Source organism: Xenia sp. Carnegie-2017, unplaced genomic scaffold, assembly GCF_021976095.1.
Source record: "Xenia sp. Carnegie-2017 unplaced genomic scaffold, XeniaSp_v1 HiC_scaffold_13, whole genome shotgun sequence".
Classification (NCBI taxonomy): Eukaryota; Metazoa; Cnidaria; class Anthozoa; order Malacalcyonacea; family Xeniidae; genus Xenia; species Xenia sp. Carnegie-2017.
The window spans coordinates 4,739,253-4,844,644 of record NW_025813436.1 but is presented as its reverse complement, the minus strand read 5'-3'; the positions used below and the strand labels follow the sequence as shown (position 1 = coordinate 4,844,644).

Genomic DNA, 105,392 nt, shown 5'->3' with positions numbered 1-105,392 from the left:
AAAAAGAACAATCGCTATTTTTATCTTCATAGCACGCTCACTATACCCATAAACGACAACAATTGGCATCACGTTGGCTTTACATGGTCAGGTGTAACCGGAAGTATACTGCTGCTTATCGATGGTGTGTTGTGGGCAACTCGAACTGTCCCTATGAGCAGCGAGATACCATCTGAGGGGGAGTTAACAATAGGAGAAATAAACGATGAGGGTGGAAACCAATATCTAGTCGGTAAGATCAGTCGTATGAACATGTGGAGTAGAGCATTAGATGGAAAGGAGATTGAAATGATGGCAAAAAGTCCTGGGATGAATGACGGTGATTTGATCACGTGGCACAAACTAAAATATATTGTGTCAAATGAAAGGATCCTTCGTCCTTCAGAAGCATCATTCTCAGGTTAGATATATTTTCTATTGCATACAGAATGTTTAATAAACCACAAAGGTTGCCTTTACAGAGGGAAATACTATTGAAACTAGATCAGATTGAAACTAAACCAAACTTGCATTCTTCCTTATGTTTTAGGTGATAAGACGAACTATATGATAGGACTTTCATCTACATCGGTCCGGTATCCTGGACCACCACAGACCATGAATTTTGTATCTGCTTGTGTTTGGTATTACGGAAGTGGGAGCGAGAACTCTGAAATATTTTCATACGAGTCATCAAAGGAATTTAGATTTCTTTTAAAGTCAGGAAAACAACTGTCCACTAAAATCAACGGTCTTTCGAGTCAGAAGTAAGTATTGACAACATTACCTGTAAACAGATTATAGCATGTAGGAACTCCAGTTTCAACATGAGATCACTCCTAATAAAAGTAATAGAGACTTCGTTTAATAAAGACTTCAATTTCAACGTTCGATTACACCTGATAAAAACAACAGACTGAAGAGTATAAGTCTCCAGTTTCAACATCAGATCACTCCTGATGAAGACACCAGACTCTAGGATGCATTCACTTCAAATAAAGACACTGGTGGATCCGGCATCGGGCGAAATAAATTAAAACAACCAATCGATCGGAAAGATTTTGTTCTTTGGAAATTCATAACCAATAGCAGTGTTGTAAGGGTATTTCAAACTAAAAATTATTGGCTATAAGCCGAAAATATATTTTGCCTCACCGTGGATCCGCTACTTGATGAAGGCACCAGGCATTTTAGTTAAGGGCTCAAGTTTCAACATCTGAGCACGCCTGATTAAATACGCAAGTTTCAACATCAACTTATTTTCTTATTTAGACAGGTTGCAACTTCCTTCAAATATTGGCATTTTCTCTGCTTGAAATGGAATGGCAGAAAAGCTTGGGTAAAGTATTTCTTCGACGGCTTTCAAGTCGATACATCTGTCAATGATGCCGCATTGCAAATAACCTTACCGGAACGGAAAAATTTCCTGATTCCTCTTTCAAGTAACGGTAAAAAGTTTTCGCAGCTGAATATCTGGGATCACGAGATTTCAAATAGCAATATTCAAGTCATGGTATCAGGAGGGTTCAATATTCACGGCAACGTGTTGTCGTGGAGCAAGCTTTTACCGTACGTCTCCCCGGGAGATATAACATGGAATGTTGATATCTTTCTACCAGGTAAAAGGGAGGAAAAACAACGAAGAATTGTCGAGAAGTTGTTTGGTAGGATTTAATATGGGATAGAGTTGACGGTAATGTAAAAGAGCAAAGACAGAGAGTACAGAGACAACGTACAGATTGGGGTGTTATTGAGAGACTGAATATGGTGAAGTATTAAGGGTCTAAAGAGAGAAGAACGGAAGGGACTTTGAGAGTAAAAAAAACTGCTGATGTTGAGAAAAATGAGAACATTAAAAATCAACAAACTTAAGAAATAGCTGAACTTTTTGGAGTAAAAAAATAGACGAGAATGTTGACAGCAACTTTCACAATTGAAGTAATGTTAAGAATGTAGTGAGCAAGTGTTGAGCTTTAAGGAGGATGATGAAAAACAGCGAATTATTTTGATGAAAGAAACAGCAAGATAGAACTGTGAGGATATAAAGAGCATGGAAGGAATCGCGGATGGTTAGGAGGGTGAATCGTGAATGCTGGCGGTAAAGAGAAGAGCAGGCGAGGATAAAGAGAATGGTGGAAAATGTTGGGGGTAGGGGGGGATAAGCAAATGACAAATGTCGGGTCGGATAACTGGAAGCTTGGGAGGACGAGTTATTACATCAATAAAAAAATAACATGGGAAATGTTGTTATTTTTAAGATGCTTCAAATAATAAGGAATAGATACCAGTTTGATTATTTTCCTTTTCTCCTTCATTTAGATTACACAGTTTTGATGAAGCGGACCAAATGGTGTAGAGATAATCTCTCTGGGACGTCCTGTCCTGGTGAAGAGATTGCTAGACTGGGTGGCCATATCCTGCGGAAAGCAATGGAGTGGCGATGTTATTGTCCGAAGTCTCTCACTTCTTCAAAATACACGTATAATTTTGACGCAAGACTCTCTCAATATTATACTAGACACAGTCAGATCACCTCAATTAACTAACATTCACCCGGGCACATAAGGCTGTAAGGCAGTATCTTATCATAAAAGCTCTCTTCTTTATGCTTCTGTGTTAGCGCGTGGCATTGTTGGATTCTTAAAAATAACAACTTAGCAATTACAGTATGTGTTGAATGGCATTAAACTATTAGCTTCCTCTCTTCATTATTTATGTATTCTATGTTTTTTTTATTTTTAGCTCAAAGCTTTAATTTTTAGAAGCTGAATAGAATGATAAATAGTTTTAATAAGAAAAACTGATGAAGAAGTTAAGCCAGAAAGTGAGAAAACGATCAAAAGTCAACGGAAGGCTGGCTTGTTTTCTTATTTTTTGCTTGAACGCGCATGGTTTTATTTTATTTTCATGCCCGTTTGAGTCCCCAATAGCTTTTTTTCCATTTCTTGGAGAGAACATAAACACTAAAACCGTATGGAATTTATTTCAAGTCATCTTTGTCTGATTTCCTTTTCAATTTCTAATTTAAATAAATATTAAATTCCACTATAAAAAATGGCGTGATTTTGGAATGAGCCATAACAAAATGACGCATTTGGGAATGAAATATTAAAAAAACTCAGACATACCAATCTTTAATCGAAGATTCTTTAAATATTTGTAGAGACACACGCGTATCGACGTGACGATTGTCTAGCGCTCGAGGAAATGTAGAATGTAGATTCTAGTTGGTGTGTTAGTAAACATTTTCATTGCAGGGGCCAAGTTTCAGTGAATTTCAGACTCATCGTTAACTTTTTTCGCAGGAGCCAAAAATGGATTTCGCCCAACCCGCACTTTGTGGAAACATAAGTTCCTAGATATTTAGTGCTTTGTTTTAAAAACTTTTTTAGTCATTCCCATTTGGCAACAGAGCTTTGTTTGACACTACATGACTACATAGTTAACTTCAAAAGTTTGCTGTTTTAAGAAATCCACAACTGAATTACTGAAAAACTCTCACCTGCCATATAATAGCTTTTCTGTCTACTGCATAATTACAATCGTTTTCCTTGTACTGTCTTTGTTATGTAAAGTGAGAGCTTTTTACTGGTACTTATACATATTTATATATATATATATATTTATAAATATATATTTAAAGGAGATTTTCGACATTAATAACGCATCAGTCTGACACGCTTTCAAAAATGGCCCAACAAAAAGATACTCGGAGTCCCTTTTTCTGCAAAGCAATTTATCTTCTTCACATGATCTTTGTAACGGAATCAAATGGATGGCAGGCGGAAACACAAACTTGCAACCAAGTTTACTTTGCCGAAAGCTTAGGTAGGTAGGAGACTAAAATGACATGATGTAATCCAATTAAAATGGTTTCTGATAAGTGAAAACACAGTTGTATGAATGTGTTCCATCGTAAACATTTGAATGTCACTTTGGGCGGGAATTTCCTATTGAAAGATGTCATGACAGTTATTTAATTTGTTAAAGAACAACCGAAATGTTTTAAATTCTACTTTGAACTTGCCTAGGAAATAAATGTTTACAAAGTCAATTTCTCACAACTTAATTCTTGTGACTATTGACAGTAACACTTTGCCTATATAGAACCATTGGGATCGTTGAATATAAACATAGCGAAGCAAGTTTGGGTCCGTTCAATCATCGAGTGCGGGCAACTTTGCGGAACTGATGACTTTTGTGAGGTTTTTCTACACAGCATTAGCGAAGAAAACGAAAACTGCCGGCTGCTAAATGGAATACCCGAAAGAGGACAGGGATTGATTGAAAATGACAGGAAGAAGTGGAGATTGTACATTTCGATGAAGGTGAAGTTTTAGAGAATTTGGTTGCTGTCTGTGAATACATAGTGTCATTACCGAAGTATGTTGTTACTTGTCAACTTATAAGTTATATTACACATTTAACTTAATGTTGTCAAAGACCATCGCAACTCAAAAATCATCTCTTATCATTAACCAAGCAAGCATCGTAAAGTGCTTTTGACACGAAATTTTTAATGATATTCGATGAAAAAAACCGTATTGAACTTTCCTTTTGGCAACAAGTTTTTTCCGTGCTTTCGTCTGGAGCGATTGACTTTTTTTTGTATGTAAAATTTGATAGTTCATAGCTAATCAGTCCGCGTTTCCCAAGTATACGCATTCGTGACTTGCATTTAATCTTGTTAATAATGAAGAAATTTGCTTCATGTTTAATTGTTTCACATCAATTGTCCTTACAGAAAAAAATTCAGATCAAACAAAAGCAGTTTTGTAACGTAACAGCAAAGTAAAAACATAACTTATACGCATGCTAATCAGAAAACCTAGTCTTTTATTTCACTCGCAATTTATATGCAGTATCCTTGTCTCAAACCTCTACGAAACGAGGACCCCAGGGTGGTAAGTTTATGATGGCTGTTAAATGTCGATATTTGAAAGACACAGATGGGGGGGGGGGAGGGCGCAGAGCAGTCAGGTACCAGTCAAATGCTTCTTTTGACACGAGCTGATAAATTGAAGAAAGCATAAAAGAATTTTCAAGAAAAAAAAACTAAGCTTCGATTGCATTTACTCCAAGGTGTCTATGCACAGTTTGTATTTTTCACAGCAGTGAATTAGTTGAGTGAATTAGTGAATTAGTGAATCTAGTAAATGGCAAACTCAGTTTCTTATCGATACCAACAATTTTTGCAAACAAATTTCAAATCAGGCAAACAGGAAAGTGAAAATACCGTCTACGAATATAGTGGTAAGGTGAATTTGAAGCCCGACTCAGTTACTGTGATTGAACTTTTAGAATACAAATGTAAGCTCTTCGTATCTGTCATAAAGTGTAAACGCTTGGCTTGCTTTACTCATCTGGAAACTGTCAAAAAATTAATTTAAGCTTTTTGTAAATCTTCATCGTATTCGTCGCTGCTTTATTTTCTGTGATCCTCTTGAGCATATTAAGACCGTTTAATAGAGCTGCCTCCTGATTAAGGGGGCCCGCTTGACAGAGGTTCGACTTTATCAGAAAAAAATTTAACTTTAATGCTTGCAGAAATACTGTATTTACACCATTAAATCTCCTGGAGTTTGACATTTTTTGCTGCCTTTTAAGTGAACGGTTATTAGAAATAAGGGGATGTAAAAAAGATGACGATGCTGAATATATATTATTTTCACGTGATTCGCGAAAAACATGCTTCAATATCAATTTCCACTAATTAAAATATCCATTATAAAAGTTATTGTTACTGAATCTCTATTACAGTTCGAGACAATAGAATTTTATGTCATTAAGTTTCGTGCTTAACAATGACATTTCCTTTCTCGTTCAAGGCAAAATGTGAAATGGATAAAACGTGTCAAGGTCAAGGTCAATGCATGACGGATTGCAACCAGCCAGATGTTGTCAAATGTAATTGCTATGAAAACTATTATGGCAAAAATTGCGAGAAATATTGTAAGAATTTCAAACATTTCTTTAAGACATTTTAAGAGGGAAAAGTGATTCTTACAGAAATTCCAGTTACCAAATGTCACTGTATTTTCGTAGTGTGGCGTGATTTAGGAATATCGTTATTTTGCTTTTTTCAAAAAACCTATATCTTTACATGTTTGTAAATGTCGAATGTCCAGGTTGGTATAGTCTGAGAAGGACTGTTTTTGTTGTTGTTGACTGACGTTTCGACAACCCTAGCGGTAGACATCTTCAGAGTCAAAAAAAAAATGACTCTGAAGATGACTACCGCTAAAGTTGTCGAAACGTCAATCAACAACAACAAAAACAGTCCTTCTCAGGGCTGTACCGACCTGGACGATCGACATTTACAAACATGTAACGATACTCCCGGGTTCAAACCATTTACTTTAAACCTATATCTGATCGAATAAAAAACATTGATTTCATACCTAGAAATTCCATTACTACGTACATTATTGAAAAAATCAAGTACATTTATTTCTTATGTACCATCCTCACTATGACATACGAATAGAGAGATCAAGTCCATTGATTTTTAATGTATCATCCCCACTATGACATAAGAATAAAGAAATCAAGTACACTGATTTCTTATGTGCCATCCTCATTTTGACGTAAGAATAAGACGATCAAGTACATTGATTTTTTATGCACCATCCTTACTATGACATAAAAATAAAGAGATCAAGTACATTGATTTCTTATGTACCATCGTCACTATGACATAAGAATAAAGAGATCAAGTGCATTGATTTCTTATGTACCATCCTTATTTTAAGCATAGTCATTAACATTGTATGCCAACAATTTTCATCAGGAAAACTGATAAATGTAAGTTAGAAATTCCCTTCCGCTGTTACCAAAACAACAAAAAACTTTCTATTACAGACGACTACGATCTGAACTTTCCCAACACCTCTGCATACACACCGATCGATGTGGGATACATAGACAAAAGCTTAAATGAGTTTACCATAACAGTATGGGTTCTTTTTAACGTTGGCTATACAAGTTATCCACTGATCTCGTACAAAAGAAAGAATTCAGCACAAAACATCGCGATGTATTTCGACCTGGATGGAAATGATGGATCAACGATAGCAAACTTAACTGTTAAGGCATTTAACAAATCTGTGAGGTAAATTTTGTATATGTTTTGTATAATTTATCCTGTACCTCTTTCAATCAGCCATAAACTAGTTCCAATTTAAGGGCCTTGCAATTTCAAGTGTAAGGAGCCAACTGGAAACTTTCTCAACAAACTAATTTAGCAACTTAGACTTCGGTTTTAAAAATATATTTCAATCCTTTCAATAAAGGACGCTCGATATTTTATCTTCACAGCACGTTGACAATACCTATAAACGACGACAATTGGCATCACATTGGCTTTACATGGTCAGGTGTAACCGGAAGTATACTGCTGCTCATCGATGGCGTGTTGTGGGCAACTCAAAATGTCCCTATGAGCAGCGAGATACCATCTGGAGGGAAGTTAACAATTGGAGAAACAGAAAGTGATAGCGGAAGTCAATATCTGGTTGGTAAGATCAGTCGTATAAACATGTGGAGTAGAGCATTAGATGGAAAGGAGATTGAAATGATGGCAAAAAGTCCTGGGATGAATGACGGTGATTTGATCACGTGGTATAAACTAAAGTATATTGTGTCGACTGTAAGGATCCTTCGTTCTTCAAAAGTATCGTTCTCAGGTTAAATATTTTTTATTGCATACTGAACGGTTAATAAACCACGATGTATTCGGCAAAATCAGTTTGGTCCTCTATTTTTTTGTTGCCAAATTGACAATTAATGAGAGGAGTCATTAATAGATAAGAATATAGAAATATCATTAATAGATAAGAAGTGAATTTAAGTGTTAGCAAACATGAGATACGATCTCTTATGTAATTGCTTCTTTCATGTCCACTTAAAAGAGAGATTTTCCATTTAAACGCATGTTACGATGAAATCCGATTTGTTATTCAGCAAAATTTCTGCTTTAGAATCCACATTCCATGAGTATGGAATTTTGAGCCCACGTACAAGCATACAGTACTCCAAATTCCGCGAGTATGGAATGTGGAATTCCAGATCTGGGAGGCTGAATCCGACCTCACAACCTCACAGTGGTTTCTTTTACCAAGAATATATGATTGAAACGAAATCATGGTGAAACTAAACGAGACTTGCATTCTTTCTTATGTTTTAGGTAATATGACGAACTATTTTATACGACTTCCATCGACAATGGTCCATTATCCTGGACCACCACAGCCCATAAATTTCATATCTGCCTGTGTTTGGTATTACGGAAGTGGGAGCGAGAGCACTGAAGTCTTTTCATACAACTCATCAAAGGAATTTAGATTTCTCTTAAAGTCAGGAACACAAATGTCCACTAAAATCAACGGTCTTTCGAGTCAGAAGTAAGCATTGACAACAATACCCATTAACAAGTGAAATATGTAGGAACTCTAGTTTCAACATGAGATCACTCCCAACAAAGACAGTAAATTATTTAAAATAAGGAATTTAGTTTCAACGTAAGATTACTCCCGATGAAAACAACAGACTGGAGAAAAAAATGACTCCAGTTTCAACATCAGATCACGTCAGATGAAAACACCTGACAGGAGTATATAAGGGCTCCAGTTTCAAAATCAATTCATTTCTGATGAAGACCTTGAACTCCAGTTTATACAGTGGCGTAGCCAGCCTGCAAATTTGGTCCAGCTATTTTCATTTTTTTGTGTTTCCTCGATCGCTGTAAAAACAGCAGATGTCTAAAGAAATGAATAATGGTAATGATCCAAACTTTACCTAACATGACCAAAACTTGTGGGCTGACTACGCTACTGAGTATATAAAGACTCTATTTTCAGCATCAGATCACTTCAGATGAAAAAAGCAGACTGTAGTATATTATGCATTCAAGTTTCAGCATTAGATCACTTAAGACAAGGACAATGGCTGATCCAACGCTATGCAAAATGGAATTGGAAAATTAAGCCAAGTGGTTGGTACGGTTTTCTTTTTAAATTCATAACCAATGGTATGATTGCATGTCTCTTAAATTTAAAATTAGTTGCTGTAATATATTTTGCCTAACCGTGGATCTGCTACAGAAATGAAGACACCGGACATTAAAGTTAAGGACTCAAGCTTCAACATCTGACCGTGCCTTATAAAGTGCACAAGTTTGTACATAAACTTATTTCTTTCTTAGGCAGGTTCCAACTTCCTTCAAACATTGGCATTTTCTCTGCTTAAAATGGAATGGGAAAAAAGCTTGGGTAAAGTATTTCTACGACGGCTTTCAAGTCGATACATCTGTCAATGATGTCGCATTACAAATAACCTTACCGGAACGGAAATATTTCCTTGTTCCTCTTTCAAGTAACGGTAAAAAGTTTACACAACTGAATATCTGGGATCACGAGATTTCGAGCAGCAATATTCAAGTCATGGTATCAGGAGGGTTCAATATTCACGGCAACGTGTTGGCTTGGAGCAAACTTTTACAATACGCTTCTACCGGCGATGTAAAATGGAGTGCTGATATCTATGTACCAGGTAACAGATAATTAAAAAAATAAAGAATGGTCGAGAAGTGGATCGGTATGAATCAATATGGGGGAGTTTTGAAGGTTAAAGTAAAGGAGAAAATGTGACGAGAGAGAGAACAGAGAGAGTAAAGTGTTGCTTAGGTGGATTATTGCGGTTGTTTAAATGGTGAACTATTAAGTGTTTAAAGAATGCAGAACGGGGGGGATTTTCGAGTGTAAAGAGAACTGCTGATGTTGATTCAAGTGAAAAAGTTCAAGATGAACAAAAAGAAAAAATAGGATTGTTAGGAGAAAGAAAGGATATCAAAGAATGTTTCTGGTGAAAATTAGATGTAAGGTAATGTAAAGAATGTGGTAAGCAAGTGTGTTGAACTTTCAAGGATGAAGAGTAAAACCGGAATTATGTGTAGAATATGAAAACAGCAAGATGGAACTGTGAGGACAAAAAGAGCACGAAAGGAAACGTTAAGGTTGAGGATGGCAAATATTTGCGGCAAAAACGAGAACGAGAATGGTCAAAAATGTTGGAGGAAGGGGGGGGGGGAGAGGGAAAAAATTACAAATGTCGAATAATTGGCAGCTTGGAGTGACGAGTTATTAATTGATTGAAATAATGATGGGAACCGTTGATTTGGTTAAAATGCTTCAAATGATAAGAAATCGACATCCGTTTACTTTCTTTCCTTTTCTCATTCATTTAGGTTACACAGTTTTAATGAAGCGTAACAAATGGTGCAGAGATAATCTCTCTGGGACACCCTGTCCTGGTGAAGAGCCGGTTGCCAGACTGGGCGGCCAAAACTCGAGGATATCCATAGATTGGCGATGTTACTGCCCAAAAGCTTTGACTGTTTCAAAATACACGTTCGATTCTGACGCAAGCGAACGTCGTTATTTTTCTAGACATGATCAGCTCACCCATGTTAACTAGCAGTTACTTGGGAACAGGACACTGACTCACTGAGGCATTAAATTTTTAAAAACTCTCTTTTTTATGTTTTGTGCGAGCGCGAGGCATTGTGGGATTCGCAAAATGATAAATTAGTCATTACCGTTCATTCATTAATTTAGAGCCCAATCGTCTAGATGTCTAACTACCAAGTCAAGGTAAGGCCATTGAATCATAAGTATAAGAATCAAACATTTTAAGAATCAAACCAAGACTATCAACTTTGCAATTCTATATCATCTCAGAAAAAGCAGATATTAGTTGTAAATATTGTTAGTTTTGCCACCATTCAAGATGGCGGCTTGCCTCACTCAGTATATAATTTCGGCGAAGTCTGATATCTAGTAGATTGGGTTCTAGGTTATTGCATTCATTAGCTACACTATTGAATGGTCTTACCAATAGCCTCATTTTTGAGTCCAGAATGGCTTTAGGAGCAAGATAAATTGTCGTGTTGGAAAAACCTAATGAAGTTAAAAATAAAGAGTGGAAAGGCTATATCATTTCCATGTTAATCAAACATACATATAACATATATCAAACATACATATAACATATATCAAACATACATATAACATATCATACATGTAATATATATTGTACATATATCGAATGAAATTGCATTTTTCCATTGTCATTTAAAAAAAAGCAAGTCAAGCAGCGTTTTTTCTCTGTGTTGTACTGTCCGTACGCCAGTACTTTCAGATTGTTAGTGAAATGAGAAACCTTGCATTGGAAAGCTAAAGAGCTCTTCTCTATTTCAAAGTAAAAATATAAGTGTAAAACACAATATCGAATGCACGATGTCAAATTAAAGTACGATGCACTTTTTTAATGCACACTGTAGATAAAGTCAGGTAAATCATATGTATTCAATAAAACATAAAATTCATAGATGGGCGTATTTGCAATTAATATATGCTTGTACTGAATATTGCATGCCAGTCACCTTTAAAAGTTCGGGAATTTCTGACCTACTATCACTGCACTGCTATATATATGTACTAATGATGCTATGCTATGCTATGTATGGATGGATAGATGGTGTACAAACTTTACTTGCAAAATTAGAATTCAAAGTTAGTTGAGATGAATTTTAAAACAATTGAATTCAGCTTTCGCATAATATTACGGATCAAACAGGTGTAGGAAAAGATTTGGGTAGGCCGACGTCGACGAGTAGTTGACCCAACCCATGTATTTCTAAGCTACACGGGCTCTGTATCAGTTTCAAATATTCTATAGACCGTTCTGTACAAACGCAGGACTTGGACCAGGTTATGAAATCTTTGTTATTTAGTTGCACTTCGTTACAACATGAATAGCACAATTAATGCAACAAGCAAGTATAGCACGATCAATATATTACAAAAATCGTAAAGGTAACTAATAACCATGACGATTGATGGTGGTCATAGTTAGCTAAGTGTTCTAGTACAATGTCAGTAAGACCAAAACAATCTGTCTGAATTTTGCGCGTTTGTATTATGTACACTTTTACTCTCTGAAGATTTAAGAATGGGGACTATATCAGTTGCACTCTTGAATGGGTGTGAAGAAACTTATGAGCTTTACCAAACATGAACATAAACAGACATGGTTCTGTAGAAAATCGTGTCAATTCAACTTAGATCCAAAATAAGGATTTGATGTTAGCACAACGTTAGCATCTGCTTGTTTACGTTCTTCACTAAATAGGAAAGCATTGACAGTTTTCCTTCTAGGCAATTCAAACTATTTTGGCAGAGTTAGCCTATGTTTTTAGGGGGGACTAAGCCCAGCCCTATTAGAAAATACAATTGGGCTTAAACCCTCGCCCGCCGCTTCTTACGCTTGTGTCATACTTTATTCAGACTTTGGTTAATTACATGTTTGTAAATGTAGATCATCCAGGTTAGTATAGTACTGCTTTTGTTGTTGTTGACTGACGTTTCGACAACCTTAGCGGTAGACATCTTCAGAGTCAAAAAATTTTTGAAATTTTCCTTTTTTTGACACTGAAGATGACTACCGTTAAGGTTGTCGAAACGCCAGTCAACAACAACAAGAACAGTCCTTCTCAGGACTGTACTAACCTGGACGATCTACATTTACAAGCATGTAACGATACTCCCGGCTTCAAACCATTTACTTTACTTCGGTTAATGTTATTCGCATCGCATCCGCTTCGCTTTGGCAGATAACATTGACGTCATTCTCAATAATTCTTAATATTATGCTTAACCTCATCGATTTAATTATTTATTGTATAAAAATTTAATGCATTGAAATTAATGTAAGACCAAATGGTCTAACTTTAAACTAGTCTTTTATTGAAAAAGCAATGCACCTTAATTTTATGTATTATTAAGTCAGCTGGGAGTTGTCAGGGTTTAGTCGACATTACAGTATTATAAATGGTTAAAAACTTCACATAGCTGAATGACTTTCACCTGCCTTAAATTAGCTTTTCTGTCCTCTGCATAATTACAAACGTTTTTCTTCTTCTTAACTTTTTTGTTAAGTAAAGTAAGAGCTTTTTCGACGCACTTAAGTATATTTATACATATATATTTATAAAACAGCGACAATAAAACGTGCACGCTAATTGCTCTACAGCTTTGTTTGCATTAGCCTGCGCAAAACAGATCTGAGCTCAACCAATTAAATCGATCAATCGTTCAAAGAGAATTTGCAAATCAATCATGAATACATTCTTAAGGAAAACTCAAACGTTGTTTACGTTATTGTTACTTTAAAAAAGAAATAAAAGATGTTTTGAGTTTTTGCTGATCAACTCACGAGTTCTCCCAAATGTCTTCTCGGCTTGCATAAGCATGTGCAAACACAACAAACATCTTTTATTTCTTAAATACGTTTAAAACAAACTGTGACATTGTATTTAGTTAGTGCTTCAGCTTGCCACGGTTTCAAAAATGGCACAACAGCGAAAAAATGCTCCTTTTCTCTGCAAAGTCATTCAGTTCTCGCGTTTGGAAATTCTTCTTCACATGATCTTTGTGATGGAATCAAGCGGATGGCAGGTCGAAAAAAAAAGTTGTGACCAGGTTTACTATACAGAAAGCTCTGGTAGGAAATAAGTTTCTCGTGTTCCAAGTCAAACTATGTGTAAATATTTAGTTGAATAATGTTCAACGTTAAGATTTAGTTACCAATTTGTGCACGAGTTAGTAATCGTGTTATTACAGCTATTTGTAGAATAAATCCGTCGGGAAACTGTTTTATTCATGCATTTTTAGATATTCATCTTAACTTTTCTTGTTAAAGAAATAACAATATGTTCTCAGTAGTCAATTTGTCTTACAACGTAATTATTTTGACTGTTAACAGTGACACTTTTCTTTTATAGAACCGCTGGCATCGTTGAATATAAACATAACGAAGCAAGTTCGCGTCCGTTCAATTATCGAGTGCGGACAACTTTGTGGATCCCATGACTTTTGCGAGGCTTTCCTACATAGCATTAACAAAAAAGACGGAAACTGTCGAATGCTGAATGGAACACCCGAAAGAAAAATGGGATTGATTAAACATGTGGTCGAGGAGAAGTGGAGACTCTACATTTCGCTTAAGGTAAAGTTTTTGAAAGTTTAGTTACAATCAGCGAATGTATGCAGCGTTTTTTTACAAGAACATTGGATTCACTGTTTAATGGAAAGTGGGGGAGAAGTAAGAACAGTCAAATTGCGCAAATTGGCTTTAAAGCAAAAACTGCGCTTCTTCCAATAAATGGCAAACTCATTTTCTCATCGATGGCAAGATTTTTTGCTAAAAATTTTCAAATCAAGTAAACAAGACAGTGAAAATACCGTCTTCAAATATTTACGAAGTGAATTTGAAGCCCAATTTATTGGGAATGAGCTGTTAGACTACAGGCGTAAGTTTTTCATATCTGCTATAAAATGCAGATGCTCAATTTTTACGATTCTGCTGAAATCTGTCCACAAAGTTGAACTCGGGTTTTATGAATCTTCATCATGTTCATCTTTTCTTTTAAATATATTCTGTGGTCCTCTCGCGCGAATTAATACATTTAGCTTGGCTGCTAACTTTAATTTAATTGAAAAGTTATTGGGAGGGAGGCAGAAAAAAAGCGACTGGGGGTTAAAAATATTTACACAAATTTACCAGCGCATGCATATAGTGATTCACGGAACATATCAATAAATATTATTACAATTTAAAAGAAATTCCATTAGAAATTAAAAAGATAAAACAATTTATATCGCTAAGTTTTGTGCTTAGCAATGGCATACCTCTTTCTCACTCTAGGCAAAATGTGAAATGGATAAAACGTGTCAAGGTCAAGGTCAATGCATGACGGATTGCAATCAGCCAGATGTTGTCAAATGTGGTTGTTATGAAAACTATTACGGCGAATATTGTGAGAAATATTGTAAGAATATCAAACACTTCTTTAAGACATTTTAAGACAGAAAAGTGATTCTTGTGAAACTAATTCGGGCTATCAAAAAAAATTGGTAACTGAGCATTCTCAAATGATGGCGTGATTTAGGAATGTTGTCATAGCTACATTGTTTTTTTCCACAATCTTCTATCAGAAGATTGTTTATTGATTTCATATTTCGAAATAAACTACTAAGTACATTAATAATAAAAAATAATGACATCGATTTTTTATGTACCATCCTCACGAGTTTACTCATTTACATGCATGCATTTTATACCAGCAATTTTCATGAGGAAAACTGATAAATGTAAATTACACATCCCCTTCCGCTGTTACCGAAACACAAAAACACTTTCTATTACAGACGACTACGATCTGAACTTTCCCAACACCTCTGCATACACACAGATCGATGTGGGACACATAGACAAAAGCCTAAATGAGTTTACCATAACAGTCTGGGTGCTTTTTAACGTTGGCTATGAAAGTTATCCCCTGATCTCGTACAAGACAAAAAATTCGTCACAAAACATCGCGATGCATTTCGACCTGGATGGAAATGGTGCATCAACAATAGCAAGCTTAACTGCTAAGGCATTTAACAAATCTTTAAGGTAAATTTTATACACGTTTTGTAGGATTTATCCTGTACCTGTTTTAACCTCAGACTGGCTCCAGCTTACGAGCCTTTCAATTTCAAGTGCCTGGAGCAAACTGGAAACTTTCCCAACAAACGAATCGAAAAGTTTAGACTTAAGTCATAAAAGTATGTTTCTCACATTTAAGAAAACGATTTCATGGTAATCGGTGGTATTAAACTTTAAAAGACTTATTTCGTCATTTGCCATAATACAAACAAAACTCAATTCAGAACAAATTGAGATATAAGAGTTGTTGCTAACTGAGTTAATTAAGCGCAGAAAAGAATTGCTACTACATTTGTGATAACTTTGACGTTGGTCCAAAGTTCTAACACCTTTCTCGCATCTTTGTCGCTTTTAAGCATGGTCTTTTTATTACTTGTTTGCCAACTTTAAGATTCTTTGATAGGTTTTTTCAATTGTCACTCGATTCCTATGTACGGAAAGAAAAAATTCCTTCAATTTCAGTCATATTTTATATTCTGTAGGTGTGTGTAATAAGGGCCCGATTACAGTGGCGGCGGAATGTTGATAATTGGAGGGCATGGGAGCGATATATTCATATATTCATATGTTATAATCATTAAACACAATTGATTTTAATAGGAACTAATAAAGTAAAACATGGATATATGTATAGAAGACCCCCCCTCAATTATCAATGTTCGGCCGCCCTTGCCAACTTTCATTTACGAAAGGGGCTCATGGTCCATGGCACATAGGTGACTACGAGCCCGATCTGTTTCTTTGCAGGTATTCTTTCTCAATGATTTTCCACTTCAATCAATTTACTCAACAAAAAACAATCGATATTTTTATCTTCATAGCATGGTGACCATACCCATAAATGACGACCATTGGCATCACGTTGGCTTTACGTGGTCAGGTGTAACCGGAATTATAATGCTGCTTATCGATGGTGTGTTGTGGGCAACTCGAAATGTCTCTATGAGCAGCGAGATACCATCCGGAGGGAAGTTAACAATAGGAGAAAAAAAAGCTGAGGGTGGAAACCAATATCTGGTCGGTAAGATCAGTCGTATGAACATGTGGAGTAGAGCATTAGATGGAAAAAAGATTGAAATGATGGCAAAAAGTCCTGGGATAAATGACGGTGATTTGATCACGTGGTATAAACTAAAAAATATTGTGTCGACTGAAAGGATCATTCGTCCTTCAAAAGCATCATTCTCAGGTTGAATATTTTCTTTTTCATACAGAATGTTTATCAAACACGATGAATATATAGAAAAATCAGTCGGTTGGTTTTGTATTTTATGTTTCCAATTTGACAATTAAGTAAAATGTTTCAGGAGTCTTCCTCCAAAGATAAAAGGATATGATCTCTTATGCAATCGCTTCCTGTCAATCTTATATAAGAGTATTCTGACTACACGAGCTGGGATGTGGCATCCGACGTCACTATGATCTCCCTCACAGAGAGAAATATAATTGGATTGAAATGCGAAATCACATTGAAACTAAGGCAAAAATGCATTCTCTCTTATGTTCTAGGTAATGAGACAAACTATTATATAAGTGTGCCATCTACATTGGTTAGCTATCCTGGACCACCACATCCCATAAATTATATATCTGCCTGTGTTTGGTATTACGGAAGTGGGAGCGAGAACCACGAAATCTTTTCATACAACTCATCAAAGGAATTTAGGTTTCAGTTTAAGTCAGGAACACAACTGTTCACAAAAATCAATGGTGTTTCGAGTCAGAAGTAAGCACTTGCAACACTTGTCAGAGACTGTAGTATGTATGTGCTCCGGTTTCAAGATTAGATTACAATCCTGATAAAGACATTACAATCTAGTATAAAAGAACTCTATATTCAGCATTAGATCACTTTGGATAAAGACAATGGCTGAGTCAACGTTAGGCAAAATAAATTAGAAAAGCCAATTGGTTTGTACGATTTTGATCTTTCGAAATTCATAACCAATGGTATTGTTGTATGTATGTTACGATTAGAATTAAAGACTATAATAAGTTTTGCTGGATTGTGGATTTTCTACTGGATAAAGACACTACTAGGCATTTAAGTTAAGGACTCAAGTTTCAACATCTGAGCATGCCTGATAAAGTGCACAAGTTTGTACATAAACTTATTTCTTTCTTAGGCAGGTTCCAAGTTCCTTCAAAAAATGGCATTTTCTTTGCTTAAAATGGAATGGAAAAAAAGCTTGGGTAAAGTATTTCTTCGACGGCTTTCAAGTCGATACATCTGTCAATGATTCTGCATTACAAATAACCTTACCGGAACGGAAAAATTTCGTTGTTCCTCTTTCAAGTAACGGTAAAATTTTTTCACAACTAAATATCTGGGATCACGAGATTTCGAGCAGCAATATTCAAGTCATGGTATCAGGGGGGCTCAATATTCATGGCAACGTGTTGGCTTGGAGCAAGCTTTTACCATACGTCTCCCCTGGAGATATAAAATTGCCTGTTACTATTTATCTACCAGGTAATAGATAGAAAAGAAAGGAAAGAGTGGTTGAGAAGTGGGTCGGTATAAATCAATATGGTTAAGACTTGATAGTTAAAGCAAAAGGGCACACGCAAGGAGAGAGAGATTAGAGACAAAGTAAGGGGGGGGGGGTGTTGTTCAGTGATAATGAAAGGTCAAGTAGATTCAGGTTCTTATGCAAGCAGAACGGAGGGAGGATTCTTTAAGATTAAGAAAACTGCTGATGTTGAGACAAATATGAGTTTGTTTAAAATAAACAAAAAGAAACAGCTGAATTAACAGGAGAAAGAAGGAATATCGAAGGATTATGAGGGTAAAAATAGCAAGTGAAATGATGTAAAAAATTTAGTGAGAAAGATTTGAGCTTTCATGCTTGAAGGTAAAAATATCAAGATGGAACTTTGAGGATAAAAAGCACGGAAGGAAGTTTAGGATGACAAATGGTTTGGTAAAAATGTGAGCCTGTGAGGTTAAAGAGAATGGTCAAAAATATCGAGGGGAGGGAAATACAAGTGACAATGTAAAACAGCTGGAAGCTTGGAGTGACGAGTTTCAAACTAATTTAAATTTGATGGATAATATTGTTATGTTTAGGACCTTCAAGTAACAAAGAAGCAATATCAGTTTAATTTCTTTCCTATTTTTTGTTCTTGTTCATAGGTTACACAGTTTTAACGAAGCGGACAAAATGGTGCAGAGATAATCTCTCTGGGTCATCCTGTCCTGGTGAAGAGGTTGCTAGACTGGGTGGCATGATCTCAAGGGAATCAATATTTTGGCAATGTTATTGCCCAAAATGTTTGACTGCTTCAAAAAACACGTTCGATTTTGACACAACTCACACAAGCAAAACTTGTTATGTTTCTAAAGTACATCATCAGCTCATCCACATCAACTGACACTCACTTTGGCACAAGACACATAGGCAGTAACTTATGATACAGGCTTTCTTCTTTATCACGTTATTTTATGTAGAAATGAAAGACAGATTTTGGTCACTACATTGTTAAATGTTGTTGATCGGTGATAAACCAGTAGTGAGGATAATTTGTAATTCTACACTCCAGTACTTACGTTCCAATGATGTTTTGATATTTAGGTAAAAGCTTGAGTTCTGTGCTGAAAACTGTAGTGGAGTAAGAATGGGAAAGTGATCAAAAGCCAACAGACGGCTTTCTCATTTCATTTCCAATAGATGAAGTATAAACATAATACCCATGATATATATTATACATATATCAAATAAAAATTGTATATTTCACTTGTCATTTAAAACAAAAGCAACTCAAGCAGCTTGTTTTTCTCTGCGTCGTACCCATAAATGTACCATACTCCAGTACTTTCTGATTATTATGAAATATAAAGCTAAAGAGCTCCTCATTTTTCTATGTAAAAATATAACGGACCTCACTAAATTGATTACGGTCTCCACTAATTATGAAAGCATCGACAGTTATCTTTCTAGGCAATTCAGGCTTAAGAAAGTTTCTATTATTTTGGCAAAGTTAACCCATGTTTTTATGGGAACTAAGCCCAGCCCCAATTAGAAAATTTATTGGGGCTAGAGCCCCTTTCCCGCCGTTTCCTACGCTTATGTCATACATAATTCAGACTTCGGTTAATGTTATCGCATCCACTTCGCTTTTGCAAATAACATTGACGTCATTCTCAATAATTCGTAATATTATGCTTAACCTCATCGATTTAATTATTTATTGTAAAAAAATTTAATGCATTGGAATTAATGTAAGACCAAATGGCCTAACTTAAAACTTGTCTTTTACTGAAAAAGCAATGTACCTTAATTTTATGTATTATTAAGTCAGCTGGGAGTTGTCAGGGTTTAGTCGACATTACAGTATTATAAATGGTTAAAAACTTTCACATAGCTGAATGACTTTCACCTGCCTTAAATTAGCTTTTCTGTCCTCTGCATAGTTACAAACGTTTTTTCTTCTTAATTTCTTTGTTAAGTAAAGTGAGAGCTTTTTGGACGCACTTAAGTATATTTATACATATATATTTATAAAATAATGACAATAAGACGTGCGCGCTGATTGGTCTACAGCCTTGTTTGCATTAGCCTGCGCAAAACAGATCTGAGCTGAACAAATTAATCAATCAATCGATCAAAGAGAATTTGCAAATCAATCACGAATACATTCTTCAGAAAAACTTAACCAGTTGTTTTTAAATTTGTCATTTTTTCTTATTATGACTTTGAAAAAGAAATAAAAGACGTTTTGAGTTTTCGCTGATCAGCTCACGAGTTCTCCCAAAGGTCTCCTTGGTTTACATAAGCAAGTGCAAACACAACAAACTCTTTTTTTCTTAAATACGTTTGAAAGAAACTGTCGACATTATCAGTTTGCCTTTGTTTCAATAATGACACAACAGCGAAAAAATGCTCTCTTTTTCTGCAAAGTCATTCGGTTCTCGCGTTTGGAAATTCTTTTCCACATGATGTTTGTGATGGAATCAAGCGGATGGCAGGTCAAAACAAAAAGTTGTGATCAGGTTCACTATACAGAATGCTTAGATAGGAAATAATTTTCTCATGTTCCAAGTCAAACTATGGGTAAGTCAAAAAATTTAGTTGAATAATGTTCAACGTTAAGATTTAGTTGCCAATTTGTGCTAGAGTTAGTAATGATGTTATTACAGCTATTTGTTGAATAAATCCGTCGGGAAACTGTTTTATTCATGCATTTTTAGATATTGATCTTAATTTTCCTTGTTAAAGATATAGCAATATGTTCTCAGTTGTCAATTTGTCTCACAAAGTAAATGTTTTGACTGTTGCCAATGACACTTTTCCTATATAGAACCGCTGGCATCGTTGAATATAAACATAACGAAGCAAGTTCGAGTCCATCATCGAGTGCGGACAACTTTGTGGATCCCATGACTTTTGCGAGGCTTTCTTACATAGCATTAACAAAAAAGACGGAAACTGTCGAATGCTGAATGGAACACCCGAAAGAAAAATGGGATTGATTAAAAATGTGGTCGAGGAGAAGTGGAGACTCTACATTTCGCTTAAGGTAAAGTTTTTGAAAGTTTAGTTACAATCAGCGAATGGATGGAGCGTTCTTTTACAAGAACATTGGATTCACTGTTTAATGAAAAGGGGAGGAGAAATCAGAACAGTCAAATTGCGAAATTGACTTTAAAGTAAAATTTCCGCTTCTTCCAATAAATGGCAAACTCATTTTCTCATCGATGGCAAAATTTTTGCTAAAATTTTTCAAATCAAGTAAACAAGACAGTGAAAATACCGTCTTCAAATATTTACGAAGTGAATTTGAAGCCCAACTTAATGTGAATGAGCTTTTAGACTACAGGAGTAAGTTTTTCATATCTGCTATAAAATGCAGATGCTCAACTAGTATGATTCTGCTGGAATCTGTCAACAAAGTGAACTCAGGTCTTATGAATCTTCATCATGTTCGTCGTTCGTTTTAAATGTATTCTGTGGTTCTCTCGCGCGAAGTAATATATTTAGCTTGGCTGCTAACTTTAATTTAATTGAAAGGTTATTGGGAGGGGGCAGGTAAAAAGCGACTCGGGGTTAAAAATACTTACAAATTCACCAGCGCATATATGGTGATTCACGGAACATATCAATAAACATTATTAGAATTTAAAAGAAATTCCATTAGAAATTAAAAATTAAAACAATTTATATCGCTAACTTTCGTGCTTAACAATGGCATACCTCTTTCTCACTCAAGGCAAAATGTGAAATGGATAAAACGTGTCAAGGTCAAGGTCAATGCATGACGGATTGCAATCAGCCAGATGTTGTCAAATGTGATTGCTATGAAAACTATTACGGCAAAAATTGTGAGAAATATTGTAAGAATATCAAACACTTCTTTAAGACATTTTAAGACAGAAAAGTGATTCTTGTGAAACTAATTCGGGTTATCAAAAAAAATTGGTAACTGAGCATTCTCGTATGATGGCGTGATTTAGGAATGTTGTCATAGCTACATTGTTTTTTCCACAATCTTCTATCAGAAGATTGTTTATTGATTTCATATTTTGAAATAAACTACTAAGTACATTAATAATAAAAAATAATGACATCGATTTTTTATGTACCATCCTCACGAGTTTACTCATTTACATGCATGCATTTTATACCAGCAATTTTCATTAGGAATACTGACAAATGTAAGTTACAAATCCCCTTCCGCTGTTACCGAAACACCAAAACACTTTCTATTACAGACGACTACGATCTGAACTTTCCCAACACCTCTGCATACAAACAGATCGATTTGAGACACATAAACAAAAGCTTAAATGAGTTTACCATAACAGTCTGGGTGCTTTTTAACGTTGGTTATGAAAGTTATCCCCTGATATCGTACAAGACAAGAAATTTTGTTATCTCGAACTTTTATTTACCATAGGGGCTCATGTGCCATGGCACATAGGTGACTACGAACACCATCTGTTTTTTTGCAGGTATTCTTTCTCAATGACTTTCCGCTTCAATCAATTTACTCGACAAAAAACAAACGATACTTTTATCTTCATAGCATGGTGACCATACCCATAAATGACGACCATTGGAATCACGTTGGCTTTACGTGGTCAGGTGTAACCGGAAGTGTCCTGCTGCTCATCGATGGCGTGTTGTGGGCAACTCGAAATGTCACTATGAGCAGCGAGATACCATCCGGAGGGATGTTAACAATAGGAGAAAAAAAAGCTGAGGGTGGAAACCAATATCTGGTCGGTAAGATCAGTCGTATGAACATGTGGAGTTGAGCATTAGATGGAAAGGAGATTGAAATGATTGCAAAAAGTCCTGGATGAATGACGGTGATTTGATCACGTGGTATAAACTAAAGTATATTGTGTCGAACGAAAGGATTATTCGTCCTTCAAAAGCATCATTCTTAGGTTAAATACTTTATTTTTCATACAGAATGTTTATCAAACTACGATGCATATATAGAACATTCAGTCGGTTGGTCTTAAATTTTTGTTTCCAAATTGACAATTAACTAAAATGTTTAAGTTTCAGCCTTATAAGCTTACGACACCTTGAGGTGACGATCTCCCATTTGAATGTGTGTTACTGTTACTTATATAAGGGAATTCGGACTTCACGAGCTGGAATGTGGAATATGACCTCACAATGGTCTCCTTCACAGAGAGAAATACGATTGAATCGAAATTCGAAATCACATTAAAACTAAAGCAAACCTGCATTCTCTCTTATATTTTAGGTAAAAAGACAAACTCTTTGATTAGTGTGCCATCTGCATGGGTCCGCTATCCTAGAACATCACAGCCCATAAATACTATATCTGCCTGTGTTTGGTATTACGGAAGTGGGAGCGAGAGCACTGAAGTCTTTTCATACAACTCATGCTTCTAAGGAATTTAGATTTCTCTTGAAGCCAGGAACACAAATGTCCACTAAAATCAAAGGTCTTTCGAGTCAGAAGCAAGCATTGACAACAATACTTGTTAACAACTAAAGTATGTAGGAATTCCAGTTTCAACATGAGATCACTCCTAATGAAGACAATAGAATTTTTGTTAATAAGGACTCCAATTTCATCGTTAGATTGGATCCGACAAAAACAAAAAACTCTAGAGCATGATTGATGATTTCAGTTTAATTATTAAACCACAATCCTGGCAAAGTCATCTAGTGACTCTAGTATAGTAGGCTCAATTTTCAGCATCAGTTCCAGCGATAGGCACAATATAAATTAGAACAGTTATTGATTGATTTTATTTATTGTAAATTCATAAAACTGGAGGATGTAATACATTTTGCCTAACCGTGGACCCGCTACTGCATGAAGGCACCAGGCATTTAAGTTACGGGCTCAAGTTTCAACATTTGAGAACTCCGATTAAATACGCAAGTTTTGACATCAGCTTATTTTCTTAATTAGGCAAGTTGCAACTTCGTTCAAGTATTGGCATTTTCTATGTTTGAAGTGGAATGGTAAAAAAGCTTGGGTAAAGTATTCCTTCGACGGCTTTCAAGTCGAGACATCTGTCAATGATGCCGCATTGCAAACAACCTTACCGGAACGGAAAAACGTCCTGATTCGTTTTTCAAGTAACGGTAAAAAGTTTTCACAACTGAATATCTGGGATCATGAGATTTCGAGCAGCAATATACAAGTAATGGTATCAGGGGGGTTCAATATTCATGGCAACGTGTTGGGTTGGAGCAAACTTTTACAATACGTCTCCCCTGGAGATATAAAATTGCCTGTTACTATTTATGTACCAGGTAATAGATAGAAAAGAAAAGAAAGAGTGGTTGAGAAGTGGATCGGTTACCATAAATGAATATGGTTAAGACTTGACAGTTAAAGCAAAGGAGCACATGCAAGAAGAGAGAGATTAGAGACAAAGTAAGGGGGGGGGGGTGTTGTTCAGTGATAATGAAAGGTCAAGTATATTCAGTTTTTATGCGAGCTGAACGGAGGGGGAGATTCTTGAGGATGAAGAAACTGCTTATGTGGAAAAAAATATGAGATTGTTCAAAATAAAAAAAAAGAAATGGTTGAATTGATAAGAGAAAGAAGGAATATCGAAGGATTATGAGGGTAAAAATGGTAAGTGAAATGATGTAAAAAATTTGGTGAAAATGTTTTGAGTTTTTATGCTTGAAGGTAAAAATATCAAGATGGAACTTTGAGGATAAAAAGAGCACGGAAAGAAGTTTAGGATGACAAATGTTTTTGGTAAAAACTAGAGCCGGTGAGGTTAAAGAGAATGGTCAAAAATGTCGAGGGGAGAGGAATACAAGTGACAAATGTCGAACAGCTGGAAGCTTGGAGTGACGAGTTTCAAATTTCAAATTATGATAATGTTGTTATACCTTCAAGTAACAAGGAAGCGATATCAGTTTAATTTCTTTCCTATTTTTTTGTTCACAGTTTACACAGTTTTAATGAAGCGGACAAAATGGTGCAGAGATAATCTCTCTGGGACATCCGGTCCTGGTGAAGAGGTTGCTAGTGGGGGTGGCCGATTCACAAGGACAGCGTTATCTTGGGCGTGTTATTGCCCAAAATGTTTCACTGCTTCAAAATACACGTTCGATTTTTACACAACTCACAGAAGCATGACTTGTTTTTTTAATAAACATGATGAGGTCCTCTGCATCAACTAACATTCCCTTTTGCACAAAACACTGAGGTAGTAATTTATGATACAGGCTTTCTTCTTTATCACGTTATTTTAATTAGAAATGAATTGCGCTTTTTACTAAATTTGTATTCAAGCCGTTGTAACTTTTGAAATATAAATTTTAACACAATAAACTAATTTAGAAGTTGTTAAGTAACATTTTAAGAAATATCTGAATCAACAAAAACCCAAAATGACATCATACTCACTTTAACCTCGTCTAGTTCATTAATTATTGAGTAAATATTTATGTATTGATGTAAGTTAGCTTAAAACTAGCGTTTTACTTAAAAAGCAAAGAACAATGTTTGGTATTATTACGCCGATTGGAAGTTGTCGGAGTTTTGTCGGACGTTACATTGCTATACATATTTAACTTCAACAGTTAACGGTTTCAAAACAACATCCATATCTGACAAACTTTCACCTGCCTTAAATTAGCTTTTCAATCAAACAACGAAAGAGAATTTGCAAGTCAATCGCAAATACATTTTTAAAAAAAATTAAATTGTTTTTTTCTAATTTTCGTCTTTTTTGCATAACTGTTTTTCTTAAAAGAAATAAAAGATGTTTCTCGTCTTTTCATTGGCTTATGCAAACCTCGGAGACCCTCGTGAGAACTTTCAAGCAGGCTCGACCCACGACCTTCGATCTTGGGCTTTTACTGATCTGCTCTCAAGTTCTCCCAAAGGTCTCCTTGGTTTGCATAAGCTTGTGCATGCAAACACAGTAAACATATGTTATTTCTTAAATACAATTAAAAGAAACAGTCAACATTGTACTTAGTAAAGCATCAGCGTGCCACGGTTTCAAAAATGACACAACAGGGAAAAAGTGCTCCATTTTTCGGCAAAGCCATTTGGTTCTCTTGTTTCGTAATTCTTCTTCACATGATCTTTGTAATGCAATCAAACGGATGGCAGGTCAAAAAAAAGACTTGTGATCAGGTTTACTATACAGAAAGCTTAGGTAGGAAATAATTTTCTCATAATGTAAGTCAAACTATGGGTAAAAATTCAATTGAATAAGGTTCAACGTTAAGACTGAAATATCACTTTGGGTGGAAGTTTGTTTAGAATAGATGTTATGACAGTTATTTATTCAATAAATCAATTGGCCAACTGTTTCATCCATATATTCCATTATAATGATCTTTTTTTTTGCCAAAAAGACAACAATGTGTTCTCAGTTCGTCTCAAAACGTAATTTTTTTTAGCTGTTGACATTAACACTTTTCCTATATAGAACCGCTGGAATCGCTGAATATAAACATAACGAAGCAAGTTTGGGTCCGTTCACTTAGCGAGTGTGCGCAACTTTGCCGAACCGATGACTTTTGCGAGGCTTTTCTACACAGCATGAACAAAAAAGACGGAAACTGTCGACTGCTGAATGGAATACCCGAGAGAGAAATGGGATTGATTGAAAATGGGGCTGGAGAGAAGTGGAGACTATACATTTCGCTGAAGGTAAGTTTTCGAGAATTTAGTTTGGGTCTGTGAAAGTGCAGTAGAGCGTCGTTACAGGAACATTGGACTGACTGTTTAATGACACAAGGAGGTATCGGTCACATCAATAATATGCTTGTTTTTATACAGGTTTGTATATTGAACAAAGCTTGACAACAATTTTGAGAAAAAGAAAGAGAAGAAAGCCATAACCAAAATTTGCGTTGAATTAACTACTTTTAGTGCTAAAATCGAGCTTTTTGTAATCAATGGCAAACTTATATCTTCAACGATGGCAAGATTTTTGCTTAAATATTTCAAATCAAGTAAACTGAACGGTGAAAATAACGTCTTCGAATAGTTATGATGTGAATTTAAAGCCCGAATCATTGTAAATGAGCTTATAGTATACGGACGTAAGTTTTTCACTTCTGCAGATGCTAAACTTGCATGATTCTTGAGGGATTTTTCAACAAAATTTTTTTGAAATTATTTTATGAATCTTCATCATGTTCGTCGTTTCTTTAAAATATATTCTGTGGTCCTCTCGCGCGAAGTAATACATTTAGCTTGGCTGCTAACTTTAATTTAATTGAAATGTTATTAGAGGAGGGATAAAATATTTACAAATTATAATTACAAATACACATATTTGCTGGCGCATTTACTGATTAACGGAACATATGCTTCAACATCAATTTGCTCTTTTTGAAGTACCCATAACAAATGTATTGTTAAAAGAAATTCAATTCTAGTTAAAGAAGTTAAAAAAATTTATGTCACTATGGTTCGTGCTTAACAATGACAAACTTCTTTCTCACTCAAGGCAAAATGTGAAATGGATAAAACGTGTCAAGGTCAAGGTCAATGCATGACGGATTGCAACGAGCCAGATGTTGTCAAATGTGATTGTTATGAAAACTATTACGGCAAAAATTGTGAGAAATATTGTAAGAATTTCAAACGTTTCTTTAATACATTTTACGGGAGAAAAGTGTTTCTTGTGACACTAACTCAAATTACCATAAAAAAATTGGTCGCAGCATTCTTGTATGATGACGTGATTAAAACTATCGTCACTTGGCTTTTTTCCCACAATTCTACATGTGACTCCATCTAGTACATAACTCATTTCATTTGGAGAAATTTCACTTTTAAGTACATTAATAAGGAAAATTAAGTGCATTGATTTCTTATGTACCATCCTTACTATGACATAAGAATAAGAATATTAAGTACATTGATTCCTTATGTACCATCCTTACTATGACATAAGAGTAAGAAGATTAAGAACATTGATTTCTTACCGAAACACAAAAACACATTTTATTACAGACGACTACGATCTGAACTTTCCCAACACCTCTATATACACACCGATCGATGTGGGACACATAGACAAAAGCCTAAATGAGTTTACCATAACAGTCTGGGTGCTATTTAACATTGGCTATGAAAGTTATCCCCTGATCTCGTACATAACAAAAAATTCGTCGCAGAACATCGCGATCCATTTCGACGTGGATGGAAATGGCGCATCAACTATAGCAAGCTTAACTGCTAAGGCATTTAACAAATCTGTGAGGTAAATTTTATATCTGTTTAGTATGATTTATCCTGTACCTGTTTTAACCTCAGACTGGCTTCATTTAAATGGCTTTGCCATTTCTAGTACCACGGTCTACTGAAAACTTTGCCCACAAAATTTACAAATTTAGACTTTAGTGGTAGAAATATATTTCTCGCATTCGAGATAAAGATTTCTCGGTAATCTGGGGTATAAACATTGAAATATTTATTTCGTACACAAAACACAGTTCAGAACGAGTTCAGAGTTTAGAGTTGTTGCTAACTGAGTTAAGTCCTTTGAAAAAAGGAGAAATTTCTCCATTTCCGATGACTTTGACACTGTTCCAAAGAAAAAATCCCTTTCTGGTCTTTTCTTCCCTTTCAATATTGCTTATTTTATCAACCGTTAGCTAACTTTAAGCTTCTGATCCGTTGGCTAATCTTAACTTTCTGACCCGTCACTGAACAGGTTTTCTTTCCCAAAGATTATCTTCTCCAATCAATCCATTTAACGTAGAACAGTCGATATTTTTATCTTCTCAGCACGTTTACAATACCCATAAATGATAACAATTGGCATCACGTTGGCTTTACATGGTCTGGTGTAACCGGAAGTATACTGCTGCTCATCGATGGTGTGTTGTGGGCAACTCGAAATGTGTCTATGAGCACCGAGATACCATCCGGAGGGAAGTTAACAATTGGAAAAAGAAACGATGACGATGGAAACCAATATCTGGTCGGTAAGATCAGTCGTATGAACATGTGGAGTAAAGCATTAGATGGAAAGGCGATTGAAATGATGGCAAAAAGTCCTGGGATGAATGACGGTGATTTGATCACGTGGTATAAACTAAAGTATATTGTGTCGAACGAAAGAATCCTTCGTCCTTCAAAAGCATCATTCTCAGGTTGAATATTTTCTACTGCATACCCAACGTTAAATTAACCACGATGTACCTGTTAGTTCGTCTTGTATTTTTTTCCCATTTTGACAATTATCTAAAATGTTAAGTAGTCCTCTTTGATAGATAGAAACTCAAGTAAATATAGGCAGACATCAGACACGATCTCTTCTGTGATCGCTTTCTATCAGTTTCAGTCACATAAGTTTCCGTCCACTTGAAGCGACGATTTCCTGTTGGAACGCGTGTTACTGATCTGAACTTGCAATGGTTTCTTTCAATGAGGGAAATACGATTCAATCAAAATTCGAAATCACATTAAACTAAAGCAAACCTGTATTTTCTCTTATGTTTTAGGTAACAAGACAAAGTATTTGATAAGTCTTCCATCTACATTGATCCGCTATCCTGGACCACCACAGCCCATGAATTTTTTATCTGCCTGTGTTTGGTATTACGGAAGTGGAAAGAAAAGCACTGAAATCTTTTCATACAGCTCATCAAAGGAATTTAGGTTTCTCTTCAAGAAAGGAGCACAATTGTCCACCAAAATCAATGGTCTTTCCAGTCAGAAGTAAGCATCATTAAACTAAAATAAATGGAACGCTACCTGAAGCAAATAATTGAAGGCAAATCTTATATCAGACACGCAAGATTTTACCCCAGACACGCGTGTGTAGTGTTTCGGGATTCTCTCACGGAGTAATAATTGATTGACTACACACCACTACACAAGCGTGTGCACTGTTTCGAGATTCTGAAAATTGATTGACTACACACGCGTGTCTGGGTGTGATCTCGCGTGTCTGGGTGTAAACTTTGACTTCAAGAATTTATTATACAATCTATTACAGGTAGCGTTTCATGTATTTTAGTTCAATGGTAAGCATTGACAACAACACCTGTAAACATATTGTAGTATGTAGGAACTCCAGTATCAACATGAGATCACTCCTAATGAAGACAATAGATTTTTGTTAGCAAGTACTCCAATTTCAACGTTAGATTAGTCCTCATAAAAACAACAGACTGGAGAGCATAATTGATGACTTGATCTTAATTATTAAATCATAATCCTGAAAAAGTCACCAGACTCAAGTATAAAAAAAGTCTATCTTCAGCATTAGATCATTTCATATAAAGACAATGGCGGATCCAGCGATAGGTACAATAAAAATTAGAACAGTCTATTGATTGGTAGGATTTTTGTTTATTGCAAACTCATAACCAATGCATGGCATTGTTGTGTAGGTATTTTGAATTTAAAAGTGTTGGCTGTAATATATTTTGCCTAAGCGTGGATCTGCTACTGGATAAAGGCACCAGGCATTCAAGTTAAGGGCTCAAGTTTCAACAACTGAGCATGCCTGATTAAATACGCAAGTTTCAACATCAATTTATTTCCTTAATTAGGCCGGTTGGAACTTCCATCAAATTTTGGCATTTTCTCTGCTTAAAATGGAATGGCAAAAAAGCTTGGGTAAAGTATTTCTTCGACGGCTTTCAAGTTAACACATCTGTCAATGATACCGCATTGCAAATAACCTTACCGGAACGAAAAATTTCTTGATTCCTCTTTCAATTAACGGTCAAAAGTTATCACAACTGAATATCTGGAGTCACGAGATTTCGAGCAACAATATTCAAGTCATGGTATCAGGAGGGTTTAATATTCACGGCAACGTGTTATCTTGGGGCAAAGTTTTACAATACGTCTCCCCTGGCGATGTAGTATGGAGAGTTGGTATTTACCTACCAGGTAATAGATAATAAAAACAATAAAGAATTGTTATAAAGTGGATCAGTATAAATATATATGGGGGATATTTGACCTTAAAGTAAAGAAGCAAATGCAACAAGAGAGAGGGTAGAGACAAAGTAGGAGAGGGAGGGGGTTGTTGATAGACAAAATAGTATTCAGGTTCTAAAGAGAGCTGAAAAGAGAGGATTTTGGAGGGTAAATGAAACTGCTGATGTTGGGAAAAATGAGGAATATTCAAATTAAACAAAAAGAAATGGCTAAATTGTTGGGAGAAAGAAGGAAAGTCGGAGGTAGTGAGAAAGTGAGTTGAGCTTTCATGGATGATGAGAAAAAATCCCAAATTCTGCTGAAAGTAAAATCAGCAACATGGAATTTTGAGGATAAAAAGAGCAAGAAAGGAAAAAAGATGAGGAGAAAAAGCGAAAAATGTTGAGGATAAAGAAAATGGTCAAAAATGTCGGAAGGGGGAGGGGAAGCTAAACAAATGATAAATTTCGATTAATTGGAAGATCGGAGTAATTAACTAGTTTCAAATTAACTAAAAATATGATGGAAACTGTTGTTATTTTTAAGACCAAGTAACAAGGAAGCAATATCAGTTTAATTTCTTTCCTATTTTTCGTTCACAGGTTACACAGTTTTAATGCAGCGGACAAAATGGTGCAGAGATAATCACTCTGGGAGATTATCCTGTCCTGGTGAAGAGGTTGCTAGACTGGGTGGCAAAATCTCAAGGGAATCGATATTTTGGCGATGTTATTGCCCAAAATGTTTGACTGCTTCAAAAAACACGTTCGATTTTGACACAAATCACACAAGCAAAACTTGTTATGTTTCTAAACATTATCAGCTCATTCACATCAACTAACATTCACTTTGGCACAAGACACTGAAGCAGTAACTTAATATACAGGCTCTCTTCTTTATCACTTTATTTTAAGTAGAAATGAATACCTGATTTTGGTCACTACATTGTTAAATGTTGTTGATCGGTCTTAAACCAATAATCAGGGTAATTTGTAGGTCTGCACTCCACCACTTACGTTCCAATGATGTTTTGATATTTAGGTAAAAGCTCGAATTCTGTGTTGTTCTGGAAACTGTAGTGTAGCAGGAATGGGAAAGCGATCAAAAGTCAACAGACGGTTTCTCATTTATTATCAATACATGAAGTATAATCATAATACCTATAATATATATCATACATATATCAAATAAAAATTGCATATTTCACTTGTCATTTCAAACAAAAGAAACTCGAGCAGCTTATTTTTCTCGGTGTTGTACCCATAATTGTACCATACTCAAGTACTTTCTGATTGTAATGAAATAGAAAGCTAAAGAGCTCCTCATTTTTTCTATGTAAAAATAAAACGAACCTCACTAAATTGATTACGGTCTTTACTAAATATGAAAACATCGACAGTTATCCTTCTAGGCAATTCAAGTTTAAGACAATTTCTACTATTTTTGCAAAATTAACCTATGTTTTTATGGGAACTAAGCCCAGCCCCAATTAGAAAATTTATTGGGGCTAAAACCCCTTTCCCGCCGCTTCCTACGCCTATGTCATATATTATTCAGACTTCGGTTAATGTTATCGCATCCGCTTCGCTTTGGCAGATAACATTGAAGTCATTCTCAATAATTCTTAATATTATGCTTAACCTCATCGATTTAATTATTTATTGTATAAAAATTTAATGCATTGAAATTAATGTAAGACCAAATGGTCTAACTCAAAACTGGCCTTTTACTGAAAAAGCAATATACAATAATGTTTGGTATTATTAAGTCAGCTGGGAGTTGTCCTGGTTTAGTCGGACATTACGATACTAGAAATAGTTAAAAACTTTCACACAGCTGAATGACTTTCACCTGCCTTAAATTAGCTTTTCTGTTTTCGACATAATTACAAACGTTTTCCTTTTTCTTAATTTTTTTATTACGTAAAGTGAGAGCTTTTTGGACGCACTTAAGTATATTTATACATATAAATTTATAAAATAATGACAATAAAACGTGCGCGCTGATTGGTCTACAGCCTTGTTTGCATTAGCCTGCGCAAAACAGGTCTGAGCTGAACAAATTAATCAATCAATCGATCAAAGAGAATTTGCAAATCAATCATGAATACATTCTTGATGAAAACTCAAACCGTTGTTTTTAAATTTGTCGTTTTTTCTTATTGTTACTTTGAAAAAGAAATAAAAGACAATTTGAGTTTTCGCTGATCAGCTCACGAGTTCTCCTAAAGCTCTCCTTGATTTACATAAGCAAGTGCAAACACAACAAACTCTTTTTTTCTTAAATACGTTTGAAAGAAACTGTCGACATTATCAGTTTGCCTTTGTTTCAATAATGACACAAAAGCGAAAAAATGCTCTCTTTTTCTGCAAAGTCATTCGGTTCTCGCGTTTGGAAATTCTTCTTCACATGATCTTTGTGATGGAATCAAACGGATGGCAGGTCAAAACAAAATGTTGTGACCTGGTTTACTATACAGAATGCTTAGGTAGGAAATAAGTTTCTGATGTTTCAAGTCAAACTTTAGGTAAAAAGCTAGTTGAATAAAGTTCAACTTCAAGAATTAGATGCCAATTTGTGCACGAGTTAGTAATGATGTTATTACAGCTATTTGTTGAATAAATCCGTCGGGAAACTGTTTTATTCATGCATTTTTAGATATTCATCTTAATTTTCCTTGTTAAAGATATAGCAATATGTTCTCAGTAGTCAATTTGTCTCACAACGTAATTATTTTGACTGTTGCCAATGACACTTTTCCTATATAGAACCGCTGGCATCGTTGAATATAAACATAACGAAGCAAGTTCGGGTCCGTTCAATCATCGAGTGCGGACAACTTTGTGCATCCCATGACTTTTGCGAGGCTTTCCTACATAGCATTAACAAAGAAGACGGAAACTGTCGACTGCTGAATGGAATACCCGAGAGAGAAATAGGATTGATTGAAAATGTGGTCGAAGGGAAGTGGAGACTGTTTATTTCCATGAAGGTAAAAATTTTGAAAATTTAGTTTACAGTCAGGGAATGTATGCAGCGTTTTTTTACAAGAACATTGGATTCACTGTTAAATGAAAAGTGGTGGAGAAGTAAGAACAGTCAAGTTGCGCAAACTGGCTTTAAAGCAAAAACTGCGCTTCTTCCAATAAATGGCAAACTCATTTTCTCATCGATGGCAAAATTTTTTCTAATATTTTTCAAATCAAGTAAACAAGACAGTGAAAATACCGTTCTCAAATATTTACGAAGTGAATTTGAAGCCCAACTTATTGTAAATGAGCTTTTAGACTACAGGCGTAAATTTTCATATCTGCTATAAAGTGCAGATGCTCAACTTGTATAATTCTGCTGAAATCTGTCAACAAAGTGAACTCAGATTTAATGAATCTTCATCATGTTAGTCGTTTCTTTAAAATATATTCTGTGGTCCTCTCGCGCGAAGTAATATAATTAGCTAGGCTGCTAACTTTAATTTAATTGAAAGGTTGTTTGGAGGGGAGCAGGTAAAAAAGGACTTGGGGTTAAAAATACACAAATTTATCAGCGCATGCATATACTGATTTACGGAACACATCAATAAATATTATTAGAATTTAAAAGAAATTCCATTAGAAATTAAAAAGATAAAACAATTTATATTCTAAGTTTTGTGCTTAAGAATGGCATACCTCTTTCTCACTCTAGGCAAAATGTGAAATGGATAAAACGTGTCAAGGTCAAGGTCAATGCATGACGGATTGCAATCAGCCAGATGTTGTCAAATGTGATTGCTATGAAAACTATTACGGCAAAAATTGTGAGAAATTTTGTAAGAATTTCAAACATTTCTTTAAGACATTTAAGAACAGAAAAGTGATTCTTGCGACACTAATTCGGGTTATCAAAAAAAATTGGTAACTGAGCATTCTCGTACGATGGCGTGATTTAGGAATATTGTCATAGCTACATTGTTTTTTCCATGATCTTCTATCGGAGCCCATCATGTTTGTTGATTTCATATCTTGAAATACACTACTAAGTTTATTAATAATAAAAAATAGTTACATCGATTTTTTATGTACCATCCTCACGAGTCTACTCATTTACATGCATTGTATGCCAGAAATTTTCGTCATGAAAACTGATAAATGTAAGTTACAAATCATCTTCTGCTGTTACCGAAACACAAAAACACATGTTATTACAGACGACTACGATCTGAACTTTCCCAACACCTCTGCATACACACCGATCGATGTGGGACACATAGACAAAAGCCTAAATGAGTTTACCATAACAGTCTGGGTGCAATTTATCGTTGGCTATGAAAGTTATCCACTGATCTCGTACAAGACAAAAAATTCGTCACAAAACATCGCGATGCATTTCGACCTAGATGGAAATGGCGCATCAACAATAGCAAGCTTAACTGCTAAGGCATTTAACAAATCTGTGAGGTAAATTTTATACACGTTTTGTATGATTTATCTTGTACATGTTTTAACCTCAGACTGGCACCAGTTTAGACGTTTTTGAATTTATGTTGTCCTGGGCAGACTGGAAACTTTCCCAACAAACGAATCTAGAAGTTTAGACTTCAGTCATAAAAGTATGTTTCTCACATTTAAGAAAAAGATTTCATGGTAATCCGTAGTATTAAACTTTGAAAGACTTATTTTGTGATTTGCCATAATACAAACAAAATTCAATTCAGAACGAATTCAGATATTGGAGTTGCTGCTAATTGAGTTAAGTGCAGAAAGGAAATGCTGCTACATTTGTGATAACTTTGACGCTAATCCAAAGTTCTAACACCTTTCTGTTATCTTTGTCGCTTTTATGCATGGCCTTTTTATTGCTTGTTTGCCGACTTTAAGATTCTTTTACAGGTTTTTTCAATTGTCACTCGATTCGTATGTACGGGAAGAAAAATTTCTTTTAATTTTGGTCATTTTTCATATTCTATAGATGTGTGTAATAAGGGCCCGATTTTATTAGCCGCGCGGAACGTTGATAATTGGGGAACATGGGAGCGATATATTCATATATTCATATGTTATAATCCGTAAACACAATTTATTTCAATAGGAATAAATAAAGTAAAACATGTATATATGAATAGAAGACCCCCCCAATTATCAATGTTCGGCCTCCTTGCCATTTTTCGTTTACCAAAGGGGCTCATGGTCCATGGCACATAGGTGACTACGAGCCCGATCTTTTTCTTTGCAGGTATTCTTTCTCAATGATTTTCCGATTCAATCAATTTACTCAACAAAAAGCAAACGATACTTTTATCTTCACAGCATGGTGACCATACCCATAAATGACGACCATTGGCATTACGTTGGCTTTACATGGTCAGGTGTATCCGGAAGTATAATGCTGCTTATCGATGGTGTGTTGTGGGCAAATCGAAATGTCTCTATGAGCAATGAGATACCATCCGGGGGGAAGTTAACAATAGGAGAAAGAAAAGATGAAGGTGGAATACAATATCTTGTCGGTAAGATCAGTCGTATGAACATGTGGAGTAGAGCATTAGATGGAAAGGAGATTGAAATGATGGCAAAAAGTCCTGGGATGAATGACGGTGATTTGATCACGTGGTATAAACTAAAGTACATTGTGTCGACTGAAAGGATCATTCGTCCTTCAAAAGCATCATTCTCAGGTTGAATATTTTCTTTTTAATACAGAATGTTTATAAAACCACGATGTATATATGGAACAATCAGTCGGTTGGTCTTGTATTTGATGTTTCCAATTCGACAATTAACTAAAATCTTTAAGAAGTCTTCCTCCAAAGATAAAAGGATATGATCTCTTACGCAATCGCTTCCTGTCAATCTTATATAAGAGTATTCTGACTACACGAGCTGGGATGTGGCATCCGACGTCACTATGATCTCCCTCACAGAGAGAAATATAATTGGATTGAAATGCGAAATCACATTGAAACTAAGGCAAAAATGCATTCTCTCTTATGTTCTAGGTAATGAGATAAAGTATTATATAAGTGTGCCATCTACATTGGTTAGCTATCCTGGACCACCACAGCCCATAAATTATATATCTGCCTGTGTTTGGTATTACGGAAGTGGGAGCGAGAACCACGAAATCTTTTCATACAACTCATCAAAGGAATTTAGGTTTCAGTTAAAGTCAGGAACACAACTGTTCACGAAAATCAATGGTGTTTCGAGTCAGAAGTAAGCACTTGCAACACTAATTGTCAAAGACTACAGTATGTATGTGCTCCGGTTTCAAGTTTAGATCACAATCCTGATAAAGACATTAGACTATAGTATAAAAGAACTCTATATTCAGCATAAGATCACTTTGAATAAAGACAATGGCGAAGATAACGTTAGGCAAAATATATTAGAAAAGCCAATTGGTTTGTACGATTTTGATCTTTCGAAATTCATAACGATTGGTATTGTTGTATATATGTTAAAATTAGAATTAATAACTATAATATGTTTTGCTTGATTGTGGATTTGCCACAGGATGAAGACGCCAGGCATTCAAGTTAAGGACTCAAGTTTCAACATCTGAGCACGCCTGATAATCTGCACAAACCTATACATACACCTATTCTTACATAAATCTATTTCTTTCTTAGGCAGGTTCCAAGTTCCTTCAGATATTGGCATTTTCTCTGCTTAAAATGGAATGGCAAAAAAGCTTGGGTAAAGTATTTCTTTGATGGCTTTCAAGTCGATACATCTGTCAATGATTCCGCATTGCAAATAACCTTACCGGAAAAGAAAAATTTCCTTGTTCCTCTTTCAAGTAACGGTAAAAGGTTTTCACAACTGAATATCTGGGATCACGAGATTTCGAGCAGCAACATTCAAGTCATGGTATCAGGGGGGTTCAATATTCATGGCAACGTGTTGGCTTGGAGCAAGCTTTTACCATACGTCTCCCCTGGAGATATAAAATTGCCTGTTACTATTTATCTACCAGGTAATAGATAAAAAAGAAAGGAAAGAGTGGTTGAGAAGTGGGTCGGTATAAATCAATATGGTTAAGACTTGACAGTTAAAGCAAAGGAGCACATTCAAGGAGAGAGAGATTAGAGACAAAGTAAAGGGGGTTGTTGTTCAGTGATAATGAAAGGTAAACTATATTCAGGTTCTTATGCAAGCTGAACTGAGGGAGGGATTCTCTAGGATTAAGAAAACTGCTGATGTTGAGACAAATACGAGATTGTTCAAAATAAACAAAAAGAAATGGCCGAATTGATAGGAGAAAGAAGGAATATCGAAGGATTATGAGGGTAAAAATAGTAAGTAAAGTGATGTAAAAAATTCAGTGAGAAAGATTTGAGCTAAAAGGTAAAAAGATCAAGATGGAACTTTGAGGATAAAAGATTACGGAAGGAAGTTTAGGATGACAAATGTTTTTGGTAAAACGAGAGCCTGTGAAGTTAAAGAGAATGGTCAAAAATGTTGAGGGGAGAGGAATACAAGTTAAAAATGTCGAACAATTGGAAGCTTGGAGTGACGAGTTTCAAATTAATTTAAAATTTTTAAGACCTTCAAGTAACAAGGAAGCAATATCAGTTTAATTTCTTTCCTATTTTTTCGTTCACAGGTTACACAGTTTTAATGAAGCGGACAAATTGGTGCAGAGATAATCTCTCTGGGACATCCTGTCCTGGTGAAGAGGTTGCTAGAGTGGGTGGCAGGATCTCAAGGGAATCGATATTTTGGCGATGTTATTGCCCAAAATGTTTGACCGCTTCAAAAAACACGTTCGATTTTGACACAACTCACACAAGCAAAACTTGTTATGTTTCTAACGTACATAATCAGCTCATCCACATCGACTGACATTCACTTTGGCACAAGACACTGAGGCAGTAACTTATGATACAGGCTCTCTTCTTTATCACCTTATTTTGAGTAGAAATGAATGACTGATTTTGGTCACTACATTGTTAAATGTTGTTGATCGGTCTTAAACAAATAATCAGGGGAATTTGTAGTTCTACACATCAGTACTTACGTTCCAATCATGTTTTGATACTTAATAAAAAGCTTGAGTTCTTTTTTTTTCTGGAAACTGTAGTGTAGCAGGAATGGGAAAGCGATCAAAAGTCAACAGACGGTTTCTCATTTCATTTTTAATACATGAAGTATAATCATAATACCTAGAATATATATCCAACATATATCGAATAAAAATTGCATATTTCACATTTCAAACAAAAGCAACTCAAGCAGCTTGTTTTTCTCTGTGTTTTTACCCATGGTTGTAACATACTCAAGTACTTTATGATTGTTATGAAATAGAAAGTTAAAGAGCTCCTCATTTTTTCTATGTAAAAATAAAACGGACCTCACTAAATTGATTACGGTCTTCACTAAATCTGAAAGCATTGACAGTTATCCTTCTAGGCAATTCAAGTTTAAGACCATTTCTACTATTTTGGCAATGTTAACCTATGTTTTTAGGAGAACTAAGCCCAGCCCCAATTAGAAAATTTATTGGGGCTAGAGCCCTTTTCCCGCCACTTCCTACGCCTATGTCAAACATTATTCAGACTTCAGTTAATGTTATCGCATCGCATTCACTTCACTTTGGCAGATAACATTGACGTCATTCTCAATAATTTTTAATATTATGCTTAACCTCATCGATTTAATTATTTATTGTATAAAAATTTAATGCATTGGAATTAATGTAAGGCCAAATGGTCTAACTTAAAACTTGCCTTTTACTGAAAAAGCAATATACAATAATGTTTGGTATTATTAAGTCAGCTGGGAGTTGTCCTGGTTTAGTCGGACATTACAGTACTATAGAAATGGTTAAACACTTTCACATAGCTGAATGACTTTCACCTGCCTTAAATTAGCTTTTCTGTCTTCGATATAATTACAACCGTTTTCCTCTTCTTTAATTTCTTTGTTACGTAAAGTAAGAGCTTTTTGGACGCACTTAAGTATATTTATACATATATATTTATAAAATAATGACAATAAAACGTGCACGCTAATTGCTCAACAGCTTTGTTTGCATTAGACTGCGCAAAACAGATCTGAGCTCAACCAATTAATCGATCAATCAATCAAAGAGAATTTACAAATCAATCATGAATACATTCTTGAGGAAAACTCAAACGTTGTTTGCGTTATTGTTAATTTAAAAAAGAAATAAAAGATGTTTTGAGTTTTCGCTGATCAGCTTACGAGTTCTCCCAAATGTCTTCTTGTTTTGCATAAGCATGTGCAAACACAACAGACATCTTTTATTTCTTAATTATGTTTAAAACAAACTTTGGACATTGTATTTAGTCAGTGCATCAGTTTTCAACGGTTTCAAAAATGACAGAACAGGGAAAAAATGCTCCTTTTTTCTGCAAAGTCATTTGGTTCTCTTGTTTGGCAATTCTTCTTCACATGATCTTTGTGATGGAATCAAGGAAATGGCAGGTCAAAACAAAAAGTTGTGACCAGGTTTACTATACAGAATGCTTAGGTAAGAAATAATTTTCTCGTATTCCAAGTCAAAATTTGGGTAAAAAGTTAGTCGAATAAAGTTCAACTTCAAGATTGAAATGCCAATTTTTGCACGAGTTAGTAATGATGTTATTACAGCTATTTTTAGAATAAATCCGCCGGGAAACTGTTTTATTTATGCATTTTTAGATTTGATCTTAATTGTCTTGTTAAAGAAATAAAAATATGTTCTCAGTTGTAAACTTGTCTCACAAAGTAAATATTTTGACTGTTAACAGTGACACTTTTCCTATATAGAACCATTGGCATCGTTGAATATTAAAATAACGAAGCAAGTTCGGGTCCGTTCAATCATCGAGTGCGGACAACTTTGTGGAACCCATAACTTTTGCGAGGCTTTCCTACACAGCATTAACAAAGAAGACGGAAACTGTCGACTGCTGAATGGAATACCCGAGAGAGAAATAGGATTGATTGAAAATGTGGTCGAAGAGAAGTGGAGACTCTACATTTCAATGAAGGTAAAGTTTTTGAAAATTTAGTTACAGTCAGCGAATGTATGCAGCGTTTTTTTACAAGAACATTGGATTCACTGTTTAATGAAAAGTTGGGGAGAAGTAAGAACAGTCAAATTGCGCAAATTGGCTTTGGAGCAAAAATTGCGCTTCTTCCAATAAATGGCAAACTCATTTTCTCATCGATGGCAAACTTTTTTGCTAAAATTTTTCGAATGAAGTAAACAAGACAGTGAAAATACTGTCTTCAAATATTTACGAAGTGAATTTGAAGCGCAACTAGTGTGAATGAGCTTTTAGACTACAGGCGTAAGTTTTTCATATCTGCTATAAAATGCAGATGCTCAACTTGTATGATTCTGCTGAAATCTGTCCACAAAGTTGAACTCAGGCTTAATGAATCTTCATCATGTTCATCGTTTTTAAATATATTCTGTGGTCCTCTCGCGCGAAGTAATACATTTAGCTTGGCTGCTAACTTTAATTTAATTTAAAAGTTATTGGGAGGGGGGCAAGTAAAAAGCGACTCGGCGTTAAAAATATTTACACAAATTTTCCAGCGCATGCATATAGTGATTCACGGAACATATCAATAAATATTATTAGAATTTAAAAGAAATTCCATTAGAAATTAAAAAGATAAAACAATTTATTTCGCTAAGTTTTGTGCTTAAGAATGGCATACCTCTTTCCCACTCTAGGCAAAATGTGAAATGGATAAAACGTGTCAAGGTCAAGGTCAATGCATGACGGATTGCAACCACAGATCTAATAATACACTAGATAGTGCAACTGACATAAAAGTTGAAGCCGGGCAAATTTACTTCCGGAGCCCCAAAGTAGTGAGAATCAATATGGCGTTGTATTAGAAAATATGTGGTCCAAGTTAATATCTCGCAATTATTAGCAAATCGCGGAGGTTGCATCAACTTTTTTGCACTATTTATGAAATAAATCATTGTGACTATAGTTTGTAAGAAAAAAATTGAAGAATACGCCAATACATCGCCGTAAAATTGATATCAAGTGTAGCTCGATTTGAAAGCATAAGCAGCGACTAAGGCTTAAGGTGTATTATTAGATGTGTGATTGCAACGAGCCAGATGTTGTCAAATGTGGTTGTTATGAAAACTATAACGGCGAATATTGTGAGAAATATTGTAAGAATATCAAACACTTCTTTAAGACATTTTAAGACAGAAAAGTGATTCTTGTGAAACTAATTCATAAAAGGATATGATATCTTATGCAATAGCTTCCTGTCAATCTCATTCTCATATGTTTACGTCCACTTGAGGCAACGATCTCTTGTTTGAACGTGTGTTAGTGTTATTATATAAGGGAATCCAGACTTCACGAGCTGGGATGTGGCATCCTACGTCACAATGACCGCCTTCACAGATAGAAACATGATTGAATTGAAATTCGAAATCACATTAAAACTAAGGCAAATATGCATTCTCTCTTATGTTTTAGGTAATGAGACAAACTATTATATAAGTGTGCCATCTACATTGGTTAGCTATCCTGGACCACCACAGCCCATAAATTTTATATCTGCCTGTGTTTGGTATTACGGAAGTGGGAGAGAGAACCATGAAATCTTTTCATACAACTCATCAAAGGAATTTAGGTTTCAGTTTAAGTCAGGAACACAACTGTTCACGAAAATTAATGGTGTTTCGAGTCAGAAGTAAGCACTTGCAACACTTGTCAGAGACTGTAGTATGTATGTGCTCCGGTTTCAAGATTAGATTACAATCCTGATAAAGACATTAGAATCTGGTATAAAAGAACTCTATATTCAGCATTAGATCACTTTGGATAAAGACAATGGCTGAGTCAACGTTAGGCAAAATAAATTAGAAAAGCCAATTGGTTTGTACGATTTTGATCTTTCGAAATTCATAACCAATGGTATTGTTGTATGTATGTTACGATTAGAATTAAAGACTGTAATAATTTTTGCTGGATTGTGGATTTGCTACTGGATAAAGACACTAGGCATTCAAGTTAAAGACTCAAGTTTCAACATCTGAGCACGCCTGATAAAGTGCACAAGTTTGTACATAAACCTATTTCTTTCTTAGGCAGGTTCCAAGTTCCTTAAAAAAATGGCATTTTCTTTGCTTAAAATGGAATGGAAAAGAAGCTTGGGTAAAGTATTTCTTCGACGGCTTTCAAGTCGATACATCTGTCAGTGATTCTGCATTACAAACAACCTTACCGGAACGGAAAAATTTCGTTGTTCCTCTTTCAAGTAACGGTAAAATTTTTTCACAACTAAATATCTGGGATCACGAAATTTCGAGCAGCAATATTCAAGTCATGGTATCAGGGGGGGTCAATATTCATGGCAACGTGTTGGCTTGGAGCAAGCTTTTACCATACGTCTCCCCTGGAGATATGAAATTGCCTGTTACTATTTATCTACCAGGTAATAGATAAAAAAGAAAGGAAAGAGTGGTTGAGAAGTGGGTCGGTATAAATCAATATGGTTAAGACTTGATAGTTAAAGCAAAAGAGCACACGCAAGGAGAGAGAGATTAGAGACAAAGTAAGGGGGGGGGGATTGTTGTTCAGTGATAATGAAAGGTCAAGTAGATTCAGGTTCTTATGCGAGCTGAACGGAGGGAGGATTAACAGGAGGAAGAAGGAATATCGAAGGATTATGAGGGTAAGAATAGCAAGTGAAGTGATGTAAAAAATTTAGAGAGAAAGATTTGAGCTTTCATGCTTGAAGATAAAAATATCAAGATGGAACTTTGAGGATAAAAAAAGCACGGAAGGAAGTTTAGGATGACAAATGTTTTGGTAAAAACGAGAGCCGGTGAGGTTAAAGAGAATGGTCAAAAATGTCGAGGGGAGGGAAATACAAGTGACAATGTAAAACAGCTGGAAGCTTGGAGTGACGAGTTCCAAACTAATTTAAAATTTGATGGATAATATTGTTATGTTTAGGACCTTCAAGTAACAAGGAAGCAATATCAGTTTAATTTCTTTCCAATTTTTCGTTCACAGGTTACACAGTTTTATCGAAGCGGACAAAATGGTGCAGAGATAATCTCTGTAGGTCATCCTGTCCTGGTGAAGAGGTTGCTAGACTGGGTGGCATGATCTCAAAGGAATCGTTATTTTTGCGATGTTATTGCCCAAAATGTTTGACTGCTTCAAAATACACGCTCGATTTTTACACAACTCACAGAGGCATGACTTGTTTTTTTAATAAACATGATGAGGTCCTCCGCATTAACTAACATTCACTTTTGCACAAAACACTGAGGCAGTAAGTTATGATACAGGCTCTCTTCTTTATCACGCTATTTTAATTAGAAATGAATTGCGCTTTTTACTAAATTTGTATTCAAGCCGTTGTAACTTTGGAAATATAAATTTTAACACAATTAACTAATTTAGAAGTTGTTAAGTAACATTTTAAGAAATATCAGAATCAACAAAAACCCAAAATGACATCATACTCACTTTAACCTCGTCTAGTTAATTAATTATTGAGTAAATATTTATGTATTGATGTAAGTTAGCTTAAAACTAGCGTTTTACTGAAAAGCAATGAACAATGTTTGGTATTATTACGCCGATTGGAAGTTGTCAGAGTCTTGTCGGGCGTTACATTACTATACATATTTAACTTCAACAGCTAATGGTTTCACAACAATATCCATATCTGACAAACTTTCACCTGCCTTAAATTAGCTTTTCAATCAAACAACGAAAGAGAATTTGCAAGTCAATCGCAAATACATTTTGGAAAAAAATTAAAATGTTTTTTTCTAATTTTCGTCTTTTTCGCATAACTGTTTTTTTTTAAAAGAAATAAAAGATGCTCCTCGTCTTTTCATTGGCTTATGCAAACCTTGGAGACCCTTGTGAGAACTCTCAAGCAGGCTCAACCCACGACCTTCGGTCATGGGCTTTTACTGATCTGCTCTCGAGTTCTCCCAAAGGTCTCCTTGGTTTGCATAAGCTTGTGCATGCAAACCCAGTAAACATATGTTATTTCTTAAATACAATTAAAAGAAACAGTCAACATTGTACTTAGTAAAGCATCAGCGTGCCACGGTTTCAAAAATGACACAACAGGGAAAAAGTGCTCCATTTTTCGGCAAAGCCATTTGGTTCTCTTGTTTCGTAATTCTTCTTCACGTGATCTTTGCAATGCAATCAAACGGATGGCAGGTCAAAAAAAAGACTTGTGATCAGGTTTACTATACAGAAAGCTTAGGTAGGAAATAATTTTCTCATAATGTAAGTCAAACTATGGGTAAAAATTCAATTGAATAAGGTTCAACGTTAAGACTGAAATATCACTTTGGGCCGAAGTTTGTTTCGAATAGATGTTATGACAGTTATTTATTCAATAAAACAATTGGCCAACTGTTTCATCCATATATTCCATGATAATGATCTTATTTTTTTTTGCCAAAAAGATAACAATGTGTTCTCAGTTCGTCCCAAAACGTAATTTTTTTAACTGTTGACATTAACACTTTTCCTATATAGAACCGCTGGAATCGTTGACTATAAACATAGCGAAGCAAGTTCGGGTCCGTTCACTTAGCGAGTGTGCGCAACTTTGCCGAATCGATGACTTTTGCGAGGCTTTCCTACACAGCATTAACAAAAAAGACGGAAACTGTCAACCGCTGAATGGAATACCCGAGAGAGAAATGGGATTGATTGAAAATGGGGCTGGAGAGAAGTGGAGACTATACATTTCGCTGAAGGTAAGTTTTCGAGAATTAAGTTTGGGTCTGTGAAAGTACAGTAGAGCGTCGTTACAGGAACATTGGACTGACTGTTTAATGACACAAGGAGGTATCGGTCACATCAGTAAAATGCTTGTTTTTATACAGGTTTGTATATTGAACAAAGCTTGACAACAATTTTGCAAAAAAGAAAGAGAAGAAAGCCATAACCAAAATTTCCGTTGAATTAACTACTTTTAGTGCAAAAATCTAGCTTTCTGTAATCAATGGCAAACTCATATCTTTATCGATGGCAAGATTTTTGCTTAATCATTTCAAATCAAGTAAACTGGTCGGTGAAAATAACATCTTCGAATAGTTATGATGTGAATTTAAAGCCCAAATCATTGTAAACGAGCATATAGTATACGGACGTAAGTTTTTCACTTCTGCAGATGCTAAACTTGCATGATTCTTGAGGGATTTTTCGACAAATTTTTTTGAAATTATTTTATGAATCTTCATCATGTTCGTCGTTTCTTTTAAATATATTTTGTGGTCCTCTCACGCGAAGTAATACATTTAGCTTGGCTGCTAACTTTAAATTAAGTGAGCGGTTATTAGGGGGAGGGATAAAATATTTACAAATTATAATTACAAATACACATATTTGCTGGCCCATTTACTGATTAACGGAACATGTGCTGCAACATCAATTTGCTCTTTTTGAAATACCCATAACAAATGTATTGTTAAAAGAAATTCAATTTTAGTTAAAGAAGTTAAAAAAATTTATGTCAATATGGTTCGTGCTTAACAATGACAAACTTCTTTCTCGCTCAAGGCAAAATGTGAAATGGATAAAACGTGTGATGGTCAAGGTCAATGCATGACGGATTGCAACGAGCCAGATGTTGTCAAATGTGGTTGTTATGAAAACTATTACGGCAAAAATTGTGAGAAATATTGTAAGAATTTCAAACATTTCTTTAATACATTTTAAAACAGAAAAGTGATTCTTGCAACACTAATTCAGGTTATCAAAAAAGTTGGTAAATGAGCATTCTCAAATGATAGCGTAATTTAGGAATATTGTCTCATCTACATTGTTTTTTTCCATGATCTTCTATCGGAGCCCATCATGTTTGTTGATTTCATATCTTAAATACACTACTAAGTTTATTAATAATAAAAAATAAATACATCGATTTTTTATGTGCCATCCTCACAAGTTTACTCATTTACATGCATTGTATATCAGCAATTTCGTCATGAAAACTGATAAATGTAAGTTACAAATCATCTTCTGCTGTTACCGAAACACAAAAACACATTTTATTACAGACGACTACGATCTGAACTTTCCCAACACCTCTGCATACACACCAATCGATGTGGGACACATAAACAAAAGCCTAAATGAGTTTACCATAACAGTCTGGGTGCTATTTAACGTTGGCTATGAAAGTTATCCCCTGATCTCGTACAAGACAAGAAATTCATCACAAAACATCGCGATGCATTTCAACCTGGATGGAAATGGTGCATCAACAATAGCAAACTTAACTGCTAAGGCATTTAACAAATCTGTAAGGTAAATTTTATACATGTTTTGTATGATTTATCCCGTACCTGTTTTAACCTCAGACTGGCTCCAGTTTAGGAGCCTTTCGATATATGGTGTCCAGGGCAGACTGAAATCTTTCCCAACAAACGAATCGAGAAGTTTAGACTTTAGTCATAAAAGAATGTTCTTCACATTTAACGGCGCGCAGAATGGAAATGCTGCTACATTTGTGATAACTTTGACGATGGTCCAAATTATTAACACTTTTCTGCAACCTTTGTCGCTTTTAAGCTTGGACGTTTTATTATTTTTTTCCTACTTTAAGCTTCTTTTACAGGTTTTTTCAATTGTCACTCGATTCATATGTACGAGAAGAAAAAATTCCTTCGATTTGGTCATTTTTTATATTCTATAGATGTGTGTAATAAGGGCCCGCTTTCAGTGCGGCCGAACGTTAATAATTGGAGGGCATGGGAGCGATATATTCATATATTCATATGTTATAATCTGTTAACACAATTGACTTCAATAGGAATAATTAAAGTAAAACATGCATATATGAATAGAAGACCCCCAATTATTAATGTTCGGCTGCCTTAGCCAACTCTCATTTACCAAAGGGACTCATGTGCAATGGCACATAGGTGACTACGAGCCTGATCTGTTTCTTTGCATGTATTCTTTCTCAAAGATCTTACGCTTCAATCAATTTACTCAACAAAAAACAATCGATATTTTTATCTTCATAGCACGTTGACCATACCCATAAATGACGACAATTGGCATCACGTTGGTTTTACGTGGTCAGGTGTAACCGGAAGTATACTGCTGCTCATCGATGGCGTGTTGTGGGCAACTCGAACTGTCTCTATGAGCAGTGAGATACCATACGGAGGGAATTTAACAATAGGAGAAAGAAAAGATGAGGGTGGAAACCAATATCTGGTCGGTAAGATCAGTCGTATGAACATGTGGAGTAGAGCTTTAGATGGAAAGGAGATTGAAATGATGGCAAAAAGTCCTGGGATGAATGACGGTGATTTGATCACGTGGTATAAACTAAAATATATTGTGTCGAACGAAAGAATTCTTCGTCCTTCACAAGCATCATTCTCAGGTTGAATATTTTCTTTTTCATACAAAATGTTTATCAAACTACGATGTATGTATAGAAAAATCACTCGGTTGGTCTTGTATGTTATGTTTCCAATTCGACAATTAACTAAAATGTTTAAGGAGTCTTCCTCCAAAGATAAAAGGATATGATCTCTTATGCAATCGCTTCCTGTCAATCTCAGTCTCATATGTTTACGTCCACTTGAGGCAACGATCTCTTTTTTGAACGTGTTTTAGCGTTACTTATATAAGTGAATTCAGACTTCACGAGCTGGGATGTGGAATCCGACATCTCAATGGTCTCCTTCACAGAGGGAAATATGATTGAATTGAAATTCGAAATCACATCGAAACTAAGGCAAACATGCATTCTCTCTTATGTTTTAGGTAATGAGACAAACTATTATATAAGTGTGCTATCTACATTGGTCCGCTATCCTGGACCACCACAGTTAATGAATTTTATATCTGCCTGTGTTTGGTATTACGGAAGTGGGAGCGAGAGCTCTGAAATCTTTTCATACAACTCATCAAAGGAATTTAGGTTTCTCTTAAAGTCAGGAACACAAATGTCCACGAAAATCAATGGTGTTTCCAGTCAGAAGTAAGCACTTGCAACACTACTTGTCAGAGACTGTAGTATGTATGTACTCCGGTTTCAAGATTAGATCACAATGCTGATAAAGACATTATACTCTTGTACAAAAGAACTCAATATTCAACATAAGATCACTTTGGATAAAGACAATGGCGGAGTCAACGTTAGGCAAAATAAATTAGAAAAGCCAATTGGTTTGTACGATTTTGATCTTTCGAAATTCATAACCAATGGTATTGTTGTATGTATGTTACGATTAGAATTAATGATTACAATATGTTTTGCTTGATTGTGGATTTGCTACTGGATGAAGACACCAGGCATTTAAGTTAAGGACTCAAGTTTCAACATCTGAGCATGCCTGATAAAGGGCTCAAGTTGGTACATAAACTTATTTCTTTCTTAGGCAGGTTCCAAGTTCCTTCAAATATTGGCATTTTCTCTGCTTAAAATGGAATGGAAAAAAAGCTTGGGTAAAGTATTTCTTCGACGGCTTTCAAGTCGATACATCTGTCAATGATGCCGCATTACAAATAACCTTACCGGAAAGGAAAAATTTCCTTGTTCCTCTTTCAAGTAACGGTAAAAGGTTTTCACAACTGAATATCTGGGATCACGAGATTTCGAGCAGCAATATTCAAGTCATGGTATCAGGGGGGTTCAATATTCATGGCAACGTGTTGGCTTGGAGTAAGTTTTTACAATACGTCTCCCCTGGAGATATAAATTGGAATGTTGCTATTTATCAACCAGGTAATAGATAGAAAATAAAATAAAGAGTGGTTGAGAAGTGGATTGGTATAAATGAATATGGTTAAGACCGTATTCATTTATAGTTAAAGCAAAGGAGCACATGCCAGGAGAGAGAGATTAGAGACAAACTAGGGGGGATGGGGGTTGTCCAGTGATAATGAAAGGTAAATTATATTCAGGTTCTTATGCCGGCTGAACAGAGGGTGAGGGGGATTCTTGAGGACATAAAAAAACTGCTAGTGTCGAGACAAATATAAGATTGTTCAAAATAAACAAAAAGAAATGACCGAATTGATAGGAAAAAGAAAGAATATCGAAGGATTTTGAGGGTAAAAATGGCAAGTAAAATGATGTAAAAAATTTAGAGAGAAAGATTTGAGCTTTCATGCTTGAAGGTAAAAATATCAAGATGGAACTTTGAGGATAAAAAGAGCACGGAAGGAAATTTAGGATGACAAATGTTTTTGGTAGAAACGACAGCAGGGAGGTTAAAGAGAATGGTCAAAAATGTCGAGGGGAAGGGAATACAAGTGACAAATGTCGAATAGCTGGAAGCTTGGAGTGAGTGAGTGACGAGTTTCAAATTAATTAAAAATTTGATGGGAACTGTTGTTATGCTTAAGACCTTCAAGTAACAAGGAAACGATATCAGTTTAATTTCTTTCCTATTTTCTGTTCATAGGTTACACAGTTTTAATGAAGCGGACAAAATGGTGCAGAGATAATCTCTCTAGAAGATCATCCTGTCCTGGTGAAGAGGTTGCTAGACTGAGTGGCATAATCTCAAGGGCATTGATATTTTGGCGATGTTATTGCCCAAAATGTTTGACTGCTTCAAAAAACACGTTCGATTTTAACACAACTCACACAAGCAAAACTTGTTATGTTACTAAAGTACATAATAAGCTCATCCACATCAACTGACATTCACTTTGGCACAAGACACTTAGGCAGTAACTTATGTTACAGACTTTCTTCTTTATCACGTTATTTTAAGTAGAAATGAAAGACAAACTTTTGTCACTACATTGTTAAATGTTGTTGTCTTAAACCAGTAGTCAGGATAATTTGTAGTTCTACACTTCAGTACTTACGTTCCAATGATGTTTTGATATTTAGGTAAAAGCTCGAGTTCTGTGTTGTTCTGAAAACTGTAGTGGAGTAGGAATGAGAAAGCGATCAAAAGTCAACAGACAGCTTTCTCATTTCATTTCTAATACATGAAGTATAATCATAATACCTATAATTTATCTTATACATATATCGAATAAAATTTGTATATTTCACTTGTCATTTCATTTCAAACAAAAGCAACTCAAGCAGCGTGTTTTTCTCTGTGTCGTACCCATAGTTGTAACATACTCCAGTACTTTCTGATTGTTATGAAATAGAAAGTTAAAGAGCTCCTCATTTTTGCTATGTAAAAATAAAACGGACCTCACTAAATTGATTACGGTCTTCACTAAATATGAAAGCATCGACAGTTATCTTTCTAGGCAATTCAAGTTTAAGACAATTTCTACTATTTTGGCAATGTTAACCTATGTTTTTAGGAGAACTAAGCCCAGCCCCAATTAGAAAATTTATTGGGGCTAGAGCCCTTTTCCCGCCACTTCCTTCGCCTATGTCAAACATTATTCAGACTTCGGTTAATGTTATCGCATCCGCTTCGCTTTGGCAGATAACATTGTCGTCATTCTCAATAATTCTTAATATTATGCTTAACCTCGTCGTTTTAATTATTTATTGTATGAAAACTTAATGCATTGGAATTAATGTAAGACCAAATGGTCTAACTTAAAACTGGCCTTTTACTGAAAAAGCAATGTACAATAATGTTTGGTATTATTAAGTCAGCTGGGAGTTGTCATGGTTTAGTCGGACATTACAGTATTATAAATGGTTAAAAACTTTCTCATAGCTAAATGACTTTCACCTGCCTTAAATTAGCTTTTCTGTCTTCGACATAATTACAGCCGTTTTCCTTCTTCTTAATTTCTTTGTTACGTAAAGTAAGAGCTTTTTGGACGCACTTAAGTATATTTATATATATATATTTATAAAATAAGGACAATAAAACGCACGCGCTGATTGGTCTACAGCCTTGTTTACATTAGTCTGCGCAAAACAGATCTGAGCTGAACAAATTGATCAATCAATCGATCAAAGAGAATTTGCAAATCAATCATGAATACATTCTTGAGGTAAACTCAAACCGTTGTTTTTAAATTTGTCGTTTTTTTTTATTATTACTTTGAAAAAGAAATAAAAGACGTTTTGAGTTTTCGCTGATCAGCTCACGAGTTCTCCCAAAGGTCTCCTTGGTTTACATAAGCAAGTGCAAACACAATAAACTTTTTTTTTTCTTAAATACGTTTGAAAGAAACTGTCGACATTATCAGTTTGCCTTTGTTTCAATAATGACACAACAGCGAAAAAATGCTCTCTTTCTCTGCAAAGTCATTCGGTTCTCGCGTTTGGAAATTTTTCTTCACATGATCTTTGTGATGGAATCAAGCGGATGGCAGGTCAAAACAAAATGTTGTGACCTGGTTCACTATACAGAATGCTTAGGTAGGAAATAAGTTTCTCATGTTCCAAGTCAAACTTTAGGTAAAAAAATAGTTGAATAAAGTTCAACTTCAAGATTTAGATGCCAATTTGTGCACGAGTTAGTAATGATGTTATTACAGCTATTTGTAGAATAAATCGGCAGGGAAACTGTTTTATTCATGCATTTTTAGATATTGATCTTAACTTTTCTTGTTAAAGAAATAGCAATATGTTCTCAATAGTCATTTTGTCTCACAACGTAATTATTTTGACTATTGACAATAACACTTTTCCTATATAGAACCATTGGCATCGTTGAATATTAAAATAACGAAGCAAGTTCGGGTCCGTTCAATCATCGAGTGCGGACAACTTTGTGGAATCCATAACTTTTGCGAGGCTTTCCTACATAGCATTAACAAAGAAGGCGGAAACTGTCGACTGCTGAATGGAATACCCGAGAGAGAAATGGGATTGATTGAAAATGTGGTCGAAGAGAAGTGGAGACTCTACATTTCGATGAAGGTAAAGTTTTCGAAAATTTAGTTACAATCAGCGAATTTATGCAGCGTTTTTTTTACAAGAACATTGGATTCACTATTAAATGAAAAACTGCGCTTCTTCCAATAAATGGCAAACTCATTTTCTCATCGATGGCAAGATTTTTTGCTAAAATTTTTCAAATCAAGTAAACAAGACAGTGAAAATGCCGTCTTCAAATATTTACGAAGTGAATTTGAAGCCCAACTTATTGTGAATGAGCTTTTAGACTACAGGCGTAAGTTTTTCATATCTGCTATAAAATGCAGATACTCAACTTGTACGATTCTGCTGAAATCTGTCCACAAAGTTGAACTCAGGTTTTATGAATCCTCATCATGTTCATTGTTTGTTTTAAATATATTCTGTGGTCCTCTCGCGCGAATTAATATAATTGTCTTGGCTGCTAACTTTAACTTAATTGAAAGATTATTTGGAGGGGGGCAGGTAAAAAACGACTTGGGGTTAAAAATATTTACACAAATTCACCAGCGCATGCATAGACTGACTTACGGAACATATCAATAAATATTATTAGAATTTAAAAGAAATTCCATTAGAAATTAAAAAGATAAAACAATTTATATCGCTAAGTTTTGTGCTTAACAATGGCATACCTCTTTCTCAATCTAGGCAAAATGTGAAATGGATAAAACGTGTCAAGGTCAAGGTCAATGCATGACGGATTGCAACGAGCCAGATGTTGTCAAATGTGATTGCTATGAAAACTATTACGGCAAAAATTGTGAGAAATTTTGTAAGTATTTCAAACATTTCTTTAAGACATTTTAAAACAGAAAAGTGATTCATGCGACACTAATTCAGGTTATCAAAAAAAATTGGTAACTGAGCATTCTCGTATGATGGCGTGATTTAGGAATATTGTCATATCTACATGTTTGTAAATGATGATCGTCCAGGTTAATAAAGTCCTGAGAAGGACTGTTTTTGTTGTTGTTGACTGACGTTTCGACAACCTTAGCGGTAGTCATCTTCAGAGTCAAATGAGGAGTAAACGTCAGGTTAGCCGTATTTGTTGTCTGGTTCTTACGTCATTGTATTGTGTGTACAGGAAATGTGCAGGAAATGTGTATTGTCATTGTGGATTAGTGTGAAGTGAAAAATTTTATTTTTAGTTGTGATGTGTGATTTAGGTGTGACGTTTTAGTTGTAGTGTGTGGGTGTCAATTGTGTATTGTCATTGTGAATTAGTTTGAAGTGTAATGTTTTTAGTTGATCGTTTGTTTGTATTGTGAATAAGTCGTTTGTAAGGTGCCGGTAATTGCTGTGATCTGTTCAGGGGGGTTTGTTCCAAGTTGGTATACCAACTTTCTAATGTAAGCCGTTGTCTATAGTCAGTACTGTAAGTGATGCATTTTGCCGAGTCCCAGTCAATGTTGTGCTTTGTGATTCGGTGATGTTCGGCAATGTGATTAGTTTTGTCTTGTTTCTTAGTAGCTCGTTTGTGCTCAGTAAGTCTTATGTTTAAGTTCCTGCCAGTTTCCCCGATATAGGAGGCGTGGCAGTCGGAGCAGTTTATTTTGTAAACTGCACCTTGTCGTTCGTTGGGTTGTTCTTTGTCCTTTATGTTCGTTAGTACTTGTCGTAACGTTGTGATTGGTTTATGTGCGACACGTATGTTGTATGGTCGTAAGATACGCGAGATAGTCTCAGACGTACCTTTGATGTAAGGTATCGTTGCTGTTGTCACTGAGTTGTTCGTTTCGTTGGGTTCGTTGGGTTTGTAAGTGTTGCGTTTGATAAAGTCAGAGTTATAGTTGTTTTGTCAAAACACGTTTGAGATAGTTGTTTTCGTTTTGTAGAGCGTCCGGTGAATCACATATGATTTGTGCACGTCTTGTTAATGTTCTGATTGTGGTGGCTTTGTGTGATGTAGGGTTGTAAGATGATTGGTCTAGTAGTCGGTCAGTATGTGTTGGCTTGCGATAAACTGTTGTTCCTAGTTTTTGATTGTCATGTTTACCAAACAGTCGAGAAAGGAAGAGTTCCGTTTCTTCGACATCTTTGGTAAATTGTATGTGGCTGTTCTGTTTGTTGATGTGAGTATGGAAGTCATCAATCTCGTCTGCATGTAGTGCTGTGATTGTGTCATCTACGTAGCGAAACCAAAAGGTAGTGCATGTTTGTAAGTCATGAGTGCCCGTTCCTCTATAGATTGCATTACAATTTCAGCAACTACAACAGAAACGGGCGAGCCATTGCTGTCCCATGTAATTGTTTGTAGTGTGTTCCTTTGTATTGGAAGTAAGTCGAGGTGAGGCAGAGCTCTAGTAACTCCATAATGTCTTCTGTCGGTAATGGCAGTACGTCCGTGGTGTTTGTAATGAGGGTTTTTGTACAAGTAAGTGCCAGATTAAGTGGAATACTGGTGAACAGTGATTTCACATCAAAAGACACTAGTATATAGTTGTCCGGTATTTGTATAGTGCACAGTTTTTTAATGAAAGTTTCAGTGGATTGTAGCTTGTGTTTTGATTTGTTTGTAAGTGGTTGCAGTATGTTAGTCAAGTACTTTGAAAGTTCGTAAGTAGGCGAACCACAGAATGATACAATTGGTCGCATGGGTATTTGTAGTTTGTGAAGTTTTGGTAGTCCGTATAGTCTGGGTGGTCGTGGTAGTGAACATCTGAGTCGATAGTAAATACGTTCAGATATAATGTTAGATTTTCTCATAGAGAAGATCTTGCTGTTAAGTTTGCGTACTAGTGATGGTGTTGGGTCTCGTTTGAGTTGTTCGTACGTTTGTCTGTCGTTAACAAGTGCGTCCATTTTGTTAAAGTAATCATTCCTGTCCATGACCACAGTCACGCGTCCTTTGTCTGCTGGTAAAATGACGATGTTGTTGTCGTGTTTTAGTCGTTTGAGTGCTTGTTGTTCGTCTTTTGTCAAGTTGTTGTCACGGTATAGAGGACGATTGTAAAGTGGAGGCTATCCTGCTTCTGATCTCGTCTTTGGTTGTCTCTGACAAGTCTCTTTGATACGCTAGGACAGCCTCGACACTTGATACTATCGTCTCAGTCGGGATTTGTCTAGGTGTTATGGAATGTTTTAGTCCGTAAGATAGTAGTCGCGTTTCAGTTTCGTCTAATGGGCGGGAAGAAATATTCCTCACCCAGTTATCGTCATGTTTATGTCTTGCACGTGTTTTAGTTTGTTTTAAACGTTCAAGTTTTTGTTGTTGTTTTATTTGGTGTTGTGTCTCTGTCTTGTTTGCTCGTTTCTCTGCAATAGTTTGTATGGTAGAAAGTAAAGTATCACTTACTGTCGTTGGTATGAGTTCCTTCAGTTTGTTCAGTCTTTGTTCTTGTTGTTTGATGTAATAGTTGATTCGTCTGTGACAGTCGTTAATCCGTGCTCGTATCAGTCGTCTGCTGGTACGGATTAACGACTGTCACAGACGAATCAACGACTGTCACAGACGAATCAACTATTACATCAAACAACAAGAACAAAGACTGAACAAACTGAAGGAAATCATACCAACTAATACGAGCACGGATTAAAGACTGTCACAGACGAATCAACTATTACATCAAACAACAAGAACAAAGACTGAACAAACTGAATGTGACAATACACATTTCCTGCACATTTCCTGTACACACAATACAATGACGTAAGAACCAGACAACAAATACGGCTAACCTGACGTTTACTCCTCATTTGACTCTGAAGATGACTACCGCTAAGGTTGTCGAAACGTCAGTCAACAACAACAAAAACAGTCCTTCTCAGGACTTTATTAACCTGGACGATCATCATTTACAAACATATAACGATACTCCCGGGTTCAAACCATTTACTTTGTCATATCTACATTGTTTTTTTCCACAATCTTCTATCGGAGCCCATCATGTTTATTGACTTCATATTTCGAAATACACTACTAAGCTTATTAATAATAAAAAATAATTACATCGATTTTTATGTACCATCCTCACGAGTCTACTCATTTACATGCATTGTATGCCAGAAATTTTCGTCATGAAAACTGATAAATGTAAGTTACAAATCATCTTCTGCTGTAACCGAAACACAAAAACACATTTTATTACAGAAGACTACGATCTGAATTTTCCCAACACCTCTGCATACACACCGATCGATGTGGGATACATTGACAAAAGCCTAAATGAGTTTACCATAACAGTCTGGGTGCTATTTAACGTTGGCTATGAAAGTTATCCCCTGATTTCGTACAAGACAAAAAATTCGTCACAAAACATCGCGATGCATTTCGACCTGGATGGAAATGGTGCATCAACAATAGCAAACTTAACTGCTAAGGCATTTAACAAATCTGTGAGGTAAATTTTATACACGTTTTGTATGATTTATCTTGTACCTGTTTTAACCTCAGACTGGCACCAGTTTAGACGTATTTCAATTTATGGTGTCCGGGGCAGACTGGAAACTTTCCCAACAAACGAATCTAGAAGTTTAGACTTCAGTCATAAAAGTATGTTTCTCACATTTAAGAAAAAGATTTCATGGCAATCCGTGGTATTAAACTTTGAAAGACTTATTTTGTGATTTGCCATAATACAAACAAAATTCAATTCAGAACAAATTCAGATATTAGAGTTGCTGCTAACTGAGTTAAGTGCAGAAAGGAAATGCTGCTACATTTGTGATAACTTTGACGCTGATCCAAAGTTCTAACACCTTTCTGTTACCTTTGTCGCTTTTATGCATGGCTTTTTATTGCTTGTTTGCCTACTTTAAGATTCTTTTACAGGTTTTTTCAATTGTCACTCGATTCATATGTACGAGAAGAAAAATTTCCTTCAATTTTGGTCATTTTTCATATTCTATAGATGTGTGTAATAAGGGCCCGATTTTATTGGCCGGGCGGAACGTTGATAATTGGGAGCATGATAGCGATATATTCATATATTCATATGTTATAATTCGTAAACACAATTTATTTCAATAGGAATAAATAAAGTAAAACATGTATATATGAATAGAAGACCCCCCCCCAATTATCAATGTTCGGCCTCCTTGCCATTTTTCGTTTACCAAAGGGGCTCATGGTCCATGGCACATAGGTGACTACGAGCCCGATCTGTTTCTTTGCAGGTATTCTTTCTCAATGATTTTCCGCTTCAATCAATTTACTCAACAAAAAGCAAACGATACTTTTATCTTCACAGCATGGTGACCATACCCATAAATGACGACCATTGGCATCACGTTGGCTTTACATGGTCAGGTGTAACCGGAAGTATAATGCTGCTTATCGATGGTGTGTTGTGGGCAACTCGAAATGTCTCTATGAGCAGTGAGATACCATCCGGGGGGAAGTTAACAATAGGAGAAAACAAAGATGAAGGTGGAAACCAATATCTGGTCGGTAAGATCAGTCGTATGAACATGTGGAGTAGAGCTTTAGATGGAAAGGAGATTGAAATGATGGCAAAAAGTCCTGGGATGAATGACGGTGATTTGATCACGTGGTATAAACTAAAGTACATTGTGTCGACTGAAAGGATCATTCGTCCTTCAAAAGCATCATTCTCAGGTTGAATATTTTCTTTTTAATACAGAATGTTTATCAAACCACGATGTATATATAGAACACTCAGTCGGTTAGTCTTGTATATTATGTTTCCAATTTGACAATTAACTAAAATGTTTAAGGAGTCTTCCTCCAAAGATAAAAGGATATGATCTCTTATGCAATCGCTTCCTGTCAATCTCAGTCTCATATGTTTACGTCCACTTGAGGCAACGATCTCTTGTTTGAACGTGTTGTAGTGTTATCTATATAAGAGAATTCAGACTTCACGAGCTGGGATGTGGAATCCGACCCCACAATGGTCTCCTTCACAGAGTGAAATATGATTGAATTGAAATTCGAAATCACGTTAAAACTAAGGCAAACATGCATTCTCTCTGATGTTCTAGGTAATGAGACAAAGTATTATATAAGTGTGCCGTCTACATTGGTCCGCTATCCTGGACCACCACAGCCCATGAATTTTATATCTGCCTGTGTTTGGTATTACGGAAGTGGGAGCGAGAACCATGAAATCTTTTCATACAACTCATCAAAGGAATTTAGGTTTCAGTTAAAGTCAGGAACACAACTGTTCACAAAAATCAATGGTGTTTCGAGTCAGAAGTAAGCACTTGCAACATTAATTGTCAGAGACTACAGTATGTATGTGCTCCGGTTTCAAGTTTAGAAAACAATCCGGATAAAGACATTAGACTCTAGTATAAAGGAACTCTATATTCAGCATAAGATTACTTTGAATAAAGACAATGGGGGAGATAACGTTAGGCAAAATATATTAGAAAAGCCAATTGGTTTGTACGACTTTGATCTTTCAAAATTCATAACGATTGGTATCGTTGTATGTATGTTAAATTTAGAATTAATAACTATAATATGTTTTGCTTGATTGTGGATTTGCCACTGGATGAAGACACCAGGCATTCAAGTTAAGGACTCAAGTTGCAACATCTGAGCACGCCTGATAATCTGCACAACTTTGTACATAAACCTATTTCTTTCTTAGGCAGGTTCCAAGCTCCTTCAGATATTGGCATTTTCTCTGCTTAAAATGGAATGGCAAAAAAGCTTGGGTAAAGTATTTCTTTGATGGCTTTCAAGTCGATACATCTGTCAATGATTCCGCATTGCAAATAACCTTACCAGAAAAGAAAAATTTCCTTGTTCCTCTTTCAAGTAACGGTAAAAGGTTTTCACAACTAAATATCTGGGATCACGAGATTTCGAGCAGCAATATTCAAGTCATGGTATCAGGGGGGCTCAATATTCATGGCAACGTGCTGGCTTGGAGCAAGCTTTTACCATACGTCTCCCCTGGAGATATAAAGTCAATTGTTACTATTTATTTACCAGGTAATAGATAGAAAAGAAAAGAAAGAGTGGTTGAGAAGTGGATCGGTATAAATCAATAAGGTTAAGATTTGACAGTTAAAGTAAAGGAGCACATGCAAGGAGAAAGAGATTAGAGACAAAGTAAGGTGGGTTGTTGTTCAGAGATAATGAAAGGTAAAGTATATTCAGATTCTTTTGTGAGCTGAACGGAGGGGGGTTCTTTAGGATTAAGAAAAATGCTGTTGAGACAAATAGGAGATTGTTCAAAATAAACAAAAAGAAATGGCTGAATTGATAGGAGAAAGAAGGAATATCGAAGGATTTTGAGGGTAAAAATAGCAAGTTAAGTGATGTAAAAAATTTAGTGAGAAAGTTTTGAGCTTTCATTCTTGAAGGTAAAAATATCAAGATGGAACTTTGAGGATAAAAAGAGCACGGAAGGAAGTTTAGGATGACAAATGTTTTTGGTAAAAACGAGAGCCGGTGAGGTTAAAGAAAATGGTCAAAAATGTTGAGGGGAGAGGAATACAAGTGGAAAATGTCAAACAATTGGAAGCTTGGAGTGACGAGTTTTAAATTAATTTAAAATTTTTAGGACCTTCAAGTAACAAGGAAGCAATATCAGTTTAATTTCTTTCCAATTTTTCGTTCACAGGTTACACAGTTTTAATGAAGCGGACAAATTGGTGCAGAGATAATCTCTCTGGGTCATCCTGTCCTGGTGAAGAAGTTGCTAGAGTGGGTGGCATGATCTCAAGGGAATCGATATTTTGGCGATGTTATTGCCCAAAATGTTTGACTGCTTCAAAAAACACGTTCGATTTTGACACAACTCACACAAGCAAAACTTGTTATGTTTCTAACGTACATAATCAGCTCATCCACATCGACTGACATTCACTTTGGCACAAGACACTGAGGCAGTAACTTATGATACAGGCTCTCTTCTTTATCACCTTATTTTGAGTAGAAATGAATGACTGATTTTGGTCACTACATTGCTAAATGTTGTTGATCGGTCTTAAACCAATAGTCAGGATAATTTGTAGTTCTACACTCCAGTACTTACGTTCCAGTGATGTTTTGATATTTAGGTAAAAGCTTGAGTTCTGTGTTGTTCTGGAAAGTGAAGTGGAGTACGAATGGGAAAGCGATCAAAAGCCAACAGACGGCTTACTCATTTCATTTCCAATAGATGAAGTATAAACGTAATACCTATAATATATATCCTACATATATCGAATAAAAATTGCATATTTCACATTTCAAACAAAAGCAACTCAAGCAGCTTGTTTTTCTCTGTGTTTTACCCATGGTTGTACCATACTCAAGTACTTTCTGATTGTTATGAAATGGAAAGCTAAAGAGCTTCTCACTTCTGCTAGGTAAAAATAGAACGGACTTCACTAAATTGATTACGGTCTTCACTAAATCTGAAAGCATCGACAGTTATCTTTCTAGGAATTTCAAGTTTAAGACAATTTCTACTATTTTAGCAAAGTTAACCTATGTTTTTAGGAGAACTAAGCCCAGCCCCAATTAGAAAATTTATTGGGGCTAGAGCCCCTTTCCCTCCGCTTCTCACGCCTATGTCAAACATTATTCAGACTTCAGTCAATGTTATCGCATCGCATTCACTTCACTTTGGCAGATAACATTGACGTCATTCTCAATAATTCTTTATTAGGCAAAAATTTAATGCATTGGAATTAATGCAAGACCAAATGGTCTAACTTAAAACTGGCCTTTTACTGAAAAAGCAATATACAATAATGTTTGGTATTATTAAGTCAGCTGGGAGTTGTCCTGGTTTAGTCGGACATTACAGTACTATAGAAATTGTTAAACACTTTCACATAGCTGAATGACTTTCACCTGCCTTAAATTAGCTTTACTGTCTTCGACATAATTACAACCGTTTTCCTCTTCCTTAATTTCTTTGTTACGTAAAGTAAGAGCTTTTTGGACGCACATAAGTATATTTATACATATATATTTATAAAATAATGACAATAAAACGTGCGCGCTAATTGCTCAACAGCATTGTTTGCATTAGACTGCGCAAAACAGATCTGAGCTCAACCAATTAAATCGATCAATCAATCAAAGAGAATTTACAAATCAATCATGAATACATTCTTGAGGAAAACTCAAACGTTGTTTGCGTTATTGTTACTTTAAAAAAGAAATAAAAGATGTTTTGAGTTTTTGCTGATCAGCTTACGAGTTCTCCCAAATGTTTTCTTGGTTTGCATAAGCATGTGCAAACCCAACAGACATCCTTTATTTCTTAATTATGTTTAAAACAAACTTCGGACATTGTATTTAGTCAGTGCATCAGTTTTTGACGGTTTCAAAAATGACAGAACAGGAAAAATGCTCCTTTTTTCTGCAAAGTCATTTGGTTCTCTTGTTTGGTAATTCTTCTTCACATGATCTTTGTGATGGAATCAAGCAAATGGCAGGTCAAAACAAAAAGTTGTGACCAGGTTTACTATACAGAATGCTTAGGTAAGAAATAATTTTCTCGTATTCGAAGTCAAACTTTGGGTAAAAAGTTAGTCGAATAAAGTTCAACTTCAAGATTGAAATGCCAATTTGTGCACGAGTTAGTAATGATGTTATTACAGCTATTTGTAGAATAAATCCGCCGGGAAACTGTTTTATTTATGCATTTTTAGATTTGATCTTAATTGTCTTGTTAAAGAAATAAAAATATGTTCTCAGTTGTAAACTTGTCTCACAAAGTAAATATTTTGACTGTTAACAGTGACACTTTTCCTTTATAGAACCGCTGGCATCGTTGAATATAAACATAACGAAGCAAGTTCGGGTCCGTTCAATCATCGAGTGCGGGCAACTTTGTGGAACCCATGACTTTTGCGAGGCTTTCCTACAGCATTAACAAAGAAGACGGAAACTGTCGACTGCTGAATGGAATACCCGAGAGAGAAATAGGATTGATTGAAAATGTGGTCGAAGAGAAGTGGAGACTGTACATTTCAATGAAGGTAAAGTTTTTGAAAATTTAGTTACAATCAGCGAATGTATGCAGCGTTTTCTACAAGAACATTGGATTCACTGTTTAATGGAAAGTGGGGGAGAAGTAAGAACAGTCAAATTGCGCAAATTGGCTTTAAAGCAAAAACTGCGCTTCTTCCAATAAATGGCAAACTCATTTTCTCATCGATGGCAAAATTTTTTGCTAAAATTTTTCAAATAAAGTAAACAAGACAGTGAAAATACCGTCTTCAAATATTTACGAAGTGAATTTGAAGCCCAAATTATTGTGAATGAGATTTTAGACTACAGGCGTAAGTTTTTCATATCTGCTATAAAATGCAGATGCTCAACTTGTATGATTCTGCTGAAATCTGTCCACAAAGAGAACTCAGGTCTTATGAATCTTCATCATGTTAGTCGTTTCTTTAAAATATATTCTGTGGTCCTCTCGCGCGAAGTAATATATTTAGCTTGGCTGCTAACTTTAACTTAATTGAAAGGTTGTTTGGAAGGGGGGCAGGTAAAAAGCGACTCAGGGTTAAAAATATTTACACAAATTTACCAGCGCATGCATATACTGATTCATGGATTATATTAATAAATATTATTAGAATTTAAAAGAAATTCCATTTGAAATTAAAAAGATAAAACAATTTATATCGCTAACTTTCGTGCTTAACAATGGCATACCTCTTTCTCACTCAAGGCAAAATGTGAAATGGATAAAACGTGTCAAGGTCAAGGTTAATGCATGACGGATTGCAATCAGCCAGATGTTGTCAAATGTCGTTGCTATGAAAACTATTACGGCGAATATTGTGAGAAATATTGTAAGAATATCAAGCAAGTCTTTAAGACATTCTAAGACAGAAAATTGATTCTTGCGACACTAATTCGGGTTATCAAAAAAAATTGGTAACTGAGCATTCTCGTATGATGGCGTGATTTAGGAATGTTGTTATAGCTACATTGTTTTTTTCCACAATCTTCTATAGGAACCCATCATTTTTGTTGATTTCATATCTTGAAATACACTACTAAGTACATTAATAATAAAAAATAATTATATCGATTTTTTATGTACCATCCTCACGAGTTTACGCATTTACATGCATGCATTTTATGCCAACAATTTTCATCAGGAAAACTGATAAATGTTAGTTACAAATCCCCTTCCGCTGTTACCGAAACACAAAAACACTTTCTATTACAGACGACTACGATCTGAACTTTCCCAACACCTCTGCATACACACAGATCGATGTGGGACACATAGACAAAAGCCTAAATGAGTTTACCATAACAGTCTGGGTGCTATTTAACGTTGGCTATGAAAGTTATCCACTGATCTCGTACAAGACAAAAAATTCGTCACAAAACATCGCGATGCATTTCGACGTGGATGGAAATGGTGCATCAACAATAGCAAACTTAACTGCTAAGGCATTTAACAAATCTGTAAGGTAAATTTTATACACGTTTTGTAGGATTTATCCTGTACCTGTTTTAACCTCAGACTGGCTCCAGTTTACGAGCATTTCAATTTATGGTGTCGGGGCAGACTGGAAACTTTCCAAACAAATAAATTGAGGAATTTACACTTCAGTCGTAAAAGTATGTTTCTCACATTTAAGAAAAAGATTTCATGGTAATCGGTGGTATTAAACTTTGAAATACTTATTTCGTCATTTGTCACAATACAACACACTTAACTCAATTCAGAACAAGTTCAGATATTAGAGTTGCTGCTAACTGAGTTAAGTGCAGAATGGAAATGCTGCTACATTTGCGATAACTTTGACGTTGGTCCAAAGTACTAGCACCTTTCTGCTATCTTTGTCGCTTTTCACACGGCCTTTTTATTACTTGTTCGCCAACTTTAAGATTCTTTTACAGGTTTTTTGAATTGTCACACGATTCATATTTACGGGAATAAAAAAATTTCATAAATTTCAGTCACATTTTATATTCTATAGGTGTGTGTAATAAGGGCCCAACTTCGGTGGCCGCGGAACGTTGATAATTGGAGGGCATGGAAGCGATTTATTCATATATTCATATGTAATAATCCGTAAACACAATTGATTTCAATAGGAATAAATAAAGTAAAACATGTATATATGAATAGAAGACCTCCCCCCCAATTATCAATGTTCTGCCTCCCTTCCATTTTTCATTTACCAAAGGGGCTCATGGTCCATGGCACATAGGTGACTACGAGCCCGATCTGTTTCTTGCAGGTATTCTTTCTCATTGATTTTCCGCTTCAATCAATTTACTCAAAAAACAATCGATATTTTTATCTTCATAGCATGGTGACCATACCCATAAATGACGACCATTGGCATCACGTTGGCTTTACGTGGTCAGGTGTAACCGGAATTATAATGCTGCTTATCGATGGTGTGTTGTGGGGAACTCGAAATGTCTCTATGAGCAATGAGATACCATCCGGGGGGAAGTTAACAATAGGAGAAAGAAAAGATGAAGGTGGAATACAATATCTTGTCGGTAAGATCAGTCGTATGAACATGTGGAGTAGAGCATTAGATGGAAAGGAGATTGAAATGATGGCAAAAAGTCCTGGGATGAATGACGGTGATTTGATCACGTGGTATAAACTAAAGTATATTGTGTCGAACGAAAGGATCCTTCGTCCTTCAAAAGCATCATTGTCAGGTTGAATATTTTCTTTTTCATACAGAATGTTTATCAAACCACGATGTATACATAGAACAATCAGTCGGTTAGTCTTGTATTTGATGTTTCCAATTCGACAATTAACTAAAATCTTTAAGAAGTCTTCCTCCAAAGATAAAAGGATATGATCTCTTATGCAATCACTTCCTGTCAATCTTATATAAGAGTATTCTGACTTCACGAGCTGGGATGTGGCATCCGACGTCACAATGAGCTCCCTCACAGAGAGAAACATAATTGAATTGAAATTCGAAATCACATTGAAACTAAGGCAAATATGCATTCTCTCTTATGTTTTAGGTAATGAGACAAAGTATTATATAAGTGTGCCATCTACATTGGTTAGCTATCCTGGACCACCACAGCCCATAAATTATATATCTGCCTGTGTTTGGTATTACGGAAGTGGGAGCGAGAACCATGATATCTTTTCATACAACTCATCAAAGGAATTTAGGTTTCAGTTAAAGTCAGGAGCACAACTGTTCACGAAAATCAATGGTGTTTCCAGTCAGAAGTAAGCACTTGCAACACTACTTGTCAGAGACTGTAGTATGTATGTGCTCCGGTTTCAAGATTAGATTACAATCCTGATAAAGACATTAGACTCTAGTATAAAAGAACTCTATATTCAGCATAAGATCACTTTGGATAAAGACAATGGCGGAGTCAAAGTTAGGCAAAATAAATTAGAAAAGCCAATTGGTTTGTACGATTTTGATCTTTTGAAATTCATAACCAATGGTATTGTTGTATGTATGTTACGATCAGAATTAAAGACTATAATATGTTTTGCCTGATTGTGGAGTTGCTACTGGATAAAGTCACCATTCATTTAAGTTAAGGACTCAAGTTTCAACATCTGAACACGTCTGATAAAGTGCAAAAGTTTGTACATAAACCTATTTCTTTCTTAGGCAGGTTCCAACTTTCTTCAAATATTGGCATTTTCTCTGCTTAAAATGGAATGGAAAAAAAGCTTGGGTAAAGTATTTCTTCGACGGCTTTCAAGTCGATACATCTGTCAATGATTCCGCATTACAAACAACCTTACCGGAAAGGAAAATTTCCTTGTCCCTCTTTCAAGTAACGGTAAAAAGTTTTCACAACTGAATATCTGGGATCACGAGATTTCGAGCAGCAATATTCAAATCATGGAATCAGGGGGGTTCAATATTCACGGCAACGTGTTAGCTTGGAGCAAACTTTTACCATACGCCTCCCCTGGAGATATAAAGTCATTTATTACTATTTATCTACCAGGTAATAAATAGAAAAGGAAAGAAAGAGTGGTTGAGAAGTGGATCGGTATAAATGAATATGGTTAAGACTTGACAGTTAAAGCAAAGGAGCACATTCAAGGAGAGAGAGATTAGAGGCAAAGTAAAGGGGGGGGGGTTGTTGTTCAGTGATAATGAAAGGTAAACTATATTCAAGTTCTTATGCAAGCTGAACTGAGGGAGGGATTCTTTAGGATTAAGAAAACTGCTGATGTTGAGACAAATATGAGATCGTTCAAAATAAACAAAAAGAAATGGCCGAATTGATAGGAGAAAGAAGGAATATCGAAGGATTATGAGGGTAAAAATAGTAAGTGAAGTGATGTAAAAAATTCAGTGAGAAAGATTTGAGCTTTCATTCTTGAAGGTAAAAATATCAAGATGGAACTTTGAGGATAAAAAAAGCACGGAAGGAAGTTTAGGATGACAAATGTTTTGGTAAAAACGAGAGCCGGTGAGGTTAAAGAGAATGGTCAAAAATGTCGAGGGGAGAGGAACACAAGTGACAAATGTCGAACAGTTGGAAGCTTGGAGTGACGAGTTTCAAATAATTTAAAATTCGCTGGATAATATTATGTTTAAGACCTTCAAGTAACAAGGAAGCGATATCAGTTTAATTTCTTTCCTATTTTTTTGTTCACAGGTTACACAGTTTTAATGAAGCGGACAAAATGGTGCAGAGATAATCACTCTGGGAGGTCATCCTGTCCTGGTGAAGAGTTGCTAGACTAGGTGGCATAATCTCAAGGGAATCGATACTTTGGCGATGTTATTACCCAAAATGTTTGACCGCTTCAAAAAACACGTTCGATTTTGACACAACTCACACAAGCAAAACTTGTTATGTTCCTAAAGTACATAATCAGCTCATTTAAATCAACTGACATTCACTTTGGCACAAGACACTGAGGCAGTAACTTATGATACAGGCTCTCTTCTTTATCACGTTATTTTATGTAGAAATGAAAGACAGATTTTGGTCACCACATTGTTAAATGTTGTTGATCAGTCTTAAACCAGTAGTCAGGATAATTTGTAGTTCTACACTCCAGTACTTACGTTCCAGTGATGTTTTGATATTTAGGTAAAAGCTCGAGTTCTGTGTTGTTCTGGAAAGTGAAGTGGAGTAGGAATGGGAAAGCGACCAAAGGTCAACAGACAGCTTTCTCATTTCATTTTCAATACAAAGTATAATCTAATACATATAATATTATCATACGTGTATGGAATAAAAATAAAAAATTGCATATTTCCATTGTCATTTAAAACAAAAGCAACTCAAGCAGCTTGTTTTTCTCTGTGTTGTACCCATGGTTATGTTATACCATGCGCCAGTACTTTCTGATTGTTATGAAATGGAAAGCTAAGAGCTCCTCACTTTTATGCAAATATAATAACGTAAAACACAAAATCAAATGCACGTTGGCATATTAAAGTACGATACACTTTTTTTGATACACTCTGGTAATGGGTCGGGGATTTTATATGTATTCAATAGAGCGCAAAATTGACGGATGTGCGTATTTGCTTGTTCGGAATACGCATTTGCATGCCATCACCAGGTAACCAAACTGAATTTCGACATGTATGCATGATCAGAAATTAATTTTAATTTTAGTTGCTTCGTCATTAGCTGGATGGTGTGGACTTTAACTCGCAGACTTAGAGCTCAAATCAAAGAAACGTTGAACGACGGGGAAGGCGAAAGCGAAGATTTCAAATTCACACATGACGACTTTAATAGAAAATTTCATCAATATTACTTACGATATTCGTTCAAGTATTGCCAACACAAGTCTGTTGACAAACACCACTATCTCGGATTATGTACTGCGCACAATCTACGATCAATACTTGCTGGGAATTTTGGCAAATAGGACAGCCTTATCGCCAGAAACAATCGTTACAACAGTCGAAGCTGTTTACGGCAGCGCTGTGTATTTACAAGCTGTTTACAAACAACTTCAAGATGGCCGCGTCAGTTCTTCAATAAACTCGTAAGTAATCGATTTTCTTTTCGTGAAAAGCAAAAAGCCAGTGAGACATTGCAGTTAGACGACAAAACTTCAAGACATGTTTCATACGACAAACTATTTTTGTAATTCGATATCTTTGTCACAGAGCACGAAAGTTCACAAACAAGATGTTCACTTGCTAATTGATTACGTCGCTTGCATTGAATTGAGGGATTCAAACTGCACAAATTTACAGAAAGTGAGAAACATGTCTACATTGAAAGCATTGTCGCTTATCCGAAATGTCATATAAAAGTTTGCACGCCGTAAGCCTGTCTTGTCTAAAAGCGATGTTCAAAATCATTTAACTCAGAATGGCATACAAAGCAGTGCCATTATATCATAATTGGTCATAAAGTTTGCATCGAAAAACTCATGAATTTATGATATTTTTAATGATGCCAATTTAACTCGTTGACAAAAATGGCTTGCAATGCAAATTTTGTGACATCTGTAACGAAATGGCGTTGCAAGAGTATTTAAATTTGGATGGATTTTGGATGATTTTCGCTTGAGAACTCCTCGCATCATGTGAAAACCGACTTCAAGATTCGTTTTATGTTGTTTTATTGTTTATTTGCCACGTCTTTTTTTCTGACTTTGATATAAAATTCCTTTAGCCTGGAGGCAAAATGTTCTTTCTATTTTGTTGGAAGTTTGTATTTTTTTGCTGTTAAGTACAATTCAATTATCGCACGACAAACTTATTTTACCATTTTGCGTCATGGGTATGTTTGTCTTCCAATAAGTTGATCAAGTTAGTAAACCTTTCACCAGAGGAAGACATTGTTCACAGTTCATCTTTGTTGTGACGTCATAGAGGTTGGATCAGCGGGTGGGATTCGCTAACGTGGGATTTCCGCTGAAGCCGCTTAAGATGTAATCCATGGCAATATAACGTCATGAAAGTCATAGTTGTTAATAAGATTAGCTGGCTGATTCATTTATTACTATTTCCTAATGTAAATTCTTGATCGAATTTCGAACTTAAGCTTTGCATGTTCAATTTAATGCAAGACAAGTAACGCTCGATGTCGGCCTCGTTCTAGGAACAGAGTACGAACTGAAAATGAATTGGAAATTGTTTTTGAATTACTTGTCTAAATATGTGGGAGGGCTTTGCCATCAAACGTAGATTTTTCAAAAAAATTCTTTCACGCTGTTCGAAGCTAAAGACCAAAAGCACTCAAAGAGCTAGAAAATTGTTTGACAAAGTTTCCTTTAATAACGGTTCTGGGAATGATTTACAAGACTCTTGGTACTTTCTCTCCTTAATATCTTCAAAGATTACTTTTATATATCTATATCTCAGACCTTCGTAGTCGCCGACGAATCGACTTCCTACGTGTATGTATGGTAATCTGAAGATGTGTTAAGCTAAAGACGAAACCTTATTATTAATAAAATTCCATACCCATGGCCATATTAAACGTTTTATGTTGGGCAATTATATTTATACTTAAAATTCTGTTTCCGCCTGGCAAATCCATTTTCACAATATGGTATTAAAAACTTAAAATGCCGGGGCCGGTTGCGCTACAGCCGAAAAGCGTTATCCAATGGATCGCAAATTTTTTTGAATTTTTAAGAAACTCTCTTGTATGGGGAAAGTATAAGATTTCAACTGAGCAATCGCCGAAATGAAATGTTTCTTCTAAGATTACCAAATTTCTTTGTCGTAAGGAAAACACAAAAACACCTTTTTAACAAGTTTGAAAAATTTACCATCTAATGGATGACGCTATCCGCAGGCTTCGTGCTCCACCCTCCCCCCCCCCTTAGTTTATCAATGTACGTGTTGTTCGCAACGTTTATTGTGCGACATTATATTTATACTACATACATGTTGTTCATCGTAACATTTCTTATCGTATTGAAAACAATTAAGACCAAAGTGGAAGCCATGTTAATGGTGGAGTTAGGAGATAGGGTCCCGATATATATAGTTATATATGTATATAAGTTTGAAAATTTGTAATCCAGGCATTTAATACATAAAAGATAAAAGTTTCTCCGGATTTTAAGTGATTTTTTATTGAGCTTTCGACTCGTTGCTTCGAGCCTTCATCAGAACGAGTCGCTCAATAAAATCACTAAAATCGGAGAAACTTTATCTTTATATATATATATATATATATACATATATAAGAGATGGACTTCGTATATTTGAAAAACTAAGTAAAATTCTCTCCCCCCCCGTTTAATACTCACTTATTGATCGCTTATTTTTTACTTTTGACAGTTTTCAAAGTGCGAACACGACATGTGGTGGTAGATTTAACAGCGATAATATAATCGCTTCAGCTTTTACTCCCGCGGTGAGTAGTTCTGAATCATGATATAGCCTATACTACGCACGCATTCTGCGCATCCAAGCTGTGGATATGAATTTCAGGAGAGACTCCTTTGACCAGGGTTGACGGTTGATGAAAACGCGCGGTTTTCACTTTGGAATAAAACCGTCTACTAGGGGAGGAGAGAAGAGGGGAAAATAAGGTAGAGAATATTTATCAAGTGCGTCGCTTTATCATGAAAATTAAAGGGAGGTGGAAAACCCACGATAGCCTTGCATAACGATACGACACTCGCCTTCAATTGGGGCCTGCCCCCGAGCACGACACGTCATCGTAATTTTGGGAAGTTGTGTTGTTATGACAACGTTCATTTCGCCTGACATTGAAAGTGCATATTTACGGCTGAATTTTTTGCTGAGCGCGCAAAACTTTTATGGAGAACCATTATCTAACGAAAAAAGTCTACAATTTTACTGCCTACTTTATCGACCATTTTCGATTAGAAACCCGTTCCAGTCGAAATGATCTTTCAAGCATGGACAATGGACAAACAGCCCCCCACCCCTTTTGAAATATTTTCTTTGATCACAAACATACAATTCGTTATTCTAGATACTTATGATAATTCTTCTGTCGTTCGTGAGTCGACGTGTCGAGAGAAGGAATTGCTGTAATGGAAGGCCGGGATTGGCGATGTAAGTTGGCGAATTAGGTATCGGCCCGCTTGTGGTAACTGTTATTTGAATATTGGTGCTCTTGGAATGAAAATATGTTTTGAAACTTCTTATCCGTCGTGCTTTTTCCATGTAGTTTCTTTGTTAAAGCTCGATGTAGCAATGCGGCACGAAAATATTTGCATCTTCTGAAACTGCGATGGACTTGTAAAATAAAACGCAATCGTTCACTGTAATATTACAGCTTAATCAGTCATTCATTTTATATTTTATGAAACTGCCGTCTGGTCCAAACATGGCAATCGACTTTCTTTTCAACATTATGCATAATTTAGAAAATTTTCCTTGCTCAAAATGAGCGGGCTAAATTTCGAACAACGAAAAGGCTCTAAGGATAATTTAATTAAATAACTCAAGTTCAAATGTCTAAAAAGGCACTCAATTATTTAATATAATCCAATAATATTTGTGGGGTTGCAACTACACACTCTCCCAGTCCGCCCCTCATATTCGTTACTTTGCAATTATTTTCGCATACACTAAACAAACTTGCCTTTGTACGATATAGCTGATGAATTTTCGTCGCAATAAAATGTCTATGATAGAAAAGAAGTATCTTCTGAACATGTCATGATTTTAAGTCATCTACAATAAACAAATGATGGACAATAAACAGTCTATAATTACATCTATCGCAAAAACTTTATTAGTTCCATACGCAAGCATGAAAACATCTTCTGGCGCGCCCGGCATGCAAGTTCGCTCTTTCTATGTAAATTTTTTGGTATTCACTCTCTGTAAAAATAGCTCCGCAGAGGGTACGTGTGGTTACATGTGACTGACGTTTCCAATCGCTTGCAAAGGTTGTATTTGTATTCCGTCTGCTGAAGCAATTTGGTTTAGACTACTCTCAGAGAAACAGATGTGGGTTTTTGCACGCTTTAAGCCTAGGCCACACTATCGTCCATATCGACGAAAATTAGAACGAAAACTGCCGCAACGAAAATCTTGAACGAAAACTCAACGAAAATTTCGTTTTCGTGCATATTAGAAGAGTTGAACTTTTGACCTTTTTCGTTAACGAAAACGCATGCAATTGGCTAATAATCTAAAACTTAATACACAAAGATGGCGGGGTGGCATGAGTTTTAATAAATCCGATGCGAGAAAAACAATTTGTCGTCATTCGCAAGTATTTTATGAGTCTGTTTTCTTTTTTCGGTTCTCGTAACTCTTTAATCAAATTGTTAAATAATCCAAGTCGATCACGTCGTTTATTAATTGGGTGAATCTAGTATGGGCGTTTGATTGTCTTGCTAAATGTTTGCTTTCAACTTCAGAAGGAGTACCTTCTTGCCAGAGGAAGACACCTTTTCTTTTTTGCTTGTTTTGTTACTGCAATGGCTACTACAAAGACACATCCAACAATAATACCGTTTACGTTTTAGCCGATCTTTGTAAATATGCTTGCAATTTTACGTCGTGTCTGGCATGTATTTCGTGCACGAATTTTCGTTTTGTTTTCGTTTTCGTGGATATAGTGTGGCCAAGGCTTTGGTCATAGCATTACAGAGCTGTACATATGAAGCCAGTTAACCGGGATTCAGCGAGGCGTTAAATGATTTCGATGAAAGGGAGCAAAACTTCAAGCTTAAAAATCGCAACTGTTTGTTAAGCACAACAAGTCATATCTGCTGTAATTCTCAAATTAGGCCAAATTGGTTGTTTCAATTTTGAATGTTTTGCGTAGTTATTAAACCAGAATATTGTGAAATTGCTCGAGAAGATTTATCTGATGATAAGTGTGGAATCGTTTCCATTTGCCAAAACCATTTAACGCCTCACCGAATCCCGGTTAGCTGGGCTCGTATGAACAACCCGCTAACATGTTTTTGTTAAAAGTGGTTAATAGTACATTATGCAAGTTCTTTGTTTATTGTACATCAAGTCCGAATATGGTGGTCGGTCGGTCGTTGGGCCATTATGGCATGACAAAACTAAAGTCCATTGCAGTTTCAGAGAGATTTGTGTGGGACAATGAAGATTTTCCACCATGTTGAATTTACGATAAACTTTCCATTTTTGTAGACCGGTGAATCTTTTGGACAGTTACGAAGATCGGTACACCTATTCGTTTGCGTTTGCAGCAACTGCGTCGAGTATCGTACAGGTGATTGTCGACGACGATTTCTCTCTTATTTTGGGAAATGACTTTCGAACAATTCAACAGGATAGTCCGTCGTACGTTAAAAGTAAGACTGCCAAACATAAGTTGTCATTTATCTTTTTAGGCTTCAGGAAAGTTACTAATTGAACTTGTTTGCTTTTTTGCTCAAAAAAGTGTTTAAAGTGCTCTCCAATGTACGTCACGTCTGGTGAGCTAGACCCAGTCCCAGTACCTCACGGTCAAATGCAAAAAAGCAAACTTTGACGCCCAAAAAGTCAAGAGAGATCAAATTTTCATCTTATAAAATATATTGCAAACGTTCTTAAAATCGTCCACTTTATCTAAGTAGATAATTTCTCTCGGGGTGAAATAAACACTTTAATAACTTCATCCGTTGTATGTATGTATCTTTTCCTAATAATAGCAACGTGTAGTTCGTGCTGGCACATTGCTATTTGCTTAAATAAGCTCTTCAATTCAATTTCAGCATTGTTGAGAACGGCTACAGCGATTGTCATCGGAATAAGTTATTATCCATTCTTCGCCTGCATTTCAACCCAACAGCGGTTGCTCGGAGCCATATTGGGAACAATTTATTCCACTTTCTGGTACGTAAATATCGCATTTTCATTATGCGCCTGCGCATGTTGAAACCATGAAATAACTACAGACGGCGTTTAACTAATAGTGTCGTCGTTGTGCTCACGAACGCGCACGATATGGAGTCTGTTGCCTACGGAGAGCGATAATGAAAACTTTATTGCATGCTTGCTACATTTTTGCATACTTACAATTGCAAATCTCAGAGCAACAAAGGTGATTGGCTACTTGGGATTACAATTTAACGAAACAAGATGTAAAAAAAATAAGAAAAAACACAAAAAATTTTTCGATATAATTTGAATAGTATAAACTAAAAATCGCGAAATCATTATTTTGGGATTAATCTGCAACAAAAAACATAATAAGTTGATCTGATTGCAATAATAATCATTTTTCTGATGAAATATTTCGCGCAATTTCTATCCACATCAATTTATTCGAGCATTTCCATGAAATAAGAACTTTCGTCAAAAACGCCAAGGCAACTTATCGAAAGAATGATGAATTTTACGCTCTTAAAATGTTTCTTATAACAATATTAATAGTAACAGACAAATGTATTTACCCCATTGAACTAAAATACATGAACTCTACCTGAAGCAAATAATTGAACGCCACCTGTAATACAAGACCCTAATAATTTTTTGAAGCCGTGATTTTACCCTAGACACGCGAAATTTTACCCCAGACACGCGTGTGTAGTGTTTCGAGTTTCTATCGCGGACTTATAATTGATTGACTACACACGCGTGTCTGGGGTAAATCTCGCGTGTCTGGGATAAAATCACGGCTTCAAAAAATTATTAGGGTCTTGTATTACAGGTAGCGTTCCATGTATTATAGTTGAATGTATTTACCCCCGGCACGGTACTATTTCATTGAAGTTACAAATATTAAAAAAAGTTTAAAGTGTTCTTCCAATAGGCCGTGTACACTAACTAAGTGGAATGAACGCTTATCCTATAATTACGTTCTTTTTTTGTACATACAGAATTATTCTATCCCATTAAATAGCTACATACTACTTGTTTTTAATTTCTTTGAAAACACTTTAAGGGTTTAGAACTTTTTCTATCGGAGGAAGTTATAGCGTGGTTTTACATTTGACATGTTTACGTTTGAATACAGACAAATTTATTTTTTCGCAGGCTTATAACTTACCTGTTTCAAGTCATCGACTGCAATGGTAGTGGCCAGGTAAGCGGGTAAATTATATTAATTATTAGCGTTGTGCCGTGATTGCGTCCATTCGCCTGTGAAAAATCAGGTGCGAATGTCAAATTTCAAAGAGATCCTACGGATGTGACATATATCAATATTTATATGCGACAGATAATTTCTACGGTGGCCGGTACGGGTCACGACAAAATAATTTAGAAAACATAACAAACAATAAGAAAACATCACTCAAAATCATATTACACATTTCAAAATACTCACTACACATTTCAAAATACTCGCTACACATTTCAAAATACTCGCTACACATTTCAAAATACTCGCTACACATTTCAAAATACTCACTACACATTACAAAATACTCACTACACATTTCAAAATACTCACTACACATTTCAAAATTCTCGCTACACATTTCAAAATTCTCGCTACACATTTCAAAATACTCACTACACATTCGTCCCAGTCTTACCCTGGTCTGGCCTGCCCACGGTCGTCATTAGTTTACATCTACGAAATTGAAGTGATGGCAGAAAGGTAATATAAATATACGTTTCCGATATTACTAACAGTTCAGTTCGCGTAAGGATATTTTGATGCTATTGTGGCGATATGTTGTCTGTGTGGAATTCGGCACATAGACAAACATATTGCCACAATAGCATCAAAATATGCGATACGCGTACATGAACTATTAGTAATATTTCTTCCAGGGATTTCTTGGTCTTGTTTAGACAACACAACATGAGTGGTCAATCTACAGATTACATGTAATTGTATTTGTATTGGTGATATTCGACAATCATTAGTTTAACTAATGCACTTATTGACGTGACTGGTATTGAAGTTCTAAATTTATTGCGTTTACTCGAAATTACCGAACTTTTCATTTTTCTTTGGCGTTTCTTGTGCAACAAATTATAGCACTATGTGTAAATTTCCTCTTTGGTTTCCTTGTTATTTTTGTAACGCATCACACAAGTACGTACGCGACATAGCGAATGCAAATTCATATACTCAGATTTTTGCTATTAAAGTACGGACATGTGTCGAAAGCCACTGCAAATACATTTGCTGGCGATATGTAGATCGTCTACTAATGTTGTTGCCCGACCAAGTCCAGCAAAACCCTGGAAGAATTTCTGATTAGAGTTGAGCCAATATTTTCATGCTATTATCCCAATGTCCCATTTTGTTTGCCTTGTGAAATGCGGAATTATATATTTAATATGCTTACTTTATGATGTCATGTCAGTTTCGTAGATGGAAACTAATGATGACCGTGGGCAGGCCAGACCAGGGTAAGACTGGGACGAATGTGTAGCGAGTATTTTGAAATGTGTAGCGAGAATTTTGAAATGTGTGAAAATGTGTAAAATGTATTGAGTATTTTGAAATGTGTAGTGAAATTTTGAATGTGTAATTATTTTGTAATGTGTAGTGAGTATTTTCAAATGTGTAGTGAGTATTTTGAAATGTGTAGCGAGTATTTTGAAATGTGTAGTGAGTATTTTGAAATGTGTAGCAGTATTTTGAAATGTGTAGTGAGTATTTTGAAATGTGTAGCGAGTATTTTCAAATGTGTAGTGAGTATTTTCAAATGTGTAGCAGTATTTTCAAATGTGTAGTGAGTATTTTTGAAATGTGTAGTATTTTTGAAATGTGTAGTGAGTATTTTGAAATGTGTATTATGATTTTGAGTGACGTTTTCTTATTGTTTGTTATGTTTTCTAAATTATTTTTCTGGTGACCCGTACCGGCCACCGTAAATTTCCTTTATCGAAGCAGCAATTAATATGTAAACCTGCGTGAAGTTTTCAATGCAAATCATCAGTGTTGTCACCGACGATGTTAGATTTGCAGCTATCCAACTTCGAGGGTCGTTTTTTCTCTGTTCATGCTGTTTAACGTTTGACGTGCGCATGACATGAAAAGTCGGCCTTGTCGAAATGAAAGCAAACTTCGTGTGCCAATACCCCAAAGCAATTCAGTCCTATTTTACATTTTATACAACCTATTTTGGGATATTGCGATCTAACCTCGCGCTGATACCCACCCTAGCGCGCTAAATCACGGTACTTCTTTCAATTTTGGCACCTTGAAATTCGATTGAAAAGTGAGCGGTCCATTGCTCGGTCATGTGATTATGTCGATGAGCCAATGAAACGACGCAACACAACACTGCGCATTGATTCAATATTATATTTTTACTAACTTATGGCCATTTTTTCCAGTTGACGGAAGCCGAACTTGTCGTGAGTAAGGCAACGACAATCCTATTTCACGGTCTGCTCTTGCTTGCGTTTATTCGAGTCCTGGTGCGATCCACGTTCAGCAAAAGACGAGGAATAGTAGTGGTAAGTGCGAAGAAAGACTTTTTGGCAAAAAGCCGTTTTCGAGATGCAAATTGTGATTGCTGTGCATCGCGTTTGCAACTTGTAACTTTTGACTGTCGGTTATAGCGTTTTCAGGTTGTAAATTGTTATTGCAATGCATCCTGTTTTCAGGTTGTAGCTAAGTTGTAGTAATTGCGAGGCATCCTGTTTTCAGGTTGTAGCTAAGTTGTAGTAATTGTGAGGCATCCTGTTTTCAGTTGTAGCTAAGTTGTAGTAATTGTGAGGCATCCTGTTTTCAGGTTGTAGCTAAGTTGTAGTAATTGCAATGCATCCTGTTTTCAGTTGTAGCTAAGTTGTAGTAATTGCGAGGCATCCTGTTTTCAGGTTGTAGCTAAGTTGTAGTAATTGCGAGGCATCCTGTTTTCAGGTTGTAGCTAAGTTGTAGTAATTGCGAGGCATCCTGTTTTCAGGTTGTAGCTAAGTTGTAGTAATTGCAATGCATCCTGTTTTCAGTTGTAGCTAAGTTGTAGTATTTGCGAGGCATCCTGTTTTCAACTTGCAACTTGCGATTGCAAATTATCGCGTTTTAAAGTTATAAATTGTGATTGCATTGCATCAATCATTGCATTCTATTTGCATGAGGATTACCAGTTATGATGCGGGGGCAGTGCCAAAAAGGAATACAAGAAATTGCCCTTTGACTAAATTCCTTAAGAAGATGTCCATTTTAAGTGCAACATGCGAAAACCTTACGGAAAACCTTACAGAAGTGATTTGTAAATCACAAATTTGCAAACGTTAGCTAGAAATTACTGGCTGGTTGAAGTGCCCTACAAAGAATGAATTCTTCGTTTCAATGAGCAAAACATCAAGAACTGTCGATTTTAAAATGAAAGCCCTATGAACTATTCGTGCTCGCTGAGGAAGCTAGTAGCACAATGCAAGGGCGGGCCAAATTAAACTAATCACCAAATGTCATCTCTTAGTATTTGTCAAATATGTCAATAAAGGTCCTGACCGGTCTCAGCAGCCTAAAAGTCAAATCTGTAAGTTGAGCAAGCACGTTATCAACTTTGTTTTCAGTCCGAGGATGAATGGAAGGAAAACTACAAGTACAAACATGTTCAGAATCTCCTGAAACAAATTCCAAAAAGGTAAAGAGCGATACGTTTTTCGAATGACAATATCACAACAAAAAGATATAAGATGTTTTATCATTTGTAACTCTGTGCTTTGTCCTTTTTCATAGCGAAGACGATTTGGGTGATGAAAAAAGTAGTAAGAAAGGTTTGGTTTCGCGTATTTATGAATGGAAACCAGGTCAGTCAATATGTACTAATGCTTAATGTTAAAACTCTTGTTTGTTAAAACAAAAGTACTTAGGAAATTGTGCTCTATATTTTAATCTGTAGTCATCTCACGTTGAAATGCGAGTGTTTAGTGTACTTAGATTGATTGATAAATCTTCGTTTTGAGTGATATGATCTTAAGTCTTCCTCAGCAGCAATCTATTGTCTTTCAGGAGTAATCTGTTGTTGAAATTTCAGTCTTTTATACTCCAATCTTAAGCCTTCATCAGTAGTTATCTGATATTGAAACAGTGGTCTCTTATATAGCTATACTCGAGTCTGGCGTCTTCATCTGGAGTGATCGGATGTCGAAACTTGCACGAGTCTTTTGTATATACTACAGCCTGTTGTCCTCATCATTCTTGATCTGATGTTGAAACTTGCACGAGTCTTTTGTATATACTACAGCCTGTTGTCCTCATCATTCTTGATCTGATGTTGAAACTCCAGTCTTTCACACTCCAATCTTAAGTCTTCGTCAGTTGTTATTTAATAATCAAACAGGAGTCTTTAGTATAGCTGCTCCAGTCTGCTGTTTTCACCAGGAGTGATCTGAAGAATGTTGACAACAAATTCCACGTATCCTTCCATCTAGTTTCTTAATCGGGATTTCTCCAATTTTATGCCAGGTGTCTTGTGTAGTGATCTGATCGAGGATAAGTATTATTTTCCCCGACTGAGAAAGGAAAAAGGCGGAAAATGTTTTCTCTCATACTCCCGGGAGCCCGACTGTGAAACGACGTGGCGGGTGGTGCGGGGTATTGTATACCAAGCATGTTTTTTTGTTGCATCCGAACAGCTTGACAAGAATAACGATGGCTCACTGTATAAACAAATGTAAATTGCCATTCTAGACTGTTGATGTTAAGCCACTCTAGATAACAAGGCTGGGCATTTATGGGCGATGTAATGGTAGCTATTTTAGTTGTTTTGATGAATAGTAAATGTCAAGCGTTGCGGCATCTCCCAGTTGTCTGTGAGAAACCGTTTTTCTTCGTAAAAATCATCAATTTGTCGATCGCGACTTTCTAATTTATAATTCACATTTTCATCCGCTCAGATTTCAAATACTCCACTCGAATCGTCTGCATCTACATCACTTGCTGTGCCTGCTTGTACATGGTGAGTTCAAACAATTGAATTCCCTTCATTTAGCGCCGTGGGGTGTATATTTTTTCGAGAGGGGAGTGCTAAAAGGAGACTGGGGGCTACATAATTTTTCAAGCAACATTACCAGCCTACAGCAATTCACGCAACATTACCAGCCTACAGAAATTCACGCAACATTACCAGCCTACAGCAATTCACGCAACATTACCAGCTCACAACAATTCACGCAACATTACCAGCCTACAGCAATTCGCGCATTACCAGCCTGCAGAAATTCACGCAACATTACCAGCCTACAGAAATTCACGCAGCATTACCAGCCTGCAGCAATTCGCGCAACATTACCAGCCTACAGCAATTCAAGCAGCATTACCAGCCTACAGCAATTCACGCAACATTACCAGCCTACAGCAATTCACGCAACATTACCAGCCTACAGCAATTCAAGCAACATTACCAGCCTACAGCAATTCGCGCAACATTACCAGCCTACAGCAAGTTCAAGCAACATTACCAGCCTGCAGCAGTTCGCGCAACATTACCAGCCTGCAGCAGTTCGCAGCATTACCGGCCTGCAGCATTCACGCAACATTGCCGGCCTGCAGCAGTTCAAGCAACATTGCCAGCCTACAGCAGTTCACGCAACATTACCAGCCTACAGCAATTCAAGCAACATTACCAGCCTACAGCAATTCACGCAACATTACCAGCCTACAGCAATTCACGCAACATTAACAGCCCACAGCAATTCACGCAATATTACCAGCCTACAGCAATTCACGCAACATTACCAGCCTACAGCAATTCACGCAACATTACCAGCCTACAGAAATTCACGCAACATTAACAACCCACAGCAATTCACGCAACATTACCAGCCCACAGCAATTCACGCAATACATGCTTCATATTGATTTCTATTTATTAAAATACCCAATCTAATAAATGCACAATTGCATTTTGAAAAAAGAAAAACTCAATTTTATGACTACAATTTTGTCTGAAATTTCGGCAAGTGATTATTTTGATTTTTGCATTCGTAAATTTCAAACGCACGAACACTTATTTCAATGAATGAAGCTTAAATTGGCATTCGTATTTCGTTATGATTTCATCATGAGATGGACTTTCCGATTATTTTTTTATTGGTTGAGATCGTGGGGAACAAATTGGGTGGGGTGGGGGTATATTTTTGTCTTGTCACCTTTCAATTGGGGGCTCGTGCGACGGTTGGGCGGAAATGAGGCAAGGGGCTGAATAGAGGAAATATGGAAGTCGAATTTATTCATTTGCGTTCATTATTTAAGAAATAAAAAATGTTTACTGTGTGTGCACGGGCTTATGCAAACCGAGGAGACGTTTGGGATAACTCGAGAGCAGATCAGTGCTAGCCCAAGACCGAAGGTCGATGGTTGCACATGCTCGAGAGTTCTCACGAATGTCTCCGAGATTTACACAAGGCAGTGCAAACGCAGTAGACATCTTTTATTTGTTTTATAAAATAACAATAATGTGTAAAAGACAAATTTAAAGTAAACGTTTTAATTTTTCCTCCAAAACGTACTCATGATCGATTTGCAAATTCTCTTTTACTGATCGATGTATTGATATTATTTGATTGGTTGAGCTCAGAACTGTTTTGCACTGGCTGATGGGAAACACGGCTATAGACCAATCACCGAACGCGTTCATTGTTTTTATTTTATAATAGGTGATGGTGCTATATATTGTTGCCGGTAGAGGTCTAAGGAAAGGGCTTAATGAAGTGATCAAAGTATTAGAGGATACGGACGATACAGCCGGAGGAACGACAGGAGTTTATTGGAACAGGATTAAAGAAGGAATTGACGTGACCATAAGTAAGATGAAAAAATATCACTTCTCGACGTTGTCTTAGGCCTAGTTCAGACGTCGAACTTTACGTGAACCGAACGCATTTAAAACAAAAGATAATGAGAAAGTTCATGCCATTTTCTTTTGTCTTTAATGCGTGTAAATTTCGACGTTTGAAACAGGCCTTATGCAACAAAACTGTTCGTTTTTTAGTTTGTTGGTACGTGGCCATAGCCATTGCGACAATAAAAGATATAGCGATCATAGCTAATATGCTTTCTTGGTACAGGTAGGTGGCCGTTTGACAATTATCGATTTGTACTAAGGCAAGAACTATTGCCTTGTTATTATTTTGAGAATTCACCGCGGTATTTGCTATTTTCAAAAAAAAATTCATATAACTTTCCTCTACACAATTTCTACCTTTGTATATTATGTTTTTGTGGACTGCGGGTCAGCTTATTGTACGATATTTTTACAGAGGTCATGTGTTGCGGCTGCAAAAAGGAGAGACAAACTTTCTGCCTTACAATATGGACGAGCAGGAACCGGTCGACATCATGGTAAGGACCTGTTATACATCGAAAGATCATTTCTGTCGTGCCGAGAACCGACCACTAAGAGATCATACATATATGTTTACCATAAGTGTAATAATCACCTGCTACAATGTCGCCTGTACCCAAGCTAAAACAAAATTTATGTTTGGCATGGTATCCATGTTTGTTTGGATTGGTTGATTACAATTGAAAGCAGGATGAACCTTTCTCTCAACTGTTTTTCCAAACTTATAATAAGAGTAACCAAAGGGCATCATAAGGGCATAAACAAAAACCTGGAGAGTAATAGAAAGTATAACAATCATCTTTTGACTAACACTCACGGGGGGGGGGAGGGTGTATTTGCTTATGCATGTTATAACAGTTGATTTCAAAAGAAACTGTTAAAGGAGAACATGCATGTATGTAAGTACTCCCCTCCCCTCCAGTTATCGAGCTGGCCTCTACGCTGAGAGTATATATGTCTATCTGTTTAGGTTGCGAGCTTCAAGTTTGGTGGTTATCAAGCTGGGTACATCATTTGGAGTAAGTACAAATAATTATAGACAGACCATTCTTATACGCCTAAACAACACGGTTGCCAAAGGGAATGTTCAGTTGAGGGGGTGCAAATATAGAGGCTGTTTACATGATCCCTGCTAACCGACATTCAGCAAGACGTAAAATGATTTCGAGACATTAAAAGAGTCAAAAGTTCAAGCGAAAAAATTACAACTGTTGTTAAGCGTAGTTCCTGTTGTAATTTTCCAATTAGGCGAAATTGGTTGTTTTCATTCTAAATGCTTTGCACAATTATATAGTGAAAACGGTCAAGAAGAATAATCTGATGATAAGTATTTAATCTTTTCCATTTGCCAAAATAATTAATCGCTTCGCTGAATCCCGGCTACCCGAGCTCATGTAATCAGGCCGTAAGTCGGTTCTGAGACAAGAAATACCCGTTAGCGCACACAATAGAAACGTCAGCTGCATGAACTCAATTTTCTAGGAAATGAAGTTTAACGAAAAATTATTTTCAGGTTATGTGATTACTCATTTGGTCGTGTTTTTCATAATTTTTCTTCTCGCCCTTGGCTTCATCTGGCCTTTAACGTGGGGCAGTCTTAGCGATGCATTCATCCCGTCATTAATGATTTCATTTTGGTAGGCATACATGCATAATGTTATAGCTAATTATTCCTGGTTGTATTGTTTTGTTTTCATCAATCATTGCATATCGCTTATTCGTCACTCTGTTCTTGTTCTCTGTTTTTCATTCGTCACTATCTACACTGACACACATTATCTTAGTTCATATTTAAGATAGTGTAAAGACTGCTCTTGTTCTCTGTTTTTCATTCATTACTACTTACACTGACACACGTCATCTTAGATTATATTCTAGATAGTGTGAAGACTGTTTTTGTTCTTTGTTGTTCATTCATCACTACCTACACTGACACACGTTGTCTTAGTTTATATTTTAGGTAGTGTAAAGACTGTTCTTGTTCTCTGCTGTTCATTCATCACTACCTACACTGACACACGTTATCTTAGTTCATAATTTAGGTAGTGTAAAAACTGTTTTTGTTCTTTGTTGTTCATTCATCACTACCTACACTGACACACGTTATCTTAGTTTATATTTTAGGTAGTGTAAAGACTGTTCTTGTTCTCTGTTGTTCACTAGTCTCCAACTACCTAACTAATGTTATGTTTCACAGGCCAACTGCGCTCATCTCAATCATTACGATAGTCGTACAACGACTGTTGGCGAAATATGTGTATCTTCGAGACAAGGGCAAAACTTTGGCCTTGGACAATCGGTAAATTGCAATTCAGTCCTATGAATTTCAGCTTCAAAGTTGCAGGCAAAGCGTTTGCCTATCCACTTCACGGAGATCACCCAATCAAATCACAAGTTTGTACTACACATTGTGAAGGATGAACACCTCGGAAATTCCCTACTTAATGTATTTTCAATCGGGTTTTCTTTGAACCATATTACGTCAAAGATGTCTAAGTGAAGAGACTGCTCGTTAACTTTAAAATTTGCTATACACCTGAAACTGAAACCTGCCATTTATCATATCACTGACGTTCACGCAGGAAGCCAAACGTGTGGATGTGTCCTACAAGGGACATCCACGCTCCAATAATTGTGGGCGTCAGGACACCCAGACACCCATGGATTAAGCCAAGACTCTGGTATACAATTATGAACATGCGCCCTTCTTTGTTTAGCCATGTGTTTCCGTTAATGGTTTGCGTCGTATGCGAACTCTGATATTTGTATTGTTATCCGTTTCTAGACGCTTATTCCACATTGCGAACTACTTCCTTTTCTTTTTGAACATATTTGTCGGTTTGTTTTCCTGTCTCCTTCGTATTTTCTACGCTGTTCTAGTCGGAACTGCATTTTTACCGAGATTGCAGAAGAGCGCTTTGCCAAGAGACTGGGAACTATTTGATCCTGGTAAGTTCACGCGGACGCCGAAGCAATAGGTCACTCCCATTGAAGACACTGGACTGAAATGCAAAGAGCTCATGCTTTCAACATCATTTCACTCCCATTAAAACAGAGCTGTCGTCGGAAAATTTTGTGGGAGGGAGGATGAAAGGTCCATTTCATGTCTGAATTACACAAGTTCCTTTAGCTGTGGCGAGGTATTTTCTGAGCCTTCATACCGAACACTAGTAACATTTAGATCGTTCGTACGTATTTCATGTTCTCAAGAATCGATGCAAAAATAATTTCATACAATTATCAAACAGAAAAATGACAAATAAAATCTAATATAATACTGAAATTTACTAGACTCGAGTACATACCAAATCTCACGTTTTACGTTTTACTGTACGATGATTGCGTTCGACGCTCGTTTCCGAGAATATTAACTCAGACGTATTTCGTTCCCCAGGTTACAAAACTTATATTGGTCATCTGTTCCTGGAGCATACCCACACGAATCCAGTGCTTTTCATATTCAATCGTCTGATGTGGGAGGCCGTCAGAAACAACGGCAGAAACCACGGCAGCATGACAGAGGAAATTGACGTCGAGGGTGGGGAGACAGTTTCTAGCGGAACGGCATCGCGTCGAGGAAAAATCCGCTGGCATTTAGCACTCACTTTAATTAATAATCCCGAGCTGAAGGATCTTAGGCGAAAAGATGAGCAGAAAGCCGAGGAAGCTAAGGGACCTGGGGCCTTTCAACAGTTCAAGACCAAAGTCGTGACCAAAATCGAAGAGCTTCGCCATAATCACGATGAAAAGTGTCATCGCAAAGAATCAAAATTATGAATACGAAACGTCCATTTTTTACATTAAATGTAAACGCTGTATCAAATAGAGCTGAATAAATTTACCGCTTTTGTTGAATCAACGCTGTAAAGAACATGGCAACGTACTTCACACTACCTAAAATAAACTTAGCCGATAACGTGTGTCAGTGTAGGTAGTGATGAATGAACAACAGAGAACAAGAACAGTCTTTACACTACCTAAAATATAAACTAAGATAACGTGTGTCAGTGTAGGTAGTGATGAATGAACAACAGAGAACAAGAACAGTCTTTACACTACCTAAAATATAAACTAAGATAACGTGTGTCAGTGTAGGTAGTGATGAATGAACAACAGAGAACAAGAACAGTCTTTACACTACCTAAAATATAAACTAAGATAACGTGTGTCAGTGTAGGTAGTGATGAATGAACAACAGAGAACAAGAACAGTCTTTACACTACCTAAAATATAAACTAAGATAACGTGTGTCAGTGTAGGTGGTGATGAATGAACAATAGAGAACAAGAACAGTCTTTACACTACCTAAAATATAAACTAAGATAACGTGTGTCAGTGTATGTAGTGATGAATGAAAAACAGCGAACGAGAATTGTCTTTACACTACCTAAAATATGAACTAAGATAACATTTGTCAGTGTAGGTAATGAATGAATAACAGAGCATGAGAATAGTCTTTCTCTAAAATATATACTAAAATCACGTGTGTCAGTGAAGGTAGTGAGGAATGAAAAACAGAAAACAAGAACTGTCTTTATCCTATACTGTATCTAAAATATAAACTAAGATAACTAAGTTGTGTCAGTGTATGTAGTGATGAATGAACAACAGAGAACAAGAACAGTCTTTACACTACCTAAAATATAAACTAAGATAACGTGTGTCAGTGTATGTAGTGATGAATGAACAACAGAGAACAAGAACAGTCTTTACACTACTTAAAATATAAACTAAGATAACGTGTGTCAGTGTAGGTAGTGATGAATGAACAATAGAGAACGAGAAGATTCTTTACACTACATAAAATATAAACTAAGATATGGTGTGTCAGTGTAGGTAGTGATGAATGAACAACAGAAACGAGAACAGTAGTACCCAAAACATGTTGCATTCACTTTATTCAAATTTTCCATTTTTCTTAATTAAGTATTTATGATTTATTGATAGCTCCTTATCGCTCCGATAGCGTAAATTTATAATATTAAAATTGCATAAAATGAAGCAAACCATCCCATGCAAACATAGCATTCACAGATTCCCTATGAATACACGAGATAAGCGGGGTGTATATTTGCTTTCAAGTATTAGAAATTCTCCTCGGCATTTGTTGGTATGCTTGACGAGTGAGCTGATGCATATATATGTACAAAACAGGCTGTTTTTCAAATTCTTCTTGCAAGCATGGAAGAGCGTTGAACGCTATAATCCCATTCATATGCGCGCGCTGTCGTCAAAAGTCGGATTCTTGTTTCATTATAAACCTCAAGCATATGATTTTTACATAAAAAACATTTCGCCGAACTATCGTTTAATGTTCAAGTTTAAAACATCGCCATTACCTAACAGATCCAAGCATTTGTTTTCGAACGCACTTCTAACACAAAGACTCACACGGTTGTTAGAATTCACATCGCTGAACTTCTGTGCCTTATAAAAAATCTCTTTATTTTCGTTTCTAATTATGTGAAAACATGTGTAAGCTCAGATGTTCATTCACAAGATTGTATATTCAGTCTCCAAGCGTCCATCGCAATTTCCTAACAGATCAGACATTTATTTTATAAATGCATTTATATAGCACATAAAGTCTTATGCGGTTTTCATGCATGCAGTAGCGAGCAAGCTAGGTTTTTAGTTAGGTTTTAATTCGCGCTTAATGTCTTATCATTTTTCGTGTTTTGTTGTGAGACATTCACAAGCTCAGATGTTCGTTCACAAGCTTTGACACTTTTGGAACATAGCCCAGTATGCATGATCACGCTTTATTCAAAATTAAAATTCACCCAATTCACCCGACACTGGGCTCAACCCAGGCTCAAATTAACCCAAGTTGATTTTTTTACGTGTAAACACTACGAACCCAACCTTAACCTCGGTTTAACTTAACCCATCTCAAGAGATAGGTTGAATTTAACCGAGGTTAAACGTGTAGTGTTTACACGCAAGCAATATTAAGTTGGATCAACTTGAACCTGGGTCGAACCCAGGTTGTTTTATGTCTTGTGAATTGGGCTTTAAGAGTAGCACCACGCTGCCTTGCACGATCTCCACCCGAGTGGCGTTTTTCACTGCATCTTACTTGTATGTATAACAAAAATATTCATCAAATTCCCCGCAGGCGGTAAAGACTTGTGTCCCTTGCAATTGACAAAGAATAAATTGTCATCTGACTCTTTTTTTTTTTTGAAATGGTATAAGATACAAAACACAAGCTTCAATGCGTCCTGCTGGGTACATCATCCATTCAGTTGATGAAAGTCGACCTCAAACAGAGTGTACAACGTTCACATTGCGATCCCTGCCTGCTGGCACGACGGGCTAGCGTGACACTGTTAAGCAAGCTACCTCTCAAAGGCCATCTGCATGGGAAGCTATATTTGATTAAACATCGTTGTGCATCATTTGCAATTAGAGCATGTAGAAATGCATCATACAGAGTCTTTGACGGGAAATTTTTGGCAAAATATAATCAAATCCTTCCCATCCAAAGTCCGAATATTTTTTTGCGTCATGCATCAAGCTAAATAGACTCTTTTCATCGTCAAATTGCCTAAACTTTAATCCGAGACTTCGGATCATCGACGATTTCCACTGATTAAATTGGGAGTCAAAGCATCGTCCAGAAACAAAGGAAAACAGTCAAAAAGCCATGCTTCAAACCGAGCGATCGATTTTCAAATATGCTAGCTTGCTGTGAATTGTTCACCGTCGTGCGCAGTTTGACAGTGAAAGTAATTGTTTGATAGAACGCCCTTATTATATGGCTAACTAAAAAATGACGATTTCATGTTCAAAGTTTGGCAGGATTTTGCGAAACGGGACGAGTGTGCGCATAACACTAATGACTGCTAAAAGCTTGCGATAAAGATTACAGCTGTGATGATTATGAAGCGTTTTTCCCCTTTTTTTATTCTCACGAGAACCTCACACGCGCGATTGTGGCGTGTGCTATCAATCACATCGCTTCGACCTAACCGAAGTGCGTCATAACGTGCGTCTGTGTGTGTATGCGTGTCTCTTACAATGACATGTCCTCAATAAACATGAATGTACACTCGCAACGTTGTTTGCATTCGAAAACAATGCGGACGTGGCAAATTCGCAAACGATGACAAATAATTCAGTTTGATGATAAGGCGATCTCGCTCTGATGCGTTCTTAATAACATACCGCGCCAGTAAAACGCTTGATAAAGATAAAGACGTTTGATTTAATATAAATGTCTATCATAACCGCACATGCGCTCTTCGTGCATTCGAATAATTATATATAATTGTCTATTTATATACATAAATAGACAATTATATAAGTATTCGAATGCACGAATATGGTAAATGCGCTTAAAATGAACGTACACTTTTATACCTAGAACTTTGATGATAGTTCCTAATGCGAAATTAATTTGTAGACGAAAACGGAAATCGATTTGGAAGTCTGTCCTCCGTCTTGGCAGTTCACCCGGATAAGAAAGATCGCTCGAAGATATTTGAAATAACTGAGATAAATTGTTGAGAAACGCTCTTGTCCTTCTTAACGTACGCACGCACCTTGCGCAAGGAGGACACTTTCAATTTTCTTGTATCCTCATGCATACAGGGAGACGATTCGCGCGTATTCTGAAGGGTACACTTGAGAACGAAGCAAACACAGATCAATCAGCTACAAGAGATTTTCAAATCACCCATGGAAGCGTCGAGAACGAATGATGACCTATTGTCGCGCTAGGAAGCGAGCTTGTAGTAAAGTTGAAGCCAAACGAACGTCACGATAACGGACAAGCGTTTTCAACGCTTAAAGGACACGTTTGAAGTGGACTTGCACGAGAGAAGGGATTAACATTCTTTTGATTGTTACCCGCGATATGCCGTTGAACGGTAAATACGCGACACGACAGAAAAACGGCGTCAAGAAGGAGAGCGAGATGATGGAAATGGTGAGCCGCGAGAGAAGTCAATACACAAGCATCATCAATTCCAAACGAGTGCGCGGCACATGCAGCCTAACGATGGCCGCGCTCTTCGTAATATCCATGATACTCGTTGTGGTGGGAGTCTCTCTCATCATCGTATCGTCCTCCAAACAAAGCCCCTGCACACTGGAGCACGAAGAGAAGTTGCAGTTTTGCAGCCTGTCCAAAGAAGCGCGGCGCTCCGGTTTCGCCGCGGTCTTGATGAAAATCCAAAAGGAATATTTCCGATTGCATCGCCACCAGTCCTATCACGACCCAGTCATGAAATACATCAACGATGACTCGGTGATGCGAGGCATATACGAACCGTTCAATCCGAGACCGTCGTATCTCAAGAAGATCACCGACAAAGCCATGGAAATGTTAGCGACGCTGGAATCGCTGAACGTGAACGAGAACCATTTGAAACTCAGGGAGCGCAAAGCTCTTATTCAGGCCAAAGACTATCTGAAGCACATTTTCGGCCAACCGTACGACGTGAACTATTACTTCGGTGACTGGATGCTGGGACCGAACCATTTTTGTTGGCAGCCGATTTGCGAAGTCGGAAAGGATATTTTCTTTCATTTGGATTATTATCAACCGCACAACCTGGAAGATGTGAAAAAATTACGGTATGTCAAACGCACCAATTTTCTTTTTCTATGCTCCGTTTGTGAACTGGCCAGCAACCATTTTGTTCGTAGCCAGCTACATTTTAAACGCGGGAAGAATTGCATAAAAGAAGACTACTTTCATTTTTGATACGCCCTGATTTTTTAAATTTCAAGCCGCTTTAAGAGGAGACTTTTCATCTCAGACTTGCTCGAACATGTTATCTTGTTGTTTTTTTTTGCATTTTCTTTTTCTTACCCTGCCCTGATTTTTTTTTGACATTTAAGCCGAATTTCGAAGAATCTTTTGATCACGGGCTGGTTTGAATGTGTTTTCTCGATCAGCTTTCTTCGTTTCATTCTCACCCGCACACAATCTCGGCTGGTCCAAACATGGAAGAGAGTTCCATACTGACGCAACGCGAGTAGCTATGTGCACGATTTCAGTGAATTTGCAATGACCTGACCATTTGCTCAAGCTCTTGTCCAAATCATGCACCTTTATAAACGATTCTCTGTCGTAGGAAAAAAGGAATGCAAACTAGCAAAACTAGGCTTTCACCTCACATGTATCATTTTTAACTGGGGAGGGGAACAGAATGATAAAAATATATACGCTCAATCTGTCTATTCAATGCAAGGTAAGGAAGTGTAAAAGCCTTACGAACTCGAGTTAAACGAATTCAAACAGCTGTCATGAGCGAATACAATGGGTAAAAACTTAAATTTTCTTATGAAGATTTAACACCTCAATAGTTTCCCTGTAGGACTATCTAAGTAGCCATAAAACAGATGATTGTCACCATCGATAAAATGTTCTGCATTCCTACGTTATCAATGCAGGTTATCGTTAAGGTTCTTAGAGAGAGGTTGGAGGAATGGTTTACGCGGGTGCAGCTCAAAAAACTGGAATAGTTTTAATAACGTTCGAGTCGTTGATATGCAGCTAGAAAATACTCATGACTGGCATGAAAGTGTAGCAAACACCTTCAACAAGAGTTTCGCTTTGTATTTTGATTTTTGATGCATGTATGGCCGGACCATATTTTTAGATACGTTTTCAAAATTATTCACTTTTTTTATGCTGCACCTGTTCGCATCGAAAATGCTATTAAATAATCGAGTCAGTTGTCGAAAGTGTCTCAAAACAACACCTCATGCGGGAGAATAGAAAACAAATCATGTATCTTACATGTATTTAGTTATATTTCGGCATGGAAACTGTATAATCCTCTGCAATGATTTGTGGTCTCCTGGCACGTTACCCACGTGTTAACAAGCAGCAGATATGCTAGATATTTTTTATTGACACATTTTCTTCCGCTTCCATCAATGCGATGGGCAGTTTTCCTGACGTGCAGCGATAAATCCAATGTTCGAAATGCATTTAAATCACATTTCACAAACATGCCAAGTAAGCAAGATTTTAATCCGTGCATCGACGGTCGATGCTACGCCGGAGAATATTGAGATCGATTTTCATGCAATTAATGTTTTTGGCGAATGTTCTGGACCTATTGAGAAAAATAGAGCCGCGTCGTCTTTTCGCGATGCAAGTCCGAATACAGCATTTTGTATTAGGGGTTGGGAAAATCTCTTAAGGTGGTCGGTATAGATGTTTGGATAAACCTATCTAATTGAAATAGTTCTGTCTGTCTTAAGAGATCCGGTTCAAATAGGATTGAGTGACTGGCATTAGTTGTGAAGATTTATACAAAACACCTTGTTTAATTAATCGAGATTTGTTCCAACTGGGTGGCGAAAGCCATGCGTAATTTTCTGCTCTCTTCCGATTTCGGAGTGTTGCTGACGTATTGAAACCCACGCAGCCAGAGAATTTAATTAATTTTTTTGTTGTTGTTTGATTTGTAGTTCAATCAATACTGTTACTCTTGTTCAGCGTGCTGCATTGTTTATATAGTTAGATGTACGCCTTGTCAGACAATTTTTTTAAAAATTTTTTTAGCATGCACGCGCAATGTTTTTTTGCGTGATCGTGAGCAAAAGATTGTGCACTAAGGGGGTGGGGGGTGGGGAGATAGGAGATGGGAGGAGTGGTGTCCGCCTCCGCATCAGCTTTGCGGATACGCCTCGTGAATTAAGTCTATATTATCTAAATGTGGCATGAGGCATGCACACGTGAAAAAGAAGTCAATTTGGCTTGTGATTGTTCGTCGGAGCATCATGACCTATAAAAAGAAAAGCGAATGGCGTTTTCGTTAGCTGCCTTGTCTAAAGAAGCAGTTAGTACCCTTTCCGTGTCATTTGTCGAATTCGTATCAGATATGACAGTGAGGCCGAAATCAATGATAAAAATCGTGCTTACTCGACGAAACGAACTTTTTTTGTATCTTCGCACGGTTGAACCACTCTCTGGAAATCAGAGCTGCATTTTGTGAAAACCTCGCGTTTTTAAGACGCGCCAGTTTAAAAGTTTTCGGCTTCTAACGGGGATAAAACAGTAACGCGACACTATCTTTTTCACTGTTCTTGCCACCCGTAGTGGATCTCACAGTACCTACAACTACTGTACTTTCTAATCTAAAGATGGATCAGTGATTTCAAATTCAAATTCAAAGCGTATCACAAATTTTTGACATCTGTCAAATATACATCGACTTGTTATTGTTGCGTGCCTCCTAAAGCGTAGAAGCATGATTCAGCAGCTAAAACGCTAAATCACACGGGTTCGAGTTCTAGAATATTCACAGCGTTCAAAAAAGATTCCCTAGTTTGGTAGTAGCTTCAATCCTTCTTTGATAAGTTTGTCGAAAAAGTTTAATTTAGGAAAATCTACTTTGGTTCAATAATAGTTTTTCGGCCATTATGCTAAAATGAAGCGTCGAAAATATATGTAACGCAGATGCTTTAATCTCATAAATTTTATCATTTGCTTGTGATTTGTATCGTAAACGAGTGAAGATTAACGAGCTACTATATCACTTTCGCATGGCGTGATTGTCATTGACAAGTCGCAAGGCATCATGGGAAAATGCACCAGTGCATTGTAACATTTTTGTCATGATTTGCTTAGATTCATCGTTAATTTGAAGACAAAAAGCAGATATGATAGTTTCCATTGTTTTATCTGCTTTTATCCCTGACTTTTTAAGCTCCTTTTCGAATGACAAACACATGTGAGGATTTAGACAACTATATAATCGTTCAAGAGCAAAGGGAAAAAGTATCTTGCCCTAGCGCTACATTTCATCTGTAACACGGAGGCATTTTATGACTTTCTAAAGCAATTAAGACCTTCACTTATAAAAATATTGTAAGTTGCCTTCCATTTGTTGAATTTCAAAAGCAGCAATTAATATGTATGTCTGTTTCACGTCATTTCAGGTTGAACACTTAAAATATATCATTAAATACATGTGTTTCAAATCCGATAAAACAAATGCTGTAAACCGTCGTTATTTAGCCAAGCAAGTCGAGGTATTCGAAACTAGTTATTTTGTGGTTTTCGAACGACGACCGACCAAGATAGCGTTTAACAACTTCACAGTCGTGCTTAGAGTTCACAGGCTGTCGCGTCGTAAAACTAGTCACGATTTTGCGGTTTTGTAATTTTGACACCATTTCATAAGGTGCGATAATAATGTCGGGTATGTGTAGAGGATTTCCGTGGAGAAATCTTTTGTTCACACTACAGACTGATTTCTAAAACAACTTCTTTAATGTTTTACGTCACATTTGAAAAGCTGGCAGTATGGTAGCACAAAACGAAAATTTATCCATTTTGCCAGCTTCAGAATTGTTACTTAAAGTCTTTAATAACCGTATAATTGATGTTTATGAGTGTGGCGAATTGCAAACAAACCCTTTATACTTGATACATCCTGTTTTGTGAATGTGTACTTCGAAAAAATTACATCACCAATCTTTCTGAGCTCAATAACAGCGCTGAGAGATATTGCTGATTAGATGCTGTAACTAGGACCAACACAAACGTGACATTCTTCTACACAAACAAGCTGCCGAAAAAATATTTCAAATTTGTGCGATCTCAAACGCGATAACGTGAAAGGGTTTGACAACAACATTCCGAGAGAAATGATATGTTGTCTTTTAAATTAACGGCTACGGCTTGTTTTGCTTTCTTTCTTCGAAGTGAATTCATCGCTGAAATTATTCTGCTGATTTGATTTTCGCTGTGAAAAATTGTGTGGCAAAACCTTTCTTGTGCATTGCCTGCTAGGAGATCGTTCTCATAAAAACCAATTGAGGCAAACCCACATAAGAAAAACCATGAGGAGACTTTTAGCGTCTGATGAAAAATCAATGGCAAATCGGTTGGTCAAAAGTTGGAGTTAGGAAATTTAAATTGTACATGCTTAACGACAGTCCCCGTTGAAGAGGTCTGGACCAATTGGAAATAGAAAAATTTCAAAGTGTTTCAAATTACACGAGTTTCATCAGGGAGAAAAAAACTCTCTAATTTAGTCATTAAAGAAAAAAACAGCATTGAGTTTCAAATGCCAGCCGGGATGTCAAATTCGTACACTTGTATAATCAAGTCCAACATAAGCCTTCAAAAAACTTTCCCACTAGAATAGGTTTGACATTCGCATTCTGATTTGTTTACATTTCATTTGATTAAAAAGCCAATTTATAAACACGTCGAAAAGTTTTTAGCGCATGTTAAGCATCTGTTTACTTAGATTTTTAAATGAAACATGAATGAAATACAATATGGCCGTTCGTCATCTTTGCCTTGAGAGGTTATAAATTAGCTATCTTGAATGAAGCCTTAACATCTTGCAATTTATTAGAATAGTTTACTAAAATAAAAGAATCTGTTTGCATGGGATTTGTGCTTCGAGAACCTGCTGATATATTTCATTTTTTATGATTATGTAATTGACTTACGAAAGTACATAAGAAATCAATGTAATTGATCTCTTTATTTATATGTCATAGTGAACATGGTACATAGGACATCAATGTTCTTGATTTCTTTATTTTTATAACATAGTGAAGATAGTACATAAGAAACCTATGTACTTGATCTCTTTATTTATATGTCATAGTGAACATGGTACATAGGACATCAATGTTCTTGATTTCTTTATTTTTATAACATAGTGAAGATAGTACATAAGAAACCTATGTACTTGATCTCTTTATTCTTATGTCATAGTGAGGATGGTACATAAGAAATCAATGTACTTGATCTCTTTATTTTTATGTTATAGTGAGGATGGTACATAAGAAATCAATGTACTTGATCTCTTTATTCTTATGTCATGACTGTGTGATAAGGAAAATGATCATATCTCTAAAATTATCTTTAAAAAATGAAAATGCATTAGTCTTTATCATTTTGTCATTTTGTTAGGGTGGTTGCCCTAACCACCAACTAAACCGTCAATGCCATATATTGCCCAATAAATTAATCAAAAGAATGATATCTTCATCAACTCTCGTAACGTTTTCAAATCATCGCTCCCTTTCGGCGTTTGATAAGATTAGTTTGCAAGCTTGAAAAAATAAATGGCCGTTTCGCGACCCTGCCCAATTCCTCGCACATTTGTAAAAAAAACATAATAGTTAGCGATTCGCTGACAGTCAATATTAAACGGCCTTCGATGATAGTAATCTGAAATGCGTGGGAACAAGATTCGAGAGATTGGCTTTTGATAAGAGGTGGGATGATAATGGCGTCTAAGAAGAAATAAGATTACAAATGGGAAAAGAATTTTATCAATCACGCTCGACACATTGAAGCGACACACTTCATACTTCCCGTCATACTTCAGAGTTTTGGTTGAAATTTAAAAATTAGCCGCGCAAAATAACTGGGCACTTTGAAATCTTTATTGATAGAAGAAACGTGCTAGTTAAAGTCGCACAGCTACTTGCAAATTTTAAGACAGACATATACCAATTGTTCATGTCAAATATTCAACCAGAGAGCAAGACTGGGCATTTTTAGTAGGGTTTTTTTGTTTTTCAGTGCTTCACGATGCCTTTCGGAGTTGTTCAGAGTATATATATTCATGGTATTTACCAGAACTTTGGATTTACAAGTTTTGTATACATGTTATTTATCATAAATAAAGTTTCAGGAATGAGTTCACTGTAGATCAATGTGACATGGACATTTCTTGATGGGCGTTTCATATTACAAATTGAAAGAGCGAATTGCAATGCCATACAATAATCTTTGAGTCGATCATTACAGCTTCAAAATAATAAGGTTGATGGATGAGTCTTATATATAAGAGAATTAAAGCTTGCTTGCAAATGCTTATGGTATGTGTGTTAAAGTTTTAATGGAATAAAGAGATCAAGTGCATTGATTTCTTATGTACCATCCTCACTATGACATAAGAATAAAGAGATCAAGTACAATGATTTCTTATGTACCATCCTCACCATGACATAAGTATAAAGAGATTAACTACATTGATTTCTTATGTACCATCCTCACTATGACATAAGAATAAAGAGATCAACTACAATGATTTCTAATGTACCATCGTCACTATGACATAAGAATAAAGAGATCAACTACATTGATTTCTTATGTACCATCGTCACTATGACATAAGAATAAAGAGATCAAGTACAATGATTTCTTATGTACCATCGTCACTATGACATAAGAATAAAGAGATCAACTACATTGATTTCTTATGTACCATCCTCACAATGACATAAGTATAAAGAGATTAACTACATTGATTTCTTATGTACCATCCTCACTATGACATAAGAATAAAAAGATCAACTACATTGATTTCTTATGTACCATTGTCACTATGACATAAGAATAAAGAGATGAAATACATTGATTTCTTATGCACCATCGTCACTATGACATGAGAATAAGAGATCAAGTACATTGATTTCTTATGTATCATCGTCACTATGACATAAGAATAATGAGATCAAGTACATTGATTTCTTATGTACCATCGTCACTATGACATAAGAATAAAGAGATCAAGTACAATGATTTCTTATGTACCATCGTCACTATGACATAAGAATAAAGAGATCAAGTACATTGATTTCTTATGTACCATCGTCACTATGACATAAGTATAAAGAGATCAAGTACATTGATTTTGGATTTCAAACATCGTTTACTGGTACTTTCCTCTGTCTTTCCTAAGAAACACAAAAGGAATGAAAGACCCTAACACTTCAAAATAAAACTCGTAGAAAATCTCTCATTACCTCAAGAGCCTCACAACCCCAAAGCATAGTACTATGACAGGTCTCTGGAGCAAAGTTTGTGGAATCTTTGTAGGATCAGAGACCATGTTGCGAACCAAAGTTTACACCGTAAAATTTTTATCATCAAAAACAATACATTACATGCTTGTCGGCAGTTTTATCTCAAGTTTCGTCCCTCGTATTGCGTTAGCTAAACTAAATATAAAGTCAATTAACAAACCCTCGTCGACTTTTTCGTAATCCCTTGTTAACATAATGACCATCTCTTCAACAGGGAAAAATTGAAAGAGCACAGAGACGCCATATACCAGTACATTGCGAACATGAAGGAAGGCGTCAAGAGAGGAATGGTGCGCTCCGTTGAAGATTGCAAAGTCGGAGTTGATGCTGTTAAACATGCGTTTCTAGATATTTCCCTGCATGGCGAATCAGGTAACAATGCAACTCCTTTCCGCTGCTTACAATACCAATCATCAATATGTAAGTCAGATTTTAGTAGTTCATGCAATATACACGCAAACGTACTCTGTTTTTAATTTCTCCTCCAAACCGATATCAGCCATAACGTCGTTCTTATGTCATAGCTAGACTGTAAAAGTGCTGCTCTCAAAGTTAGAATAGTTTTTAAAACATGTCGCTGGTGTTCTAAACGACCACGAGTTTGCCATCAATTTGTGGAAGTGCGTTTTCTGTGTCTCGTGCGCTCAGTTAGTGTGCATATGAAAGAGCTTTTAGAACACGGGCATATGATTCGCAGCCAGATATTTTAAGTTTGAAAATTACTGTGATGGCTAATATGCAAGTGTAACCCTTCAACAAGGTTATTTCTTTGTATTTCAATGGTTAATCTCAGCAGCATGTAAATACACGGAAAAAGTGGCTAAAAAAGCTTTCGAGCTAGAAATAATCGTTATCACTGTAAACAGCAATTAATCTTCTTAGTTTTTGAGCTGCGTTTGAACAGCGTGTTTTTGCTGCCGAATTTTCAACATATAACTTCCATTCCTTCACACCGTAATGGCTTGCGATGGTTGTTTCAGGCGTGCTAAGCAGTTGGTTCATGAAGTTCGTGGTCGCTCCCGACTTCCTGAAGAATATCACGGAGAAAGAGAACTTGCAATGGAGAAGCGAAACGGGAGAATATGTGAACACGTCCGTTTCAAGATATTACGTCGAACTTGTCGGCAAGCCCATCGCTGACTTTATAAAGTAAGTGCTAATGCTCCAGGAAGTGGAGCTAATGCTCCAGGAAGAAATCGAAGATTTTCGTGACTGTATATACAAGTGTAAAACAAGTCGAAAGAATGCCAAGCAGGAGTCATTGTCCTTAGGTTTCTTTGTTTTCCAAAATGGGCAGTTCCAGTTGGAAAATGGGTAATTATAAAACCAAAAATGGGATGTTCTACATATTAAGTTTTGGGGAAAACATGTTGGATCATCAGACGTGAAAATGCCAAAGCATTCATTAGTATCTTTTTCTCTTGTATAAAACAAACTCAAGGATTTTTTAGGGTTTTCATGGGGTTTTAGGTTACTTGTCCTTCAGAGAAAATTTGAAATGTCTAGTTTGATTTTGCTTTTTTTTCTTTCGGATGAATCTTAGAATGACCCCTCATGTAAAGTGAAGACATGAGTTGAATGTTCGTAAAGGAAGGAAGAGGGGGCAGAGGGTAGAGAGGGGAAAGGTAGAGGAATGAGGAAAGGGAAAAGGTGAAGACAAAGGAAAGGGAAAGGAAAAGGAAGGAAGGAGGGAAGGAAGAAGGAGAAGGAGGGAAGGAAGGAAATGAGGAAAGGAAAAGGAGAAAGAAGGAAGGGAGGAGAAGGAAGAAGGGAGGGAAAAGGGAGGAAAGAGGAAAGAAGGGAAAGAAAGAAAAGAAAGAGGGAAGGAGGAAAATAGAAGGATAAAGGAAGGAAAGGAAATGAAAGGAGACAGGTAATCATGGAAAGACAATGTTTTATTATTAAATATTATCAGATACCTGGAATCACAGCCGTCACTGCATACCATCCTCCGTTTCCAATGGTCTCTCAGACATGCCGCAGGACTATATATACCTGGACGGCAAGCGAACCGAACAGAAAACGAACAAGACACTTCCAACGGGTGAAGTGATAAATAGTAGCAAGATCTACGAGCACAGCCTGTCCTATTTCACAACGATGTCACTGAAACCCAAACAGATTTACGACTTAGGCTACCAACAAGTTGAAAAGCTCTATCCACAGGTAGGGAGAATTTGATGGTAGGGAAAATTTGATGTAGTCATCTCTTCGACGGCTACACCACCTTAGGGCATTGTTATGAAGGCGCTACACATTTGTTGGGTGAAGTTTGAAATTTCAAATTTTGAAAAATTCCACGAGTCCAAACTCTTTCCGCGATAAATGCGCTTACCCATATCATCTTTTACTTATGTTTATGTTAGCTTCCTAATTTAACTTGCTGTTTTGTTCGGTTTTGTGTGTAATTCTCCCTTTTCACAACGTTTTCTTAGACATGGACTGCAAAGTCTGTTCAAAAATGGGGGGACGAGGTAGAATAGCATGAGAATATACTCAAATATCTAAGACGCCGAATTTTGCCCAGTAATTTGTTTGTTCATGAAAAAAGAGAGAGCACCTCCCGTCCCTATGCTCTGCAATGTATATTACAACCTAATTCCTTTGACTAACTCCCCCGTATTATCTCAAAGGTTGTTGAAATTGCAAAAAACATAACAGGAATTGCGAACGAAACGGAGGCAGTGAGGAAGTTTCGCGAAAAACTCGCTGATCGCTCCAACTATTTTAATGACGAGCCGTTCCCTAGCAACGAGTCGGATGATAATGCACACAAACGATGCAGTAACATTAAAGACGCAAGAAAATACTGCCCCAAGCGTTGGGAGGCTGCAGAAAAATGGTGGGCGGCAGCGAGAATGGTACTTTTGTTTATTTTGTTTGGGAGTGTTAATTCTGGTGTCCTAATTGAATTATCTGACTGCTAAACTTGATTCTTGAGGCACTTATGACTAGCGTCTTCATCAGGAGGGACCTGATGTTGAAACTGGAGTCTTTTTTATAGTCCAGTCTAGTGTCTTCATCAAGAGTGATCTGATGTTTAAACAAGAGTCTTTTTTATAGTCCAGTCTAGTGTCTTCATCAGGAGTGATCTGATGTTTAAACAAGAGTCTTTTTTGTAGTCCAGTCTAGTGTCTTCATCAAGAGTGATCTGATGTTTAAACAAGAGTCTTTTTTATAGTCCAGTCTAGTGTCTTCATCAAGAGTGATCTGATGTTTAAACTGGAGTCTTTTAATGTACTCATGTCTAGTGTCTTCATCAGGAGTGATCTGATGTTTAAACAAGAGTCTTTTTTATAGTCCAGTCTAGTGTCTTCATCAAGAGTGTCTGATGTTTAAACTGGAGTCTTTTTAATGTACTCAAGTCTAGTGTCTTCATCAGGAGTGATCTGATGTTGAAACTGGAGTCTTTTTAATGTACTCAAGTCTAGTGTTTTCATCAGGAGTGATCTGATGTTGAAACAAGAGTCTTTTTTATAGTCCAGTCTAGTGTCTTCATCAGGAGTGATCTGATGTTGAAACAAGAGTCTTTTCTATAGTCCAGTCTAGTGTGTTCATCAGGAGTGATCTGATGTTTAAACCGGAGTCTTTTTAATGTACTCAAGTCTAGTGTCTTCAAGATCATTTAGGAATGATGATCAGTGACCTGATATTAAAGCTAGTGTGGTGTCTATTTTTTGATGAGGAGTTTTACGACCTTGTGTAATTGCCCATCACCTCCGCAGTCAGCAGGAGTGATTTGTTAATGAAACTGGGTCCTAATTTTCTTGAGTCCATTATCAGATATGAAGTTGAAACTGTGCGTTTTCAGTTGAAGTTTCCAAGATCCTCAAATCAAATATCAGATAATAAACAAAAGCAATAACTCTTCTTATTTCATTTAAGGCAATGAGTCTTATCGACTCGAAAACTGTAAACATGTTCTACTTCACGGGAAAGAAACACACAACGCCGAATTGCCCAGTTGAATTACTTCCCGATCTGATTCCGTCAAGCGGTGCTCAAAGTTATGTTGAAAGCGACAGCAAATGCACCAACGGTGCTGCCTACAACATCCCATTCTTTTTGAACAACGCCGGTCCGCGATTCTCCGAGTGGTCTGTGAACGCACACGAAGCGAGGCCTGGTCACCATACACAGGTACGCGCGTGGAAATCTAGGTCTTCTTTCAGAAGCTCTTTTACTATGTAATGCACACCGAGCTTATTTAAAAACGCCGAGTATCACTGCACATCAGATGGTAGTTACTCCCCCCCCCCATCATTTGTGACGTAGCCTGTCTACAAGTTCCGTCATGATATGAAAATTTTAGATCATTAGCATGGTTTATATCTTGAGGGATCTATTGTTTTAAAGTGAGTGAACGATGAAAGTTTACATAGCATAACTAAACCTGTGGCTGGTTTTGTCACTGCCCTCGTCACAAACACACCGTCCAAAGGTACATACCTAACTTTTCCCCTCTTTAAAATGTCCGGTATTCAAGACTATACCATCCCCCTCCCTTCAAGACTACATTATTCCCCCCTTTTCAAGAGTATATTATTCCCCTCTCTTCAAGACTACACCATCGCTCTCCCCCTAAGACTACATTCCCCTTTCAAGACCACCATCCTCTTCCAAATTTCCATCTTCCTTCCCTTTATGACATTATTCCCCCTCTTCAAGTTCACCATCCCCTCTTCAAGACTCTTTTTCCCTTTTAAAACTACACCATCCCCTCCTTTATGACTTCCATTATTCCCCTCTTCAAGAACACACCATTCCCTCTTCAAGACTACATTAGTTTCCCTCTTCAAAACTACACAATAGCCCTCCCTTTATGACTACATTATTCCCCCCTTTTCAAGACTACACCACCCCCCTCGCTTCAAGACTGCATTAGTCTTTCCTCTTCAAGACCACGATCCCGTCTCTTCGAGACCACCGGTAGATCATCTCCATCTCTTTAAGATCACATTATTCCCTCCATCTTCAAATCTTCTAGAGCATCAAGCCATCCTCTTAGGGACTAAATTATTTCCCCTATTCAAGACTGAACGATCCTCCCCTCTTCATATCATTCTTTCCTTTCAAGACGAGTAGGACTTCCAGACCCTCCGCTTCGAAATTCTTAGGCTCTCGATAGTGAGCGGCAGTCCCCCGAAGGACTTACCCTTTTTAAATAAGATTCGAAAATGATATTGCCATTTCTTTTGACCTCGTTCATAATTGCTTTGACATGACGACTTTACGTGTATAGGTTCAGGGGAGCATAGAGCATTTCAAAGACTACTGCGATGATACGATCAGTTGGCTCCATTCCACTACGTATCACACGGCGCTCATCGAAGGCTGGGCGTTGTACGCGGAAAATCCTCTCGTCTCTGAAACGGACATCTATGACGATAATCTTATGCAAAAGTACGGCATGCTGAAGTGGCAGGTTGGTGCAGAATTGATTACTTTATCTAAGCACGTTTATAAGTCAACGACGTAAAATAAAGAAGTAATTTTGATAGGTTGCAACCCAGCGCTTTATGTGGCGAGAGCAACAATTATTATACCTTTATTCACCGAGAGCGCGAGGTCTTTACGGAGAAATGTCGGGCCGAAATTTTTTTGTACAGACCGAGCCCGTAGGGCTAGGTTTTTTCTAAAATTAGAGGTGGTCGGTTATTTCTCAGTAAATACCGAGCAAGCGAGGTTGATGAAACGTTTATCATATTTCTGATCACATAATGCTATATGCAACGAAGCTTTCTTTCTTTTCTTGACTTCACTGTTTTGCAAGGACTGGCTTTCACTGCTCCACTTTTCGTCTGTAAAAAATAAATCAAATAACGGGGCGAAAATTTTTTAAGTCCTTTCATCGGTGGAAAAGTTGACCGTATCTTTTGCTCGTCATGTAGATTTGGAGAGCACTTCGGTTGATCCTCGACTCCGGAATCCACACGAGAAGTTTAACGCGTCAAAAAGCTTTGCAACTTCTCGACAAATACGCATGGGATAGCACGGACATTGCGCGCAAGGAGGTGACGCGTTACCAGAGCGTCTTTGGCCAGGCTACCGCGTACACCGTGGGACAACTGGGGATAACACAACTGCGCGAGGCGGCGCGTCAAAAACTCGGAAAGAAATTCAATCTGAAAGACTTCCACTACCAAATTCTGAGTCAGGGATCGGCACCTCTCTCTTATATCGCAAAGCACATCGGGAAGTATGTGCAATGCGTGCTTCAGCCTTTGGGAGATGGGTGCAAGTATATTTTGTCACCACCGAAAACCCACGATCAACACGAAGATCACGACGATCATCGATATGTTGCTGGCCGTTTGGCTAAGCCTTCGATGCCGCAACTCAAGCGTCGACACTACGTTTAAATGCCCTAAATACAGCCAGTTGTATGGTTGCTTTCCTGGCGAATTATTGAGGTCGGGTCTTTGCATCCTTTTGTTGCTCAGCCGGGGGTACAGGAGTACACGCATAGGCTGGCAGGCACACGTAAAGTCCGCTTCATAGATCTATATTGTGTATAATTATTTTGATCGATTCGCACATGCTAACGTAATGGAAAATTTCCAAATTAAACCGTGTAGATATAGTATAATAAACTTGTAAACTTTAAATCAAGGGATTATAAGTGTTATCTGTCTAACGCAAGCCGCATGGTAGATGATCCACCTTCAGCTTAATTTGAGTTTATCCTGCTAATAATCGGATCCTGGCACTGAACTAAAATATATGGAACACTACCTGTAATAGAAAAGCCTAATAATTTTTTGAAGCCGAATCTTACATCCAGACACGCGAGATTACATCCAGACACGCGTGTGTAGTTCAATCAATTTTCACTCCGCGAGAGAATCTCGAAACACTACACACGCGTGTCTGGGTGTATTAAGATTTGGCTTCAATTATTTGCTTCAGATAGAGTTTCATGTATTTTAGTTCGACGGATCCTGCATATCATTGTTTTCACTTCACTGAAATCACATTGCAAATGTTCATCGTAAAGATTCACGGTCTTATACTTCCTTCATTTCGCGTGGTTACCAGCTCTTACGCCAATTTTCGCTTGCACGTTCACTCGCATTTTTCCTCATTTAAGTCTTTGCATCCACAATGCTAAGGGTCTATTGGATGGAGGAGGGAGCCTGGTGTCGAGGGTTATCTTGTCAAATTTCTATACCAGGTTGGGGAAGACACTCGAATTTCCGACATAATTTTTTCAAGATTGTATATTTTTGATTTTTATTTTGTTTGAATTCTAACAAAAGCAACCTTACATAGCTGTCAATGTGAAACTGTCATGAACGAAACGGGGGGATTGCACCATCTCCTCCACCCTGGCTACGCGCCTGTTTTCTTACACTTACTTTAGAGTGTGCTGATTTGAACATTGTTCCTCAAAATCTATGGT

The 105,392-nt window shown here is 36.5% G+C and overlaps 8 protein-coding genes and 3 long non-coding RNA genes across 12 annotated transcripts; 10 read left to right on the top strand and 1 right to left on the bottom strand.

Moving 5' to 3' along the window:
* Positions 1 to 3,661: 3,661 nt before the first annotated feature.
* On the top strand, positions 3,662 to 11,364 carry LOC124459547. Its single transcript, XM_047009003.1, has 8 exons — positions 3,662 to 3,807; positions 4,087 to 4,307; positions 5,808 to 5,931; positions 6,841 to 7,090; positions 7,297 to 7,664; positions 8,165 to 8,381; positions 9,182 to 9,528; positions 10,223 to 11,364. The coding sequence occupies exons 1-8, from the start codon at positions 3,669 to 3,671 to the stop codon at positions 10,450 to 10,452; spliced, it is 1,896 nt and encodes a 631-aa protein (XP_046864959.1). The 5' UTR covers positions 3,662 to 3,668; the 3' UTR covers positions 10,453 to 11,364.
* Positions 11,365 to 13,385: 2,021 nt separating this feature from the next.
* LOC124433269 lies at positions 13,386 to 19,288 on the top strand. Its single transcript, XM_046983030.1, has 8 exons — positions 13,386 to 13,539; positions 13,820 to 14,043; positions 14,743 to 14,866; positions 15,246 to 15,495; positions 16,350 to 16,717; positions 16,903 to 17,254; positions 17,655 to 18,001; positions 18,665 to 19,288. Exons 1-8 carry the CDS (start codon positions 13,386 to 13,388, stop codon positions 18,901 to 18,903), a joined length of 2,058 nt encoding a protein of 685 aa, XP_046838986.1. The 3' UTR covers positions 18,904 to 19,288.
* A 13,940-nt stretch (positions 19,289 to 33,228) lies between these two features.
* LOC124433268 lies at positions 33,229 to 38,717 on the top strand. The gene is made up of 8 exons (XM_046983029.1): positions 33,229 to 33,382; positions 33,663 to 33,886; positions 34,579 to 34,702; positions 35,081 to 35,330; positions 36,180 to 36,547; positions 36,869 to 37,085; positions 37,502 to 37,848; positions 38,479 to 38,717. Exons 1-8 carry the CDS (start codon positions 33,229 to 33,231, stop codon positions 38,715 to 38,717), a joined length of 1,923 nt encoding a protein of 640 aa, XP_046838985.1.
* Positions 38,718 to 40,230: 1,513 nt separating this feature from the next.
* LOC124457178 lies at positions 40,231 to 42,800 on the top strand. Its single transcript, XM_047007465.1, has 3 exons — positions 40,231 to 40,368; positions 40,647 to 40,870; positions 42,341 to 42,800. Exons 1-3 carry the CDS (start codon positions 40,290 to 40,292, stop codon positions 42,362 to 42,364), a joined length of 327 nt encoding a protein of 108 aa, XP_046863421.1. The 5' UTR covers positions 40,231 to 40,289; the 3' UTR covers positions 42,365 to 42,800.
* Positions 42,801 to 53,178: 10,378 nt separating this feature from the next.
* LOC124433267 lies at positions 53,179 to 58,849 on the top strand. Its single transcript, XM_046983028.1, has 4 exons — positions 53,179 to 53,454; positions 56,776 to 57,025; positions 57,875 to 58,242; positions 58,629 to 58,849. The coding sequence occupies exons 2-4, from the start codon at positions 56,949 to 56,951 to the stop codon at positions 58,847 to 58,849; spliced, it is 666 nt and encodes a 221-aa protein (XP_046838984.1). The 5' UTR covers positions 53,179 to 53,454; positions 56,776 to 56,948.
* A 427-nt stretch (positions 58,850 to 59,276) lies between these two features.
* Positions 59,277 to 60,841, top strand: LOC124447874. Its single transcript, XR_006948867.1, has 2 exons — positions 59,277 to 59,592; positions 60,227 to 60,841. It is a non-coding gene; the product is annotated as an uncharacterized LOC124447874 (long non-coding RNA).
* A 3,075-nt stretch (positions 60,842 to 63,916) lies between these two features.
* Positions 63,917 to 65,258, top strand: LOC124433266 (neuronal pentraxin-2-like). The gene is made up of 2 exons (XM_046983027.1): positions 63,917 to 64,037; positions 64,886 to 65,258. The coding sequence occupies exons 1-2, from the start codon at positions 63,961 to 63,963 to the stop codon at positions 65,256 to 65,258; spliced, it is 450 nt and encodes a 149-aa protein (XP_046838983.1). The 5' UTR covers positions 63,917 to 63,960.
* Positions 65,259 to 65,976: 718 nt separating this feature from the next.
* Positions 65,977 to 68,396, bottom strand: LOC124447866. Its single transcript, XR_006948866.1, has 3 exons — positions 68,322 to 68,396; positions 66,329 to 66,498; positions 65,977 to 66,230 (listed from the first exon to the last, which is right to left on the bottom strand). It is a non-coding gene; the product is annotated as an uncharacterized LOC124447866 (long non-coding RNA).
* Positions 68,133 to 86,035, top strand: LOC124447854 (stimulated by retinoic acid gene 6 protein-like). 2 transcript variants are annotated; one of them, XM_046998847.1, is made up of 18 exons: positions 68,133 to 68,551; positions 70,812 to 70,887; positions 71,476 to 71,558; positions 73,626 to 73,789; positions 74,192 to 74,312; positions 75,456 to 75,504; positions 77,721 to 77,843; positions 78,906 to 78,976; positions 79,072 to 79,142; positions 80,232 to 80,293; positions 81,993 to 82,140; positions 82,328 to 82,403; positions 82,596 to 82,677; positions 83,151 to 83,199; positions 83,694 to 83,817; positions 84,378 to 84,479; positions 84,966 to 85,129; positions 85,575 to 86,035. In XM_046998847.1, the coding sequence occupies exons 1-18, from the start codon at positions 68,283 to 68,285 to the stop codon at positions 85,955 to 85,957; spliced, it is 2,217 nt and encodes a 738-aa protein (XP_046854803.1). In that variant the 5' UTR covers positions 68,133 to 68,282; the 3' UTR covers positions 85,958 to 86,035. The 2 variants fall into 2 exon arrangements, with proteins under 2 accessions (XP_046854803.1, XP_046854813.1); XM_046998857.1 differs by lacking the exons at positions 83,694 to 83,817; positions 84,378 to 84,479; positions 84,966 to 85,129 and having other exon boundaries at positions 68,134 to 68,551.
* LOC124447881 lies at positions 80,713 to 81,250 on the top strand. The gene is made up of 2 exons (XR_006948869.1): positions 80,713 to 80,779; positions 80,918 to 81,250. It is a non-coding gene; the product is annotated as an uncharacterized LOC124447881 (long non-coding RNA).
* Positions 86,036 to 89,719: 3,684 nt separating the features above from the next.
* On the top strand, positions 89,720 to 104,627 carry LOC124433265. Its single transcript, XM_046983026.1, is given in 9 exon segments — positions 89,720 to 90,763; positions 98,205 to 98,362; positions 98,971 to 99,139; positions 99,906 to 99,914; positions 99,916 to 100,156; positions 100,624 to 100,851; positions 101,876 to 102,130; positions 103,233 to 103,415; positions 103,882 to 104,627. Coding segments are annotated over 9 exon segments (2,436 nt in total). The 5' UTR covers positions 89,720 to 90,041; the 3' UTR covers positions 104,353 to 104,627.
* Positions 104,628 to 105,392: the final 765 nt, after the last annotated feature.

Coding starts and splice junctions, on each gene's coding strand:
- LOC124433266 (XM_046983027.1), top strand. CDS start 63,961: ATGCATTTCGACGTGGATGGAAATGGTGCATCAACAATAGCAAACTTA. Junction 64,038..64,885: donor GCATTTAACAAATCTGTAAG/GTAAATTTTATA, acceptor TTATCTTCATAG/CATGGTGACCATACCCATAA.
- LOC124433268 (XM_046983029.1), top strand. CDS start 33,229: ATGACACAAAAGCGAAAAAATGCTCTCTTTTTCTGCAAAGTCATTCGG. Junction 35,331..36,179: donor GCATTTAACAAATCTGTGAG/GTAAATTTTATA, acceptor TTATCTTCACAG/CATGGTGACCATACCCATAA. Junction 37,086..37,501: donor AATGGTGTTTCGAGTCAGAA/GTAAGCACTTGC, acceptor TTTCTTTCTTAG/GCAGGTTCCAAGTTCCTTCA.
- LOC124459547 (XM_047009003.1), top strand. CDS start 3,669: ATGGCCCAACAAAAAGATACTCGGAGTCCCTTTTTCTGCAAAGCAATT. Junction 5,932..6,840: donor CAAAAATTGCGAGAAATATT/GTAAGAATTTCA, acceptor TTTCTATTACAG/ACGACTACGATCTGAACTTT. Junction 9,529..10,222: donor TGCTGATATCTATGTACCAG/GTAACAGATAAT, acceptor TCATTCATTTAG/GTTACACAGTTTTAATGAAG.
- LOC124433267 (XM_046983028.1), top strand. CDS start 56,949: ATGCATTTCGACCTGGATGGAAATGGTGCATCAACAATAGCAAACTTA. Junction 57,026..57,874: donor GCATTTAACAAATCTGTGAG/GTAAATTTTATA, acceptor TTATCTTCACAG/CATGGTGACCATACCCATAA. Junction 58,243..58,628: donor TTCAAAAGCATCATTCTCAG/GTTGAATATTTT, acceptor CTGATGTTCTAG/GTAATGAGACAAAGTATTAT.
- LOC124447854 (XM_046998847.1), top strand. CDS start 68,283: ATGACGACTTTAATAGAAAATTTCATCAATATTACTTACGATATTCGT. Junction 77,844..78,905: donor AAAGACGAGGAATAGTAGTG/GTAAGTGCGAAG, acceptor CTTTGTTTTCAG/TCCGAGGATGAATGGAAGGA. Junction 82,404..82,595: donor AATATGCTTTCTTGGTACAG/GTAGGTGGCCGT, acceptor ATATTTTTACAG/AGGTCATGTGTTGCGGCTGC.
- LOC124433269 (XM_046983030.1), top strand. CDS start 13,386: ATGGCACAACAGCGAAAAAATGCTCCTTTTCTCTGCAAAGTCATTCAG. Junction 13,540..13,819: donor TTACTATACAGAAAGCTCTG/GTAGGAAATAAG, acceptor TTTCTTTTATAG/AACCGCTGGCATCGTTGAAT. Junction 14,867..15,245: donor CGAATATTGTGAGAAATATT/GTAAGAATATCA, acceptor TTTCTATTACAG/ACGACTACGATCTGAACTTT.
- LOC124457178 (XM_047007465.1), top strand. CDS start 40,290: ATGATCTTTGTGATGGAATCAAGGAAATGGCAGGTCAAAACAAAAAGT. Junction 40,369..40,646: donor TTACTATACAGAATGCTTAG/GTAAGAAATAAT, acceptor TTTCCTATATAG/AACCATTGGCATCGTTGAAT. Junction 40,871..42,340: donor GACTCTACATTTCAATGAAG/GTAAAGTTTTTG, acceptor CTTATGTTTTAG/GTAATGAGACAAACTATTAT.